The 121896-nt window shown below is 43.7% G+C and overlaps 7 protein-coding genes across 23 annotated transcripts in view; 5 read left to right on the plus strand and 2 right to left on the minus strand.

Moving 5' to 3' along the window:
• SPTLC2 (serine palmitoyltransferase long chain base subunit 2) overlaps positions 1–12768 on the plus strand; it is a 73502-nt gene extending 60734 nt beyond the window's left edge. For all 3 annotated transcript variants that reach the window (XM_083734912.1, XM_083734911.1, XM_083734913.1), the window contains exons 10-12: positions 1727–1862; positions 2555–2684; positions 6766–12768. In XM_083734912.1, coding sequence (XP_083591038.1) covers positions 1727–1862; positions 2555–2684; positions 6766–6885 — 386 coding nt within the window. In that variant the 3' untranslated portion in view covers positions 6886–12768. The remainder of the gene's footprint in view (positions 1–1726; positions 1863–2554; positions 2685–6765) is intronic.
• Positions 12769–16621: 3853 nt separating this feature from the next.
• Positions 16622–43020, plus strand: ISM2 (isthmin 2). Of its 5 annotated transcripts, none has more exons than XM_083735405.1 (7): positions 16666–17648; positions 17948–18207; positions 32341–32604; positions 34204–34570; positions 35239–35379; positions 36582–36659; positions 37694–43020. In XM_083735405.1, the coding sequence occupies exons 2-7, from the start codon at positions 18070–18072 to the stop codon at positions 38209–38211; spliced, it is 1506 nt and encodes a 501-aa protein (XP_083591531.1). In that variant the 5' UTR covers positions 16666–17648; positions 17948–18069; the 3' UTR covers positions 38212–43020. The 5 variants fall into 5 exon arrangements, with proteins under 5 accessions (XP_083591532.1, XP_083591531.1, XP_083591530.1 ...); XM_083735407.1 differs by having other exon boundaries at positions 16675–17648; positions 34204–34546; XM_083735408.1 differs by lacking the exon at positions 17948–18207 and adding an exon at positions 30186–30907 and having other exon boundaries at positions 17099–17648; positions 34204–34546.
• Positions 43021–47729: 4709 nt separating this feature from the next.
• Positions 47730–59466, minus strand: AHSA1 (activator of HSP90 ATPase activity 1). The gene is made up of 9 exons (XM_083737595.1): positions 59253–59466; positions 54720–54910; positions 54394–54476; positions 53997–54114; positions 51339–51427; positions 50317–50451; positions 49681–49782; positions 48572–48623; positions 47730–48156 (listed from the first exon to the last, which is right to left on the minus strand). The coding sequence occupies exons 1-9, from the start codon at positions 59330–59332 to the stop codon at positions 47984–47986; spliced, it is 1023 nt and encodes a 340-aa protein (XP_083593721.1). The 5' UTR covers positions 59333–59466; the 3' UTR covers positions 47730–47983.
• A 2696-nt stretch (positions 59467–62162) lies between these two features.
• VIPAS39 (VPS33B interacting protein, apical-basolateral polarity regulator, spe-39 homolog) lies at positions 62163–80853 on the plus strand. 2 transcript variants are annotated; one of them, XM_083735723.1, is made up of 20 exons: positions 62163–62720; positions 64380–64472; positions 65537–65633; positions 66322–66465; positions 66983–67021; positions 67554–67618; positions 68652–68708; positions 69965–70057; positions 70954–70987; positions 71859–71961; positions 72331–72358; positions 72746–72819; positions 73473–73548; positions 74597–74731; positions 75496–75537; positions 75877–75966; positions 76536–76622; positions 77072–77161; positions 78420–78524; positions 80091–80853. In XM_083735723.1, the coding sequence occupies exons 2-20, from the start codon at positions 64380–64382 to the stop codon at positions 80109–80111; spliced, it is 1473 nt and encodes a 490-aa protein (XP_083591849.1). In that variant the 5' UTR covers positions 62163–62720; the 3' UTR covers positions 80112–80853. The 2 variants fall into 2 exon arrangements, with proteins under 2 accessions (XP_083591849.1, XP_083591848.1); XM_083735722.1 differs by having other exon boundaries at positions 62242–62820.
• On the minus strand, positions 65443–98170 carry SAMD15 (sterile alpha motif domain containing 15; the record flags this gene model as incomplete). Of its 5 annotated transcripts, XR_014563671.1 has the most annotated exons (6): positions 65443–65624; positions 71793–72005; positions 90423–90496; positions 93537–93918; positions 94819–94917; positions 97790–98170. XR_014563671.1 is itself a non-coding variant. In XM_083737608.1 (5 exons), 5 exons carry the CDS (start codon positions 98168–98170, stop codon positions 77909–77911), a joined length of 942 nt encoding a protein of 313 aa, XP_083593734.1. In that variant the 3' UTR covers positions 77168–77908. The 5 variants fall into 5 exon arrangements, 4 of the variants coding, with proteins under 4 accessions (XP_083593734.1, XP_083593732.1, XP_083593733.1 ...); XM_083737608.1 differs by lacking the exons at positions 65443–65624; positions 71793–72005 and adding an exon at positions 77168–77914; XM_083737606.1 differs by lacking the exons at positions 65443–65624; positions 71793–72005 and adding an exon at positions 86185–86241.
• NOXRED1 (NADP dependent oxidoreductase domain containing 1) lies at positions 83542–92362 on the plus strand. 4 transcript variants are annotated; one of them, XM_083736103.1, is made up of 7 exons: positions 83542–83744; positions 84230–84422; positions 84963–85111; positions 86580–86760; positions 87920–88074; positions 89404–89629; positions 91458–92051. In XM_083736103.1, the coding sequence occupies exons 2-7, from the start codon at positions 84268–84270 to the stop codon at positions 91735–91737; spliced, it is 1146 nt and encodes a 381-aa protein (XP_083592229.1). In that variant the 5' UTR covers positions 83542–83744; positions 84230–84267; the 3' UTR covers positions 91738–92051. The 4 variants fall into 4 exon arrangements, with proteins under 4 accessions (XP_083592229.1, XP_083592228.1, XP_083592227.1 ...); XM_083736102.1 differs by lacking the exon at positions 83542–83744 and adding an exon at positions 92091–92362 and having other exon boundaries at positions 83763–84422; positions 91458–91778; XM_083736101.1 differs by lacking the exon at positions 83542–83744 and adding an exon at positions 92140–92362 and having other exon boundaries at positions 83763–84422; positions 91458–91778.
• Positions 98171–98241: 71 nt separating the features above from the next.
• On the plus strand, positions 98242–118818 carry TMED8 (transmembrane p24 trafficking protein family member 8; the record flags this gene model as incomplete). 3 transcript variants are annotated; one of them, XM_083736519.1, is made up of 8 exons in its annotated part: positions 98242–98725; positions 105630–105708; positions 107596–107725; positions 109778–109919; positions 110813–111106; positions 111684–114205; positions 114245–117325; positions 117667–118818. In XM_083736519.1, 6 exons carry the CDS (start codon positions 98242–98244, stop codon positions 111899–111901), a joined length of 1347 nt encoding a protein of 448 aa, XP_083592645.1. In that variant the 3' UTR covers positions 111902–114205; positions 114245–117325; positions 117667–118818. The 3 variants fall into 3 exon arrangements, with proteins under 3 accessions (XP_083592645.1, XP_083592647.1, XP_083592646.1); XM_083736521.1 differs by having other exon boundaries at positions 109778–109904; XM_083736520.1 differs by lacking the exon at positions 117667–118818 and having other exon boundaries at positions 109778–109904; positions 111684–114402.
• Positions 118819–121896: the final 3078 nt, after the last annotated feature.

Raw genomic sequence — 121896 nt, forward strand, 5'->3', positions numbered from 1 at the left:
AGCATCTCCAAACAGCAAGCATTTGTTTTCAAGCTCCTCCAGTCACCTTTGTATTTTTGCTGGGTGCTCAAAATCAGAGCTGTGTACTTAAACAGGCTGCAAACTATATATAAAAACAAGTTTTTCATCTACTTTTAGTGACCTAACCTATGTTTGTACCTTGGCATCAAAACTTCACTTTTTACCAGCAATAAAGCTTCTTGTGAATTGAATGTGTTATGTAAAGGAACAGACACTTGAAACTTCATAGAAACTAATCTTGTCCTCCTAAAAAGGTCTGTTGAATTATTATGCAGTGCACAAACATAAGCAGATGCACAAACTTTTAATATCCGTTTCCTTTCACAGATGACGTTAGAAATAGGCATTGGAAAAGAATGCAACGTTAGTAGTATAATCACAAGCTTTAGAAATTGGAGGGTGGGATGTCGCATAGTTACAAAACAGATGCCTGTTTGAAAAGCCTTCTTGCAAGTGTAGAGGGAGGAAGATCTTGTTATCCTCTGTGGGTGATTACTTTGCTTTTAAACCGTAATGGGCTCCAGTGAAATCAGTTTCTCATCAAAGGACTAGCTGGGCTTTAAAACAAACACTGGTGCTGCAGGCTTCCCTTGCTTGTTTGTGGAATAAGAATTCAACTTACGCTTGGCTTTGATGAGTTCAGAGGAAATGTATTTGTTGCTGTTGAACCCTGGTGCTCCCTATGGGTGGTCCTTGCTGCCATTAGAGGGAGGGTTGGACTACCATCTTAAAAGGATAGCAGACACACCACTTATTCTCTGCCACTTATTTACTGGATATGAAGGTTTACCATCAGTTTCCTATAGGAAAATCCTCTGTTGCTGCAAAATTATTTAAAATACCAGCCTTTTCCAAGAAACGTGCATTAATTATCTGTTACTGTAGTTTATTCAACAAGTGCAAATGAAATTCTCTGTGGGAAAATGTGGCTAATGTTGCATACTAGTGATTTCACATCACAACAAATTTTGTTATAAGTTGAATAAGTAGCTGCAAGATTAGTCTTGACAGATCAGTGGTGAAGGTGCTGTAGGGGTTGTCCAGATATCTATCTTTCTATCTCTATCTGGGTCAGGCACTTCAAGAACCTAAAGGACAGCAAGTCCTGGGGATAATGAAGTGAAGTTAAACACAAGTCTTTGTCTTTGTCCTCCAAAGATGTCAAAAACCATGTTTAAGCCATAGTCATTTTTTCATAGGCATGGAAATCCATCTAGTATTATGATACAGATATTCTTGGTGTCTCATAGTCAAGAGCTGTTAATGATAAAAAATCTCAAATTTTAATTTCTGAATCTTAGAAACCAAATGGGAATTGATTTGTAACCTTCCATATCCTGGAAGTTGAGACCTTGCATCATCCATTAACCACTTGGCAAATGGGAAACTGAGGCTGATAGTGATTCTACATTCTAAGCTGTTATTTGAACCCCTTCAGTCCCTGCTGAAGGAGAATTAGAGGGATTTCTCCACTCTTCCCACTCATGTCTTCTACTTCTAATGCCTGAGGCGGGATAGTTTCTCCAGTCAATATAATCTTGGCTACACTGAAGCCTTTTCCAAGGCAGGAGATAATAGCATTTCATAATTCTTTTTTAAAAATATGTGCTTCCACCTTTCTCAAGCTATTTTCACCTGTGTTGGCATCAAAATGTGATTTTGGAATCAGGTACAAAAACCTCATTCGTTTGATTTTCCCTTTCAGGAAAGCAGCGTATACAACAGTTGGCTGAGAGCATCAGGTATTTCCGAAGACGGCTTAAGGAAATGGGCTTCATCATCTATGGAAATGAAGACTCACCTGTTGTACCTTTGATGTTGTATATGCCAGCAAAAATCGGGTAGGTTATATAGGGAGATAGTGATCGTTTAGCTCTTGCAGAAGTAGTAACGATTGGATGTATACCCAACTCCCTTCAAAATAGTTGGTGCTACAGCAGTAGCAGAAGAAACAGGGAATTGACATTTGACTTATGGGAGCAGGGATATATGAAGCTACTTCTGTAGGAGGTTAGACTCCCAGACTCTTGGGAAGCTGGATTATTGCCCGGTTCCACATCCTACTTGCCTTGTTTTTTGTCACTGCATGGAATCACAGAGCATTCCTGGATATTTCTGCACAGTGCAAGCTGCCTGCTCAGATAGCAATTGGCAAGGGAGGGGTGGTGGTGGAATTCTTGGTGAGTGGGCTCCAAAGCTGGAGTTTCTGTGTTCTATCAAAGATACTTTCAAGTTTAAGTTACAAATCCGTTTAGAAGTAGCCTGCTAAAAGACCAGCCCCTGCCAAATAGAATCTTTCAGCTTTGTGTGAACTTAATACAGTGAAACCTTTCTAGAAAGACCACCTCCGGACTGAACAAAAGAGACCTTTGTATGCAGGCGCTGTGTGTTTCTAAGGCAAGCAGTCAGAACAGTGGCCTCCCAGGCATTCTTCATGAAAGCCCCCCCACCCCCACCCCGCCTCCAAGCAGCATAGGCCTTGTATTGCTGCTGCTGCTGCTGCTTCATTAATCTTGTCTTGCTTCCTTCACAGTGCATTTGGACGAGAGATGTTGAAAAGGCACATAGCCGTTGTGGTCGTGGGTTTTCCTGCCACTCCGATCATTGAATCCAGAGCCAGATTTTGTCTGTCTGCAGCACTTACCAAAGACATACTTGATATTGTAAGTATTCAAGTTTATCCCTGCTCTGTCATCTTTTAACTAGTCTTAGCAGTTGAGTATGAAAAAGATCTTCTGGTCAGGAGCAGCACATGACGAGACATGTGCTTAGGTTGGACCAGTGTTCTCCTTATTCTGGTGTTTTTAAAGTTACTGCATTCTCTTATGATTGCAATGGGGCACTGCATAACCTAAGTTAGACTGCTTTGGTTTGTAAGTCTAAGTGGGGGGAAATTCTGACCCTTGGTATGACGCTAGAGGCCCTGTTCTGAATCAGCCATGGTATTATTAAACTGTTGATTGACAGGAAAAGAGCTGTATGAAGATCTTCTAGGCAACATTTCTGACTTTGTGACACTGCATTTGGAAAGAGGTTGCGTAATTTGCTTATAAGTATGTTGAGCTAAATACAATTAAATGATATGTTTAAAATTTATTGTGCTTTGTGTTTACACACCAGACTATATGCACAGCATCACTGTGTTTTAATGTATTGCCAAAAGGCTGCTACAATTTTTAGTAACTGCTGAGAATTCCCCCCCTCTCTTTTACTTCAGAAACTATTCTAAAAATATTGCCATCTGTTAGTTTGAATTTAGATTAACTTTACAGTTACTGATCTGAATGCATGGTGCCTTACCTAACCTTTGTATGTATACATGGGATAAAAATGTGCAGGAATAAAAAATGGTGCTGCATATTTGCAGGATTAAAAGAATTAGCAACGAGAAGAACATGAAAGCAAGTGGAGCTGAATGTGTACTACTTTTGTAGAGTAAATGAATGACTTTTTATATTATTATTTATTAAATTTGTTACAGAAAATCTTAATGCAAGAAGTGGATTTTGGAGGGTACATACCTCCATTTATTCAGGTGCCCAAAAATCTGAAAGTTGAGTAATAACAGACCCAATAAGTAAGAGATCAATAAGCTCCACTACTTTTATGGCAAAGGATGCCTGCTGTAGGCCATTCTGATGTCTAAACAGGTATATGAAAATAGTGAGTTTTATTTCTAAAACAACTATGCAGGATCTTTAGCAATATAGTGCCAAACAAGAAATGCAGTGAGGGAGTATGCATCAACGTTACACCTGGGGTCATTGAAAAACACAGCCCATGGAAAGAAGTTCTGAAGACCTTTATAGGTACATAATATGCCTGTGTTTCATACATTAGTATGTTTGCATAGGTTTGAAAAGTTACAGTATTTTTATTTAAAAACAAAAAAAAAATCCTTCCAGTAGCACCTTAAAGACCAACTAAGTTAGTTCTTGGTATGAGCTTTCGTGTGTATCTGAAGAAGTGTGCATGCACACGAAAGCTCATACCAAGAACTAACTTAGTTGGTCTTTAAGGTGCTACTGGAAGGAATTTTTTTTGTTTTGGCTATGGCAGACCAACACGGCTACCTATCTGTAACTTTATTTAAAAAGTGATGGTCCTGTTCAGAAACCTACCTGTCCTCCAAATGGATTGAATTGAGAGGACCATATGTAACAGGACTGACAGAAGTTGATTTTCCCACCCCTCGTCACCTTGGCAGCACCCCCCACTTCAAATATTCCACAAGGGGTGAAGAGACCCTGCTGAATGGGTTGGGCTGTGGTTCTGAGGGACTGAGGTGGGAAATGGGATTCCTGAAAGTAGGACAGCACTCACTGAGTAGTGCCACACTGGAACAGAAGAAGGCTGTATCACTTTACTTAAATCCCTGGTAAGAATACCAAAGTAACTTGATTTATGGAAACATGAGCCTTTCTTCCTTCAGAATAGGTAATGTTCCACATTTTGAGCATGGCTGGAACATTGATCTGAACTGTCTTTTCTAAATGATCACAAGTGCTGACAGGTAGGAAGTGGGAGCAGCTTTCCTGAGCTTAACTAAGGCGAAAAAGAGACCTTACAGAGCTGGTCCGTGTACCTTCCTCTTACTGGCTGAAGAGAGCACATCTTTTCTCATTTTTTCCCTTTTCTCTCCCTACCTACTCTGTGTTGAGTGTGGAGGTCTCTTAAAAAAAATTAAAAACCTGATATTTGTAATGCTTCCTTATTAAATCAACCCACATGATGGACAATGGTTCTCTGGTACAATGTATAACTCTAATATAAATAAAACTTGCTTGCCTGAAAATATACTTTGGCCCTGGATCAGAGCAGAGCCTCTCGTAACTTGCATCCCTGTGGGCTGTTGCTTTCTTTTCAGTGATGAAAAATATATTACACTTTCCTGAAGTCAGAGTTCAGCCATGCCATTTCCTTTGTAGTCTTTGCAAGTCACATGCTTCTCTTTGTTTTAAATTAATAAAATCCTAAATCTGAGTTCAAGAATAACAGTTAACGGACTCTTTCAACAGAAATTCAACCTCAAATTATTTCCACATGTTGCCTTTTGCTAAAGCTGTGCTTAAAACTGCCCCCCCCCCGCCCCTCTTGAATTCAGAGCTTATGTGGCCTCTGTTTGGGGCGGGGGGGGGGGGCGCTTTCTCAAACTATGTCACCACCTTGAGGTTTCTTGGCATATGGCACTCATTTATTCACTTTCTGTTGTCAGTTATTGGGGCCACATAGGTTGTATGGGGATAAGAGCTACCGAATTGTGGGTAGGGCAGGAGAGTTGTTATTTCCTCACACTTGCCACACAATGTTCCTGGAGAAGAATGGACTTCATAAAAGAGAGTTGCAGAAAAAGAAGGGGTGAGGATTTGTGCTTTAGATAAACGTATGTATGCTGACCTAGGGAGGAAATTTTGTGTGTCTACTGGTTTTTCCTTACTAGAGCTTTAGAAGCTTTTGCAAACCAGCAAACTTAAGTTCTATCCACATTGGAACTAGTGGCAGGTATAAACCAGGTTGAGCAAGCTTCAGGCTTCTTAGAACCACTCTGTGTTTTTTACTAGAACCCCCAAAACTACCAGCCAGAGGCATAATATTGCTAGAATTAAAGAACAAGGGTGCCTCTAGGCACATTCTGAACCCAGGAAATTGTCTTTAGTACCAGAATTGAACTCAGCTCACATTCCTTACACATGCAAATCTAGCCCTGGTTAGCTTTCTTCATATCAATAGGAATGAGGGAACTTGTGCTCTCCAGATCTGTTCAGGAGGGTTAGATGACCTGCCAGAGTAGGCTTTGGGAAGGTGCAGAGTGAGGAGAGAGCAGGGAAGTTCTGCTATATGAGTGTGAGTTGTTCTACAAATGCAATGCCTTCATTGGCCTTTGCCATTATGTTTTGTGTAAAGATTCCACTTCATTTATCATTATTTTGAAAGATGCTTTTATTGTTTTATCACTTGTTTATGCTGCCCTGGGCTTCGAAGGGCAGGATATTATTTATTTATTTATTTTTAATCCCACCCCCAAATGTTTATTTGTCTCCCTCCACCACCATGGCTGCCGCTGCTGCTAAAGGCAACCTCCACACCCGGGCAGGATATAATTTAATAAAGAAATGAGGCACAGCTTGGGATTGAACTGCAGTTATGTTCAATAATGGTAGAATTAGTACTTCATTATTCCATCAGCTATGTGCTTATTGCCATACAGAAAGAAAAAAAGCCTGCCCTAGAAGGCTCACCATTTCCAGGGAGAGGAAACAGAATATTGGGAGATAAATGTTTAAAAAAAAAAAAAAAAACCCAAGAAGAAAGCTTAGGCCAGCAGCCTAGTTTTGAGTTTTCTCAGCCTGAAACCCTCCCCTGGGCTGCATGCAGATCTCCTTTTGAAACTAAGCGAGTTTCAAAAGCAGTTTAGAGCATGAGATTGGCTGTCTAAGGCAAGCATGGGGAGCCTGTCGCCCTCCATATGTTTCTGGAATACTGCACTCTTCTGGTCCCTGACTCTTAGCCATGCTAGCTGGAGCTGATAGGAATTTAAATCTAGGATCTGATGGAGGGGGGGCTACAGATTCTGTAGCTATGGATTAAAGCAGAAAGGTAAATTAAATCAATTGTGCTAATACAATCCCCTTGCATGAGCGCAAACATCTCTTTAGATCCTAGTCATTGTGTTTCCCCACCTTTTTCTTCATGCAGCAATCCTTAAAAAAGAAAAAAAATCACCTGATATTCCTCTTTTTCCAGGCTTTAAAGGAAATAAATGAAGTTGGAGACCTCTTGCAGTTGAAATACTCCCGGCATCGACTGGTACCTCTCCTTGACCGTCCTTTTGACGAGACAACATATGAAGAGACTGAAGACTGAGTTCTCTCCCTGTCTTTTGATAGACAAGGCACACTCCTCAGAACTCTGTGTGGCTCAAAGACCAAGGTTCTTGAACCAAACACTGAAGGACTGCTTAGCATAAACAGAATGACTTCTTAACTCACAAAACTGAAGTGGCAACAACAGCTAGAACTGGTGTGTTGTGAAAAGCAAAACAAAACCTGGCTTTTCTTCCTATTGCTTTAAGATCTTGCCCTAGGGAGGAGTTTGGCTTACATTTTTAAAATGCGGATTCCCTATTTGTTTGTCACGATGAGATCGCGGCGGCCACTGTTGGCAGTGAGTGTGTTCCCCATCGCGCTGCAAGGTGGGCATTGCTAAGGATGCTGCAATGCTTCTGTCACGACGTTTCCTTTTTCATGACTACAGTCTAACCTCCTTGAGAGTGCAAGACCAGCCAGTTTATTCAGCTAAGGCTTCTGATGAAATCATTGACAGCTAGCTAATTTGAATATATTTAACATGAAATAATCAACCAAAGTCTTTTCCTTGTCCCTTTACATAGTGCTTTTTTTGTGTGTCTTTATTATTACAATGGTGGTTGACTTGCCTCTTAAGGACTGTTAGTCAGTTCTTTAAGGGACAAAGCAGGAATCTTCCCAGGGCCTTTATCCATCTTGATATTTCAGACTGGGTTCCAAGTGTTCCTTCATTAGAGTAAGTAGCAAATAACATTTCAGAGCAGGATAGAACTTTGTGGACATTTCCCTTTCCCTGTATAGAATTCCTTCAGCTCCAAGGTGTCCCCACAATTCCAGTTTCCAGGATGAGTTCTCGTGTTGCTTGTTGGATTCATGAGCATTTGCCTTTAGCTCTGGGGTGTGGGTGTGTGGGTGTGGTCAGATGAAGAACCAGATTGGGAGGGAGTAGTATTCCAAACCACCTTCCTTTTCCTCCTTTCACATATTCCTGCTCTACTTTTTGGCAGAGCTAATGATGCAGCTCTTCGAAACCTAAATGCTGATGGTCTGCCTCCTCAGAGGGCCTTTTGTGATACTTGAATTGCTCTTGCTATATTGATACCAATTAGGTGTTTGCTGTGGCCACAGAAGGTAGGCAGCAGAAGGCAAAATCTCATTACAACATGTATGTATATTTTTGAAGTTGCTTTTATAGCAATCTGTGTATCAAGAGCAATTGCCAAATACACAAAGGTGTGGGGTGGGAATGAGACTATTAGTCTGGTGAGTTTCTTTGTGTGAGTGGAAGCAGCCATTTTATTAGCACAATATGAAAATACTTTGATCTTTGGATATTTGCCTCAAAATATTTAAGAATAGCCTTGGAAGCAAAAAAGAAGAATATGCCTTGTTCACTTTTTAGAAAAATTGTGTTGGAGAATTTGATTCTCAGAAGCATACTAAACTAAGAAAATAGTTGCCGTTGACTATGTCTTCCAGTGAATTCAGTTACAATGGCTATTATTTAATTTACTAGAAATCATATATAGGCTGTTCATTGGCAGAAGTGCAGTGTGCTGTTTTCACACATATGCATTATGAAGTCAGAGTATCCATGGTTCAACTTCATACTCTTTAACCATGTAATTTTTTTTAACTTTTTGCACGGAGGAAACCTCCCCACTTGTACATTTCCAGTAAATTATTGCAAAGGATTATGCGTAACAGTAGAAAATTCTGAGCAGCTGAAGATCTGCCAGCTTGCTTAAAGAGCCTCTGCTTAGCCTCTCAATATGGCAAATACTTCAGCTAGGTCAGGGCAAGGATTTCCAAAGTCTGATTCAGAATTAAGGAATAATAATACTTGACCAAAGAACAGATTGTAGTTGCTAATATTGTGCAGTGCCACTTGCCAAGGCCTGAAACAAAGGCAGAACTAAGATTTTGCAATTGTGTTTCCAAGTCATATGCTGGCATGGAGTTTTTGATCATGTGTTGAACATGTTAGATATTTTGAAACCTAACAGTAAAAAAATAATAATTTTATGCTGTATATACTGAGCCGTGTGGCCTTAGCACCAAGAGCCAAATGCACAGGAAGTGGGAAAGAGTCAAAATAGCATCTAAAAGTTTCTATTTCACCTAAATTCTTGGTATCCCACAAATAACTTGAAATGTGTTCACTATAAACTGGCTTTGCTGGAAATAGTGGTCTTCATTTCCACTAGATCTCAACTATGCTTCTTTTGGGGACCTGCCACCATCCCCCATCTGTGTCAATGCCAGATCACGATATAATAATATTATATATCCTAATAATTCCTAAGACTTTCTGCCCAGGGTTACTGAGAGTACTGGGAATGACAACCCTATGTTTCTGTATCAAACTGCTTAAGGGCGGCACCATGCATAGCTGTTTCAGGAAGCATTGGTGTTGCAGGCAGTGCCTTCCGCAGCAAACATGTCAAGTGCAGTGATAAGATATTTAGGTGTTTGTTCCAACATTCATAAAAGTGCTGCTGCCCTAACCTAGTTTACACCAGGACTGCTATGGAACCTGTGGCCCTCTAGATGTTATATGGCCACCGCATCCATTATCTCTGGCCATTGACCATACTGATAGATGAGAGTTGGGAGTTCCAACATTGACCTGGAATTCTCTTCCCTAGACAGGACCAAATATAAGGATTCAATAGTTTAAAAATCCATTCCTTGGGATTCAGCTAAGGAACTGCCTGCCCTTGCACTCAACTGACTTCATCCCAACATCAGGGGATGCAGTTTGGCAAGACTGCTAGTTCAACAGCTGAAAAGCTTTCATTAAAAAAAATAATCAACTATTCTGTCTTCATAAGTACGAATGCTGCCATGTGCATGTGTGTGCACACACACAGTCTTAGGATGATACAAAGCTACTTTAAGGGGACAGCGGGTGTATGAAATAAATGCAGGCCATTTTTAAGCATGTTTTTGTTAACATTTTCCAGAATTGCATTAGCAGAAGTACTTCAGTAACATCTTCAAGGGAACTGGACGACTTAGCTGGGTGAATGAGGTCAGGTGGTATGTCTGAAAGCTGAACTGAATACTTAAACTGTACAGGAGGACAACGTGATACTCCCCAAGAAAGGTTTTTGTGTGTGCTTTGGGTGATGGGTAGGGAAGAAGGAAAATGCAGGAGACAAATGCCTCATCTGCTGTTTTTCTTTTGCTTTGTATCCTTTGGTAGAGTTGGATGCCAGTATCATGTGGGACCAATATATCAGAATATCCAGTACCCAATATTTAACATAAGATTTATTTGACACAGTGTCAACATGTCCCTTGTATTCTAATGCTGTCTCCCACCACACACCAATATTTTCCAAGTCTTCTCATTCCAGGAAAGATTATAGCATCGGTTTGGGGAGTCTTACGGTTCCCACACTCAACCTACAGTGTGGTGTGATATGGCTGATGGGCATGAACGACAACTTCCCTAGGTTTTGAAAGGGCTGTTTGTTGCCTGTATGATCAATCTTTGGGAAAAGCAGGTAAAATTGTATTTATTGCAGGACGTTGGGTGGTCTTCTTCTGAAAGAACTGATTTCTTGCCAAAGAGAATATTACAAAATATCAAGATTGCACTCCAGACTTGCTTGGCTTCATAATCTAGACAGCTTATCCAGAAGGGGACAGTGAAACATTACAGCCCTCACTATACCAAATAACAGATTGCTTGTGTTGGAGCAAGCGAGCTTGAACCTTACGCTTCTCTGAAACCCACATTATCAGTAGCAGCTGACATGCTCTTGCATGTTGAATTTCACGTACAAACGGAAAGACCTGGAATACCCAAGAAAAATCACTTTTGGTGGTGGTGTGGGGGCAGGGTATGTTTGGTCTCTGAACCTTAATTTGTTGGAGGAAAGGTGTTTCTCCCCACACGGGCAAGCATAAAGAGCAAGGGGAAAGGAACAAACATTGCAGGGGTCAAATCCACATTGGCCTGCCGAGATATATAGTGGGTGTATTTAGCAGTTGTTTTCCTTCGTGCCCCAAATACCACATTGCAACATACAGGGCTGTGTATCCACCTGGCAACTTGTGGTTTTCCTCAGCTGCCCCTCCGTGGTGATTATCCACCCCTGCCCTCACTTTTAAAACAGGGGTGAGCCTTTGAAGGCTACCTACTGCTGTGAGTCTGGTTGCCTTGGGACCAGAGTTCGAAATATATGGGACCATCCAAAAACTAATTGTTTTTATTTTTGCTGAAAATGAGGGTTTGAGTCATGTAGCTTATGTACTTCCTGAGAGGTTGTTCCACCCCCCACTCCCCACATTCTTTGTACTCTGGTCTAGGTTCTAGAGTCAATGTGACACAGCATGTTGCAGAGAAAAGAGACATTGTCTTTCCAGTGCTTGTCTTTTCCAAATGCACATAATTGGGAAATGCTCAGGTTCCTGCTGGTGGATATTTTAAAGGATGCTTATGCTGAAAGATGCACTTGCACGCTTGAGATTTCTTGTGTTGTGCATTTTGTACTTTAATGTCTGAAAAGGAAAGTGGAAATCTCTGCAGTGTCTGCATTGGGGGGCAATGGGAGAAATATTAATTAGGCTTAATGCTATTCTTTTTTTAATTTTAAAAAACCCAACTTTAAAATGTTTTGGTGCTTGGCACAACTGAAACGTATCCAAAGAACAGAAATTGTTTTCAGATATTCTCTTCCATTTAGTAATTTAAGATGATACAGGGTCTGTTCACACGTAGATAGGTCAGTCTATCAAGCTAAAAGTGGTGTAGGATGACAGCTAATTCTTATCCCAGTTTCCCAGAGTTGTAGGTTCACACACAATGTTTTACCTTGCACACACTTATCTACTTGACATTTTCCACAGAAAAGATTAAAATAATGCACCTTCATGGTGATAGTTGGTATATTTCATCAAGGGGCTTATACTTTCTCCCTAAAGCAGTAAATACCGACAGTCACCTCATTGAGGGTGAAACGAATGTTCCATCATTTAAATCTTAATGTGATTTACATTGGGCTGGCTTCATCATATCAGAACGAATGTGGGAAATTTGCTTGTTAACATACATCCTGGAAGGTTTATAATATGAAGCATTCTTGTGGTCTTACTCTCCGTTTGATGGTGTGATTTTTAGATTTGCTGCTTTGAGCTCTGTTTGTTTGTGAAAAAGGTTGAAAGGGCCCATGCCGGGTTTAAGAGCTGCTCTTACCCTTCTGTGTTGCGCTTGACTTGATCAAATGGATCTTTTTTTTACAGGGCTGCTGTAAAGCTAATGATCTAATGGAAAATTTAACTTATTTATCTATGGCAGCTGGCAGGTGTGTTTCTGGAGCAGCTGGGATGTGCCAAGAAGTGACATGACTACCAAAACACTTTCCACAAACAAAAGTGCACTGAAATATGCAAACCTTCCCTGTGTTGTCCATTTGCCAAATGGGCCGACCTTGGCCAGTATTTCAGCAACCCCTGCCCTAAAAGTATCTCCTGCATTTATGTGCAACTATAGTGGTCAGATTTAGGAGGAAAGTGGAGGCAGGACCTACCATATGGAGCCTGAAGCTCAAGGCTAATTTATTGGTCTCTAAGCTAATGGTGGCCCATATTTTTATAGCCCTAGACTTGCCCTCGAAGCCACAATTTCTAAGTCTTAAATTGCACTGTGCTCCTATGCCTCTGTTGGTAATAATGTACATATAGCCTAGATTTTTTTGTAGATATTAAATTTTAAATGACATTTTTAATTACCTCCCCTCAAAATACTTCCCTTCCAGACATGACTTTTTTTACACCTCGAACAATTAACACGAAGTTGGGTACCATGTGGGTAGGGAGGAAGAAGAGAAGCAGATCCTACATTGGCTTTTAAGTAACAATGCATGTTAAGCGGAGAGAAACTGTTTGACAAAATCTAGCTATGTTCTGCTTAATAAAGAATTCACCAATATTCTGTGTGAGCATTTTATTTAACGAAGTTTATTTAAATACAGCTTAGTTGATAGCAACCTCTAAATGGTTTGCATAATAGAACAATTTTGAATCTTTAAAAAGCAACAATGAAAGCCAACATTAAAAACAGGTCAGCACAAGAACAATTTTTAGCAGGCATCAAAAACAATATGGTGAAGGTAAAGGTAAAGGGACCCCTGATCATTAGGTCCAGTCGTGGCCGACTCTGGGGTTGCGGCGCTCATCTCGCTTTATTGGCCAAGGGAGCCGGCGTACAGCGTAAATGCTGTGGCCAGCATGACTAAGCTGCTTCTGGCAAACCAGAGCAGCGCACGGAAACGCCGTTAACCTTCCCGCTGGAGCAGTACCTATTTATCTATTTGCACTTTGACGTGCTTCGAACTGCTAGGTTGGCAGGAGCAGGGATCGAGCAACGGGAGCTCACCCCGTCACGGGGATTTGAACCACCGACCTTTAACCCACAGGACCACCTGCGTGAAGGTAGGCCTGCCTAATATCAGTGGGCAGGGAGTTCCCAAGTCTACATGCTGCCACAATGAAGGGTGAATTGCTTGCAAGTGTGGAGTGAACATTACGTGGCCGTTGTGAGAGGAGTGTGTCGCTCTTGGAAGTTATCAGGAGTACTGTATATGCTTGACATATACACCCTGGGGGTGCTGGAACAATCCAGGGGGGCAGTAATAGCCTTGGTTGCAATTGCGGAGCATTGAATAAAAATAAGGGCAGTGGAAGCATAAAGAGAATAAAATTTTGAAAAACCATTCGTACATATTTCATCTGTTGTGTAACAACACTTGCAGGATGGTGACGTCGCCCCCCTGGATCCTCCTGTCGTGCTGGAGGTGAGGGGTTTTCCCAGGCTTCAGTCAGGCCTGGGAAGTGGATTGCAGCTGGCCTGCTTATTTGGCCAATGGCAGGCATGCTGTGGCCCTGGGGTGGATCAGACTTTGCCAGCAGGCTTCACTCCGGTCTGCCCCATGGGTTTTTACAATATCTTTCTTGTAAGACAGGCAGAAATTGTTGTTGTTGTTTAGTCGTTCAGTCATGTCCGACTCTTCGTGACCCCATGGACCAGAGCACGCCAGGCACTTCTGTCTTCCACTGCCTCCCACAGTTTAGTCAAACTCATGCTGGTAGCTTCGAGAACACTTTTACAGCATTGGACTTTCCTTTTGCTTCCAGGCACATCCGCAACTGAGCGTCCTTTCAGCTTTGGCCCAGCCGCTTCATCAGCTCTGAATCTACTTGTACTTGTCCTCCGCTCTTCCTCAGTAGCATGTTGGACACCTTCCGACCTGAGGGGCTCATCTTATATGTCTGTTGTATTTGTCCATGGAGTTTTCTTGGCAGGGATACTGGAGTGGCTTGCCGGTTCCTCCTCCAGGTGGATCACGTTTGGTCAAAACTCTCCACTATGACCTGTTCATCTTGAGTGCCCTGCTAGGCATAGTTCATAGCTTCTCTGAGTTATTCAAGCCCCTTCGCCCACGGCAAGGCAGTGATCCATGAAAGGGATAGGCAGAAATATAGATACATAAAAGAAGGCAGATTTGTCACTGCAACTTTCTGTTTGCTTAAAGAAGGTAGATTTCCAGGGGGCACTGAGTCTTTTTTTTCCCCTGAAAAGGGGGCAGTAATAATAATTTATTATTTATACCCTGCCCATCTGGCTGGGTTTCCAAATAAGTTTGAGAACCTCTGCTGTGGACCATTGACTAGCATCCACTGACTTAGAGAGGTTTGCTTGGGATAAGGTGAAAGCTGAGGGATCAGGGTGGGACTGGCTCTTGTTTTCTTTTTACTGGGAATGGCTGGTGGAAAGATACAAGTCTCCCCAGTACCCTTTTGTTGATTAACATAATATAACCTTTACAATTAAGCATATGTGATACAGGTTCGCTCCAGCCTGCAAACCAGAATCCTTGGCAGTGATGCATCTTGGGTTTCTTACAGTAAGGGTACATTACCACCCTCCACCACTGGGTGGCTTCCGTTTTTGTATGGCTTTGCACCTACACGTCGATGCCTTGCACCTGCGAAGCCTTCTGAGCATTGACATGGTTCCATGCCTGTGCCAAAGTAGGCTTTTGACCCCAAAGAACAAAGAAATGGGCTATTCCTCCTGCACAGGTTTGTCTGCTCCCCTTTTACGCTTAAAAAGTAGTTCAAACAGGTTTTTCAGGTCCTGTGCAAGAACACCCTTGCCCTGTGGGTGCATGATTCTTAAAACGTGAAGAGAACACTGGTAAAATGATTAGGTTGAACCAAGCTCTTACAGGACTCCCCTTGCTATATTTTGTGTATATATTTTAACAGGAGTGCGTGCCCCTTGGCTTGCGGTATGGTTTGTCCCTAGGACAATAATCTTTTGCCATGGTTATGTTGCTTTCCTATTTTATTTCTTAATCTTGCTTTAGTTTTGTCTGGTTCAGGAAGCTTATATGAAGAGCCCTGTTGCATCAGGCCAAAAACCCATCTTAGTCCAGCATCTGTTGGCTAACCAGATGCCTATGAGAAGCCCACCTGCCGGATGTGAGTGCACCAATGTTCTTCAACTTTTATTTATTCTGTCTTAATTAGGAAGCTTCACTAGAATAAAAGTTTACAAATCCTGTTGTTTATAGGTGGCTTTTAGTGTGGTAATACCACCGTTGCTGGCATCTGTCAGTCTCTCTCTCTCTAGAGACAATGGAAGAGTATGCCATTGGGGTTGAAGTAAAAACTGTTCGAGAGTTGCAGCTCCTGCTGTGGCTGGAGAGAAGCAAGAGACGTTTGGTTGCAGCTGGGGCAGGTGAAGGCATTCAATTTCACTGGGGCAGATGCACCATGGCAATACTACCAAGAAGGTAAATACTGACCCACAGGCAAAGAAGAGAAGTGGAGCAGGAAGGTTGCTCAAGTGAGGAATAGGTACAAGGAATGCGGGTGGCGCTGTAGGTTAAACCACAGAGCCTAGGACTTGCCGATCAGAAGGTTGGCGGTTCGAATCCCCACGACGGGGTGAGCTCCTGTTGTTCAGACCCAGCTCCTGCCAACCTAACAGTTCGAAAGCACATCAAAGTGCAAGTAGATAAATAGGTACCGCTCCAGTGGGAAGGTAAACGGCGTTTCCGTGGGCTGCTCTGGTTCGCCAGATGCGGCTTAGTCATGCTGGCCACATGACCCGGAAGCTGTACGCCGCTCGGCCAATTAAGCGGGATGAGCGTCTCAACCCCAGAGTTGGCCATGACTGGACCTAATGCTCAGGGGTCCCTTTACCTTTACTATGTGAGACATACGATGAAGACAGTGAAGATTTCCAAACTTTTCGGCTGGATCATGGATAGCTCATTCAAGGCAGCCTAACAGGCAACTTGTTTTACCACTGGAAAAAAAAGGGACGACCTTCCCTTAACCAGGTGCCCTGGAGCTGGTCTGGACTACAATTCCCATCAGCCCCAGGCAAAAACAAACAAACGGGCCGTCCAAGCACCCGCCTTAAGAGACAGCAGGGTTCCCCCCTCCTCTCAGAAACAGCCACCCCGCGCGGTGTTGCTCCTAAACAGCATGCGACATGTTTCCTTCGAACTCGCTTCACGGCTCCCTCTTCATGTCTTTCCCTATCTCCCTTCAATACAGATACGAAGAACATGCCGGTTTCTGCGCCCCCGCGCGCTGGCAGTCCGCGCTTCGCTTCCTTTCCCTCGGGCCGCTCATTCATTCATTCGGCCTGCGGGGAGGAATCCTGCAGGCGCGTCGGAGGAAAGCCGCGGGGCGAGTGCGGAAGATTCCTTCCCGGTAGGAAGGGCAAAGAGCTGCAGAGGCAAGCCCGGCTCGGGAGGAGGAGACTGCGAGCGCGCTGCCAAATCCGAGAGGGGGCAGATCCGCGCCCCGGAGCCCGTCTGATCTCGGCGGGAGGAGGAGGAAGAGGCCGTTGGCGAAGAAAGGGGCGGCGGGCAAGATGAAAGGGAGCTGAGCCGAGGGGCGGCCGGCACTTGGCACGAGTCTGCGCAGGGAAAGAAGGACGGGTGGCGGCAGCAGCGGAGCAAAGGGGACTTGGGTTGCCTCGCAGAGCTCTGGGCCGGGCTGCGGGCAAAGCGCCTCGTGCCGGAGGAGCCGCAACTTCGGGCGTCGAAGGGACGCCTCGGCCCCCGGGGAAACTTTGCGAAGAGCCGTCGAGAGAAAGAGCCGATTGCCTTCAGAACAAAGAGTCCTTCGCCTGCGGAGCTGGGCGGGGGGCGGAGAGCCGGAGCAAGCGAGCGCGCCCCGCAAAATGCCAGCTCCACGAGAGGCGCCTCGTCCGCGGCCCGAGCGGAGCCCTTTGCCGCGACGCCAGCCGCAGCCGAGGTAACCTGGGACATGCGGCGGCGGCTGCGGGCCGAGGAGCGGCTGGCTGAGGCGAAGCGGCGCCGAGCGGCGGGAAGGGGAAGCGGCGAGACTCGGGCTCCTCCCGTTCGGGGCTGAGGTGGCGGCGACGACAGCGCCAACGTCGCCGAGAGGATCCCGGGTGCATGGAGCCGGCGGCGGGGACTGGAAGCGGGAGCTCTGCGGAAGGGAGGACGACTCTTTCCCGCGGCGCCAAAGGCAGCGGTTTGTGGCCCCTGGAGGAAGGAGGGGAGCGGCTCGGCAGGATCAGCGCGCCGCGCGCTCCGGAGTTGTTTCAAGGGACTCCGGGGACCGGGCGCGGAAGGAGGAGACACCGGATTGCGCAAAGGATTATCGAAAGGGGGGACCGCGAGTGAAAGAAGGGAATCCCCCCCCCCCTCACACACACTCCCCGTCGGCTCTCCTCTCTTCCACATCTCGGGTCCTCCTCCTCCTCCTCGCTTTCTCCCTAGTTACTCTCCAGCATCATTGGCCCGGCCACCACCAGCAAGGGCGAGTAAATTAAAACGTGCTCAGCAAACTGCAAGAGAGATCAGAGGGACAGTGGAAACGCGAGCCGCGGAGGGGGGGCGCCGTGCGTGCGCGTGTAGGGGAGAGAGAGAGAGAGAGTCAGAGAGTCCTTCCCTCTCCTAATCTTTTCTCTCGCGCCCACTCTGGAGCTACTCTGCTTCTCTGGACCTTTCCAGAGACGCAGTCTCGAAGCAGAAGGCTGAAAAAAGGATTGCTCTCGCTTGGTTTTTTTCTCTTTTTTTTCCTCATCTGTCTTCTCCTTCTCCGTTCTCCTCCTTCAGGGTCTGGGTTGGTTGGTTGGTTTCTTGCGAGACCGGCGAGGTTGGATTATTGGTGCGCGCTGCCCGCCTTGTGAGTAGTGTGTGTGCTTGGCAAGGAGGCGCGGTGGAGCTGGGAGGAAGAGATGTCTAAGATCGGAGGGAAAATTGTGCTTATCCTTAGCTTCGTGTTTCTGACGACTTGCCTCGATGCGGCGAAAGGGCTGCCCTTGAGGAAACAGCGCAACTACAGTCCGAAGGAAAGGAACTATAAGTTGGTAGAGGTGAGTGGAAGCAATGCATTGCCCCTTGGAGAGTAGGAGGGCCTTACTTAGATGACATTGTTACTCCAGCTTGACTCCCCTTCGTCTCTTGACAGCCAATAAACTCTGCGAGGTCCAGGGTCTTTAAACCCAGGTCAGTGCTGACTTCTGTGATCTGAAGGCAGATAGTCACTAAAATGATAGAAGTGATGCCTCCCCCCCCCCCTTTATTGATCCAAATTACATTTGCACAACCAGTTTTGTACATTGTCCATATAGTCAACACTACACAGTTTAGTGTTCCGTTAACATTTTTTCCTGCCACAATCTCCGAAAGCTGGATAAGGTGATGGATTTTCTCACCCTCATCGTTTCTAGTAAAAGTGGGAGGTTTTCAAATCAGCAGTCACTACATAACCAAGCAAGCATGGAGCTGGAACATGGAGCAGCAGATTGTGATCTTATGTGGTGTTTGAGACTCACAGGGCCACTGTACTTCTAACTTTAAGCATTTGCTCAAACCCAAAAGGCTGCTTCGGAATCTGGTCAGTTTTAAAAGTGAAAGCACACCAGCAAGTACAGCATTTCTTGAGAGCAATGTGGCAAAGCATTGTCTCTTAAATGTAAATGTGAGCTTCAGTGTGAATTCCCAAAATTCAGCAGGGAGCACTTGGGTTAAAGTCCGGCGCTTACACAGATGGCCCCTTGCTCTAGACAATAAGTTTCTATCTCCTCTAACTGTGTAAATAAATAGTACTAACTTTATGGCTTTGGGTGCAGCCTTCATCTCCATAGGCAGATGTCATTCTTGCTGATGGCCTTGGCTACATTCTGAAATAATTGATACCAGTTAGGTGAAGCATTGGAGGCTGGGGTGGTTACTGTTTTTGCCATTCTGTTGAAAGCATCCTCTTGTTGCACCAAGGATGGCATCAGCAGGATTATGCCTAGGAAATAATAACTGCATCGCTGCATTTGTAATGTTTTTCTGGAACATCAGAGCCAGCTGAATCAGGACACTGGTCTATCTTGTCCAGCATCCTTATCTCGCTCTGGTCAGCCAGATACTTATGGGAAGCCCCAAAGCTCAACCTGAGTGCAACAGTGCTCTCTCCCCACTTCTGATTCCCACTACTGGCTTTCAGATGCATATTGCTTCCAACCGTGGAGATAGAACATTATGAAAGTGGAAACTTCTTTTCCCCCCTTTTGCAATTGCAGCTGAGTTGCACAGGTCATTTCACACATTACTCAGGGCAAACACAAATGCAGTATTGCCAAGGAGTGTGCACTCAAAAAAGGAGCTGCAGCCATTCAAAGGCCCCTAATAAGTGTATCTGCCTGTTAGCACGTGTGTTTGCAATCACATGTCTCTTGACTTCATGGCATACATCTTTCGATGTACTTAGCACCAAGAGCACTTTGTTTCAAGGGTAGCTGTTCCGCACAATCCTCGCTCCTCAGTGGTTGTTGTCCCAGTAACACCTGAGCCTTGTTTTATTACATCTGTAGCCCACCTTTCCTTCAAGGTGTCATAATTGGTTCTCTGACCAACCATTCTAGGTTGTGGGATTACCTGGGAGCTTTGCTTGTGGGTTGCTGGGTTTGATAGGGACATTGCCATGGGAGATGAAGCCTGTCTAGCTTGGCATTTTCTGTTCTGACAGCGAATGATAAAATTGCCTTTGGAAGGATCACATCGCATTTATACCCAGGGCAATTATGTCCACATATGTGGATATAATTGTGTAATATTGGCTCTGAATGTGGTGGCTATAGCCATTGACATATACCTCTGCATATTGAATTTTTTGTTACGCCAATCATACACATATTGCAACATCTTGTGGCAATTAATTCCATAGGTTCAGGGATTTTTTTTTCTTTTTGACAGAGATCTTTTATGATTTGTTCTAATCAGTTTATAGGCAGTCAGTGTCTGGATGTAGTTAGGATTGGTAGCTACATTTGTCATAGGAGTCTGTGTGAGAGAAAGAAAGCTACCTTATATGTGCACACTAACGTATTTCATGAATAGTTTTCTTTATCTGTTAAATTTATACTCTGCTCTAGTAACAGGATGCTCTGTTTATTATTTTATTGCAAAGTATATATTATTCTTTTATACAATGGAATTGTCCTTATTCCCAATAGAATAGAGGAATGGGCTGTAGCTCTGCAGTAGAACATCTGCTTTTCTTGTAAGGATCCCAGATTCAGTCCTTGACATTTCCAGGCGAATGTACTCTGTCAGTGTCCACACTATTGAGCTAGCTGGGCCAATGATCTGACTTGAAGTAAGGCAGTTTTGTATTTTTCCAAGTCAACTGTTTTTTTGTTTGGCTTTTTGCTCAAGCAGAGCAGGAATTGTAGAAGCAGTTGCAAAGCATGGAACGGCATTCAAGGGGTGGAAAGAAGAGAAATGTGAATTGTGTGTGCTTCACAACTGAAGAGTAAGCATAGAATCATAGAACGGTGGCGCCCTGAGGATCATGTAGTCTAACTCCCTGCAGTGCAGGAATATGCAGCTGTCCCATACAAGGATAAACCTCCAACTTGATGTTCTCAGCACCAGGCTCTAACCAACAACTCAGGGCCATCTAATAAGGAGCCCCTTCCATTAAGTCCAGGGTCTAAATTTACTGTGTTTCTCAGCAGTTCACAATATAATTTGCCAACAGAAGAGTAAGGTGACATTCGGGGCACTGAGGAGTCTGATGCTACACGGAGTCTGATGTTGTGGGGTTGTGAGTGTTCCACTTTGGACCAAGGCCTCTTGAGCATTGCATCGCCCATAGCTACTGGAAGTTAACACCGGACAGAATAACTTTGACAAAGGCATTAGACAAAGTAGATGTTTTACGAGGCTTCCCATCAGAGCCGCTGCTGGGACGCGTTCCTTTCAGCGTCATCCCTGCCCTGACTGTTCCTGTAAGGTTTATTTTCTCTTCAATTTTGTGGCCAGGGATGAAGGCAGGCGATTCCCTTCTCCGGAGCCCATCTGTCTCCTGCTGCTTATTCCTGACCTACGGGCGTCATTCTCTCCCTTCTTGACGTCTGTCCTTGTCTTGGCAGCAGATAATTGTCCTGTCACAGACAGTGGGTAAATGATGGCTCCAGGTGGGGGCAAGGGGGTGTGTGGTTTTGGAGGGGGGGCAGCTGCTCTTGTGCCTTGGCTGAGCATGGAGGAGGCTGGCTTTGCCTCTGTGTGTGGAATGTCTGCCCCACCCAGGGGGGAGTCACTATTTCTCTAGATGTGCTTTTTTACCTTTTCATTACTTCAGCAATTAAGTGCCCTGGCCCCCTGCTTTGTCCTTGGCTTGAGGTCGGGTTTGCAGGCACAAAGCATGCACGGAAACAGCATCTGGCCGAAGAGGGCTTATTGTGCAAAGGAAGGTGCTTTATCCTTCGATAGCAAGCTTCTGTTTTGAGAAGTTACAAATTATCTTAGTCAAAATGGGGGGGGCAGCTTTTGTGGTGGGGCAAGAAAGGTCTGAGACAGCGGGGAGCCAGCTGAGAGGAGATGGGATTCATTGGGATGGAGATACTTCATCCAGTTTCTCTGGACAAATAAGTCTGTTGACTTTTCTATCAGGGGAATCAAAGAGTTTCCCTCAGAGGCACATGTTTGAAGAGCTGATATATTCTTAACCCTTCCCCACACCCTAGGCGGGCTGTTTTAGGTTGCAGTGTGGTGGAAGTAATGAATGAGAGGTCAAATGAAAACAAAGAGCTGATCTGAAGCAACAACAAAAAGTACTTTGCAGATTTTCTCGCCCACCTAAAGCCTCAGTAACTAGGAATCAAAGGAGAAATTCCTAAGATAAATGTGGGAGCAGTTTTAGAGACCTCCATCGACTGGGGCTGTTGTGACATCACAGAAGTGCAATTCTGACAGCAGCTCAGCACGATGTTCTCAACCAACCTTAAAATGTTCTGTTGACAGTCATGTTTCTTGGTTGGATGTTGCTTTCTTCTGGTCGCCTTCTGCTTCTGGCAAAAAACCCGGTTGCTTTTGACTTTTTTTATTTTCTGATTTATAATCATGGAGGTGAAGTGTGGGAGACCAATTGCACTTGTTGAACTTCTGTCTTGCATGCAGTTGTCAAAGCCCCAGAGACCGGAAAAGTGATGGCAACCTAATTTAAAGGGGGAGGGGGGAAACAACAGATGTCAAAAGAGGAATTACTGTGGTTGGAATGTACTCCTGCACATGTCTGTTCCAATGTGAAAGGTGCAGAGACCACTGTTTGTGACTGTGCCCTTTCCGGCTCCTCTTTGCTCATTCATTCACTCCTCCGTGCATGTTCAATTCGGCACAGCAAACGTGGCTAAAAGGACCCTCGGCCCAGCTCATATTTTGCTAATTATCTCCAGCTGCTTTGCTGCCCTTATAGGCTGCTGGCCTAGGCAAGCATCCGTCTTGACCAACTGGTGGGGAGGAAGGGAGCAGGCGGGCTTTTGGGCGCTCTCCGGGCAACAGGCAGTGGCACATGGAGTGTCATAACCCAGAGGGCACCAGGTGCAGGCCTCTGTGTAACGTCTTTCCCAAGATAAGAGGCCGCACAGATGTCTTCAGCTCACATCTGCTTCTTGCTGCCTTCCCTCTCCTCCCCCTCCACCCCATTTGACAGAGTTGCGGCTGCATTGCTTGGCCAAGCCAGCTGCTCTTTAAATCTATCCTCTGTCAAATGAGACAGCTTAGCGACTTTCTCTCCCTGGATGTATAGATGGGGGAATCCCCTGGAGGTTTCTGCAAGGAACTTGACACTCAGATATATGTCCTGCTTTTTCAACTCTGTTTGGAGCGCATAATTTGTGCTCCGCAGCTGTATTTCAATCCTGTTTGCATGACACGCCCCTTCTGGTTTTCTGTCCAGCAACTGTGCGCAGGTGGTGTAACTTACATTCTTCAGTTACTGGGGTGCACATGTACAGGAAATTGAGAGCACTTGATCTGCAGTTCCTAACCTTTGCAGCCGTAAAGGGCTTTCCCAGCTGAAGTTGTTGCAACACAGGGAAGGCAAAGGCTGCTTGCTGATGTCTGTGAAACCTTTTTAATGCACGTTTTTGGGAAGCAACAATTTCTGCCCCTAGTGAGCATAGTAATGTTGAAAAATTCCAGAAATGTTGATGCTACAAGTCCCAGGGGAGTGGAAGCAGGAAAGGATGTGGGGTTTCTCCAGGGGGGGTGGGGGAGAGAGACACTGGAATCAGGGAGAGGGGAGGAGACTGACAATATTGTACCCTTCAACAGGAAGCGGCCCAAATCCAGAACACCATCATCCAGGACGGAATCCTGTGTGAGTCATGTAACTCATGTGAGATTGTGGGAAATGGAAACTGCACTTGGAGGGGAGGCATGGCACACCAAAATGTGCATTGGGGGGCGCTGCACAAGATTGCTGACCCAAAAAAACCTTATTTGGGGCACAGCGCCAAAAAATGCAGATGTGAAAAAACATTTTTTGGGGGGCAAGATGTCAGCCTGAAATTGAGAAAGAGCGACACACCCAAAATGGCCTCTACTCTGGGGGGATGGGACAGGATGTCTTGTTTTGGGGGGGCAGTTGACAGGTATGCAAGATGTCTCTCTAATAATATAATATACACTTCAGCAATGAAATTCTACTAATCATCAAACACAACAAGTATTATTTGAACTGCAGTTGGACAAAATCAGCAATCGAAAAACAGCATGACATGTCAGCAACAAAAAGGGTGGCTCTCAGGAATATATCTACTCCAGGCTTGACTACTGTAATTCACTCTATGCGGGGCTGCCCTTGAAGCTGTCCCAGAAACTCCAGCGGGTACAGAATGCTGCAGCGAGGCTCCTCACGGGGTCTCTGCCATGGGAGCATATTCACCCAGTGCTTTTCAAGCTGCACTGGCTCCCGGTGGAGTACAGGGTCAGATTTAAGGTGCTGCTTTTGACCTTTAAAGCCCTTCACGGCCTAGGACCCTCGTACCTACGGGACCGCCTCTCCTGGTATGCCCCACGGAGAGCATAAATAACACCCTAGTGGTCCCAGGCCCTAAAGAAGTTAGATTGGCTTCAACCAGAGCCAGGGCCTTTTCAACTCTGGCTCCGGCCTGGTGGAACGCTCTGCCTCATGAGACCAGGGCCCTGCAGGATCTGATTTCTTTCCGCAGGGCCTTTGGCTTGGAGCCAATTTGATTCCCTCCTCTCTCTCTCTTTTTTTTCCCTTTTCCTTCTCCTCCTGCGATGAGGCTACATTTTAATATTTTAATGTTCCATTATTTTAATGTTGTATTTTATTTTTGTTTTTAAGTTGTAATCATTCATCTTGTTTTTATTATTGCTTGTAAGCCGCACTGAGCCAGGCCTTGGCTGGGGAGGGCGGGGTATAAATAAAAAAATATTATTATTATTATTATTATTATTATTATTATTATTATTATTATTATTATTACTTTAACCCAAGCAGAGTTTGTTGTGGTAGAATGCAAGAAGAACATTTGTTTTGGTCTGAAAGTATTAAGTTACGATAGCGCTGTGGATTACCAAACATTTAAACGCTCAAGGACCCCTACTGCCTTTCCTTCTCATCTAATTAAATCAGCAAAGACTTTTCAAGGCATCTGTGCATGCTCTGTTTCTGACTCACTCACTCAATTTACTGTATTCAGTAAATTTATACCAGGTTTTGTGAAAGTTTTTCACATTTCCAGGTCCTCTAGCTACACATGGAGAATACATAAGCTTCTCAGCCAGTGCCGTCCACCATTCCCTCAGAAACCCCCAATTGGTTGACAGTGCAGTCAGTGGCATAGCGTGGGGGAGCAGGGAGGCCGTGGCCCCAGGCACAAAATTATGAGGGGGCACAACCAGTGCCCCCCCCCCAGGCACTGGCTTCCACGGGGATTCCCACCCTGGTGAAGGTGGCAGAGCGGCTCAGGCCCACAGTCAGCAGGTGCAGAGGAAGGGAGGTCAGCAAGGGGCAACCACAGCATGATCTCATCTCCGCTGGCATTGGTGGGGATTCACCTGCCAAGGGCCACACCAGTTGGTGGGCAAGCAGGTGGTGTAGCGCAGCCCTGTTTGGCTTTTGGGGGGACGCAATGGTGGTGTCAGTGGCTTGCCAGCCCCGGGTGCCAGCAACACCTGCTACGCTACTGAGTGCAGCTGCCACCATCTAATTATTTCCACTCTCACAGCCACCAGCAGATAAATTATTAGCTCCTAAAAAAGCAGTAATTGCGACCTTCAAACAGATTAAGCAGTTGTTAGCAGTTCAGATATGATTTCCTCACCCTTAATTGCTGGTATTTGCTCATGCACCTAATACTGGGAAGTCCACCAGTGATGAAAATAGGCATCCAAGTGTTCCACATTTCTTCCAGCTCAATAGAATTCTCTCTTATTTGGGATGGCACTGAGCACATTGGCTTTTTACTCCAAACTAGCAAGTTTGTCAGCTGATATTTATTTGCTGAAGTCCTTCCTCCAAATTTCTTTAATACTGTTGGTGTCCGGGTCCCTTGTATGAATTAGCAGACTATGCAACCAGTTTGTTCAAACACCCTTCAGCTTTCCTTTTATCTATTTATAAAAATGAATACTTCCTATTATCTGTCCCAAATTCTCCAACATTCCTCCCATCTTCCATGGGACTTGGTTATCTCCAATTAAACGACTATAGGAAAGCTACAGAAGGATCTTCTGGGAATGGTGCTTCTCTTTACATGGAAGAAGGGCAGATTCATCCCCTGAATCCCTGTGGATGGCAGTGCAGGACCTCAGAAAATTAGTACTTAGAGTATACTCTCTTATCACCCTGCTCATCAAAATGCCTAGGTAGACCTTGAAATGGAGAATCAAGGAAGCATCCAAAGGAGGAAATGTTGCGACAATGGGTACTTTAGTTATCCTCATAGATAAATGCATGTTCCGGTCACAACAAAGAGACAGCATTGGCAGATACCTAAATGACTCTGCCCTAGAACAGTTGGCTATAGAACCAAATAGAGGAAAGGTGACCTTTGACTTAGGTGACACCCAGGACTTGATACCGAGATGAAAGTGTTGTGGAACCTGGGTTAGCTGTTATACTTCCATTCCAACTGTAGGTGGCAGTGTGATCAGCTGAGGCAGTGAGTCATGCTGCTGCTCTTGCTTTTTTTTTTTTAAGCACTTTATTGAATAGTCACCATACGTTTTAGGTTGAATACTGTATACAGGCTCTTTGGAACGGTTCTATCAATAACATATCAATTCTTTGGAGAGAGCAGCTGCCTTGTGGGGCTCTGCATCCCGAACCAGCAAACTCTTCTGTGTCCCACTAACCACACAGGGGAAGGAGTCTATCTTCATGCTTTCTCCTACACTCTGCTGCTGATAACGTTGTTCACATCACACTCCACAACCAGCTTTCCATCTTCAATTTTTCTTTTTATTGTGGTCTCTTTGCCATCCCATTTCTGCAACTGATTGAGCGACCCATTGCCTAATGTTACAATACTCTTTACTTTCCTGTCATCTGCTGTGGTCTCATCAAACCGTTCCCCCAGTTTGAAGGAAATCTCGTGTTCTTTAAACTGCTCTCTGTTTTGATGGTTATAACATCTCCGTTGCAACTGATGATCGCATTGGGCTTGGCAACATCAGCCGCCTTCTGTTCTTGCTTGCACTAAAGCTGTTCCCCAGTTAAGCGACTGTGAACAAGGGAACACATTGCTATCAGATCAACATTCATGGTAGGCAGCTGCCACTTTCAAGGGGGACAAGGCTATTGATGGCTAATACCCACAATGGCTGTGCTCTACACCCACTGTTGGAGGCCAAATGCCTCTGAATGTCAGTTGCTGGAAATCACAGGAGGCGAGAGGGCTGTTGCACTCACGTCCTGCTTGCAGGCTTCCTGTCGGCATTTGGTTGGCCACTGTGAGAACAGGATGCTGAATTAGATGAGCCCTTGGCTTGACCCTGCAGGACTCGTCTTAGGTTCTCATGGTTTTAACCTGGGTCTCTCCAGTCCTAGTCTACTTCAACATCCAGTCTCTTTGGATACTTAGGACTTCTTTTCATGAAGCAATTCAGATACCAGCGGACCAATCCTAAGTCTCTTTGCTAGGGAGTAAGTCTCATCCAACTCTGTGAGAGTTGATTTCCGAATACATACGTTTAAAGAAGATTGGAAAATGTTTATTGAAAAATAGTGGGAAATTGTGTACACTTGAAAACGTACACAACATTGGCAGCATTAAGATAAATTCAACAGTGTCAATAAGTTTTGATGGATGTAATAATGGAATACTGAATGGTTTAGTTTATGTAAGTATGCAGGGATTTATGTTATGCAAAATGAACCATGGAAAGAGAAGAAGGGAAGTCATTGATATTTTAAGGTTGTTTAAATGAATATTCTAAAATGTAGAACAGAAAATTTAATAAAAATTATAGAAAAAAAGAGAGTTGACTTTGTAGCATTGTGCTGCACAAACAAACTTACTATTCCATATTATTCTATTTTTATTGGAAAGATAGGTTAGAAAAAGCTTTCGATAAACAAATATGTCACGGACTAAATGACCCTTGGGGTCCCTTCCAACTCTACAATTCTATGAAAATCCTACTTTCTATGAAACCCCACTTTATTTATCAAAGAATCCGGCTTCAGCTTTCAAAACCTGGGGTTTCTTGTTGTGGACTTTGAAGTTTGATGATGTAGAGAGGTTGGGGGGGCATTCTATTTGGTTAAGTAGCGCGAATAAATATTTGAATTTAGTCAATGTGCTTCTCAATTTCTGGCACACAAGGGACTCACTTCTTAGTGTTCTCTGTAGGTCTGGCTCCCCATGGGCCATGTTGAATCCTTCCCTTTTGCTGCTACTCTTGCAGTGAGCTTCCAGTAGATTTTTTCCCACTGTGGTTTTAAGGCCACGCGCCCCATCTCCAAAGTAGTTAGTGGATCATGCCACTGCTATATTTTAAGAAATAAAACCATGTTTTAGTCTGTTCGGATGGTGTAGATCAGAAGGTCTAGGGCGGAAAGTTGTGAACAGAGCTCGTGGGGGCAGCATTTCCGCTCCTAAGGTCAGTGGAGGGTATGGAGCTGCCTCCTGGATCAAAACAATTAAAAGTAATATTGAGGCCTTTTGATGGCCAGTCACCGAAAGGTCTGTTCTCAGTGGTTGGTCAGAACTGTATTAATCCAGTTAAAGGCAAAAAGGGCACAGTGCCAACTTAGTGGTGACACACCAAGGACCTGCTTCTTATCTAGGGCTGGAGAGATTTTTGGTTTTATCAGGACTGATGGGAGCTGTAGTTAGCAACGTCTGCCAGGCACCATGGTGGCTGCCACTGACTTACATCAAATAGTAATAATAGTAATTTCATTTATTCCCTGCTCATCTGACTGGGTTGCCCCAGCCACTCTGGGAAACTTCCAACATAATCAAAGAACAGCAAACATTAAATATAAAAAAACTTCCCAATACAGGCCTGCCTTCAGATGTCTTTGAAAGTTGTGTAGTTCTTTACCTCCTTGACATCTGATGGGAGGGTGCTCCACAGGGCGGGTGCCACTACGGAGAAGGCCCTCTGCCTTGTTCCCTGTAACTTCACTTCTCGCAGTGAGGGGAACGTCAGAAGACCCTTGGAGCTGGACCTCAGTGTCCAGGCTGAGCGGTGGGGAGGCTCCTTTAGGAGTCAGCCATGTAGAGATTGTCTATCAAGTTTTGAGGCATCACATTTACCCTAATATGCTGGCAAGTATCGTGAGGTGAACGTGGCTTCCCTCTGCAGAGTGACCACTATTTCAGCCCTTTGTGACCATGCCTCCAACCTGATACGTTATCGTCAGAAAACCCTTTCCTCCGAGACGAATTCTTTCCACCCCAGGATCATGTTCGTTCTCTTTTGTGACACTCTTGCTCATCACAGGGAGTGGAATCAGAAGCTATTGCACCAAAATGAACAGAATGGAACAATACGACTCCTTCCTGTTGTTTTCACACCTGAGAATCCAGCATGTCCTGAGGACCCCTTTTCTGCCCTAGCATGTCACATATCAAAGGGCAAAGGTCTGCAGCAGGTCACTGTTGCGGAGCCTCCTTTCCATTTTAGAACCCTGAGTACGGAACCCGTGGGAGGTATTTGGTAGTGGTGAACCCAGGAAGAGACAGCTGTCCCTTGCACAACAAAAATCCCATGTACAGACTGAATGCCTAAGTAGAGCTTACGTACATAGTACTTGACAAAGATTTGGTGTGACTGGTCACTATTCCAAGGCTGTAGAAATGTTCACACAAGGAAGGAATATGCATTATTTCATTTGGTTTATATGCAGTCAGACCATCCTAATGTTGTGGGACTACAACTCCCTTCATCCCTAACGGGTGGGAGTTGGGAGTCCAGCAACACCTGGAGTGCTAAAGGTTCACCATACCTGCAGCTGTGGCAAGGAGGTTATGCCAAAGATTTCACAAGAAAGGTGAAGGATTGCAGGAAGAGGCACAGAAGCATTTGGGCAGTGGGCAGTTGGCTTTCCAGGGAGCCAAAGTCCTTCAGAAGTCTGACGGGAGATGGATAAGGGAGCATCGCAAGAAGAGATATTTTGCTTTCATGGAAAAAAATAGTGCTGCTATGATTCATAAAGATGATGGTTCCTCTTACCAAGTATGAAGATAGCCATGTGTGGACGAGTAAGAATTGTTTTTAGGTGACCAAGCAAGGGTTCTGTTTCCTAAGAGTGTTGTTTCTGCATGTTTTGTTTCTTCCAGGCTATTGGTGTGTCACAAACAATAGTTCAGTTGTATTAGGGACAATTTTTGAAAGCTAGCAGCATGTAGGTCTTTCAAGGCTGCATTCAAGTTTTATGCATCTTAATACTACTTTTCATGCATCTTTGTTTTAGCGGCTTTACAGCTCTTTAGTTTAATTGAAGCCCATGAATGTAACATGTCTCTCTCTCTCTCTCTCTCTCTCTCTCTCTCTCTCTCTCTCTCTCTCTCATATTCTCTTTGACTAGCAGGACTGACTCAACCATTAGGCAGGGTGAGGCAGCTACATCAGGTGGCAGATGCCGTAGATAGTAACAGCCGCTTGCCCACCCCTGTTCCTCCCGAATCCCTTAAGCTAACCTGCTCTGAGCCACCTAAGGTATCCTGCTGCCTTCAGGTAGAGTGGAGGATGTTGTCCCACTGCCCATGTTGAAGTAAGGTTCAATTTGCCCAGCCCAGTTGGATTCTGTACGTTGGGCAGGAGGGGGCATCATCTTGTCCAGGCAGCCTCAGGCAGCAAAATGTCTTGGACCAGTTAACTTAGTCAAAAATGGCAAATCTTGCAACTGTTCTCATCAGTTCTCAACTGTTCTTATTGCCCTGGGGTAAAGATCCAAGAGACAAGGCCCGATCCCAGCAGTCTAGTATGATCACACTTTCCTCAGCCTTGTATATGAAAGGGGGGAGGCGGATGTTACTGCAGCCCTTTTGTCACTGCTTAGCCCCTCTCCTAAATAAAACAGCCAAGAGACCAACAATCTCCCCGCTGCTTTCTCCTCCTTTCACTGTGGGAGGGGAAGACAGGCTTCGGTCCTTTGATGTGTAGGCCTTGTAAATCCATTGATGATGCCTTGTGTGTGCGCTCATGTGAGTCAGGACCAGCCCCAGTTCCCTTTGAAGTGCTCCAGCGACCAGGATGAAAGTGGGATGGAGGGGGAAGAGTCCTTCCCAAGCCATCAAGCCCTAATTGCAGGTAATAGTGCCCTTCCGTATCCCATATGGGGAGGCGAGCATCCCTGTTTCCCCTAATCGTGCAGTTACATTCTGGGCTCCTGCCGTGAAAGGAAGTAAGCACACAGGGAACAGGCTCAGAGAACTCGGCCAGCACGTTGGGAAATAGCTCCTGGCTGCAGGATGCACGAGGGAACAGTTGGAAGTTCCTTGGTGAAGAGTTTAAAGTACCTATTCATACGTTTATTATTATTTTTTCAAAAATGAGGTTAGGATTGGGGGGGGGGGTTGTACCAGTGTGGCAATTTTATTATTATGGAAGGATGCAGAATGCATGAAAAGGAACAGCAGTTGGTTTGTGCAAAGGGTGTGGCGGAGGAATATATTAGGGCCTTGGTTTCTTCACCACTCTGAAACTTACAGCCATGTCAGCTTGCTCCATTATAGTGGAGGTTGCAATGTTTGGTACTTTTTAGATCAGAGTGAAGGTGACATGATAGAAGTCAGCAAACTAGACACAACATACAAACACAGGAATGTACCTTAGGCTCAGATCATGGAGTCAGTCTAGCTCTGTGCTGTTTACACTGGCTGGCAGCATCTCTCTAGGGTTCCAGTCTTTGCCAGTTCTGTCCAGATATGCTGAGTGCTATGGAGCATGTGGACCAGGTATGGGAGCAGGGGTTGGGGGGAGTTAGCCCCTTTTTGGCCATACCATATTCTGGATGCAGATACAACTCCCCACTCCCCTGCTGCTGTTTCCTCGTTAGGAAAAGCCTACACGTAACTATAGCAAGGTATATAGCTTGTTGTAGGCTGTTTTTGTCAAGGAAAATGGCACAAGGTAGGAAGTGTTAATCCTGCCCCCTACTTACTATTACCACCATGATGCTCAGGCCCTTTCAGCTGCTTATTGGCCTTGTTTTTCAAAGCTTGGCGATCCCGTCGTGAATTTCTAAAAAATAATAATTCTAGGTTAACTCCAATGCAAGTGTTTACATATGTTGAAAGAGTTTTATTAGTTGAAAGGCAATGCCAGAACCAATAATTGGCCAGTGTGGTGTAGTGGTTAAGAGCAGTGGACTTGTAATCTGGTGAACCGGGTTCGATTCCCCCCTCCTCCACATGCAGCTGCTGGGTGACCTTGGGCTAGTCCCACTTCTTTGAAGAGCCATGGAGGACTGATCAAAAACAAAGTGAGATGCACCAGCATAATTATCTGTAAGTGTTCAAAGTAAGCCTAAGGTATAGGAATGTGCATGCTTAAATATGGTGTGTTTGATATCTCAGACCAGTATTCTGGCCTATTCACAGCTCATTAATCCAATGGGGCAAGTTGCTGACATGCCTAGTGCCCACTCTTATCTTGCCCCTGGTGTGAGAAAAAGAAAGCAGCTAGATCTCAGTTTTCATGAGGCAATGGAGAGTGGTTCTATCACTGCCTCTCGTTGCCAGATCTCTACTTCGTCCGACACGGCTTCAATCAAAGAAGACGAAATGCCGCAGTCTAACAAGGTTCGGAACCTGAGGCGAAATGGACGGGCCATGCCACACAGGCAGAAACGCCGTTGGCCACTGCAACATCCTGCAAGGAACCAGTTGGCATCACTCCAGCCAGGTGGCGCAACCCAGGAGGAGAGCACGCCCTTTGTGCTGGACTTGAAGAACCTGCCAGGCTTAGCCAACGTGGACCTGAGTGCCCAGAATCCAAATATACAGGTAGGCCAATGGGCTTAGGGCTGTATTGATTAGACTCGGAACAAACAAACAAACAAACAAACAAACAAACAAACAAACAAACAAAAAAAGTGGCACCATCTGTAGTTCACTTAGAACTGACCCATGCTTTGGGGTAGTTGGTTTTGATTTGGACCCCTGGAGCATGGTCAGAAGAGGGAGGGAGGGAGATTCCATAGTTGCAGAACAGCTGCCAAGAATGCCTTTCTGCATGGCCCATGTCTCAGGGGTCTGATGCAAAAAAGACTAAAATCAAAAGAGGGGCCTTCAGACATGAGGATTATTGCATTAGTTTTCCTAGCTATAATGCTAGAACTTCTGTCCCAGTTTCTAATGCTTCTTTTGTTCTGCGTTACCTGTTGCATTATGGAACGGTCGCCTTTCGATCGATATACTGCCATGTCACACTAAGTTTCATTCACACCAGTGGGTGTGGTTTGGCAGAGCAACGAACACCATTGGTTTAACACAAAGAAAAACGGCTTGTACTTGTTTTTGAAACACAGAGCTTGTGCATAGAGAGCCCCAATAGCAGAGTTTAAATCTCATTGTAAGGCAGATTTAACTGAAGCATAGGAATAGGTTTTTTATCTTCTTTTTAACCAATCAATTAAACAACAACAACTACAACTATTATTTTATTATTATTTTATTTACACCCTGCCCATCTGGCTGGGTTTACCCAGCCACTCGGGCGGCTTACAGCATATCTAAAAACATAATAAAAACAAGTGTTTAAAACCTCCCGATACAGGACTGCCTTCAGATGTCTTCTAAAAGTTGCGTAAATCTTTATCTTACTGATATCTGAAAGGAGGGCATTCCCCAAGGAGGGTGCCACTACTGAGAAGGCCCTCTGCCTGGTTCCCTGTAACTTCGCTTCTCGCAGTGAGGGAACCAGCAGAAGACCCTTGGAAGAGGACCGTCATAGAGCCTACTCTAGTAATTTAGGACTCTGTGGTCCATAACCCCTTCACACACTAAGTAGCACTGTTAGGTATGACTGCAAATTTTCTACATAATCTCCATGAGCACAATATGCTTCTTTGTCTTGTTCAGTACTTTGCAAAGTCGCTACGATCCTATTGTAAAATGGTAACTTCATCTTGCGCTGCAGGCCTAAGCACACTTACTTTTGATGTGGCTCTACAGAGCTTACGTGTGACTTACTTCTGAATAAGCATTCATATACAGTGGTAGAACTACTTCCACCTTGCCCTCCCCTGCCCTGTTAAATGGTCACAGACACTTGCACCATGCAGTGTGTGACTTTTGAAAACAGCTTTCTTTAGTATCCTTAGTGGCTTATTATATGCACTTAAGTAGAAAAGCAGTTTTGCAAGCAGGGTTTGGGACATGACCTAACTGGATTGATAATGGGGCTCCATGGAGAAATATTAGACATTGAGAAAGCAGGGTAAAGGAAAGCTTTAAGAGTGAGTGTCTTGGTCAGCACTAAAGTGGTGAAAGCTAAAATGGGCAAATACATGAATGTAGGATGTAGTGTTGCTCTTAAAATAACCTTACAATGCTTTAGGGTGGTGCCCCATAAACCCTCTTACCCAGTGCCATTACTTGCAGGTGACCATTGAGGTTGTGGATGATCCTCAGGCTGAGATGGAGATGGACCTGCTGAAGGAAACTAGCAATGACTGGTCTCTGACCTCCTCTGAGTGGCTGTCCCACAAAGACCTCTTCTGGCCACTTTTCTGGGAGTACACGGACCCCATGGAGGAAGGGGAGGAAGGGGAAAATTTGGACATAAGGAGCAGGGGGGAAGAAGAAGACGATGACGAAGAGGAGGAGGAAGACTACACTTCAGAGTATGATGAGGAAGAAACGGTGCTGAGTGGAGTGGGAGGTGACTGGGACCAGCGGTGGCCCCATCAGAAAAACTGGATCTTCAAAGAGAAGTATAATTACGGTGAGGCTCCCTTTCCTGCCCTTGGTAGGTCTACAGAGCTGCGTTAACTCATTGACTGTTAAGGGGCAGGAGAGCATTTTCCGGAGAGAGCAAGAGGGTCTTTTCAGTTCATTATCTCCTCTGTTCCTCTCCAGTTAAGATGAGTGTTCCAGTTGATTTGTTATGGGGAAATCTGGGGTGTATCCAAGTGAAATGCCTGCATTATTCCAGCAATCCCAGTAAGCATCCTTCCATATTTGTGCTTTCTCTCCTGTACATATGCTTGAGAATTCCTAATTTAAATCCATTTGTGAAGTTGGTGGGCAAGGTCTGCTTTAGGTGATATTAACTCATTATGCAGTGTGTGTGTGTGTGTGTGTGTGTGTGTGTGGAGGAAGATTTGCATGTCCCCTTTTTCCATTGTAGATACATCAAAGTGACAATTGGGTATATTGGAAAAACACTTTTGCTCTGCCCTTCATATTGCATAATGCGTGTGCATTTTGCAACATGAAATGGAAAATATAACCTATGAAGTGACTGCAAATCAGGCCAAAAAGATCTTGAGCTGTTAGGTAGGGTAACCCTTGAAATTTTAGCCACTGTATGGCCAAAACCAGACCAATGTGCAAAATTCTGGGAATCACAGCTTTCATTTAAAAGTGATAGGGGAGAAATGTGTGTGAGAGAGACCTTTTTCTTATGCTCTCCAGACTATGAAGATGAAGAGGAGTGGAGCCCTTGGTCTCCGTGCACTGTAACCTGTGGCACTGGCAACCAGAAAAGAACCCGGTCTTGTGGCTATGCATGCACTGCGACGGAGTCGAGGACCTGTGACCTGCACCGCTGTCCTGGTATGCCTTTTCTCCTTCCACCTCTGCCTTGTTTTCTTGTCTGCCTCTTGTTCCCTCTTCAAAGCTCCTGCAGTTAACTGCAGCTTTCTCAGCGGTAAAGAGAGTGACCTCTCTACATTTTGAGAGAATCCATTTTCAAACATCCCAAGAGGACTGAGGTGAGTTTCCAATAGGGATGCTTGTGGTCTGACTCTCTGGCAAAAGGTCATTTCCATTCTGACATCTCAGGTGCTGAGAACACCATTCTTCTCCTCGTGGTTGTATGTTCCATTTGTGCAATGATTTCCACTTGTGTAAAGGAGTGTCTTTTCCCTCTCCTTCCCTGCTCTGTGGCCTGTGCCTTAAATCTGCTCATGGGGTCCCTCCAGCCCTCTGGAGCAGATTGGGGAAGTGTGGGGAGAGGAGACGGAAAGGACATTTTGCTGCACAAATGGAAGGCGTTTCTCAAACAGGACAATTGTTGTACAGTATACATTGCTCTCATGTGTTGATAAAAGTGCTGCGGCTGCCAGCATAAAATGGCTGCCGTCGGCTGCAATAAAAGAGGTGCAGGTACTCTGTACTGGTGAGTACTGTCGCTGAAATCACTGGTTATGTGCAACCTTGCCTCTTATTTTACATTGCTCACACGAAATGCAAATGCTGCTTGTTATGTACTGAGTTGAATAGGATCCAAAATGCAGCAGTCTGATTGGTCCTACTCTCGACTCCGAGTATATTTCACTGCTGAAGAACTTTGTGAAAAGGGATGTCCCTCTCCATGAGGAATTGGTTTCAGAGTAATGGTGGCTCTCCAAATATTGTTGGACTTCAGGTCCCATCAGCCCCAGCCAGCATTCGCAGTCAGGCATGATGGGAGTTGTTGTTCAGCAATAACTGAAACGGCCAGAGGTTATCCATTCTTGCTTTCAGAAAACCATTTTTCCCCCATCCTGATAATCATTTCAGTAACTCCTTTCTTTTCTCTGACACATTTGATATATAAAGGCCATCAACTGAAAGCCCACTCAGAGTGTTGTGGGTCAAAGGCAAACTTTGGGCCTGTATGTGTGTGTGTGTGTCTGTGTCTGTCTGTGTCACATTTTGGCCTGGGAGTTGTGGACAGGAAATACAGAGTTGGACATTGAAGCCCAGCTCCTGTAACACCTTTTAAGTGGCATGTGGTTCCCCCCTGACCCTTTTGCTTCTGTGCTTCCCTCAAGGAGCAGATGGGGAGTTGTCTCTTGCCACAGAAGAGACACCATTTGAAGCTGAGAATGCCACAGAGATCCTAAACTCAGGTCAGTAAATTCCAAATGAGCATTGCTACGCTAAGAAATTGCACAAGTAACTGAGCGAGTGAGTTAATCATAATCTTAAGGTTGTCTCACTTTCTTATGCACACAGCTGTATTCTCTCGCTCACTCTCTCTCTCTCTCTCTCTCTCTCTCTTTCTCTCTTTCTCTCTTTCTCTCTCTCTCTCTGTCACACACGGCCTGCACTTTTGAAGTGTTCACTTGCTCCTGCCTAGGCAGAGGAGGCACCTTTCCCTTCCCAGGTTAAGGCCACATTTCGAAAGCACACTGCTTCTCTCCCTGGGCTGCCGTTTCCAAGCTTTGTGCTGCTCTGGATCGAAGGGGCAGAGCCATTAGAGAGAATGTGGACCCCCACCTCTCATTTAAAGGATCTGCCTGGAATGAGGGCTGGGAGGCGGGTGGGGGAGGACATTGCTATGGGGAACCTTTTTCAGCCTGAGAAAAGCATTGCCTCCTTCCAGGGGCTGTTTTCCACTGCTGCACATGTCCCAAAGCAGAGGTGGGTGTGGATACTGCCAAAAGTGGCCAGGACAATGGATATGTCTCTTCCCTTTGTGCAGTAGGTTACATTCCAGAGGTTTATGCACACCCCCACATTACTCCATCCTGCACCCATCCAAGCAAGAGGGATTGCCCCAATTCAGGGACACATTCCCATCAGGCAAAATCGCTCAAGCTGAGGGCACGTAGGGGGGCCAGTGAGGCATGTGACTTGGGAAGAGTCCCAAAGGGACAGGGAAGCCTAGAATAGGGCTCCCCAACTTGGATCTCCAGATGTTTTTTTGGACTACAATTCCCATCATCCCTGACCACTGCTCCTGGTAGCTAGGGATGATGGGAGCTGTAGTCCAACAGTAGCTGGAGGCCCACATTTGGGAAACTCTGGCCTAGAGGGTCACATTCAGCCGCTGGGCCTGTGATTCCCTGCTCCTGATTTAGTACCACCCAAGATAAGCTGTCAACAGCATATTGTTTTGTCTGATGGCCGTTTCTCTCTTCCCCCTGTACCCTTTCCTCAGATGTGGACAGCTGTGAGAAGTGGCTCAATTGCAAGAGCGACTTCCTCAACAAATACCTGAGCAAAGTGCTGTCGGACCTGCCCAGCTGCCCCTGCTCCTACCCGCTGGAAGCCGTCTACAGCGCCGTCAACCTGCGGGACGAGCGGCAGGGCAAGAACTTCCGCTGGCGAGATGCCAGCGGGCCCAAGGAGCGGCTGGACATCTACAAGCCCACGGCCCGCTTCTGCCTGCGCTCCATGCTCTCCCTGGACAGCACCACATTGGCTGCGCAGCACTGCTGCTACGACGAGAGCGCCAGGCTGATCACGCGAGGCAAGGGGGCTGGGGCCCCCAACCTCATCAGCACCGAGTTCTCCCCCGAGTTGCACTACAAGGTCGATATGCTGCCCTGGATCCTCTGCAAAGGGGACTGGAGCAGGTACCACGCTGTGCGGCCTCCGAATAACGGGCAGCGGTGCGCTGACAACCCCCCTGAGGAAGAATACCTCTCTCAGTTACAGGAGGCCAGGGAGTATTAACGCAGAAAAAAACCCCAAAAGCCGTGGAGAGCAGGACATTTTTTGTCTCCCACGCGACTAGGGAGTATAACAGGGCCTCTCTTCTTCTCTCTCCTCCCCTCAGCTTTTATGTCAACAAAGGCCTCCGCTTCAGAATGGCTACAGAGCCGCTGCTTGTTTTGCATTCCCTTGGTAACCAGGTAGTCTGTAGGAAACCTTAGTGCAAACTCTACAGTGGCTTCTGCCCTGTCTTCTACATAGTGGCCTCCAGTTTCTTTCCTGACTTCCTCGTTACCCAAAAGTCGCCACAATTGGCCCAAATGGGCTGTACCAGAAGGCTTGCTTTGGCCATCCTGAGGGATTATAGGGATGGGAAGAGCCTGAGGAAAGGGGGGGAAGGTGTCTTTCAAAAGGCCCATTGTGACTCGTTTTATACTGCACACAAGCTGTCGCACAAAGGCAGACTGGGAGATCTTATGGCCTAAAACTCTAATCAGGTGCTTTAAGGTTTTGCAATAGAGTCTGTAAGCAGTCTCCAGGTGGATGACTCAATACACCTAAATTCTGTTTTTTAGCTAAAAGGGAAACTTGGTTGGACATATTGAGAGTGACAGATCTGGCTTCAAGCGTCTGTTGTCTTGATGTAGTTCTGGGGCAAGAGAAAGGATGATGGTCCACAGTTTGGGAGAAACTGGGATGGTGGGGTGCTGGGTTGTGCTTGCATGCTTTGGAATGTAAGTTCTGGGATGTATTGTGAAAACTCATTTCCTAAAGTGGATGAGTGGCAGACGAAGCCAACCTGCTTGCTGGGTTGATAGAACAATCTGGATCTCATTTCTACCCAGCAAGTCTGATAAGGAAGCAAGCAAATGTTTTAAAACTTATTCTTTTCTTCAGCCCAGAGGCAGGGCAGAAAACTAAGCCCAACACATTTATAAGACTCCAGGGGAGGAATTGAACATCTTGCCCTTCTGATCATTCTGCCAGCACAAGCATTTCAGCTTGCAAGACGGGACAATCCTGAGCACAGTTCCTGGAGTTTCCCCCCAAAAAGAAACCTGAACCAATTGGAGGGGCAGGGGGAGGAGAGTTGGGGGCAGGGTGAAGTCCTTGTTCAAGGCTTCTGCTGACAAGACTCAATAGCTGAATCCTAAGCCAGGTTTCATGGGAAAAGTTGCAGTTCTGAGCAACCTCAGTCAATAGCATGGGAAAGAACAAAGTCCATGCCCTCCAGCCAAACCATTTCAATTTCATATACCAGAGGTAGCCAACACGATTCTTTCCAGTTGTTGGACACCACCTGCAACATCTGGAGCTCCAGGCAGCACAGCCAGTAGTCAGGGATGATGGAAGTTCAGCCACATCTAGCCACCCCTGATAGAGAACTTCATTCTGAGTTTTGGATCTGATGTTTGGCAGAGGATTGGTTGGAATAACCCAGTCATGGATTTCCCACATTGCTGATTGGTTTCTCAACTTGTGAGGGAAAGATCCAACTTTGCAAATTTCATGTTTCTGTTTTGTTTTGGGTTTTTAACTTTTGGTCTAGTTCCTTTATCATTGGCAGTAAAGGGACAGGTTTGCCTCTTGAGACAGTGGGTAACAGATGGGTTGTGAGTGAAGGAATTAGTCCTAGAGCTATTGGTGCTCTGGCTTTAAATAAAGCAAGCCCACAATTCTGTGCAAAGTAGTTGTGCAAACTTGCATATTTGTCTTGCACAATTTAGTCTACTTTTCCTAGTTTTGAGGTAGGGCAAAGAGCCACCAGGCTGAATCCCTTGTTTTCTCTTCCATATTGTGAAATTTTGCCAGGCATCAGCTGGAAAGGTGTTCCTTTTTTAAAAAAATTAAACTTAAAATTTTAGGGTGCTAAATTTTGTACTCAGTACCAACTTCCACATTTGCATGCAGAGCATAGCAGCCGCCATTTTATTACTCTCTGGTAGCCAGAAAGTCTGCCTAGGCGCTCCTAATCTTTTCTCTGTACTTTGAGAACTAGGAGGTTTCTCTTCTCTTAACATTAAAGGTCATATTTTCAAGATTTTGTATCATAAAGTAGCTTCTGCATTATCTGTCATGCAGATTCCTACGACAACGTTCACCCTTCTCTGATGCTCTGTAAGGTGTTTGCCAGCTTGGGGACACATCTCTTGTTCCTGCTGAAGTCAATAGCAATAACTCTAATTGGTTTGCAAACAAGTAAGATTGCTGCCTTGACCTTTATACCAAGGTTCTTCTGAGCCGAGGCCGCATTCATTCCATACTTTTAAACCACTGTTACCATTTTTAAAAGTTGTGGCTTCCCTCAAAGAATTATGGGAGCTGTAATTCATTCAGGATGCTGAGAGTTGTAGGAGAAGCCTATTCCCATCATAGAGCTCCCACAATTATTTGGGAGGAGCTGTGATTATTTATAGTGGTAGCCTAGTGCTTAAAATATATCATGTGAAAGTGGATTCGGCCGCTGACTCCAAGGACAGGAGCCTTTTGTTGGACGATGATCCAGAGTCCAGAACCATCTTCTTTCACAGGACATGCACAGCCAGAAATTGGAGACTTGTGTGCTGTCCCTTCTTCTACCAGTTTTATTAGTGATGTGTTAAGTTTATGGACTTACGTCCTTTAGTCCCCTTTAAGAGATGATTGGCCTTATAGGCATTCCAGCAAATGTTGTTGTGTGTTCCTGGCGGCACAACATGTCTGGCAGACTCCATAATGGACAAGCCATGATCTCAAGATGTTTGGACCACTCAAAAGACTGTTGGGGGAGAGGAGAAGTAGGTCAGCTTGGGCATTGCTACAAGATCCTTCTTTCTTTTTAGAGTATCTCCGTTAAAAAAACCCAAAGCCTCTCTTTCTCCCTTACAGCTCACGTTTATTGCTCAGGACTGACACAGGCTGCTGGACTGGGATGGTTCTGCTATGGCACCTAGTAACTACATTAGGAATCAGTAGGTCTGCTGTCTTATCTGGACTTCCTGAGTGAAAAATGTACCTGCGATCCTGGAAATAACGAAGGTGCTAGGGAGTTTTGTCCTATTCTATCGCTCGCTTCTATCTTCTGCTTCTGTCTCCAAACAGAATCTTAAGCTGGTGCATTTTGCTGCATTCAGTGGCTTGGCTTGTTTATGGCTCTACCTTGTAAGTTGCTACCATCAGATGCTGTCATTCTCTATCCCAGGATTAGGTCAGCTTTTCTGTTGGGGACCACATTCCCAGGCAGAAGTAGTCTGCCAGGAGCCACATTCCAACAGCACGTGGGACCCAGAGTCAAAGGTAGGTGGGGCTACCTCCTTCCTTTCTCTCTCTGCCACCCTCTTTCCCCATATTTTTGCCCTGAAACTAGGTCTAGGATTACATCTTAGGGCCACAGGTCACGCCCCCCTCCTGTTGCTCAGGCTGTTGTGTTTAGAAAATTGTGCTAATAAAACCAAATAGTGTGCTGGCAGAGAAAATAAGTGTTTAGGAAGAAGCAGCATAATGAAATAAATTTATCACGGCCCTGCTTGCATCTGATATAGTGGGGTCCGTTGTCAATAAATGTTGGTCTTTAATTGCTCACAGGGAAAGAATAGCCAAGTGACAAGACTGTTGACCCACTGGCAAAATGTGTCCCACAACCAAAGGTAGGCATAGCTTGAGCCGGCAGTGGGTGGAATTTGAAGGCTTGCGAAATAGCTCTCACCCCTCAATCCCTTCTCTCTCTCTCCCCTGTCTTTGCTCACATACAAACACGTAAAGGGGAAGTGATTTCTAGGAGGACTTCTCAAAGAGCAACAGTGAGACTAGATAACAACGGGGAAATCCTTAGCATTCATCATTGGGTGGGTGGAGCATGTATGAGTCACAGATGCCTGTCGGAGTTTGATCTCTCTACCACTAGCGTATCAAATGCCACTGTTTTCACAAGCACCTTAGACTCCCAGAAAGTGTTGCGGTCTCATTTGGGTGAGTATATACCAAGGAACAAGGGTTTATTTTTATACCATGTAACTAAGATTCTGTCTGGCGATTTCTATTTAAGCTATATTAAAAAGAAAAGAAAAAAGTATTGTATATTGTCCCTGCCACATAATTTTATTGCTATATCAGCACACTGTTGTATAAAGATATTTTTAGTTCAACAAAAATGGCATTAACGAGATCTCCTTTATCTGAATTTAGATGAAAGCACTTTATTTCAAAGTACATGTGTTTGTGACCAACATTATTCAGATATAATATTGCTGGGCGGTTTAGTTCATTTTGAAATGGACGACGCAGCCCCAAATGATGCGCATTTTAGTTATGTGTCATTAGCTCCATCAATCAGGACCCGGGGAACTTTGCAATCTCCCTGGGCATTCTGTTGGGTGAACCTAGGAGAAAAGGGGCATCCAGGTATCTTCTATCAGGGCAAGGACACATGGAGGAGGAAAACCCCAGAAAAATCTTTGTTCTAGCTTGGCTAGGAACCACTCTTTCCTGTGGCATTTTGAGATTCCTCGCTGGGTGGGGTGGGGAAGGGTCTTTTGGGAACTGCACGCTGCCTTGTTTTCCAAAGAGGAGTGAATGTTTTTGATGTGGTTCTGTGGATTGGAGGATTGGGCCAGGTTCCTACTTCATGGCTGGTTCACTCGTCCCACGTTTTTCCACTGCTTTTCAGTCTTCTCCTTGTACAGTATTTATTGCTTGTAATGATTATGATAGCAGAAAGGAATGGACATTCTAGCAGTGCTGAATGAGACCTCGCTCTTGGAGGATATATGTGTGTGTGTGAAGTGCCAAAAGGTAAGCAAGATGACCGTTGTCTCTTTAAATGAATAAACTCTATTGTTAACAAACTACAAATAGCCCACGTCTCTGTTATTCAGGGCTGGTGGAAAGTGAAGACCCTTTCTGCACCTTAATCCTCCAGGGTTTGTAGAATCAATCAAGAGCTGGAACTCTTAAACTCTTGTTTCGCGAGATCACTCTTTTCCCAGAAGTAGCAAATCACCTCCAGGGTAATGAAGTAGGTAGCAGCAGCTAAGCTCCAAAGCCAGTTGAGCTGTGTTAATTACCAATTAATATATTGGTTAAGTATAGGAGAATATGATGTATTCCTAACTTCTTGAATGAAGCCTGACTCTCTGTGATGACCGTGATAATTTTATTAGTGGCAGCGTTGGCACACTCAGTATAACTAAGAAGGCAGCAATGGTCTGTTGCCCAGTTTTCCTACCATTAATTTCATGCAGAATTCTCTTACCATCTCTCTCAAATTCACCCGTCTCGTATCGTAGGCTAGCAGCCCCTTCTTGTGATCCAGCCAACTGCTGCTTAACTCCCAGTTACCTTATACAGCTGAGCTGGGAAAGGCTGCTGTAGTCACAAGTAGTTCACACTGGCCTACATGTTCATGTTCAGTGGTCTGAGCAATGGTTGCTTTTCTGAGGAAAAGCAGCATATATTTGCATGCAACAGTTTAGTGTTTTGAGATGATGTCAATGAAATGATATCTCCTAATTTCTAAGCCTAAAGCAGATTCTCCTGCTACACTTAACCTATTTTACAACTGTGAGGCCTAGAAACGTCAAGAAAAAGGCGAGACTTTCAATTACAGTGGTACTCGGGTTACATATGCTTCAGGTTACAGACGCCGCTAACCCAGAAATAGTACTTCGGGTTAAGAACTTTGCTTCAGGATGAGAACAGAAATTGTGCTCCGGTGGCGCAGCAGGAGGCCCCATTAGCTAAAGTGGTACTTCAGGTTAAGAACAGTTTCAGGTTAAGAACGGACCTCCGGAACAAATTAAGTACTTAACCCGAGGTACCACTATATATCTTTACATAACACTTGATATTCTACAGTCCCTGCCCTATAACTCTGTTGTCCTGATAAGTCAGTAGCAGTAACATTTCATTGCTCCATGCATTGCTAACTTCCCGCGCGCCCCCTCGAAAGCCGGAGCCAGCTATAGCCTAAAGAGTTTAGGAGGGCATCTATTTGTTCTGCCTCAGGACTCCAGAAACATTCCAGCTGGCCTCCTGCTATAGAGTAACATTAAAGTCCCCCTGTATCTGGTTTGTCTTCAGACAGGTTTACAGCTGGACTAAAGCCTGAGGATGGACAAGGACTTGAAGCAAAGCCAAGGGAGGCTAGTCTTTCAATGGGCAGCTGGATCCCCCTTCAGATAAGAATGCAAAGCACTCTCCACTGGGACCATGAAATGGGTGTGAGCCAGCAGCTAAATGTAGCCAGCATCAGATTTCAAAGTCTTCTGTGAAGCTATAAAGCGAGATCCAGCTGCTTGGGAGTGGGTGTGTATTTAAGCAACAGGGTGCTACTGAAAAGTTTGATGACAAGCCCAGAAAGAAACCAAAGCTCTGTTCACAAAGCAGGCACTTCTCAAACAGCTGCCCTGGGTGGAGACAGAGCAATAGCGTATAGCTGATTTACATCATCCAGCTGAAATTCTCTGCAGAAAAGCTGTAATGAGAACTTTTGTGGGGCATTTAGTTTCCCTCCGATTAGCTGAAGACACCAAAGCTCCCTTGACTTGCTAATTCACTTCCTATAGAACTCATTTTAGTCTTTTGTACCTCAAAATACACCCAACCATTCTCCACCTGGCAAATGGGGGAAATTGCCATTTAACCATGTAAGACCACAGCTGATCTAGAAATCAATACAGTTAAGAACAAAGCCAATAACGTAGTCACTTGTGCCAGTGTTGCACAAGGAAGTCGGTGCAGCTCTTGTACAAGCTCACTATCCTAATTCCTTGGGTATTAGCCAATAAAAGGCCGGAAATCACAATGAAGCCAAAAAAATGTTCAGTTACTAAAGATCATGAACGTGCTATTTCAGCAAGCAAATACAGTTTCAGATATGTACAGTAAATGAGTTGCTGGTTCCATGCCCAACATGCAAAAGCGTGTTGTTGTTTTTTGTAGATGAGGCCTGTTTGTTATAATGGCTGCAATTCTGATAACTGAAAATGGATTAGACATATTAGCATTGCTCTAAGAACCCAATTTCCAGGGTTTTTTACTTTCTCAAAAGCAGCATCAATAGAAGTCTGACTCTGATACCACAGTGGATGTGGGAAGCTTGTTGAGCCCTTTCTCTGCTAGGTTTTGAGAAAACTAATGCTGGAAGGGAGACAACTACAGCCTGAACATCCAGACATTTTTCAGTCCCATTTTGGGTTGGGAATGGTATGTTATGAGACAAAGCCTTATTTTTCTATATAACCTCTATTTTTCGGGGGCTGCCACCTTTGAGGTGCACAGTCAAACCTCAGTTCCTGAATGACTCCATTCTGGAATGTTTTGGCTTCCAAACCCCAAAAACCCGGAAGTAAATGCTCTGGTTTTCGAATGTTTCTCGGAAGCCAAATGTCCAACGTGGCTTCCGCTTGAGTGCAAGAAGCTCCTGCAGCCAATAAGAAGCCGCGGTTCGGTTGTCAAACATTTCGGAAGCCGAACAGGCTTCCAGAACGGATTATGTTCGACAACCAAGGTTTGACTGTATGTGCTGCTTACCCTTGGGCCTGACTGCTTGAACATGCCCGGGACAAAAATGTATACTCATCTGTCTTATGCTCAGGAAAACCCAAATTACTTTTCTTGTCAAACGTATTTCAAAACTTCTCATTTAAACCTTATTTTGGACTACCACTCCATCAACACCAGCCAGCACAGAAAACTGCTCTAGACTCTCTTCATTCTTTTATAGCGTCAGGCCCTAAATACAAGATGTGTAATAGAAACTTGCTGCAGCAGCAGCTGTGTAATTTTAGTGAACAATTGTATTTCATAGAGCCATCCGTCATACTGTCCGCATGCATAGGATTTACGGCTGGAACTGTCTTACTTTGGCAGGAGAATCAGGAATGACTTCTCCAGATAACCACTGCAAATCAGTTTTCCAGCCATTGATCTTAAGCTTCTAAATATTTGCACCCCATTCTTTAGTCCAGCAATTTGTTCTGGCAGAATGTAAACACATAGCATAAGCATAACTAAACCTACTGCAGCTGCTTTTGAAATCTAGAGAGAATTAAGTGCTACCTTGTCACAAACCTACATCCCATTATGTTGGGCAATACTGCCATCTTGTGAGCAACTTGCCACAATAAATACCAAAGGCAAACTTTAAGCTAGAAAGAATCCAATAGAACAGCAGTGCTTGGATGTATAGAATAACAAGATTTGTCACATTACATTTCATAAGCAATAGCTTACTTCTGGAAGACCTATCATTCTCCATACAGGCATCTTGGTAGGCCAGCATGTTCCTTGCTGACAATTTTGGCTATTACAGGTTTTAAGAAGTTAACACACACATTTTTTTCTTGGATTTAGCCTTAGATATGTCCCACACAGTAAGGACATTGCTGATGTAATGGTAGTTTACCAAGCATAGACTAACCCAAAGTGTAAATGAAATCCTCGCTTGAATCACATCACAGCTGCCACAAACTGAGGCAACAATCAGAAATAGATCAGATCAGAAATGTCACACCAGATGTCTCTTCCAATAGTCAACATTGTATTAGAGGGGTGTGGCGCATCTTTAATTAGCACATCAAACCCTCCCTCCCACTTAGCTCATCGTTTCCTCAATATGTCAACAAAATCTGAACACAAAACTGCAAACTCTTTAAAAAGAAGCCTGCAACAGAAATTGCACAAAGTATGCAAAATAAGTTTGTTGTAGATATTTGCACCAATTTAATTTAATTGTAGAACGTGGGGCTTTCAACTGTAAAATTTTGAAATTATTCCCAAGAATTAGATAGGCTAATGGAACATCACTTACATCCTCCCAGACTGTATTAGAAGCACATGTTGAATCAATCTTAGTCGCTATCACCATCTCTCTGCAAAATGTGTAACACAGTCTGTTCTTTTTGAAGTGTGGCAGAAGCTACATCCTCCAACAATCCTATCATGGCACAATTCTGAAGAGATCTGAGGACCACAGTTACAGCACATGAAAAGGCTTTCTATCCTATGCTTTTCAGTTTTCTGTTGTAATTAACAGTCCAAATGCATTTTATGCAACAATTCCCACCACCATGGGAAAGGCTCTAGCACTGTAAAAAACCCACAGATATATTAACATCTATACATGCATATAATGCTGAAGTCATATACAACTGTGGCTTGTGTATGCTTAAGATGCTGCTGCCCACAACTCTCATTGCTTTCATTCTGCTTCCTTTTAAAAGGGGTTTAATAAGGTATAACTTGGGAAGAGCCAGGATTCTGAGTTTGATGGGCATTAAAGATTTCTGCTACTAATGCTTGTTCACAGATAAAAGGCCACCACAGAGATAATACAGCTGAGCACCGGTCAGAAGAAAACAGGAAATATGTCATTAGCCCAAGATGTGTTGCAAACTTTTCTAAGTAATTTCTGGAAAGCAAGGGGGGGGGATGTCCTAAACCTGCAAGCTGGAATACGAGGCCTCTGTCTTTTGCCTTCTATTCTCTATTATAGAAGTAAGATTATGACTTAGCTGAAATATCTTCCCTCCTATCTCTCCACTCAGATAAGAGCCAGTACGTCTTCTTTAAGTTATGTTTATTTAGCAATACGGGTGTATATACATTTATGAGAATCCACCTTTTGAATCCCCTGCAGCAGGAGACATGCATGAGCAGTGACAAGTTGGAATCTGTGCTGCTCAGTGGCCTTCAAGGCCTTCCGGCCATCCTGCTTATCACAACAGTGAAACAAAGGATAAGAAAGGGACAGACAAGAAGCAAATCAGTTCACACGGCAGAATCTTTGGGTAGAGACTCTCCGCAGTAGCCAGTGTTAAAACAATCGGGCTCCATAACCAAACGTCTGTTTTATGCCCTCAAAATAGTATCGTTGCCAGCCCTCCCTTGTTCTCTCTTCTTCGTTGGCTGGGATGCCCCTTCCTTCCAGGCGGATTTCTGTTTCACCAGCTTTGTCAATGAACGTCAAAGTGATGGTTGCAAAGTGTCCTAAAAGAGCCAAAGAAAAACCCCAACATTCAGCAGTGTGACACAACCTGGAGAAACACAGCCAGACAAACTATCTGCTTCTTTCCTGATATGGTTAAGAGAAGAAATCTGCTCTTCTTCCCAAGATCGCAACAGCTGGGAAACACTCAACTCTTAACCAATCTACCCTTTAAATATGTCATATCCTGTATGATAGGGCAGATTCCTAGTAATAAGTACAGCCAATGCACCAGTTGCCGTACAAGCCAAGCAAAAACATAGCACAACCAAGGCCAAGGCTAGTAACTGAGAAATGCTTGTGCTTTCAAGCATCTTACAATTTAATAATGGGTACCCACTGCTAGTACAACATAGTCAGAGTATAGCTGAAGCATATGTAATTTTCTACTTTGTTATATGAAGTAGAATAACTTACCCTCTGGCCATGTTTTAAATCTCCACTTCATTGCAATCTGCTTCTCAGGAACCTGGAAAGGAAAGGAAGCCTAGTTATCTAGCGGGTTTATTTTCATTTGAATAACAAGAGAGTGACAGAGATTATACTGAAAAAAGCTGGGGGGTGTCAATATTATTTGAGAGTAACTCAGGGTCTAAATACATGTAATGCTTAATGAGTAATGTGCAACTACATCTCTTTTTCCTATAATTAACAAGCACAACAGAGCAACTGTTATCAGTACTGCACTGGGCAAAGAAAGGAGGTTCTATCTGTCTGTCTGTCTGTCTAATTCCTCTTCCTCCTTTCCCAGTCCAGGACTCAAGGCAGCTTATGCAGATAAAACAGAAATAGCTAAAAACACAATAAAGACAATCATTTAAATGTAATGAAATATAAATAAAATAGTGTTTAAAAGATCCATTAAGAACCAACAACAGCAATAAAAACATCACAAAACCAGCCCTTTCCTCAAAATACCAACTCCTATTGTAGAGAGATTTATTAAGATCAACATGATCAAAGTTTAGCTACAGTTCACCAAGCTTGCCTTCATAGCATTTCTTTGAACCAGACGTGGTTCAGAAATAACCATAGTTTAGATGAAGGTTGCTGTGCGTACACTGTCTCTTCCCCTCCCCTCCTGCTCTGTAGTGAATAACCTCCAGGATTTCTTAAACCGATTACCTGTTACATCTAAACCAGGAAAGCATCATTTTCATTCTGACAGTGCAAAGGGGAAGGAGGAAGGAGCATAAAGGTGCAATGCTTGTGCCTGCCTAATCAAACTGAGTTTGTTATGTCTGAACTCGGCCAATATTATCCATTTGTTTTTTGAAAAAGATGTGTATTTCCAGCTAAACCATCAGCAACACAAAAGAGTCTATCCAATTTTAGACTTGGTGAGGTAGTACAGGCATTATTATTACTATTATTATTATTATCTGTACAACACCCTTCATCCAAAGATCACAGGGCAGTTCACAACATAAGTGTTCAGAGCATTACAAAAGAAACAGATCATGGGCTAAAAAGAAGGCACGTCCCAGCTACTGAGCAACAGAAAATGTATTGTCAACAGTACTTACTAGTTCAGTGAACTCTCCAGTGACACTGCCATCTAGCAGCTGGAATTTTCCTCCTTTGTCAGCCTCCAAAAAGGCAGGTGAGTGAGTAAAAGCCTGGACCATCTGCAGAAAAAAAAAAAAATATGATCAGTGAGTCAAGTAGCAAGGTGACCCATTGCATTAAAATGACCATGACTTCCACCCAATCTACTGAAACAACAGAAATAGATGCTTGATTCCAGCACTCTGGAATCTGAGTCCTGATTCCAGTACCATCTCCCACTGGGGACGTGGGCACTTTCAAGGATGAAAGTAGCACCTCTTGGCTGCCACTTCATTTCCAAATAAGCAGAAGCAAATGCTCATCTCTGTGGGAGCTTCTTTGGAAGTAGGTCTCCTGCTGAAAGAACATATAACCCTTCCAGACTGAGAAGAAACAAGGTGACCCATAATCCTTGAAGTATTTTCTAGAGGCCTAGAGGTCGCTTCTGCTGCAGAGTACCAACCACAACACCCTCTGTGTGCAAGCTAATAGGAGAAACAGGGGGAGGACGTTAGTCTAAACAACCAGTAGAGATATTTATAACCAATTCTAATCTAAGAAGTGTACAAGGGCTTCTCGACAGAAAAGGACCTGTAGACAAACCTGCAACTTACCTCTTGTGTAATAAACACTCTATACAGTTCATCTGGAGATGTTAAGAAAACGTCCTTCAAGTTTATCTTGCAAGTAGGAATCTTGACTCCTATCGATTTGGATTTAAGTGCATTGCCAGCAACTGGTTCAGTGGTCTAAAAATAGAATAAGTTAGAACTAAAAACATATATTAACTGATAACTGTTAGTTGATTTACAAACTTTTTTAAAAAAAAGAACAGCACTCAAAATAGAATCTAAAAATTGTGAAAACAATAGAAACTATATGCAATACAAATCAGTACAAGCACAACCTAAAAGCCAGATGCAATCAATATAAAACCAGCATAAAAAGCAAGCAAGCGGGGGGGGGGGGGATTGTATACATGTAAACAGCACTGAGGAATGCAGTGTAACACTAAGGCGCTCCCAAGACCCTCAAGCCTTGCTGCACTAGCAGAAATCCTTGGGCAGGCTCCCACTAGCAAAGCTAGTAGCTGAATCCCGCTCCAGCTGTGAGTTAAAAGACATGGGAAAATAAAAATATCTTCACCTGGTAGCTAATGGTCCACAACGTAGATGCCAGGCAAGCCTCTGCTGGGAAAGCATTCCATAAATGGGGTGCCACTAAGGAAAATACTCTCTCCCTAGGCCACTTGCCTCACTTTGCTAGGGGCGGGGGGAGATTTGGAGCAAAATAATTAATCCTGCTAATAAGATGGCTCATTCCCTGCAGCTGCTGCAAGAGCAAGGCACCAACCTGCAGCCACTTTTCTTCCTCACTGGACTCCAGTAGTCCCCAATCTTCAAGATACTGCAATCTGTTTTTGTCATGCTCCCCTCAAGCATTTTGGTCCAATTGTATGCCACAGAATATTCACATTCCTATCAAAACTGCTTAATGCCCAGAGCTACCTCATATGCCACACCACTAAGAGTCTGCTGCCACTAGGAGTGTAAAGTAGCCCTGTGCCTTATTCTTCATTCCATCAGAGCAAGGAAATGTTACCCTATAAAATACGCCTGGAATCTTGGGCTCTTACCTTCCGTTCCTCTGCTTTGCGTACAGGCTGAGGTGGGAGCTCTGATTGTTCACCATTCACTGTGGGTAAGATCATGCCTTGGGTAAACTCTGAAAGGTATTAAAATCTCATTATTCCATGCAAAGCATCTAGAAAGAAACACAAACCACATTTCATAACAAACATAGCTGTAAGAAAGCATCATTAAAGGAAGGCAGGATGTCACGGAAAATGGGATCAGAAAGCTACCACACACTTTGATAAATTTATAACACTGGAACTTTTCAGTTCAGACCTCCAGGAGGATGCACTGAAAGCTATACAAATGCTTTTGAGAACAAGAAAGAGGGTCAAACAATAATTACATGATACTATATTAGAGACATGCAGCCTAAAGTTCGACTGGTAAACTCAGGGCAGGTATATATAATTTTCAGACCATGACTCCAAGTTCTCTAGTGCAGGCATGCAATAATGCACAAGGCTTTTTTCCCCACTGTGATGTGGTGACAGTTTCCTTGGTGCTACTTGAGACAAATAATCCATAATAATTTCTATCAGCACTGAGATGGAAAACAGTAATTCTTCACATCCTTGAACGGTGGTGTCTTGCCTCACCAGATTTACTTTGGTAGACAAGCAGAGGATGGAGAAGGTCCTTGAGGTATCAGAGGTCCTAAGCCATTTAGTGATAACCAGTACAGTGGTGCCCCGCAAGACGAATGCCTCGCTAAACGAAAAACCCGCAAGACGAAAGGGTTTTCCGATTTTTTAGCGGCTTCGCAAGACGAATTTCCCTATGGGCTTGCTTCGCAAGACGAAAGCCCATAGGGAAATCTCCGGGGACAGCGGGGAAGCGAAGCGCCGCCTTCTCCTCTGTTCCCGGACCTGTCCTGAAGGCTTGCGGTGGGAGGAAGGTTTTCCTCCCCACCGCCAACATTCAGAAGGCTGTTCTGAAGGCTGGCGGTGGAAAGAAAAGCCCTTCTCCCCCGCCAACCTTCAGAAGAGTTCCCCGCAGGGCTCTCCAAATTGCGGATAGCAGCCTGCTGCCCCTATCCGCAGCTTGGAGAGCCCTGCGGGGAAGTCCTGAAGGGCTCCCCAAGCTGCGAATGTCTGCCCCGCACGAGGGGTGCTCTGCTTAAGAGCGCCCTTCGTGCGGGGCAGCAGGCTGCTATCCGCAGCTTGGAGAGCCCTGCGGGGAAGTCCTGAAGGGCTCCCCAAGCTGCGAATGTCTGCCCCGCGCAAGGGGTGCTCTGCTTAAGAGCGCCCCTCGTGCGGGGCAGCAGGCTGCTATCCGCAGCTTGGAGAGCCCTGCGGGGAAGTCCTGCAGGGCTCCCCAAGCTGCGAATGTCTGCCCCGCGTGAGGGGTGCTCTGCTTAAGAGCGCCCCTCGTGCGGGGCAGCAGGCTGCTATCTGCAGCTTGGAGAGCCCTGGGGGAAGTCCTGCAGGGCTCCCCAAGCTGCGAATGTCTGCCCCGCGCGAGGGGTGCTCTGCTTAAGAGCGCCCCTCGTGCGGGGCAGCAGGCTGCTATCCGCAGCTTGGAGAGCCCTGCGGGGAAGTCCTGCAGGGCTCCCCAAGCTGCAGATGTCTGCCCCGCACGAGGGGCGCTCTGCTTCAGAGCGTCCCTCGCACCGGGCAGCAGGCTGCTATCCGCAGCCTAGGCAGCCCTGCAGGAACTCTTCTGAAGGCTGGTGGCGGGAGAAGGGCTTTTCTTCCCACCGCCAGCCTTCAGAAGGCTGTTCTGAAGGCTGGCGGTGGGGAGAAAAGTCCTTCTCCCCCCGCCAGCCTTCAGAAGACGTCCGGGGACAGATTGTCCCCGGACCTAGTCTGAAGGCGGTCTCCCTAGGAACGCATTAATTGATTTTCAATGCATTCCTATGGGAAACCGTGCTTCGCAAGACGAAAAACTCGCAAGACGAAAAAACTTGCGGAACGAATTAATTTCGTCTTGCGAGGCACCACTGTACTTTGAACTGCACTCAAAAACACCCTGACAACCAGTGTAGCTGCTACAGTATGGGACTGACATTCTCCCCAAACCTGCTACATGTTAGAATTTTAGCAGTGGCATTTTGTACTAGCTGAAGCTTCCAAAGAATCTTCACAGGAAGCCCCACACGGTTTGCTACAGTAATCCAGGCAATATGTAACTAAAGCCCTACACACTCACTCTCCACCGCTCATGCCAAGGAAAGAGGAGACCAGCCCATTGGTCTCTGGCTGCTTCTGCCATCATTTCTGCAGCCCACCCACCACCCTCACCATGTTGGGGGCTGCATGTCTTCGGTGGGGAGCCTGCTCTACTCAAATAAGCTCTCCACAAGATTAAAAAGCCTGAAAGATCAGGGTGTGAATCATGCAGGGAGCCTACTCAAATAGAATAGGCTCCTTGCTGCAGACATTCAGCCACCAACATGGTGTTAGGGGGAGTGGTGGGTGCTGCGGAAGGAAACGGTGCCGGGGATGCAGGAGAGGACAAGGCCAGACTTAGTCCCTCTATCCCCTTCAGATGAGGGTTAATTGCAGGACAAGGGGAGAACAGGTGAAGAGGGGTTAAGATGTATGACAAAGATAGACAAGTTTATTCTAAGCAAACTATTTCTAACAGATTTCGAAACTCCTTCGTCCTCCACAAGAACAGCTCTGACTCGACTATTTCTTTTGCCCTTCTGTACGTACCTGTTTTGAGAGTGCTAATGTAAGTTTCCAAAGCACTGCTGATCTGATTTACACCTTCATGCTTCATCAAAGCTAGCAGGTTGGTGTCTGGCTCATCTTTGGCAAGACTAACGCTGATCTGAGAAGAAAAGGGGGCGGGGCGGGAATTCATACAGTTCCAATAGGACAAATCTCTTTTCACTGCACATACTCCTCCACCCTGTACTGCATCCATGAAATTATTTTTACTTAAAGACAGTAGCTGTTTGTAGATTTGAATGGTAGAAATCAGATATGAACTTATGGGGCTTAATAATAATAAAAAGCTGAAGAGAGATAAAACTTGGGACTACTCGAATATCTGATCCCTCTTCAACGAAGCAGAAATCAGGAAAATAATCTGTAACTGTGTTCTTACCTCAATTTCATCAACATCATTTTCATCCGACAGATTGGGAATCTCCACATATCCTTTATACTTCACTCCTGTATTTGAAGTGCCTATGAAAAGCAATATACTGAATGAATTGCTCAATTTCGCTTTCTAACAGGAACTTCTGACATATTCTGGCATTCTAGAAAACTCTCTAAATTCCCTTTCTCTCTTCCCTTGGAGAAGGGGGTTATTATCTGCTTCCTAACTATTTGAAAAGACTGTAGAAATTCTGCTTTTTGACAATTCAACCTCCAGAACTCTACAGAAAGATCACATTATGCAGCTAAAAACAAAGCAGGAAAACTCACCTGTCCAAGCCAGCTTGATATTCCACTCATAGAAGAAAATCAGCTTTCCTTTGCGGTTATTGATTGAGGCTTCTCCATCCAATTTACTCACTTCTGTCACTTCACAAGTTCCCTCTGCATTCTCTGCTCTAATAGCCAGAAGCAAACTTTTCAGTTTCTCTGAAGACCAGTTAGATGCATCTCTTTCAGTCCTAAGAAAAGAACAAAATTCTCAAAATGTAAAAAGGCAGTAATGAACAGCTGGTGCTTTTCAATGCTCCAGTGTTGCAAAGTTAGTTTTCAATGCATTGCATACACCCCCTTTGTCCCATTCCCTGGAAACACATGGTATTTGGCTATACATCTTGAAAAGTTACACTTCCAAAATTGACTTCTTTTAATGACACATGGAAGAGGATAACCAAGGGTTTTGACTAACCACTCTGTATACCTCTACACCAGCAGTGGTGAACTGGATTTGGCCAGTGGGTCAGATTGTTATCTTTCCCACCTCTAGTGGGCTAAGATTGACAGGTGGGCAGAACCACAAACTTGTCGATCACCTGGCATCAGATTACCTTTTCTGCTTGCAAGGGTCTTTGCATATCACTTCACAAGACAGCACTTCTCATGACCCACCAATTGCTGAGGCTTGATAAAACCCTTTCAAAGCACTGCACAATATAGTGCTTTGAAAGGAGCTTCTGAAGTGCTGTCTATTTGAAGCACTTCACACTGAGCTTTTCAGTTGCTAACAAACTCCGTTTTGGCTAAGCCAGGTTTCTACCTGCTCCACACCTGATGTCATATGATGTTAGGTGTAGGGCAGTTGGGCATAGCTTGGACAAAATAACCTTTTTACTTAATTCCCACCACTCATCAATTAACCAATTATGTCCAATATACATCTATAGAGCTCCAAAGGAGGGCTCCAACCATGACTAAGAACCCATGCCACCTATTTAACCTTGGCTGATCAATTTCCTCAGCCCCCTTCTGAATCTGTTACTTTACTTCAGCAGGATTATGAACCAGGAACAGCTAGACAACGTAAGAGTTAGATCCATTGGGAGGAATTCGACGTCACACTCTTCTGGTTGTTTCATTAGTGCAAGCATTCCTGCTTGCCAGACAGAGCAATCCCCCCTCTCCTTCCCCCATGCACTGTTCTGGGGGTTCTCCTGACCCTCCAGAATGGACTGGGTGTGTGTGCAGGGGGGGCAAGGCCTCACTGCACTAGCAAGAGCTCTGCTGGTGCACAGGGCTAGCTGAATCCAGGCCACTTTAATTAATGTGCATGAATAACTAAGTGCACTAATTTCAAAGTATAACTTAGTTATCCAGTCCTATGCTTCTAATACAATAGGATGGCTCAAGCTTGAGTTATACAAGAGTCATCACATGTTGAGCTTACACAGCCCCAAAACTTCCTTCTTAACTCTTAACTTCCTAGCTCTGGTGCAAGCAAAGCATATTGTTGAAGCATATCACTACTGTCTAGTAAATTTCAGGCGTGGCCAAACTTGGCTCTCCAGCTGTTTGGGGACTACAATTCCCATCATCCCTGACCACTGGTCCTGTTAGCTAGGGATGATGCAAATTGTAGTTCCAAAACGGCTGGAGGGCCAAGTCTGGCCATGCCTGCATCTAGTTAGACGCAGATACAATTCCAAGGTCAAATCACAGACTGTCTGCTGCTGTGGAACCTACCTTTTTATTTCATTTAAAAATCATATTTTTTTGTAAAACAATCTGGCAACATGAGAATGGCATCATACACACACTTAATGAGTAGTCCATTCCCAGCAGGTTCCTATATTTCAATGAAAGAACAGGATGTACAGTTCTAGCCAACCCACAGGATTATCTTGAACCACTAGGTGGATGGACGGAGTGAACTCACAAACAGCTGAGATCATAGCTGTTAAATCTACCCAGTAGAGAAGTAACTTGTGAAATGACAGAGACAGATTATACAAACAGATTTCCCCTTTCCTGCTCCTTAAAATACAATAACTAAATTCCAATACATCAGGCTTCTGCTTTGAAAACCAATCTAGATAAAATGTTTCTGTAGAATCTGCATGTAAAAACAAAGAGTGCTTCATAAGTTGAAGATGGCTATATGCTTCACAGCTGCTTGAGTGCTGCTGCATTAGCATTACATACCCTTGGAAACTACAGCTTGCTCACCACTGCAGAATGAGCTGCTGGCTCACTTCATACTGCCTATGTCACTGTTTTTTCTTTTTGGCTCCACACCCCCCAGGGTTGGGGCAGGAGGACAGAAGAAACTGCTGCTAACTGGAGAGCTCTCCATGGTTCTAGAGAAGTACACACACCTTCCTCGGATATGAATTAACCATGATGCTCAAAGAGACAGGGCATATCTCCCCTGTGGTTTAATTTAACTGGCAAGTTCCCAGAGCAGGGAACCTACAGTATTTATCCTTCCTCCTTTAAAGTCTCCTGCAGCTGAAAAAATAGCAGCTGCTCACTCATCACAAATTAAGAGCATGGTGATCATGTTTCTAGTTGCCTAAAGATGCAGAAGAGCCTGGATTTAATAAGGAGCAAAACTGATTGGACTGAAAATCTCAGGAACAGGATAGACTTGGTAGGGTAAAAGGGTAAGACTGGACTTCTTTATACTAATCCTGAAAGCTGTGGGTTGCTAATAGGGATGGAAGAAGATACCGTTTTCTGTTCCACCCTGTATTTATTGCATGCAGCATTTTCTCCATTCTGCTGCAGTTCATCTTCTGCCAAAACTTACATTATTTGTCTCATTGTGCGCTGTGGTAAAATTATGTAACTTGCATATTATCACTGCACTGTTGTTACTTTATCCCACCCCATTCATTTCTACGCAAAGGAAACACAATGCAAATGTGGGGGGATGGTGGCATAATTGATTACATACAATTTGCAGGTGGAAAGCAACAGCAAACACTGGTCATATTTGCCAGATTGATATCCATTACAGACATGAGGCAAATAAGCAAACACTAGCAACTTTGACTTGGGTTTCATCAGAGGTCTCCAGCATCCCTAAGCTGCTGTTCACAAGAGTCCATACCATAATAAATCAAGGTGTAAAGTGCCATTTGCACTTGGTCTTTGCACTGCTGGCAAAATGCCATATTTACACAAGCCACACTGTGCACAGCAGCTGCTTGAAAATATTGTGCATAGTTCACTCCTTGCCCAGGTCAGTAAGTGTGGTGGCAATTGCATGAAAACATTTTCAATAAGAAACAAAAAATAGAACACTATACATAATAGCAGATATACATGACCAAGTGACAATAAGAAGGCATCCTGCATCTCCAGGTTTTTCTGGTTCATTTCTATTGGAATAGAAAAATGACTTTCTTACAGCAGCACACAAAAATTATTCTAGTTCATATTATTATTATTATTATTATTTTTTTTTTTTACCCCGCCCATCCGGCTGGGTTTCCCCAGCACTCTGTCTCCAATAGTGACTACTGAAAAGCTTATATACATGATGTGATACAACAGCCACCCTCTTTGCTATCAGTGTCCTGCACTCAGGAATACTGCTTCTGTGTTGAAGCTCCATTTATATTAAAATTGTTGTCAAATCATCCATTAATTTGTATGTGGCAGAATTGCTAGTTTGCTTAAGACAACTTGCGTCACCGTTTTTCAAATTAAGACTGATTCCTATCTTGTCATCATTAATTCCACATTAAGGAAGCAATGAATGAAATCCTCCCCCATTTTCAAAATGCTCCTGGAACAGTTTCCCTAGATACCACCACTTCCTGTCTACCCACTTTCTCCACAACTACCAAATCAGTGTGAAAAGCAATCAAACACAGCAACGTAGCTAAACAAAAAGCATGGCTATGCATGTCAGAAACACAGTAAGCACAAACACACCATTAAAATTGACAAGGTGCTTCCTATTCTGGAGAGTGCTTGTGCAGCACCAGATTATGATACAGGTGGAGGGGCTGCCTCCCTGTTGCAAACTTTTATTCAGCAGGCACTCGCTGGCTTTGCCAGATGCTGCACCTGGCCCCTAGAAAAGACTGCCAACGTTTTTGTTTGTTTTAACCAGCCCCTAGCTCCCATGCACTTCAGCGCAGCTTGATCTGAAAGAAGTAGCTAGCGATCATAGCTGCCCTTCTACAGATCCAGCTGTTATTTTTTTAAAAAAAGGAGGTTAAACCAGGCCAGGGAGGTTTCTCTATCTCCCCCCGCGCTTGTAATCTTTTACCACACTTATTTGAGAGTAAGGTCCACCGAACCCGAAGGAAAGTGACTCCGGCGCGAACACGCATAAGCGGTGGAGAATCTCGTGCGAAGGGGTCAGAGGCAAGAGACAGGGAGAGAGAAGCAGACACGCGTCCCCGCAACCGCGGGGGTGTGGGTGGCTGTGGGTGTGGCGGTGGCAGCACGGCCGCCCTTATTCCCCCAAAGCCCCAAAGCCCTCAGGGGAAGAGCTGCATCCCCCCCACAAACACGAGCCACTTCTCCTCTGCCCCCCCAGCCCCCGCTGCCTTCCCTGCCCCCCTCGCTCACCAGTGCCAGTTGTTGACGTTGGTGGCATCCGCGCGCTGCTCCACAATCCAGCGCGGATCTCCCTCTCCCCACTTGGCCATCAGCGCCTCGCTGAAGGACTCGCCGCTTCTGCCTCTGCCCGGCTGGCTGGCGAGCGCCCGTCGCCCTCGCTCTCTCGCCGCGCGTCTGGAAGCTACTAGAAGCGCCGCCGGCAGCCGCGCCGCCTCTCAGCTTCCGGCAGCCGCCGGAGAGCTTCCTTCCGTTGCTCCCGCCGCCGCCGCTGCCGCTCCTTACTCCCCCAGTACCATAGAGGGGGAGATCTATAAGCGCAGACACGCGCAGCCTGGGCAAGGGAAGAAACTTACATGAACACCGAGGGAAGCGGGAGGCACGTTATTGGGGCAGAGGGCATAGACGTGAATACAGAGTCTATATGTTGCCTGCATCGCTTCTGGGTGCCGCCGCCCTCCTCCTCCTCCTGGAGCAAAAGTGACAGCTCCGTGGGAAATCCAGGATTTGAAGCGAAGCCGTGATTTGGCCAGCGGCCGAGTGTCCACCAGAAACAAAAGGGAGCGGCCTCTCGACAGGCCTTTTCCAACTCAGGCCTCGTTTCGCGTGGGAATTGAGGGTTTAAAGACTTGAAGCCGCATCTACGCCGTCTAAGTGAGCGTCGGGTTGGGGCTGGGGAGGGTCTAGAATTTCCTAATCTCTGCTGGGAAGCATAGCTGTCAACCAGGGACGGTGACTTATAAAAAATATTGGGGGGGCCCATACCGGGGTCCTGCCCCGGGAAGTTTTCTAAATTTTAGATGAAAATTAGTGAGTTTTAAAGTTTTTTAAAAGTATTTTAGAGTCATATGATCAACATTAGAACCCCGAAAACTCGACTCTCTATAACTCCACACTCTGGGAAACTCGACAAGCCTGAAACACTTTTTGGCTTTGAAAAAAGAAACAAAACATAAACACGCGCGGTATTTTCGTAAAAAGCTAATTTAATTTACAGTAACAATTATGCTTATAGACTATTACAGAGCAGTGAATATATAGCTCTGAAAAGACTGAAATGATATTTAAATAAATCCTAAACTATCATTAAAAGAATAAAACATAAAATATTGCTGTCGCACAGTAATAGCACTTTGATTAATAAGTGAAATAGCTAATTTAAGCTTACTTTGAATAAGGCTGAGGGTTCATTAAATAAAAATAATATCTCAAAGTTAATGCTTTAATACAGTTAATAAAGTTAATACAGTATGCCTAATACTGTATGTAAATACTGTAATACTGTATGTAAATAACGGGCTTTAATTGGGTCTTACACCCTAAAAATATTTAAGTATTTGAAAATAACTAATACAGTACTATAGTAATATAGAAATACAGTACTAAACTAGTACTAATATTTCGAAACTGAAAATTTAACATTCTGTATGTATTTAATTCTCTATTTTATAAAGATTTTTAATATCTGACAGTGAGTTTGGAGTAGTCCAATGCAAAAATCCTGAGGATCCGTGCTTTGTAACCACGTTTTTGCACCACTGTGACCCTAGGCAACAGTGGGTGCGTGATTTTTTTGGTGCAAGATGTAGCCATGAACATGCTATGTGATCTGATGGTGAATTTGGGGTGACCCAATGCAAAAATCCTGAGGATCCATGCTTTGTAACCACCTTTTTGCACCATTGCAGCCCCAGGCAACAGTGGGTGCGTGATTTTTTTGGTACAGACTGTAGCCATGGACATGTAATGTGATCTGATGGTGAATTTGGAGTGACCCAATGCAAAAATCCTGAGGATCCATGTGGATCCGTGCTTTGTCACCACATTTTAAATGGGGAGGGAAGGAAAAACACAGAAGGGACAAGAAGCACAAGAGGGGTGTGCGGAGAAGCAGCTGGCTAAGAATGCAGGGGAGGAGTTTAACGGGGTGGGGGGGAGGAAAGGAAGGCAAAAGTCCCCCCCCCAGCCAGCCCTCTCTCTCTCTCCCACCTGTTTTTCGGCTGCCTGCGAGTCCCTAGAGCACGGAGAGGAGGAGGTGGTGGGCTGGAGCCTGCACGCAGTGTGACTAGGAAAGAATTAGAAGGACTCGATCCTTTCCTTAACCCTCTGCTTGCCAAGAGGGCAGGGGATTCCCTGCTCTTTGTTGAGTTTGAGCAAACGCAGCAACAGAAGCGGGTGGGCAGTAAGACCCTGAGGCAGAATGCAGGAAAGCAGCAGCTTCCGCCTTCCCTCCGCCCGCCCGATCTGATTTTTGCCCGATTTTTGCCCCTGCGCTCGCTCAATAACACGCACAGACATTTCCCCTTACTTTTTAGGAGAAGATATCTGCGTGTTATAGAGCGAAATTTACGGTAATAATTTTCTTAAATTATTGGGGGGGCAGAGCCCCCCCAAACGAATTTTTGAGGGGGCTCGGGCCCCCTCAGGCCCCATGGAGTCGGCGCCTATGCTGTCAACGTTTTCCTTTTTTTAAGGGAAACTCCTTTATTCCGAATAGGATTCCTCGCAAGAAAAGGGAAAAGTTGACAGCTATGCTGGCAAGTGTCGCTCTATTTTTGGAGAAAATCCAGCTTCCTTTAACTGAAAGGGAGGAAGTTCACCACGGAAGTGAAGGACTGCGGTGGTGTGTAACTCTTAGTTTTAATCTCTGCAACTCAGCCTGTGAGGCACGTAAAGGCCTCGAGAGGCCTCGAGAGACACAGGTTCGGACTGGCCTCCCACTGCCATGTCGACGTTCCTTGGCGTGTTTCACCTTGGAGATGCCAAGAGACAGAGAGACGCCACCTGCCTGCATCCATCCCTAACGCTGGGGTTCTTTGGACTACAAATCCCGTCATCCTTGGCTGGGGCTGATGGGAGTTGCAGTCCAAAACCTCTGAGGGGGTGGGGCAAAGGTTTCCCGCCACGGCGCTGAGGCGTTCGGTCCAAAGCTCATGAATGCCCGGGCTGTGAGCGTAGGCTCAACATTTGCGCGCCACTCTAACCTTTCCTTACCTCTGTGGCTCCTCCCTGCTTCTGGTTCCTTGCCTTGCCCCTTGTCTGGGCTGGAGCCCTTTCACTCCTAACCTAACGAAGCAGCACAGCCCCTTTCAAAAGAAGCGGCGCGTATACGGAGGAGTTTTGCCTCCGCCCATGACCCGTAGTGACAGAAGTGGAGCGGGGGAGGCTCGGCGCTGTGGACAGCCTGGGAAGCGCAGCCCGAGCCTCCCCAGATGTAAAGCGCCGGCTTGAGAAACGCCGCCGCGCCGCGCTCTGTAGTCGAAACCGCTGGCTGGGGAAGCCGCTGGAAAACTACCTCTCCCGTGATGCTTTTCGAAAGCAACCGCCTTTCTCTTTCCCTGCCTGAGGAGCCGAGGAACACGGCCCGCAGAAGGGCGCAGGGCCCCGCGCCGAGCATGGACGGGGGACCTGCGTGGTGCTGATCGGATCCCTGCCCGGCTGGTCGTGGTTCCCCGTCCTTGCGGCCCTGCTCCTCCGAGGGTAGGCGGCTGTCTTCTCCCTCCGTCGCGGGAACGGGGTCCCCGGCGCTTCCTCTGGCGTGGGGCTTTCTGAGCGAGGAGGCGCAAGACCGTGTCCTGAGGCAAGTCATCGGGTGGAGATGCACCGGGCTCCTGCTTTCTGCCTCGCCTCTTCCTGGCGCTTGGGCTTGGCCAGAAGAGGTCCCAGCCGGTTATCTCATCCCCACCCCCCGCCAGCAATATTGGCTGCTGCTGTTTATACGGGGTCATGAAGATGGACATCGGGATCTTCCGCCCCTGGGGACGCTGCCGCCTGAGGCAGTCGCCTCATCTTGCTTCATGGGTGGGACGGCTCTGGTCACCCGTGTTGCCTGCTGCTGCCTTACATTCTAGCATAGGCGCCTCTCTCTAACCTTTTTTTTCTTTCTCTAATGAGATTGTAGTCTAATATAGGCAGAGAAGCAAGTAATGGAGGAGACGCAATGAAAAGAAAGGTTGGGTGGAATGGACTTGCATGTTTCTTAAAGTCATGTTACAGTTGAATCTTATGAGGAGGATGGGGCTACTGCCCCCTCCATCTGTGGAGGCTAGTCCACCCAGTGCCAATGGGGCAGTACCCCAGCAGCATCAGTCCGGCCTTATACAGCTGCCTGCCTATCTGCTTTCTTGCTTATATTCAGTCCAGGGAGTGGCCCTTCCTGTCAGCTTCTTCCTCCTCCTCCTCATAGAACTGAGCAAGGAAGAGCAGGAAGGAGATGGAAGTAGAATGGGATGGCTCTACCTCACACTGATCTTGGCGTGGCCTCCTTGTCTTTTGCCTTGCCAGCTGCAATGGGCACCATTCACCACTCTCTCCCACTAAGTGGTGGGAAGTTAAGGCCAAATATCACAAATGCAGATTTGCTTGCAGATTTGTTCTGGCAGCAGGTGTAGAATTGCCTCTTGTGTCATTTCGAGTGGTGTGTTTTGAAACATGCCGTATTGGTCAGATCGATCAGTTGCTCAGTGAAAGACAATAAGCTTCAGAGTGAGCCAGTAAAAATAGATCAGCTATACCTTGAAGCTGTACTGATTTCTAGCCATCCTTGAATTTAGAGCTATTGTATGCAAATATTTGATTCAGGATTATTAAACTGTGGCATCAAGAAAACAAGTGTAGTGTCTCTGAGGTTACTCTTGATGTCAGTTTTGGCCACACTTCTATGGCTGGTAAATCCGCTTTGCTTTACTTAAAATTAGCAGCACAAACTGAGGAGCACTTTTCAAGACACTTCCTAGGCAAGGTGCCACTGAGAACTTAACCAGACTTTAAAAAAAAATAAGCCTATAATTGAGCTGGTACCACCATTTCACAGTCTTTGGTTTTCCTTATCTGTTTGCTACATCCTAAGTTTATTTTGCATATTCCCTGATGATCAATGCATTTTTGAAAAAACAAAACACAAGAACTACGGTGTGGGTCTTTTTCTGAGGAGCTTGAACAAATGCAGTTGTATTGTAGGACTTGGCTGTAGACAATGGATTATGTGATGTGCTCTGGGTGGAAACTGGAAGCATGTAGATATGGGTCATGGATAGTGAGGTGGTCAGGGATTATTTCTTAATTAACCAAAGGTAATATATATGCAGTAAAGAAAAAAGTCTTATTTTCAGATGAACAGAATAAAAGTCTTATTTTCAGATGAACAGAATAAAGGTTGATGAGGAAGAATACTGGCACAGTTCCAAGTGTAAAGCATTTACGTTTGATGATGAAGATGATGAGCTCTTTCAGGTACAGTTCCTAGTCAGAACAAACTGAGAATGCACTATGCAGTGTCTCCTTGCCTGAAATGTTAAGGGAAGCAGAAATCTGCATATAGTGTAGTCTTCTTAAAATTATTGATGGATATCTTTCCATTGAAGGTATTGAGAAAGTAAAATTGAGGAATTGCTATACAGTGGTACCTCGGGTTACGTTACCTTTGGGTAACGTAATTTTGAGTTACGGACGCAGCAAACCCAGAAGTATATACTTCCGGGTTTCGCCGCATGCACAGAAGCGGCGCCTCCGCATACGGACTTTTCAGGGTAAGTATGGACCCTGGGACGAATTAAGTTCATATCCAGAGAGTGCACTGTATTTATATGAGCAGGAAGCATCATGTATGATTGAATGTGTGCACTTCACAAGATATGTGGCACAGAACTGGGATTCCTGATCACCTCATTCTTCATTCATTAGCAGAACACATTTCTAGCCCTTGTGGTTGTGAAGATGTGCTTGAAAGTGAGCTTGCATCTGCAGGTTCAGAAATTTGGTATCATGCAAAAGCATTTTTCCCTACATCATAGCCTCTAATAGTCCTTACTCCAGATATATTTAGTCCTTTCTTTCCACATCATTTTTTTTCAAAAATCTATTTTCCCGCTACTAAATTGTTACCTGCCAAACCATTTTAATGTCTTATAAAAGTTGAAAAATGGGTACCCAATAAAACAATGTAATAGTGCTGCAGGGCAAATATGCACTATTTTAAATGAGGTGTGAACTTGGCTTGTAACGTTCTTTCACAATTTGCATCTGGTACATAAGGATTTGTCTGACTTTTGTGGGTGGCATGTATCTATATCACTTTTATCTATATTTTGAAATGAATATTTTAGATTTTTAAAACTATTTAGAGATCTTTTGTTGAGTAAGTGGTATATAAATTTTGATGGATAAATAAATTCAGCTTGTGCACAAACATAGAATACATCTGTTCTTGGGATACCGGTTCTTTAGCATGAAAGTGTACAGTCTTTATCTGGGTGGAATAGGGCTTGCCTTCATTTTCACTTTGGTTTTGTTCATAGCTGAAGGAGTCGAAACGAACAGTGAACAGCCTCCGAGATATTGTAGATGATGACGATGATCTTGAGAAGTTTAGCTGGAGTGGGGAACCTGTGGGCAGTAAGTGGAGCAGAATGTTTTTGCATCTATCACCCATTCTTTGAATCTGAATTTGATTATTGCTGCCCTTTGTCAAGAAAAATCTCATTAGAGCTACACCTACTAGGAAATATGGCCTACTGAGGTTTAGTATGCTTAACGTTGAGCAGGAAAAATGTCTAATAGTTTCATACATTACCACAATTGTTTATTTTGCCTATTGTGTGCTTGAATTCCCCCTACCCCTGTTTCTGACAAACAAATGCAGGGAGTAAAATGACTGCTTCTTTCAAAAACAAGTAGATTGATGGTACATTGGGGGGGGGCAGGAATCCAAACCATGGTGTGTTTTGTGAAAACTCGGCTTGTTCCCTTCACTCATTTTTCACTACTTACCCCAAATCCTGAGTTCATCATTCCTATGAGCTTCCCTATCAATTTCCCATGAAGGTAGTCTGTGCTTTGAATATTTCTGATTTTCCTCTGTTTTCCATATGTTTTCCAAGAAAGAGAGTTTTTTAAATATCAAGGGTAGTTTAAGAGTTAAATGTCTCATATGAGGTGATGATTTAGAAAAGCAAAACATGAGAGCTAGGCCCAAAATCATGTATTCCAGAATCAATAACCCTTCTCTGCTCTAGAATTTTAAAGGCCTCATCTTATGCTTGCTAGAGAATTTACTCAGATTGTGCTCTTTCTCTCCCCATAGGCATTTCCTGGTCAATCAAGGAGACCGCCTCCAGCAGCAACAATACTGCTGAGGGAAGAGACTTGGGTGGACAAAGAGGCTCTTCTTCATACGGAGCATTTCCCAAGCAAGCCTCTTCTTACTCACTGAGCAGCTTTTTCAAAGGTAGGACCTTTACTGGGACTTAGAATCACAGAATTGTAGAATTGGAAAGTACCCTGCAAGTTTTCTAGTCCAGCCCCCTGCAATGCAGGAATCCCAACTAAAGCATCCCTGACAGATGGCCATCCAAGGAAGGAGAGATCGCTAGCTGCCGAGGGAGTCCATTGCACTGTTGAACAGCTCTTACCATCAGAAAGTTCTTCCTGATATTTAGTTGGAATCTCCTTTCTTGTAACTTGAATTCATTGGTTCAGGTCCTATCCTATTTCTTCCATGTGACAGCCCTTGAGATACTTGAAGATGGCTACCATATCCCAGGCTAAACATACCCAACTCAACCAGAGTTGAGACCCTTAATAATCTTGGTCGCCTTCCTCTGCATATGATCCAGCTTGTCAATACCCTTCTTAAATTGTGACTTCCAGAACTGGACACAGTATTCCTAGATGTGTAATGGGTTTTCAGTGTGAGATGATGAATCTAGCTTTCTTAGCCTTTCTTACTTGCTCTTTCTTTTCAGGAAGAAACAAACATGGGAGCTTTCAGTCACTTTCAGATGGTAAGAATCTAGATCTTTGTCCCCAGATTGCTTGAATGGTCAGCTCTCCTTGCACAACACAGTGGAAATTGACTCCACTTTCTCCATTTCCCTGGCTAAAATTCTGACCATCTCTCTCCTTGAGTACTGCAAGCTGCTTCTTTCTGGCTTTCCCTTCCCATCAGAGTACTTCCATATCTATTCAGAGCCCTACTTCCCAAACAGAATATATGGGAAGGTAGCTAACAGAGAGTAGCCTCAGAGATCATTATATAACTGTACCCTTGAAGCTGGCACTCCTTGCTCCCTTTTGGCTTTTAGAAAGAAGATGATAAGTTGTGTTTGTTGCGGTTTAGTCATCCAGGATTTTCTTTCTAATGTTTTTACAACTTCTGGTTGTAACTGATGCTGTTTTATTGTGACTTCATAATTTTGATGGTGCTTCTGTTTCAAATGCAGTGTTTTTGAGCTACTTAGTGGACCAAAGTGACATGGAAAGGAGGGCTCTAAATTGTGTGGTTTTTTTAAAAAAATGCTGTCGTTCTCTCTTCAGCTCTTACAGACACAGGATTTAAAAGTTACGCCCCAGAACTGCGCAGACCAAAAGCAGACTACAAGGTAGGTATATTTTTGGAAGCCTGGATTAAGGACAACATTAAGGGGCAAAAGGGTTTGAAGCTGCAAGCACTCCTCTTCTTCTCCAAGGGCTGTCCTCTGAATGTTCACTCCACAGAGACTAGGGCTGTGATGCTGTGCGTGCTTATTTGAGTGTAAGCTTCATTGAACATACTTGGATGATTTCAGGAGGTTTACAGCACAATCCTGTGCGTGTTCCACTCTGTTCAAGTGGGACTTGCCCCCAGGTACCTGTTCACAGAATTGCTGTCTTAGACGCTCTCTACCTTTAATAAGCAAGGAGATTCTCTCTAGTGGGTGGAAAAGGAAAGTGGAGAACTATGCTCCTGCGTTGTCCCTTTTCTGGAAACTGCTATCATAACAATGTATTAATTTTGTCCCTTTAAATAATTGGTAGCAAATCTCACTGAACATGTTGGCCTCAACCTTTATTTTTTATACATTTATATTCTGCCTTTCATCCAGCCTGGAACCCAGGGTGGCTTACATGTGGTTTCCAGGCAGACTCTACACTGATCAGACCCAAACCTTCTTAGCTTCTGCAAGGTGGTAGCCTCATGGGGCCTTCAGACCATACCCAGGGACCATGCAGCTCTTCAACTTTCTTTCACTGTCAGTGACCAGCGGCATAGCCTGGCACGATACACATTCAATTTTCAGCCAATCCTAACGCGTGGCAGACCATATGCACCATATGCACCGCTCGCAGGCTTGCAGTCCTTTACTTGCAAAACATCTTAAATATGTCATCCCTCCCACAAAGCTGTCCTCACAGGCTGTGGCTGCTTTTATTGTGCTGTGTTCCAGACCTGTCTTGGGTGCTTTTGCATGCAATATTAGTTGCAAATGAATCAACTATGAGTCATTTGATGGTATGCAAGCAGTGTTACTTCTCGCACCCCACTGTTGGGGTATCTCAATCATACCTTTAAGACGAAGGAGTTTGTCCGAATCTGTGCCTCTCAAAATATTTTGAGTGTTAAAGACATCATGGTTTGGTTTTGTTACATTTCAGGATTACAGCAGTGACTGGAGCCCTAAAGACACAGTAAGACGGCTGCAGAGAGGCAAGGTGAGACTCTTCTTCCCTGCTTCTGAAAGTGCCAACCTTTGAATTTTTGGGTGGTGCCTCCCATGCATATCCATTTCTTCTGCTCATGCATGTCAACACTGGAGATGCGGCTGTTGGTGGCTTTTCAGAGTTCTCTGTAAGGAACAGCCCTGTAATTTCCCTGTCTGAAAAGGAGGAGTTGAGGTCCTGCAAATGTCAGGAATGCCAGGGGATTATACCAGAGGTAGCAGACTCTGCTCCACAATTGAAGCATGTCCCAAATGGCAAGGAAGAATATGTTATTTCATTGACAGCTTTGGAGCAGGTATCCTGAGAAAGCATCCATAGATCTGGTGCAGGGCTCTTGATGCTTTCTATTGGTAGATCAAAGGGGAAATAAGTTATTTTTGGTGAAGATAGAGGTAAAACACAAGCTGCTCCTGGCTGCTTTAGAACTGGCGATGAGCTGATATGCCACACAACATCTGTGTTTAGGAAACCTTTCTGTAACCTTTAGAAAGTGAATTCTTTGTTCCATTTTCGTCTTAGAGATCGGGATGAGAAAATGGGAGTATAAGAAAGGAAAGTCCTCAGTGGCTATAAAGGCAACCTCCAGCTCATCAGTTTCTGCTTAGTTTATCAGCTCTGTAGATTTAGGCCAGGGGTAGTCAACCTTTTTATACCTACCGCCCACTAATGCATCTTTCTTGCTGGTTAAATTTCCTTACCACCAACCAGTGCTCGATGGAAGGAGGATTCAGCTTGCGCCGTAGAACCCCCTACCGCCCACCTAGAATCCTGAAACGCCCACTAGTGGGCAGTAGGGACCAGGTTGACAAGCCCTGATTTAAACAGTGGGTTCCTAACAAAGACTTTGCATAATGATCTAAGGCCTGCAGTTGGGATAGAATGACCAAAATTCTTTTTCTGAAAGAGGATTCCTGTTGTACAAAGCCCCAATAAGGACTACATCCCTGTGTGCATCTGCTCACATTGCAAATTCATGGACATAGAAGCACATGATAAGCTGTTTGTCTTGGTAGCTCAGAATAATTTTAGTTGTGCCAAGACTACCACTCTGGCAACAAAGGCTTCCATTGGTGTGTCTTGGCTCCTGAACTGCATGGAGAACAAATGACACATACAAATGATTAACCAAGTGCAGCTCTGAGGAGTTTTATGATGAGCCACCAGTGTTGTTGCCTGTCTGAAGCAGGCCTCCACTCAGATAATCCAGGTTCCTCTCTAATCCTTCCATTATTGTCATTCCGTTCTAGATCTGCTCACTGGAGAGGTTTCACTCCTTACAGGAAAAGCTGCAGCTACTGGATGAAGCTGTTGCAGTGCATGATGGGAATGTCATTACAGCCGTAAGTGCTGTGATCTTACAATGTAGGGCAGAACAGGATGGGGGATACATATCTACAGCCTCTTATGATCCCATTAACTTCTGGTTCTGTGGCCATTTGCATCTGAATGTGGGGGGGGGGGTTTACAATAAATTTTCATATATTGGTTTTAATTAAATGGAATTGAGTTTTAGATACTGGTTTCGTTGATCATTGGAAATATTAGGTTGCATTTTAGGAGACGAGGCATTTTCTCCACTTCCCTTGCCTCCAAGGATATGAGGTATAAATGAACCTTATGAAGCCCTTTGAATATTTTCCCTCAAATGTCCCAGATGCCGTGTAAATGTTTAGGTTTCTATCGCAGCAGAAAAACACAAGTGTGCTTTTTCATGTACAAGGTTCCACTATATGTGACCTCCCAGTTAGGTTAATGAGATGGGACAAATCAAAACTTGTTTTTTGTGAATCTATTTGAATTCCTGCATTGCAGGAGTAGGTGACCCCCTGGGTCCCTTCCAACTCTACAATTTGATGATTATATGTGAATTTTAGTGAATCTTACTTGATCTAACCACCATCCACAAAAACCTACCTGAGATATTGTAGCATTTCCTAAAAATGCCAAATCTTTGTTACATGCCTAGAAACCATTTTTTATTTGTAAGTTTGTCAGTCTTTGTGAAGTTGTTTTCCTGACACCATTAGAATGAAAGGCATATTTCATTGACACCTATCTCGTGCTCCATTTCCCCAAAGGCAACTACCCTACTACTTAAATATAAGCAGATTAGTATAAAGTACAGCCAGCACCAGAGAGACTTCCAGCTGTTGCATCTGCTTCCTAAGCAACCATTTCCAGTTATGCCTCAGGATTGTGGCAGAAAATAAGCACCTTGTTGTCCATTTTCTTTCAGATCCTAATATTTCTGAAGAGAACCTTGAAGAAAGGTATGTGTGCCTGAAAAGTGGCTAGACCCAGTGGCAGGGGGCCAGGGCAGATTGGCTGCCTTTCCAGACCATTAAGATATATAGCCTCCTTATCACAGCTTTTGTGTTCATCATAATTTTAGTGCCAACAACTAGAAGGGAATAGCTTTACTTGGAGTGGGAGGGGAACAGCCTTGCTGCAGAGGTTGACTATAGCTGCACTTTGCTAAGCATAGAGCGATTGGGGGATGAGAATTGTTGTCACTCAGAGATCTGATGAGTACCATTTGTGCATCACATTCTAGACCAGGCTTCCTCAGCCTCGGCCCTCCAGATGCTTTTGGCCTACAACTCCCATGATCTCCAGCTAGCAGAACCAGTGGTCAGGGATGGTAGGAATTGTAGTCTCAAAACAGCTGGAGGGCCAAGGATGAGGAAGCCTGTTCTAGACATCATTATTGCAGCTGACGTATTGGGAGGGAGTGGCGGATGGAGAAGGAGCTGCACTTCCTCTGTGGCAATATTTTGCCTTTTGGATGGTGGGAAAATGCAATTTATTCACCATGGAAATGGTACCTTGACACAGACATTTGGGGTCGAAGTCAGCCACTGAGTTGACAAAAGGCTGCCTCAGGTGACCGATTAGCACTGACATTTGGATTCAGTGCCCAAAATCAATAACTTGATTAATCCAGTTTAGGCTTTCACCTCTGCTGACAAACATATAATGACAATTGTGTGTATCCCAGACCATTAGCCATCTTTATTATTGGAAATGAAATCTATTAAGATAAAATAAAGTGCTGTGCCATCTTCCTGCTAGTACCTGATGTGAATGAGAATGATTCACTCCTGACCAGGCCAGTCAAGCACTTCTTGTCTGTTCATCCAGAAATCCTGTTCAGAGAGCTGGAGCTGCGGCAGGTGGCCTTGCGCCATTTAATACACTTTCTCAAGGAAACAGGGGACCAAAAACTCCTCCTGGACCTGCTGAGGTAAGATCCCACTGGAGCAATTCTTGTTTGGCAGGGCAGTTTTCCTGCCAAGTAATATGTATAAGAATGCATATGCTAGAGTCAAATGTACGTAAAAACTCTTATATCAGTGAAAATAAGATACAATGATGCTTTATATTCAGTTGTTTTGCGAGAATATGTATCTTTGGGCAAAAATAGAAAATTTGTATATTAGCAGAAATTCACAGTCAAATGCTGATGAATTTTCATGAGGACTTAAAAAAAATCACAAACTAATGTGAAAATCTGGGGAAGTGAATTTTAGGAATGGAAGAATGAGAAACTGAAATGGAGAGATTTGCCCATTCTTAGTGCTCAGCAGGACTGATGCTTGTTTTTCCCCTGCAGGTTCCTGGACAGGACAGAGGAGGTTGCAGTGAGTATCCATCATGCCCTGGCTCACTTCTTATTTGTAGGAAACAAAGATGTCCAGAGACATCCACTCAGGGCCAGCCCCAGCAGACTGAAGCAGCTGCCTCAGGTGGCAGAATCCCATAGGGTGGCACCGCCACAAGCATTCCTGCTGCTGCCAGGGTTGCAGGATGGCTTCTGGTGGGATCTTGCCAGAAGCCACAGCCACATAACCCCAGGAAGCAAGGCTTCAGCTGCAGGGAGGCAGCAACACCTTCCCATTGCACCTCAGTTGACGAAACGGGACAGGCCACCCCTGTATCCATTCAGTATATATTTACTCTGCACATCCCACTAGTTTAAGTCAACCCTTCTTGAACCTGCTGTGTGTGTCTGTTCCTGCCTTCTCCAGTTGACACAGTACCGTGAGCACCTGATGATCCAGGATGTGGAGAAACGAAAGGAGTTTCTGAAAGGTTGCGTTGGGTAAGTAGGTTATGCAGACATTAGTTTTTATAGGATGAAATGAGTTTGAGCCCTAGACGTGAGGTGATTGCCAGTAAGCAGAATGGCCTTACTGTTCCCACAAACCAGGAAGGGGAAGAGCAATGAAGAAAAGCTTTAAAATTTAGAAAAAAATAGAAAAATTTCTGCATGACGTTAGATGTGGAGAAATGAATAGAGAGACATTTTTCTCCCTCTCTCCTAGTACTAGAACCCAGGATCATCCAGTGAAGCTGAACAGTGGTAGGTTCAGGACAGACTAAAGTAGGATTGGGGAACCTGTGGCTTCCAGTTGTTGTTGGACTCTTTAACTTCCATCAGCCCCAGTAAATGGGACCAGTGGTCAAGGATGATGCCAGCTGTTGTCCAGCAACATTGGGAGGGCCAGAGTTCCCCCAATCCTGTTAAAGATCTTAGGGCCAATCCCTGGCATTTCCCAGTAGGCCAGAAATTGAAAGCAGCTCATTTTTAGGGTGGGCAGGGAGCTCCAAAAATAACCACCAACGTAGTTCATAATATATGCTTCAACATTGTCATGCACAACAACCCAATTGGAACTAAGGATGGACAAAATCAGCAAGCCTATATATAAAGGGAGAAATCCAAAACTAAAGAGAAACTCATCTCCAATTTAGGTTGCCATTTTCATTGGAAGATGCTGCTCATGTTCAAGACCATTATACACTCCTGGAGAGGCAGATCATCATTGAGGTAAGGTCTCTTGCTCCGCCTTTGGGCACATGTGACTGGGAATTCTCCCTCCTGACTCTGATCTGTTTGTTGTAATACCAAAGCTTCCTACTTGGATTGAAAGAGGGAAAATTGCTAGGGGCTTGGCTTAATCATGCAAGTCACACCTGGGATGTAGGATGGCTTCCTTGCCGTAGCCAATCCATCATGATAGATGCTGAGAGACTGTTTGGCCTTCAGGTCATCCTGATAACTTACAGCCCTGCACTGATTTATAAGGCTTGGCTGTAAAAGATTACTAGTCTTGCTTGAAAGAAGCAACCTGAAACTCCTACTGTTATTAATAATAAGTAATATGCCATGTGAAGCCCGTCTTTTTAATTATTTTTATTTTATTTAAGCTATTTTTATACCACTTAACCACAAAGTTTCTAAGTGGTATTCATAAAGATTACAAAAAGCATGCAGTGGATAAAATCATACAGTGGCTCTGTCTCTGGTAACCTTCCACTGGCAGGCATTTTTAGACAAGCTTCGGGCATATGGTGGCTGGTATGGCTGTTGTCAGTTTGCTGAAATTGTTTTAACTATGTTTATCATTTTTATTGTCGTGTTTTACCTGTCTTTACCGCTGCATTTTTGTGTTTTAATTTGTGTCTTCTTGTTAGCTGCCTTGAGCGCCATTTGCTGGAAAGGCAGGATACAAATTTTAACAAATATTACGACTTGCATTCCACCTTTCCTCCAAGGTGCTCAGGATGACATGCAAGAAGTTTCCCTTTTCCCTCCTGCACAACAACCCTGTGAGGTAGCTTGAGCTGAAAGACAATGGCTGGACTAAGATGACTAAGAGTGCAGCCTACTGTCCACTCACCTGGGAATGAGCCCCACTACCTGTAGTGGGCCTTATTTCTGAGTAAATGCTTGTAGGATTTCTGCCTCAGTATGCCTCATGATTTGAGCTGAGATTTAAAACTGGTAATCCTTGGCCCTATTATATTACCTTGTAATTATCCTTGTTTTTCATGCAGCATGTTTTTCTGGTCTCTCCTCCCCCCCTCCCCCCCAGCAAAATGACAAGCATTTAGAGTCAGCTGGGCAGACGGAGATATTTCGGAAGTACCCTCGAAAGGCCTCCATCCTAAACATGCCACTGGTCACCACGCTTTTCTACTCCTGCTTCTATCACTACACGGAGACTGAGGTTAGGGTAACAAAAATGCGGGTCCTCTGTATTAGTTACTGAAGCCTCATGCCATGCCGAAGAAAAGGGGGAGCAAGATTTGACTCACGTGGCCTGGCCAACCAAAGTAGCCTGTTGCTTCCAAACTGGCAATATGCTGTTCAAGTATTACAGGATTTCCGAGAAGTGAATAGCTGGGCTGGGTATAGGGATACTGTATGGAAGACTTCTTCCTATCTTACGTACTTGGTTCAACCAGTTCCCATTATAATAAATATTAGCTATAACTGGAAGAAAGTAATGCACCATTAGTAATGCAGTGGTTGTTAAAGGTTTGGAACATCATATTCGAAAAGTAGCATCATCATCATCATAAAAAGAGTGGCTAGCTAGAGGTTAGCTAACAAATGAGCATTGGGTTTTTAAAATAATAATTTACTGAAAGGAAAGGTACAATGTACAGTTATTTTTTGTGTTTGCAAATGTGTGTAAAGATGGATAGATGGATTAGATGTGAAAATGCTAAAATAAATTTTCTGGCATTATAGACTTTAAGTCAGTTCTTGATTTGTTGTGGCAGAGCTAAAGGAGTCTAGATTTTAGAGAGTATAGAGTGCAAGACTCAGACTTGGTCGTGAGAAAGAGGTGATCAGAATATCACCAGTTTTCTATAAATTGCCTGCCATTTATAGAATAGAATATTACAGAATAGTTGAGCTACCAACTAGGATGGGTCATCACTATCCCCTCTCCTTTGTTAAATTTGCCATGTCTCTTCTTTCCAGGGAACATTCAGTAGTCCAGCAAACTTGAAGAAAACCTTCAAGGTAAGGGAGCTGTCTGCTGAGTATAATATCTGTGCATTCTAGGAGAGGGCAACACTATCTATTAGAAATGTGCACAGTGGAAATAAGGCAAAGGTGTGCTTTGGGATGAAGGAATTAAGTCCTACAACAGATGACCAAGTCTAGCCACAGCAGCTCAGTATAGCAACGTTCATTGCATTGGCCTTTAGCACTTCAGTTTGGCATTGTGCCTTCCAGATATTGCTGCACTCGGTCTGCTTGCTGGGTTGTACCTTAGGAATTGATTGGTGCCAACCAGGAGCTCACAACCCTACCTGCTGTCAATCCCTGTTCTAACATTTCAATGTTTCTGCCTTCTAGATCCCAGACAAACAGTATGTGCTGACAGCCCTGGCTGCTCGTGCCAAACTCCGGGCTTGGCATGATGTAGATGCTTTGTTCACCACCAAGGTGAGTCAGGGTGGTTTTCTCAAAGCCTGGGCCAAATATTGGGTCTTCATCGGCTCACGAGTATCAATGAGTCATTCTGCTTAACACAAAGCAAGGATGCAACCATCCCAGATGTTGTTGGACTATACAAATCACCCGGGATATGCCAACAGAGCCCAGTCTATATACTTGCCACCTCTGCTTTAAGATACCTGCCCTCCTGTAATACATTAGAGATCATCTCATCCATCAGTAGATGCTTGTTTCATGCCTCTTTCACTCTTTCCTTTTGAGGATCTGGCACAGACTGAGGATTGAAATAGCCCACTGAATACAGTGATAGATGTGGGAGGCTGTTCATAAATTCTGCAGTCAACCTCCATTGGAAAAGAGCAGCATCCTCAAGCCAAAGGAAGGATGCTTTTGCCATTTGAGTGTATAAGGAGGGGCATGCAGACAGAGGAGGAGCTGTCTTAAACATCCTTTGCTTGCTGTTAAGAGGTTTTTTTGCTGCATTTCCCATCCTGGAATCTCTGGGTTGCTTTTGTCACAAGATCTAATTTTATGTGATTTTCGTATTGTGATTTCAGAACTGGTTGGGCTACACTAAAAAGAAAGCGCCTATTGGTTTTCATCGGGTAGTGGAGATCTTGCAACGGAACAATGCCCCAGTACAAGTAAGTGAATGACTTGCCCTGTTTCAGCATACCAGTATCCTGCCTCTGAAGTTAGAGACTTCTAACTCTACAGTGCAATTTCCTCATGTCTGCCACAAGTATATTCATCTTCATTTGGTTGTGCATAAGATGTTGGAAGGGACAAGCCCCTCTGGCTGTGCTTGGTTTTCCTACTCCATGATGGTTTTCTCGATCAAATCTATCTTTGAGTTAATTTATCTTTGTTTGACATATGGAGCATGGGGTTGCTGGCTTGACCATGTGCCTTTTGCATTATAATTTTTTTTATATCCAGAAATATAAACAAGAATAAATTTAAGCAAAAGCAACTGCTTTTGATGGAGGAAGGCAGGTGCAGAGAAATGTGGTTTACAGATAAACTTGGGAGATGGAGAAGAGAAGTTTTGGGTAGCTCTGCTCTGTTGATGCTTCCTGTCTTTCTGATGCAGGTCTTACAGGAGTACGTGCGCCTGGTAGAAGATGTTGAGACTAAGTTGAACCTTGCAATGAAATACAAGTGCCATGACGTTGTTATAGATGTGAGTCCTTGCTGTGTGTGGTGGGGAGGAGGCGGCTCTTGTTCCTGACGCTTCTGGGAAGTCTGTCCTTGGACATAGGACGCTGCCTTTATACAGAGTCAAACCATTAGTCCATCTATCTCAGTGCTGTCTACACTGAGTGGCAGCAGCTCTCCAGGGTTTCAGACAGAGGACATTCCCAGCCCTACCTGGAGATGCCAGGCGTTGAAACTCTTTTATACAAGGCAGCTGCTCTACCCCTGAGCAACATTTCTTCCCCAGAGGATAAGAACTGCTTCCTTTCCAAAAAGGTTGAAGTGAAAGCACTGATTCTTCCACTGGGGCAGTGCTCTGTCCCAAGGATCCAGATATAGACCATCGTGAAAGATTTACTGATACCCCTAAGGACCCAGTTGCAGGGATTCCAAAGAAAGATGCCCAGAACACCTGAGTGATCAGTTCTAGTGCTTTATTATGGAGAGATACATCAAAAGACTCAAATAAAACAATACAATGCTGGCTTCCTTGCTTCACCTCAGAATGGATGCTGAAGTAGCAAGCACCATGGCTTTATCCATGGGGGTTTAATATTCTAAGTGTTACTTATACAAAAAACAAGCTACATAAGCTGACAGCAATAGTCCATGTAACCCACCCCTGCCTTAGAGGCCCATTCCCAACACTCACCCATCTCTCAGATAAGAGAATAGCTGGCAGGCAACCAGTGGGCCTGGGTAACAGCTTCCCCTCTCCCAGTTATGCCAAAAGCTAAGGCTGTAAAGTAAGCACATGCGCATATGTGATATGGAGCAACTCATACCAATTAATTCAAGATGACATTTACATGCCTTTCACCATTTGGTTCCACACAGGTAGCTTATTTACTTAAAGCATATCTATTCAACTTTCTTCAAGCAGAGTCCAGGGCAGCTAGCAGACAACAGAAAATTAAAAGAACATTATAGTACAAAAGCAAAATAATAAAGATGACAGCAAGGCTAAAAACATTGGAGTAAAAACCACATTCTTCCACCAAAACCCAATTCTATTAGTAAGAGTTTCCAGCAGAGTTAAAATGCTTAAGATGCCTAAGCTTCAAAAGCTGTCCTTCTAAAAGGAATGCCTTCATTTGATGGTGGAATGCCATTAATGATAGGCCAAAGTCAGTGTCTCCTGGGAGGGAGTTCCAGAGTGCAGGCACTGAGAAGGCCAACTATGCTCTATCACTATGAGATAGAGGGTTGCCGTGTACCTTAGCTGGCTTTTGCTTTTTAACTAGACCTACAAAGACTTGAAGGATCGTCTCCAGTTGATGGCGTACAGATGTAAAGTTGATCGGGGTTCTCCAGCAGAGGAGAAGATTGATAGCATCCTCAGCAACCCGGTAAGAAAGAACAACTCATTCACACAGTTTGCTCCAGAGCCGTCTATAGCATATGTAGTGCAGGGGTGCAAAAATCCGCCCAGCACCCCCATTTTGGGGGGGGCAGGTCAAGGTTGTTGAGCTTTTTATAGAGGGGCAGCTCATAACTCATAAAAAGCGATAACAATAACTCCATCTTTCCATTTTTGCAATCATGCAAAAATAAAAGACACCACTAGGGGGCACCGCCAGATATGTTGATTCTGCTGCTCTTCTGCAAAAGAATGGAAATGACCCATCAACTGCAATCACCCGGGGGTCGCGGTTAAGGGCTTCAGCGGTGGCCGCCCCCCAGAATTTGGCGCCCGGGTGCACTGCATCCCTTGTGCCGCCAGGTAAAGACGGCCCTGGTTTGCTCTCATTCCGGTTTTTTCCAGGTGTCAGCTTTGATTTAGTTGCAGAAAGTGGGGTGGAGCAATAAGGGCAAGCAGAAGTGATGTTGCAAAGAGCAGTTGATAACTGTTTAATGATCCTACTGTTGGCTCTTGTCACAGCTTTATCCTTTCATTTTCTCATGAGTGGTAGACATCATCAAACTCATACCACATGCCAACTTTTTTTTTTGTAAGGGGGACTCTTGTGAGATAGTGGTATGACTTTTATATTGGGGCAAAACAAAACAAAAGCCAAGTACAGTGGTACCTCGGGTTAAGTACTTAATTCGTTCTGGAGGTCCGTTCATAACCTGAAACTGTTCTTAACCTGAAGCACCACTTTAGCTAATGGGGCCTCCTTCTGCTGCTGCGCCGCCGGAGCATGATTTCTGTTCTCATCCTGAAGTAAAGTTCTTAAATCAAGGTACTATTTCTGGGTTAGCGGAGTCTGTAATCGGAAGTGTCTGTAACCTGAAGCGTATGTAACCCAAGGTAGCACTGTATCTGTGTTCCTTTATCATGCCAGGCAGTTGCTTTTGAGAGTCAACTGTTAGCTTGCATCTTTTCCCCTGCTGCCTCCAGAAATCCAATTCTACCTTTCAGATTCAATTTCATTTCCAATTTACAATGTAGTTGTGACTTGTAACAGTATACAGCTAGAACCCAAGAAAATTCAGGACATGATTTCTGTGTACAAAATCCTTCTCCTAAATCGGAAGCTTAAAGACTTAATCCCCTTTAATGATACAGATGGCAGTAAAACTTACCTTCCACTTAAAGGAGATGATTTGTGCAAGTTAATTGCTTGTTGTTTGCTTTCCTATATGTCCTATAAGCTTGTGTGAAACAGGGCTTCTAACGTGGGTTTTTTATTAATCCATTTCAAGCATTAACCCAAGATTGCTGGCTTTCATTTTGCTCTTCTGTTTCTACCGGATTGTCACTTAGCTGCACTGAAAGTAAAGTCGAATATCTCTATTTTGGTTAAAAGATTAAAATATATAATTTTACTCCCACTGTTTTCTCACAAACTGAGTATGGAGTCCTCTCCCCATCTGTTTTGACAGGTGTAGGTTCACTGGCTGTTGTCCAGACAGCCGGGAGGTGTGATGATATTTGAAACTAGCCATATCTCATTCTGTTTCTCTTTCAGCAAATCCGATGGAAGAATTGAGAGCTGCTCACTCATCATGGAAGAAGCCTGATTTTACTGGAACAATGAAGGCAATCTGCCAAACATAGCTCTGCATTGGTTTTAATCCACTGCCCAGATTGTAGCTGGCTCTGCTTTTGGATCCTGGGACAGAACCCAAAGGAGATGTTCAGCCAACAGAACCAAAGCTAAAAAGCTGAAATCCAGCACTCTCTTTTCAACTTGACCATATGATGAATAGCACATGATTGCATAAATGAGAAAAGTAAATGTGATCAAGAAACTGGCACCCAAACACTTCTTGCAGACTATCTGTTCATCTGAGTCAGGAAGGATGGCTCCCTGTGAAATTGTTATTTATAGAATTGTTTCCAGTCCTTTCATTTTATCCAGGTCCAAAGTGCGGGACAGTGACTGCTTTGATAGGATTGAAACTCAAGATAATTGGGACTTTTATTTAACTGAGGAAGGGCTGTATAGAGATTCTTCAAGGCGATCTAACCCCACCCGTGTTCTTCTCCCTAGATCATTGTATAATAACCACTTGCCTTTAGGCCAAGGAGAACATAAAACCAATTCTAGTTGGAGACTGACTAATATGCTTCTTGGACAATGGTTGCATTTTCCCTCAGCAAGGGCTAATAAGACTACTTGTTCTTTGGTACTTATTTCATAAAATGTACCACAGGCCTGGATCCCTTTCTCTTCTGCCCTCTTTCTCCTTCATTTTTTCCATTCCTGTAAATAAAGCTTTGCCTCCCTCTGTGTGACTGCAATGTATTTTCTTGCTTTTTTATCTTGCAAAAGTAGAATAGCCAGCTGGGGTTATCTTGGGGTTGTACCCTCAAGGGATTATAAGTAAAATGGGAAATTATTATCTAGGGACTCTAAAGCATTTTTGTCCACTGTGACTCTTCAGTGAGAGGACATACATACATACTTTTATTTATATTAAACCATTCAATTGTTTTTTTAAAAAACCTACAAAATATAAAACAGAAAAATCAAGAAAAACCCAATTACAAAACATACAAAAGTTTAAATACTAAAATACATTAATATTACCTCAACTTTATAAGCATCTGGGTGTTGTTTTATTATTATTGTTATGTATTAAATTCCTATATGGCCCTATATGTATTAAATTCCTATATGGCCCTATATGTATTAAATTCCTATATGGCCCTATATGTATTAAATTCCTATATGGCCCTTCATCCAAGGATCACAGGGTGGTTTAAGAACACAAAAAATGCCTAACATAGTAACAAGCGAGCAATAACCTCTAGTGTGCATAATTGTCTAAAGAGTGCAGTGAAGATGCCTGCTTGATCTCAATAGGGAGTTCCAAAGTATAGGCACTGTCGCATTAAAGGATCAAGTTTTTACAAATGCAGAATGAGTATGTGGGCACCTGTAGTGCCAGTCCACCAATCAAAGCAGTCGAGTGGGCACATATGGGATAAGGTGATGGGTGTTGAGATTCCTGCATTGCAGGGGCTGGACTAGATTGCCCTCAGGGTCTCTTCCAACTCTATGATGCCTCAGGCATTTCAGTATAGTGATGTTGATTCACTCTGGACTCAAGAATTCACTTGCACATGTATTGGAAACTGCTTTATCCTGAGTCAGACCAATGGTCCATATACTGTAGCTCAGTATTACCTACACTTAACTGGCAGCAGTTCTCCATGCTTTCAGAGAGAGAGTCTTTCCTAGCCTTACCTGGAGAAGCCAGGGACTCTAACTAGAGACTTTCTTCATGGAAACGAACTGCTCTACCACCCTTGTACATCCTGTTTGCATATTCCTGCCAGGCCACACAAAGCAGTAAGCTGTTGAACTTGGCAGTGGGAGAGATGATTCAAACTCCCATCTAACCACTAGAAAAGCAAGCTTTAACACTGACTATTCTCAGATGTTCCTTTAGAGCAGCCTTTCTCGACCTTGGGTCCCCAGGTGTTGTGGGACTACAGTTCCCATCATTCCTAGCCATCAGGGCCAGTGGTCAGTGTTTATGGAAGTTGCAGTGCAAGAACATCTGGGGATCCAAGGTTGAGAAGTACCGTATTTTTCGCTCTATAGGACACACTTTTTCCCCTCCAAAAATTAAGGGGAAATGTGTGTGCATCCTATGGAGCGAATGCAGGCTCCTTGGCTTCAGCAATAGCAACGCAAAGCCTCCGAAGCACAGAGGGAGCGCTCCCTCCGTGCTCAGGAGGCTTTGTGTTGCTTTCACTGAAGCCTGGAGAGCGAGAGGGGTCAGTGCACACTGACCCCTCTCACTCTCCAGGCTTCAGGGATAGCCACCTGAAGCCTTCGGAGCGCAGAGCGAGTTCCCGCTGCGTTCCGGAGGCTTCAGGTTCCTTTCGCTGAAGCCAGGAGAGTCTAGTTTTTGAGGCTGGGGGGGGGGGGAGCAGCGCTTCCCTCCACCGCCAACCCCACAAGCCGAAGGGCAGCGGGAAGGCGGCACACTTTGCGCTGCCCCCCAACCTGGTCTTTGAGGCTTTTCCCTGAGGAGGGAGAAGGGACTGACTGGCCGTGTCAGTCCCTTCTCCCTCCTGGTCAAAAAGCCCGCAGGAGCCACGTGCTCCTTAAAGGGTGTGCGGCTCCTGTGGGCATTTGCGGGAGATGGGGGAATTCCCTCAAAAAGCCCGCAGGAGCTGCGCACCCTTTAAAGAGCGTGCCGCTCTTGGGGGCTTTTCTTCGAGGAGGGACAAAGGACTGACTGGCCGTGTCAGTCCCTTCTCCTTCCTGGTTGAAAAGCGCGGCTGAGCTGGGGGGGGTGTCATATTTTTTTCCCTTGATTTCCCCCTCTGAAAACTAGATGTGCCCTATGGTCAGGTGCGCCCTATGGAGCGAAAAATACGGTATATGCTTTAGAGTATATGAAGAGAACAGCTTTAATGTATGGTTTATACGTAAGCTAGTACCACATGTGTCAATTGGCCAATTCTGGTATGCCTGGTTTTAAAGTTTATATTTTTAGGTAACTGCATTCATTTCCCCTGTTTTGCTTTAAGATGAAAAATAAGGCAAAAAGTTTTGCTTTTTTAAGTTGCCCTCATAATTTCTTATGCGTTAAAGGTCAAGGATATAAATGTTCCTGTCTTGGAAGGCACTTCAACCCCAAAGGACACAAGAGGCAATTAGTCTGGAACACATAATTTAATGCAAGAGTCATTTTTAAAATAAATTGAATTTAGTTTAGCATTTTCCCTTCACACATAAGCATATATTGTAAGAGTAGAGAAAGTCAGCCACCTTAGACTCTCCAGTCATAACAGCTGTTCATACTCTAAATAACAATTTTCAACACAAGGTATCAGCAGATTCAAACAAAGATGTCTAAAGCTCTGGAAAGTTCATATAAGACAGTTCAAAGTAGTCTGTACCTTTTAAGGAGTTGCTCAGATTCCTTGTAGGGAGGGAAATTATTTGCTGTCCCCTTTAAAGGCAGCAATTATGACGTCAGCACATGCAAAAATGGGTTCTAGAAACAAGGTTCAGTTGCCAGGCATTTGCCACGACGGTGGTTTTGTTTGATAGCATGGCAGTTGAGCAGGACCCAGAAGCTTTTGGAGTGAAAAAGGATGGGATGCTGTGCACTGAAGCTGCCTGTTTCTTTCAGCAGATGTGAAAGCTGGTAATTGGGTGAGAATGTTACTTTCTTTCCCCCTTTCTTGTGTCAGGCGAAAGCAACTTTGCTTCTCATGGCCATCAATGGTTCAACAGGACAAGGTAGGTCCTTACATTTCAATAGTACTATCCTTTTGCTGGCAAATTGATGACTTTGGTCAGTAGCTAGTTTGGTTTTTTTTTTAAGGCTATATTTTGAACTGAGCATGGGCTGAAGGACAAGGGACATCCACTCCATTCATTCCCAAGAGCTGTGCAAATAGCCACAGAGGTAATGTGTGGAGGTATCCACCTTTTCCTGGAAGCACAGAGTTTGTGGCAGAGAAGTTTGTTTCTCCTTCTGTGCCGTTTCCCTGTGCGGTTGACTAAAGGCAAAAGTACCCGAGGCTCTGGGTGGCACACAAGAATGGCCACATGCACAATAGTTGAGTTCACCCTTGCAGAAAGGGTGGTCACCACAGAGCAGTTGGAAATGGATGACCATTCTGCCACTATTGCAGCTGCCGCTCACCACAGAAGGTTTCTGTTCAAGCTCAAGATGGATGATATTATGTTGAACCTGAAGACCTTTCAGCCCGACTATGGAGCAGGGATACATGAGCCCCTGATGAGCCTAAGATGCCGTGCCAAAGGACTGACAGTGACTGCCTGTGCCCATGCATTCTTCTTCTGCAGACTGCTCCAAGCCACCAGGTAAAGTAAGGAACAAAAATTTATCCTGGAATATTTCCTGCTGTGGATTAAAGCTGCATTATATTAACAGAACACCACTTTCTTCCCCTTTTCTCAGTTTGGTCTACAGGGGCAAAGCATAAAGGGACCTCACACACTTTTATCTTAAGACTTCATTCTGGCTTGTGCAGCTTTCCTCCTCCTGTTCTGTTTCAACAGAGTTTGAGTTTATTGATCTTTCCATGATGCAAGACATTGTTTGTAATGGATATTAAAGAGGGGTGAAAATCACATAGAATCATAGAATTGTAGAGTTGCTCTTTATTTTTTGCTATTGGGTGCTGGATGTTGCTTGTGTAATCTCATTGCATTTATATAGTATTGACATTTTTCATATGCTATTATATTTGCTGTTGTGTTGTTTTGCAATGCTATTATGAAATTGTTTGTGAGATGCCCTCCTGTTTTCTTGTTGCAGGCTACTTTTAGCATTTTTGTGCATGTAAAACCAGCAAACAAATAAAACGAATGAATGACACTGCCATTTATGTTCTTCCTCAGGCAGAAAAGAGAGGGTGACAGCCAAGGCCTGAAGCTTGGGATTATTGGTGGAGGCCATATTGGGAAACAACTGGCCAGGACAATGTTGCATCTGGGTGGCATGTCAGGAAAGAGCATCCAGATATCTACAAGGCGTCCAGAAACTCTGGGTAAGACTCAGGAGCTTGACAGGCATTCAGCAATCAATTTATTAATCGCAAAATTTAGGTGCACTCCTGCCTAGAGATCCAGGTCTTTATTCGAAATGAATGGTAAACACACAGGAAATAGCTAGATAGAGGGAAGCTTAGAGCAATTAAATCCTTTCCAATAATCATCCCTGAAGATAAAGAGGAGGAATATTAAAAGTTTTTTTATAGTTTTTGAAAGGTGGCCAGTTTCTGAGGTTTGGCAGTTTTCAAATTATAGACTTTAAATCAGAGTTTTTAAATAGTGCCAGGTTATTTGTTTTTTGCATTTGTTTCTGGGACAGAGGCTTTAGTCCTCCATAGCCCAGAAGAACTGTGGTGTATGACAGCTATCTGTGATTAATAATAATAATAATAATAATAATAATAATAATAATAATAATAATTTTTATTTATACCCCGCCCTCTCCAGCCAAGGCCGGGCTCAGGGTGGCTAACAAGCAATAATAAAAACAAACTGAATGAATACAACTTAAAAACAAAATTAAAATACAACATTAAAATATTGAAACATTAAAATATTAAAATGTAGCCTCATCGCAGGAGGAGAAAGGAAAAAAGAAAGAGGAGGAGGGAATCAAATTGGCTGCAAGCCAAAGGCCAGGCGGAACAACTCTGTCTTACAGGCCCTGCAGAAAGAAATCAGATCCTGCCGGGCCCTGGTCTCGTGAGGCAGAGCGTTCCACCAGGCCGGAGCCAGAGTTGAAAAGGCCCTGGCTCTGGTTGAGGCTAATCTAACTTCCTTAGGGCCTGGGACCACTAGGGTATTGCTATTTATGGACCTTGAGGCTCTCCGTGGGGCATACCGTGGGGAATACATTATGCAAAGTTCTCAAAGTGTCATCAGACGAGAGGACTTGGCTAGAATGAAGTCATCTTGTATCACTCTTGTGGCCCATTTTCTTTCATGTTAATGTATTCAAAAAGAAATTACAGACATTAACTCCATCCCAATGCCCTCTTCATTCAGACAGATGGAAAACATCCTCATAAGTACACTATGTGCTATAAGGGCATACCTAGAGATGTTCTTAGTGGCTTCTCTGTAACTATGCTATACACCTCCCCAGGAAGCAGAGGCTGCACATCATCTGGAAGTGATGGCTGAAGAAGCTTTTTACTGAAACTGGCTTTTAATGGTAGAGAAAGGTAGGATACAATAATCAGCATTCTGTTTGGTACCCACTTCAGATTATTGGAACGGTGTATGCTATACAAACCAAGTGAGCTGTCTCTGTGTGTAGGGTCACACAACCTTGCAGTGCGGTCCTCAACAGGTTTACTCAGAAACAAATCCCTCTGTGCTTGGGTGAGAGCACCACTGTGCTCTTAGCTGAAAGTGCATGGGATTGCAACCTCAGGTATTAAATAGGTGGCCATTCTTATGTGGAAACAAGAGATCATTCTTCCTCTCCGTTGTCTTTTCCAGGAGAATTTGAGACACTGGGAGTTACCTGCTTTTATGACAACAGGAAGCTGGTGAGCTGGGCAGATGCTGTATTTCTCTGCTGTCTTCCGTCTCACCTCCCACACATTTGTGCAGAAATCCAGGGTGCACTTACAAAATGTTGCATTGTCTATAGCCTGGTCACAGCTATCCCTCTGCCCAGGTATTGTGCATTACGACATCAGAGCTAGCTTAATTTGAAGATATCATCCAATTGTGTGACACAACTTAAAAGCAACAAGTAACTGTTTCCTCTGAGTTAAGCAATTGCTGGTGTCAAAGTTGTGATGAACCTTACCTATTCAAGGTGACCCTTCCTAGTACTATCTGCTTTACTTGGGAACTAGATCTAAGGATTTTGCTCATATTATATTTTAGAATTCTGAGACTAGCAGTGCAAATCTATGCCTGTTTACTCAGAAGCAAGTCCCAGTCACTTCTCAAGGAAACTCTCCCAACTAACCGTTCATCAAATTATAGCTTGGGACCGCAATCCTATGCACATTTCCCCGAAGATTGCACAGCTGGTATTAGAATTAGATGCAAAACATGTACATTCTGGGTTATAAGGAAAGCCATGTTTGAAGTTTTTCCAATGTAACTTAAGCAGGGCACACTGCTAGATATGTTTGGTTTCTTAACTGCTTATACTATGACACACACTTGCTCACTCACCGCACCCACGGTACAAGCTTGAACCCCTAAAACCTCACATTGCTCAGAGATTGACACATTACAGAATGACCATTCTGGCCTGTATTGTGAGTTTTCTTAAGGATGTCAGGAATGGTGATTGCAAACATATCATTTTCATAGTACCAGGCTCTACCCATATCTTCTACCGAACATTTAATCAGCGTATTGTTTTAATGGGATTGCTTTATTGTATATTTTAATGATGAGTTTATGTTTCAGTGTTTTAATAGGACTTTTATTGTGAATTTTAATCATTTATATTTTAATGCTTGTGCAACTGATTTTTAGACTTGTAAACCACTTAGAACCCTGTTTTGGCATTAAGGGGTATATAAATGAATAACTACAGCAGCAACATGTAGAAATTGGGGCAGTGATTACAATCCAGTCCAGTGAGCCCACACACATGCATGAATGCATTTTGAAGGCATGTAAAAAGGGGACTCAGCTACATTCAGGCAATGATATCGTTAAACATGCGACACCAGATGGTGCTGTAGTGTCTGAGTCTTTGTCAATGTGATTTTCCATAATGAGCTTTAGAACACGTTTTATCATTCTTCTTCTGCCTGCTTGCCTCTCAGACCAAAGTCCATCTGATTAACTCTGCTCTTATTTGCTTTTAGGCTGAAACAACTTCTTTCCTCCAATAACATATTGAGGCCACAGTACAAGTTTGTGGAGAGTGGACTTTTTCAGATGTGGGAGGCCAGCAGGACAGTTGTGGAAGCCCTCAAAGACCCAGATGTTATTCAAGCCACATGTCCCTGTAACCCTAATGGTAGGTGAACTATCTTTCTTCACTTTGCAGCCTGTATGCAGAAGAGAGCTTGGTTATTGTTATGTGGTTAATTTAATGTTCACCTCCTATAATCAAAGCCAAGCTTTTGTATCTGTATGCAGGGAGGAGGTGAAATAGGTTAATTTGCCATGTCTTGGATCAAGATGCACAAAACAAACCATCCTCCAAAAACATAGTAGGCCTTCTGACATCTCCCTGTTATATGTGGCAAATGAGTGATTATATCTGAGCATTTCCAATACTTAACGTTTGTATCTGAATATTTTGTTCAGACCACCTGCTGTTAAAAGCAAAGTTCACTTTTGCTACAGTTTTAACTATTTTCTTTTTTAGTCTTGGATGTTTGAACCTCATTTCTGTTAATGTTTCCACTCCCCCCCCCCCCATTCCACAGCTTTCTTTTCTCTCGCTCTCTACCACCAGAGGTCTGTCCTCTGTCCCTGCATTGGTCAATTACCCCTTATCAGTGCTTTTTTTCTGGGGGTACGCACGGATACGCATACCCCCAAACATTTTGTGAATCTTTGTGTTTTTGTCCATTTACTGTATTTATTTTCCTGATTTGAACTATAAAATGTTGATTTTCTTGAGTTAAAATGAGAGTAACCCTAAACATGTAAAAAACAACAACCAAAAAACCCCCTTATAATTTTTCTCTCCAGCCCAGAAATGGAGTCCCAGATGCAGGTGCACCATCCATTATAGCTGGCTGCCATCAGCTTGGAAAAAGTGGCACCAGCATCACATGCCTACTGAGACTCAGTCCACACATGCAGCAGAATGAGATAATAGAGTGGGCTGGGAGATTATTTTGGTCCATGCTTTCCCCATTATTATTTTTTTAAAGCTTCCAATAAATAAAGAAGTAGCATATTTGCAAAAGGTAGCTGAGCTCCTTGCTGCGCTAGTTTTCTATGTACAAGGACTTGTTTCTACAGAAGATTTTAAAAATGTGATTCATCCACCTGTAATCCTGAAGTAGTAGCTGCCTCAGAAGTCAACCATTTTATTCTTGACTCACTTAGCTGCCTGTCAGGTCAGAGTCTGCATCCACAGACAGGAGGAGAGATGCAGGTATTCTCTCAGCCCAATTCCCATTCATGATCCTGCTTCTGCGGGCCTTATATGTTTTCCCCAAAAAGGTGCAGGAAAGGGCCTCAGACAATGGCAATCCCTCACCAGGGAGAAGGGTCACAATTGAAAGGAAAAGTTGGCTTAAGGGCTGCATCATGTTGTGCAGGCCTGGCCTAGCAGTATGGTGAACTAAACACTTTGAATGTCTAATATAACATTTGTGTTATCTTACAGCGGAAATTGTTGTCAATACAAAGTGGCTGGCAGCAGTTTTCTATGCAGCTCTAAACAGCTACACATGGCAGCGTGTAACCTACATGAGAGCCCTTCTCTTCCTTAATGAATCGTGTTTTCCCGCAAAAGCTGGCACCACCTCCTTAGATAATAGATCGGAATTGCCAGAGCTAGTATGTGAAAACTTCATCAACCAAGCCTTCGCTTCCACCCTGCGATGTAATAAGTAAGTATGACAAACTGGAAATTTACTTTTGACCTACTGAGCATTTTAAACAGTGGATGGAGCTTCATTTATGCATGATACTGAATTAGAAACACGCTTTCCAAGTAAAAGAACCCTATGTTCTTCAGTCCTGATGACCCAACCCATTTTCTTGTTCTCCAAACCCTACTCAGTTTAAACTTCCAGAAGACATAGAGTTTATATAACTGGATAGTTTAACATCTGGGGTTACTGTCTGCTTGAGACAGGGTTAAACCTAAAGTTAGGCAGTTGCGTGGAAGTTGTTGGAAATGTTTCCATGTGGTAGTGAGTTCCTAACATTGAAAAGTCACGCATCCTGTGTATAGTCCTGATTGTGTGTGGGGTTGCTATACCATTGCAATGGCCACTAAGTATATGCATCACTGGCATGGGACTCTGGTGTGCAAGAATGGATGCTACCTTTCCCCATGCTTCATTTCTGCTGAAAATCCCCATCCAGACTGTTATTGGCTTAAAGAGGTAAGCTTCTACCGACTGTTATTGCTAAAAGGGAAGAAACATTAAGGTGACATTCAACTAAATACTAGTAGTAGAGCAATAGGATTTCCTTTCCTCTCTCTGCACATGCCCCATGCATCTGCTCGTGAGGGTTGGGAAAACCTCCAGCACAGATTTAGGGGGTGCATGGAGAAGGGGGGGGTATGTTTTGTTGCACAGGGAGAAATCCTTGCGTTGATGGAATGTTCACCTTAGCGCTATGTTGAATACAACCCATCAAATGCATTTAATGCCATCTTTGTTGTGGACTGACCAAGAGAAGGCAGCTTCCAAGCTGTGCAGTATATTCTGTTCTTTGTTCTTTTGTCTTGTTTTCTCTTAGCAGCCCTTGCATAGAAAGAAAGAAAGAAAAGTGGTTAGGAAATTAAATATTAAATTCCCATTTTTATCTGCAAGACCTCTATAACAACAAAAATATAAGGATAGAATGGTGGCATTTATATGTGCGGAAGTTGCCCAAGGTCGTTTAACCCTTTATAAAATATCATTCTCTTTTTCTCTCCTAGAAAAGACTGTGTAAGATTAGAGTTTAGAGTTTAAACATAACACATTACTTTACTTGGTATGCTAAAACACATTTACATCAATATATGAGACTGGCTAAATATGTAGAGTCTTATATTCCAAGGCACATAGCAGCATAAAACAACAACTGCTGCTCTCATTGTGAAACTCACTCTCACTCCCTACAGTTGATAACAGACCTAACTGAAAAAAACCGCCTACTGTGGTGACATCATAGAATTCTATACTACATTAATTATTTCCATAGCATTTTGGATGCACCACTCCCTTTGGTTTCAAATATGTATTCAATAGTAACAACAACAACAACAACAACTTATTTATACCCCACCTGTCTGGCCGGGTCTCCCCAGCCACTCTGGACAGCTTCCAACAAAACACTAAAATACAATAACCTATTAAACATTAAAATCCTCCCTAAACAGGGCTGCCTTCAGATGTCTTCTAAAAGTTTGGTAGTTGTTGTTGTTTAGTCGTTTAGTTGTGTCCGTGACCCCATGGACCAGAGCACGCCAGGCACTTCTATCTTCCACTGCCTCCCACAGTTTGGTCAAACTCATGCTGGTAGCTTCGAGAACACTGTGCAGCCATCTCGTCCTCTGTCGTCCCCTTCTCCTTGTGCCCTCCATCTTTCCCAACATCAGGGTCTTTTCCAGGGAGTCTTCTCATGAGGTGGCCAAAGTACTGGAGCCTCAGCTTCACGATCTGTCCTTCCAAAGTTTGGTAGTAGTGACCTATATATAAATGTTTTCTGTTCCCCTAGTACTTTCCCATGGTTTGACCTGACAGCTGTACAGCAAAGGGACTCACCTTTTAGCCAGTTTCTTGAATCAACTACATCTTTCCAGAAAGTTGCTTTATTATATCGTAACTTGATTGCTGTATTATCTACAAACACTGAAGACTCAATTAGCGCTGTCTCTAAGAAGACATCTCTTTCAGCTGTGCTACTGAATCCCACCAAGACTTTGATTCATGGCCTAGATGGGACTTTCATAAGCAAAGTAGAAGAGGGATCTAGTTCTGATTCTGAAGAGACATAAATTAATTATGGTGTGACTCCAGTCAAGAAGAAGTAGGAAAGGTATTGCTTTTAATCTCAGTACTAAAACCTATGTAAGTATTAAGTAAGTACTACCCTTTCTAACCACATACATTTCAGGAATCCAAATAGTGATTTGTAATGAAAAAATATATCAATGGGGGGGGTGATATTTAGCAATGGAAAGTCTGTAACACAGGCTAAGCAGGGAAGAATTGCTACAAACTGAATCTCAGGAATGACATGTTTTTAAAATGTTTAGATCCTATCATATCTACGCTATGGTATGGTAAAAAAAGTGAAAAGAAACACTAATATAATTATTAGCCATTTGTTCTTTTACCTCTCATGTAGCTAAACCTGTACTCCTTCATCTGCCACTGTTTTTGTCTAAACCTCATAGCTGAATGCAAGTGATTTAAATAAATAACATATACAATGTTGCAATACAATGGTGATAAACAGTTGCCTCACTTCAGGATAAATGGAAAACAGGAAAATCACTTCTTAGCTGAAGCTAAGCATGATCACTTGAAAATATATTCAACGAAAAACTGTGGAACACAACTTCTAAGCAATCCAATGAACACAGTCTCCATTGCTTCATGAATAAAATTTTGTGTGAACGCAGCCTATGAAGCAAAATCCATATTTTATGAACTCAAGGATGAATACAAGAATCTGTGGCATAAAATGTAAATATCCAAAACCATAGATTCAGAGTTTTTTTATTTATTAAAACACTTGACATTTACTATACACATCATATAAGTAATCTAGGTAATCCTTACAAATGTGTACTGTAGATGGAGATACTATGGATGAGGGATGGTTGCTTGACTATGGCTAAATGGTGAGATCATGGCTGGGGCAAAGTTTTAACCGTGGCTTTCACAGTGCATGTTCACAGCATCACACTACAGTCTGGCTCACACACCCTGTTAAGACAAACCATAGCTCCAACGACAATATACATACAGTCAAACCTTGGATCCCAAACACCTCCATTTTGGAATGTTTCGGCTCTTGAACAACGAAAACCCAGAAGTAAATGCTCCAGTTTTCGAATGTTTTTCAGAAGCCGAATGTCCAATGTGGCTTCTGTTTGAGTGCAGGAAGCTCCTGCAGCCAACTGGAAGCTGCACCTCAGTTGTTGAACATTTCAGAAGCCAAACAGGCTTCCGGAACAGATTGCATTCATCAACCGAGGCTTGACTGTACTGCTAATGTGCTGCACTAAGCTAAACCATGGTTTGGCTCATTGATCCCTGGGCTCATGGTTTCCACACTAACCACAAGCTTTAAGATTTGCTCTAAGATTTACAGTTTATGGTTTCCCAGGGTACCTAAACCATGAGCTTGTGTTTGGATGATATTATAAGCCAGACCACGTCTTAGTTCAGTGCAGTAGCAGAAAGAGGACCAAATCATATGCAATCTCCTCTCCAGGAGCCTCCACACACTTGGGCTAAGCAATGGTTTAAGTATAGGCTGTTGTGTGAATCAGGCCAATGTGAGCCCTCACAAAGAGCAAGGAAAAGACCTTAAGATAAACTCCAGTAAGAACACTCTCCTGTGTTTCTGTGTGCTCTGTTTCTGGGTTGACACCACAGCTGCATGACTGCCCTCTTTGCCATGTTTAGGATTAGGCTGCAGAAAAGCACATCTCTGTTTGCTCTGAAACCACTAAAATTGCCTTTTAAGATCAGGTAGTCCAACTAGCTGCTCGGTGAATGGGGACCACACCCAACTTGATAGTGTTAAAAAAACCATTTTATTTCTTTTGGGAATATCCGTTACCATGTTGTGAGCTCATTTTCTGTGAACTAGCTTGCTGCAAACTAGCTTGATGTGAGCTAGCCTGCTGTGAGCTAGTCCGCCGTGAGCTACTCCGCCGTGAGCTACTCCGCCGCGAGCTACTCCTCCGCGAGCTACTTCGCCGTAAACTTTTATATTGTGAACTTTCATGCCATGAACTTTCATCCTGTGGTGGTGCTGGCTCATGGTCACGTAATTTTGAGTCTTCGATAAACTGAGAATAGGTAAGGGCATCACTTCGTTTTCCAGTCCGCGATTTCTGCTCCAGAAACAAACCCATATTATCTCTGCGGGGGAGAGAGATGCTTCTGACAAAGGGGGGCTCCTCTATTTCCAGCAATTCTCGCATATGTCGTGAAATTTCCTGAAAAGCAAAAGGAAGTTTTAAGAAAACCATCTCCATTAGGAAAATAAATGTATTAAATTTTTTGTTCTGTTGAGTTTTCATCCTTGTATCCCATAATAAAACAGCAAGAGAAGGAAGGGACCATGGCTCCATGATAAAACACGTTACACATATAGAAGATCCCAGTTTCAATTCTTGGCATCTTTTCTTAAATGTATCCTGTGTAGCAAGCAATGGAGAAAATTTCTCATTGAGAACTAGGAAAACTGTTATCAGAGTAGATAACACTGGGTTAGATGGAGAAAAAGTATGACTTAGTATAGGAAAGCTTCCTAAGATGAATGTGTGCAGATAAAAAAAATGCAATTTCAGTTAGTTGAAGCAGTTTCTTTAGATGGTTTCCAAAATTCCCATGGCTGCTGCTATTTTATGTCATGTACAGGAATTTCTAAACACAGGGAGCTATCTAGTATCATATAACAAAGCTTTAGTTTTAGCTATAAGCTTATAATAGCAATAGTTTTAGGAGACAGGACCCAGCAGCAATAGACAGATTTTACTGATTTAATATTGCAATCCTAAGAACATAAGTAGAGCCCTGCTGGATCAGGCCAAAGTACCATCTAGTCCAGCCTTCTGTTCTCAGGATGTAATAAGGCATTGCTTTCTTTCCTATTCTGCAATCGTTACATGCAGCACTGTTTCTGTTCTCCCACAGTTCATCTTCTGCCAAAAATGGTATTATTCAGCTCTCTCTCCACTGTGGCAAAATCTACCATGGAAGCACCCGGTGTATAATAAAACAGAAGTAACCAGAGAAAAAATCTTGACTCTACAAAAGTGCATATGCCCATATCACTTGTCACATAATCTGTCTTCCATCTACAAGGAAGATCCAGTTGCAGTATGTGCTCTTACCTTCATATGCTCAAAGTCAGTTATCCCAATCTGTGGTAGATTACAACAATTTACATGGATGAGTTTGCGACCAGAGATAAAGTTTGCAGTAAAACACTCCTAATTACAACAAAACAAGAAACAAATCAGCAACAACAAAACTGCATAATTACATAGCATGTGGTATGTATGACAAGTGGCAAAGCCTTTTATTCATTTCTCCAACTAACTTAAACTGGTGGCATTTAATTAAATATAACAAAGGTCCAACAATTCACAGAAGTGGAGCTGGGCTCAAACAGCTGAATGTCTTCTTGTGTATGCTGCCCTGGGCTTCTTTGAAAGGAAGGATATAAATACACATAGGCGCCGACTCCATGGGGCCTGAGGGGGCCCGAGCCCCCTCAAAAATTCGTTTGGGGAGGCTCTCCCCCCAATAATTTAAGAAAATTATTACCGTAAATTTCGCTCTATAACACGCAGATTTTTTCTCCTAAAAAGTAAGGGGAAATGGCTGTGCGTGTTATTGAGCGAATGTGTGGTCCCTGGAGCTGACTCGCCGGAGCGCAGGAGCAAAAATAGGCAAAAATCAGATCGGGCAGGCGGGCGGAGGGAAGGCGGAAGCTGCTGCTTTCCTGCATTCTGCCTCAGGGTCTTACTGCCCACCCGCTTCTGTTGCTGCGTTTGCTCAAACTCAACAAAGAGCAGGGAATCCCCTGCCCTCTTGGCAAGCAGAGGGTTAAGGAAAGGATCGAGTCCTTCCTTCTAATTCTTTCCTAGTCACACTGCGTGCAGGCTCCAGCCCACCACCTCCTCCTCTCCGTGCTCTAGGGACTCCTAGGGACTCGCAGGTGGGAGAGAGAGAGAGAGAGGGCTGGCTTGGGGGGGGGACTTTTGCCTTCCTTTTCTCCCCCCCACCCCGTTAAACTCCTCCCCTGCATTCTTGGCCAGCTGCTTCTCCGCACACCCCTCTTGTGCTTCTTGTCCCTTCTGTGTTTTTCCTTCCCTCCCCATTTAAAACGTGGTGACAAAGCACGGATCCACATGGATCCTCAGGATTTTTGCATTGGGTCACTCCCAATTCACCATCAGATCACATTACATGTCCATGGCTACAGTCTGTACCAAAAAAATCACGCACCCACTGTTGCCTAGGGTCACAGTGGTGCAAAAACGTAGTTACAAAGCACGGATCCTCAGGATTTTTGCATTGGGTCACCCCAAATTAACCATCAGATCACATAGCATGTTCATGGCTACATCTTGCACCAAAAAAATCACGCACCCACTGTTGCCTAGGGTCACAGTGGTGCAAAAACGTGGTTACAAAGCACGGATCCACATGGATCCTCAGGATTTTTGCATTGGGTCACCCCAAATTCACCATCAGATCACATAGCATGTCCATGGCTACATCTTGCACCAAAAAAATCACGCACCCACTGTTGCCTAGGGTCACAGTGGTGCAAAAACGTGGTTACAAAGCACGGATCCACATGGATCCTCAGGATTTTTGCATTGGGCTACTCCAAACTCACTGTCAGATATTAAAAATCTTTATAAAATAGAGAATTAAATACATACAGAATGTTAAATTTTCAGTTTCGAAATATTAGTACTAGTTTAGTACTGTATTTCTATATTACTATAGTACTGTATAGGGACGCAGGTGGCGCTGTGGGTAAAAGCCTCAGCGCCTAGGGCTTGCCGATCGAAAGGTCGGCGGTTCGAATCCCTGCGGCGGGGTGCGCTCCCGTCGTTCGGTCCCAGCGCCTGCCAACCTAGCAGTTCGAAAGCACCCCTGGATGCAAGTAGATAAATAGGGACCGCTTACTAGCGGGAAGGTAAACGCCGTTTCCGTGTGTGGCTCTGGCTCTGGCCAGAGCAGTGATGTCACGCTGGCCACGTGACCCGGAAGTGTCTCCGGACAGCGCTGGCCCCCGGCCTCTTGAGTGAGATGGGCGCACCAACCCCAGAGTCTGGCAAGACTGGCCCGTACGGGCAGGGGTACCTTTACCTTTACCTTTATAGTACTGTATTAGTTATTTTCAAATACTTAAATATTTTTAGGGTGTAAGACCCAATTAAAGCCCGTTATTTACATACAGTATTACAGTATTTACATACAGTATTAGGCATACTGTATTAACTTTATTAACTGTATTAAAGCATTAACTTTGAGATATTATTTTTATTTAATGAACCCTCAGCCTTATTCAAAGTAAGCTTAAATTAGCTATTTCACTTATTAATCAAAGTGCTATTACTGTGCGACAGCAATATTTTATGTTTTATTCTTTTAATGATAGTTTAGGATTTATTTAAATATCATTTCAGTCTTTTCAGAGCTATATATTCACTGCTCTGTAATAGTCTATAAGCATAATTGTTACTGTAAATTAAATTAGCTTTTTACGAAAATACCGTGCGTGTTTATGTTTTGTTTCTTTTTTCAAAGCCAAAAAGTGTTTCAGGCTTGTCGAGTTTCCCGGAGTGTGGAGTTATAGAGAGTCGAGTTTTCGGGGTTCTAATGTTGATCATATGACTCTAAAATACTTTTAAAAAACTTTAAAACTCACTAATTTTCATCTAAAATTTAGAAAACTTCCCGGGGCAGGACCCCGGTATGGGCCCCCCCAATATTTTTTATAAGTCGGCGCCCCTGTAAATATATTCAATAAATCAATGCTGCTATACGTGAAGGTTGGTCAGGATTATTTTCATTTCGTGTGTGTGTGACCCCTTCTAGGATACATGTCTATAATTCAAAACAATACTATTACAAATCAGAAGAATAACAAAAGTGTGTTACAAAAGCATCCATTTGGGTGACTGAAGTGCACTCTACACATGCTCAGGGTAACCTTTCTTCGCTTTGTCATATCAGGAAGACTCCCCTCCCCTCCCCCTGAACCTCCTCCTTCCACATACTGTATCATCGTGATGGTCCCATCCTGCTGTCTCCCTGCGCTGCAAAGCCAACTCTGTTTACCTTGTACTGGGGGAATCCCAGCGCTTCGATCCACTCGGCCACCTCTTCGGGAGTCCAGGCTAAAAAGTAAGGGCCCATCAGGGCGGGACTCTTGCCATCCTGCTCGGATTGTTCCCCGCTTCCCGCTTCGGTTTCAAGCCCCGCATCGGAGCCAGACACGGCGGAATCGAGTTTGAATCCGGAGTCAGGACGGATTGACTTGCGGCGCCTCCGCCGAGCCCCCCTGGTGCCGCCGCCTCCCTCGTCGTCGTCGTCCTCGTCGTCGTCATCCTCTTCTCCGTAATCCTCGTCGTCTTCGTCGTCGTAATCGTCGTCGTCGTCCGCCGCATCCTCCGGCTCTTCCGCTTTCTCCTCCGCTTTTTCCTCTGCTTTCTCCTCCATCTTCGCAGCCTGCGAGGGCGACTGCGTGTCCCCTGCCAGCCCCGAGCAGCTGCAGCAGCAACGGCGCCGCTATGGCAACGCGTCCTTCCTGGAACGGTCTCCATGGCTACCAGCGCTTCCGGGAAGTGCGCCGCCTTTCCTTTCCCCATCCCGCCCGCCAGAGAAGCCTCTGTAGCAGCCTGACGAAAGCGGCCCTTTCGAAAGCGGCCGGCTTTAGGCGGGAACTACGTAGGGCGGAGGCCCGAGAGGAGGAGGAGGAGAAGGAGGCTGCGGTGGTGGTCGCGGGTGAGAGAGGGGGACGGGAGCGGCTACGATCGCCGCTCGGCTCTTTCCGGCTTTGCTCGGCTCCGCTCGACCCTCCCCGGCTGCTTTCGGGCGGCTCAGCTCTCCGCCTTCCCATGTCGGACGTGCTGGCCGCCGCCGCCGCCGTGGGCACCCGCTTCGAACCCTCCGCGGCCAACAGCTTGGGAGGAGGCGGCGACAGTTGCCCCGCTGGCGGGGCTGGAGACGACGAGAAGAAGCCGCGCCTCACGCCTCCGCTGCCGCCTTCCTCAGGTACTTCAGGGGCCTCCCTCGCGGCTGCGGGGTGGAGATAGCGGGGCGGGGGGCAAAAGAAAACGCCGTCTCTGTCAGGGCCTTCCCCCTCGCCGGGGACTGACGGAGCGCGGGAGGAGGGCCCGTGTGGCTCGCCACCTCCCTCGCAGGTCCCCTGACAGCGGCGCTGCAGGCAGAAATCCAACAGGTGCCCCCTCCCTGTGGCACGCGTGTGCGCCACCTGTTGAACTTCTGCCGCTCAGGGAGCTTCTTGGCATTCAATAAGCAAAACGAAGGGAGCGGCGAGGTCGCGACGGGAGGCGTTTACTTTGGGGGAAACCGGGTTGGGGCGCGCGGCGAGGAGCCCGGGCTGAGGCGCTGGGGGTTGGGGCTGCTTTGCTGGCGCTGCAGGTGTTCGAGGCGAGGCGTCGCGGAAGCCTGAAAAGAGTCATCCTGAGGCCGGCTGGGGGTCCTGAAAAGACAGTTGCTGGCCACCTCCTGGTCAGTAGGAAGAACAAGCCATTTCTGTTTCCAGACAGACCCTCCTAGACCTCCGTTTTAAGTATATAGTCGTCCTTGGTTTGATTGATGCCTTAGAAAACTCGAGGTGCAAGTGAATCGCTCGAGGGAGTAAGAAGACCATGGGGTTTTCTTCTGAATAAATATTTGTAGGATTGGACTGTCATTGTAGTTCCGTGGTTTTTTCTAAGGAACTCAGTGCATCCTTTCCTCCCAGGGGCATCGGTTAGAAAGGACCCCTACCTTTTTGGGATTTTCGCCTTTGCACACCATTTTCCATGACAACATACTGTAGTGCTTAAGCTACAAATAATAATTAAAGTTAAGTTTACATGCATCCTTTCACTATCCTATACATCTGTAGATGTGCTAGCTCCATCCATACCAGAATTTATGCCTTGAGTGTTGGCAGATTACACATTTTTCTGCAGTTGTCGTTGCTTGGACAAGTGGTTTACTGGTTGCATAAATTGTCATCTTTTCTTTATGTTGATCAGTTGAAACCAAGGTACAAGGAAGAGTCATGCGTATTACAGAAGACCAGCGTATTAGGTGTGTTGGGGCAAGGCAGAATTGCGGCATGAAAGACTTCCTGAAGATGGGCTGCCCAATTGTGGTATCCCAGTAGCTAGAAGTGGAACCAAAGAGCATAAACTCATTTCCATTGTAACAGAAAGATCAGCGTTAAGAATAACTGGATATCACAGAATCACTTTAATAAGGAGATCACCAAGAACTTAATCAGTACTGTGTAGAACAGTATTGAACAGGTGTCAGAACAAAATCATAATACTGCATTATATGTTTTGCAGTACCCATCAATGTTTTATTTATCACTCAAGAAATAGTGTGGTGGAGCATAATATACTGCAGTATTGCTTGTTTGATGGGCTTGTTTGATATTCTTGTTTGTCAGGAGCTAGCCTTTAATAGCTTTTGTTCCCTTGGGTTACTGCATTGTTTAATTTTTCCCTCAGCATACCAGTTGTTTTCTAATTGGGCTAATGCACCTTGGTGTAACTGTTGCATCAGGTAGCAGACAGTAGTGGCATTGCCATGAACTTCTTTGCTTTCTTGTTTTATGCACCAGACACTTCACTTCTAAAATCTCAAGTGTAATAACACAGCATAGAGAGGTTTAAGTGAAAGCAACGGAAATGTGTTGTTGACTAATCATTAAAATGGAGGATCCTAGAAATCAGTGGTAGATTTAAAAGTATACACCCTGTGCACAGACTTAAGACTCTGTGCAGCTTAGCCCCCACCCCAGTTGTTGTTATTATTTATTAGTCACTTAGAAAAAGTGACCTACAAACAGTAGAAATAATGAAGTCAATTACAATTAGCACAGCCAATAAATACCTTAAAAAACTGAAAATCTATACAAATAAAAGGCAGGCCTAAGCAGATCCTGCCCCAGCAAATGAGGCCACAAATACTTCAAAACCCCATTAGTATACATTGTTATCTGAGAGGATACCTTTGATCAGAATATCCCTATTTCAAATCTAGTTTCTGCCATCTGAACTCAACGGTAGACATAAGGAAGCCATAGACTTAATCTCTCATCTTCAGTTATCAGCAGGATAATTTCTGACAATTGTTTGTAAGGATCACAGCAAAATAATGTATGTGGAAGTGCTGTGTAAATGCCAAGTCCCCACCACCACTGAATAAGCAGTGCCTAATAGTTAGCTCCCACATATCAATGTCAATATGCAAAGGATGTTGAGTAATAATAATAAGTGAAATATAAAAATGAAAGGTTACTGGAAGGAATTTTTTTTTGTTATAAAAATGAAATCATCTGTTGCTATAGTATTGGGTGTCAGTGCTGGCTTTGAGACAAGCTGGTGATTCTCTTTTTTCTCCTGTGTTTGCAAAGCTAATGCACTTCTTTTCTTCTTAAAAACACACAACTCTCACTGTGCAGCTGTGACAACCTTAAAGTAAATACCTGCTTCTGTTCTGGTTCCCTATTATTGGTTACCTTCTATAACTGTGGGAGGAAGTCTCCCTCACCACACTTCTTTCCCCTTTATTTATTTATGGGTTAATTGTGGTGATCCTCAGAACTTCTAAGCCATTGATGGGTCTGGATTCTAAATAATTCGTTTGTTTGTTTTCAATCAAAATCCTGCACGAAAGGGAAGCCCCCAATCATATTATGCAAACAATATTGGAGCCCCCCACACCTGTACTGTAATTTCTGCTCAACAGCTTCTCTCAAAACCCTGTCAGTTGCTGCCTACACATTTTCAAGTCTTATCTTCACAGCCTTAAGAGCTAAAAATGTACATTTTTAAAAAAATGAATACAAACAAAACCAGCTTGAAATTGTTAGCATGCTGAATACTGTACTTGATGCCAAAATCTATACTGGCTTAAGGAAATTGTAGAATAGCTTTACTGTATTTGTAGTACAGTACAGTATCCTTAATTTTTTTGGAAAGATGTAAAGTTTCTGTTCATCTGAGCAGATAAGCACTAATGTAAGAGGGATCTTTTATGCTAAGCCCAGGTTAAGGAAGGAATTATTAAATTAGTTGTTGAGACTTTATCACAACAAGCAGTGCTTTTTTCTTTAAACATATTTAGGGGTACTCTCATTTTCCTACTCATATTGAAATAATGCCCCTCAATGAGGCCAAACTTTAGATTCACAAAATGTTTAGGGGTATGCATACCCCTGCATCCCCCCACAAAAAAGCACTGACAACAAGCATTTACTTACTGCTTTGGATAGTTTTCTGAAAATCTGTAAAACTGAACAAAAGGGCAGGGCAACAAAATTACCTGTAAAATGATTTAGCAAATCACTTCCAGAACTTAAATGTTCAGAACTGGCTTTCTAAAATTGTTTTAAGAACCAGTACCCCTAGATTCCTCCTGATGACCCATAGACTCACCAAGCTGGGGCTGATGAGCTGAAGTCCAACAACAGCTGCAGCTGGTGGTGTCAAGCAACTATTTTCTCTCTCTCTCTCTCTCTCTCTCTCTCTCTCACTCATTCACACCCCCACACACCCTACCTCAGAGATGAAAATGCTGGGCTATTTTGCATGAGTATATATGGATTATGAGATAATATATGCAATGCTCTGAAAGCATTATGGTAGTTAATTAATTCAATCGATTTTATTGCATTAGCCGTGTGGCCATAGCATAATATACATAGACATAACAACATAAAATGGGGGTGGGGAGATAAAAGTAGATATCGTCCTGGGCGAATACTTTGAAAAAATTGGGATAACAAAAGTAACAGGGGATTTAAAACATCGAGTGAAAGAGAGTACAAAAACAGGTTCGATTGTGCGGCGTATCGACTTCAGCTGTGGTATTATAGAAGAAGCTGGTGCTGCTTTTCTCTTCATCACACTAAGCAGGAAGTTAGCTGTCATCTCGGTAATCCAACAGTCAGAATCCTGCGGAAGAAGGGACACTATCCAAGGCTGGATTGGGAGATGAAGCTTGTTCACGAGAGGAGTTAGAAACCGAGATCTTTCATCTGTCCAGTTGGGACAGAAGAGCATTACATGTTCCATAGTCTCCAGAGCCGTGTCATTGCAGGTGCATGTTCTATTTGCGATGGAAACTCTGGAATAACGACCCGACAAAACTGCTGTAGGAAAACAGTTGAGACGGGCACAGGTAAAGGCCCTTCGCTTAGCCTCCGAAGGAATTGTGAGGCAGTATAGAGGGATCCCTTCAGGGGGTGGAATAGCTAGGGCTAAGCCTGAACACGGCCCTCTTGCATGGGAAGCTGTGTTAGAGAAGTCAAGTTGCTGTAGCTTCTTTTTGATTGAAGGTAGGGCCGCCGGCCTAATACACTCTAAGTTGAAAACAGTTTTGCGGTTCAAATTGAGAAGAGAGCGGAATTTGAGGTTAATTGTAATTTTCCAAGGAGAATTATGAATATCTCTTAGGATCAGATTGGAGAAACCACCTCTAATTCGAGCATCCGATGCTAATAGGTGGGAGCAATAGGAAATGGCTCGACTCCATGCTCGTTTTTCAATTGAGGGCTGGGCGAACTCAAGTCGTAGGGCTGCACCTGAGACACATCTCGGGACACCGGAAAGAGATCTCAGAAACATGTGAAGTGGGCGATCCAAGTTACCTGATATTGCTGTAGCCCATACTTCGCAGCCATATAATAATTTAGGGACAACTTTGGCATTAAATATTTGAATTGCTGCTGGAAGGTGTTTGCCGCCCTTCTGGTGATAAAATCGGACAATGGCATTAGAGGTCGTGGTTGCAGCAAGAGAGGCAGATTGTAGATGGGTGCTCCAGGAGAGATTATAAGTAAATATTAAGCCTAGATATTTAAAGGCTTTTACCTTTTCTAAGTAGCCACCTGTGATCTTAAGCGGCTCCAGCTTGAGTTTGCGGGAACGAGTGAAGTGGAGGACTTTCGATTTTTTATAATTAATATTAAGAGCTTCCGCCTTACAATAGGCGATAAATGCATTAACTGCATTTGCTAGGTCCGCAGCTGTTCTGGATAAGATGACGGCATCATCAGCATAGAAAAGGGAAGCAACGGGGTGGCCTGCTAAGTGAGGAGGATACTTAGTTGCTAGCTTCAAAGGGGAAAGAGCATCATGAATATAAAGATTAAACAGTAAAGGGGCCAAGAGACAACCTTGTCGGACGCCCCTGGCCGTTGGGAATGGAGTGGTAAGGGAGCCGTTAGGACCAGTTCGGACGCGAGCTGTGGTGTTTGAATAAAGGGAAATAATTAGGGAGAGGAGGTGCGGATCAATTCCCAGATGGGCAAGTTTGGACCATAATCTCTGCCTAGGAATGGAATCAAAGGCGGCCTCCAGGTCCATGAAAGCGGCAAACAGGTGGCCTTGCCTTGGTGCAGTGTATTTACTGGCAAGGTGATAGAGAGTTAGACAGTGGTCCATGGTTGATGCTGACTTTCGGAAGCCAATCTGTTCTGGCGGTAGACTGATCCTCTTTGGTGGAGTGAACAGCTGACTCCTGTATTCACCGCTATCTCCTCCGCCCTAGACATCCCCGACTCCTGGAGAGAAGCTACAATAGTTCCGATTTTCAAAGGCGGCCAACCAAACATCCCTAGGAACTATCGCCCCATCAGTTTATTATCTATTCCGGGGAAAATATTTGCCGCTGTTTTACTGGAAGAACTTCTTTCATGGGTCCATGAGAGGAACATTATGGTAGTTCTCATTATTATTTCAGCAGTGTTTTCCATATTTTTCAAACTAATTGGTTGTCATTCTCCATACTTTCCTTTATTTCTCCAAATTGTTCTCCCGAATCTGACATTCCTTGGAAAGCTAAACATTAGAAACCCAAGAAACAGGGGGAAATGCAGAAAATGAGCAAGCACATTTAAATGTGATTAATCTGCAGAATTTCATTTACAGTACATATATGTATAATTTCTAACTTGTGAAAAGAAAATTGTGCATTGCCATCACCATACTGTTGTGCTTTCTTACAATTCTAAAGATAATCCATCTAGATAAAAACTCTTATGGCATTGCCTGTTCCCAGTTCCTCCATTAAATCTACAATTGGTAAACAAGGTATACCAGAGCTTTATAAACAATTATAAATTTAAATTGTCACTCCTGGTCTGGGCTTTCATGAATTTAAATAATAAAACTAATGATAGCGTGCTCCCATTGTGAGTAATCTCTTCTGAAAAGCCAGTGATTAAATGAATTAAAATGTCATCCTGTTCTCCTGTTTAGAAAAGGTTATCTGTGTTCTTCTTGACTATGTTTGAGTTAGCGATGGTCCTAATTTGTTTATTAAAGTTACTCCTCATTGTCCTTCCACGGTTCTTGATTTTCACCCAATATTAATGCTTTCCCTGATTTTTTCACTACTGTTTAAGAACTGAAAGGGACAGTTTAGCAGGCATCATGATAAGTACTGATGGCCATTGCCATTTTGCTTGTCCTGTGGTGTAATGGAGAGAAGAGATGTTTATATAGCAAGTGATGCCTTAAATCTGGGGCCTGCTGTCAGGCTGCCACATCTGTATTCTGTGGCTCAGACTCTATACAATCTGGATACTGTCATAACAACTCATTGTGCTCTGCTTGTTATATGACTTTAAGGAAGCAGAGTATGTCTTTTAAGTTGTGATTGTGATATAGCCTGAAGTAGGTGGGGAATGCAATTTTTGCTGACTGTCCATTTGCTCTGAAGTCCTCAGCACTCCCTCCCACATTGTTTCAGAGAGTCCCTCAACTGCTGAAGCAGCTTTTTCAGGGAGAACAAGGGGCTGCAGGGGGAAATGAAAAATTGCCAAAACTTGCCTCCCTCCCTTTCACTCATAAGAGCCTAGCACTGGATAATAGCTAGAGTTTTACAACTGCCGAAAAACCAAATATTATTTCTTTCTGCCCTCTTCTAGAGAATGAAGATTCAGATCAAGGACCGGAATCTACTTTCCAGGCAGCTGCCACATCTGAAAATGATGCCTTGCAGTGCAGGTAGGAAATATGTGTAATGACGGCCTGCATTAGGCCTTGCTCAGGAGCAATGAAGGAGAGTTTCTGGTGATGAAGGAGTCTAGCAATCAGCTCAGCTTTCCTTCGCAATATAGAATATATATCTGAATATCTGCCAGTTGCTTCATTTAGTAGTTTTGTTGGATATTCTGTAACTCCTGTAAAATATCTGTAAATGACATATTGATTCTTTATTGATGGGTTTTTGAAGTGTTCAGACGCTGATCTATTAATAATTGTATTATATTATAATTGTAATGCCCTATAGTGCACCAGGTTTAACAAGAGAAAGAGCGGGATTCAATGAGTTAAACTTTGCTTTTATTGTGAAAGCACAATGTTATTTTTAAAAGCAAATTTAGGTAATCCTGGCATTTGAATTCTGGAGCATAGAGGAGATAGAAATCCCTGCTGCCTCTGTAATTACGTTTTCATCCAGGGATGCTGTGCAGCATCCCATTGATGCCAAATAGGCTTTTGCTTTAATCTCTAAGATAGCATGAATGCCAGGTAATTTTTTTTCATTATTACCATGTTTGCTCTCTAAACTAGCAGAGGTTTAAATATTAAATGTTCTCCTGATGGAAATATGTTCTTTACTTTTAGATAATAGATTCTAATTAGATTATTCTTTAAGATTATTATTATTTTAGTTAGTTTCTCCTCCAAAATGGACCCTAAGAATGACTTTAAAAAAACACAAAAATATGTGGGGGTGGGTAGGGAGAGAAATACAGAGAGAGATTTTCCACTATATTTTTCTCGGAATAGACTCACTGAAACTAATGAATATAACTAAGCCAATTCATTTAAAAGGGTCTACTTTGAGTAAAACATAGTTGAGTACCATCCTATAAGATCGCCAGTAACAACTGTGACAACTTATTCCCTAAACAAGTTATAAATTAAAGCTGAGGCATGGTGAAAATATTAATGAACACTGAAAGAGAGAAAAGGTTTGAAGGGTTAACTATTAAAGGCACAGTTCTTATTTTCTGTCAGAAACACTGTTTCAGGTCTGAACCAGAATTTATAGTCCTCTACAACAGAATTGTTTCTATTAAAACCATCTACTCCTAGAATGGGTACCCACTCCTCTAAAAGCACTTCTAGTCCTTTTCCATGTCCTTTTCCTCCGCATGAGGAAATTATACAGGTTTCTCCTGCCTGACAAATCCCTAAGCACACCTAGCTACTTCCATAGCCAGCCAGACTCTCCAGTTAAACTGTCAAATATCAGTTGTTTTAGAGAGGGCGTGACCAAGCTTAAATAACCCCAGACTTGGCCATGTTGCCCTGCTCCCATCTTTCCAGAGGTCAGAGTAGTTAGCTGGGACAGGAACTTACTGCTGTGGTTAGTCCTGAAGGTTTGTTGGTAAGCCCAGTGTTGTTATCTGTAAAATGTATTTGCATAAGGCTTAATGTATCTTTAAAAAAACATCATTTAAAAAAAACATTATTCATTTATAGACATGGAGATGCTTGCATCAAGCTGTCACATTATTCTGATGTACTTTTTATGTCTAGCTGAATTAATCAGCCTGAGTGCAGGGTATGATTTGCTAAAGCCAATGTTTACAAAGTATTTCAGCTATGAAGTGGTGGTTGGACGGGCTCAGCTGGGCTGTATTTCTGCTACCTAAGGGAGTACAAAGCTGCAGAATTATTCACTGTAGCATTGGCTCGGCTGTGACAGCTTTATGTGGTTGTGTCAGGAATACACACACTAAAGAAATCTTGTTTCTTTAGCATCCTTTAATCAATTTCCCTATTTGATTGGAGATTCGTTTATTATTGTTTCACCTGCCTGAAAACATCCTGAATTTCTCTTAAAACATATTGAATTGATCTGCTGTTTTTCTTTGAGAGGCTGCAGAGTGGGTCACCTGTGAATGCAGAGGCTACAAAGGATTGTGGAAGTGCTGACGATGGTCTGAAAGAGCAAGATGTAGAAGGAAAGGAAGAGATCCTAACTGATCAACATCAGCACCCAAAAGAGGTAGGGGACTGGCTTCCTAGACTGTCTGCACAGTATTATTTCTGAATGCATTCGTCTTTGTAGCACATGGGCAATACACTTTGTTAGGTTTATTTGTGATGCTGTTCATAATACATGTGTACTTCCTGTTAAGTTTATGGGGCTGTTCTTTGTATTAAAAGAACACTTTATCACATTTGTGTACTGTTAAGACATGGATACATTTTTTGGACACTTTTTACTTCTCTGGGGTCTGCAAAATTTTAAAATTAAAAAACCCTTTGATGAGGAAGAAGTGTGAAAAGACATATGTGTGGCTTTGCAACATATGAGGGAGAGAGTGAAGCTAGACCAGTGTTTCTCAAATGGCTGGGGGCCATTATGGTGCCTAAGTCTACTTTCAATAGGGCTTTGGTGCCATGTCTCACCCAGTGCCTCCTTACTCACCTGCATTGTCCCTTGCCCATGCTGTAGCCTTTGTTGTTGGAAAAATGCCAGCACCAGCAAACCAACCCTCCCATATTCTGAGTAAAGTTTGCTGGGAGATTCGGGGGGGGGGGGGTTAAAGAGAGAAAGGGAAAAGAAGTCTCCCTTCTCTGGGGCTAAAAGACCAGAGGAGGTGCTGAAAAAAATGAGAGAGAGAGAGAGAGAGAGAGAGAGAGAGAGAGAGGTTAATATTCTTTATAATAGCAAACTAGAAATACAAAGGAAAGGGTTAGGGTTCCACTACCATTTTGTGACTGGTGGTCCCCAGTATTTTTCAGCCCTCTCAGCTGGTTCCTAGGGGTAGAAAGTTGGAGAACTTGTGAGTTACACAATAGAACAAAGTTGCAAAGAGTGTCTAACGAATTTAGACACAGATCTGACTTGGGCATATATAAATTCTGTGAATTCCTTTGAATTGACCTCTGCTGCCTTTGGGGATATCTTCAGGAGAAGCAAAGGCTAATGAGTTAACCCGACACAAATCCGAAGCAGAGTCCCTAAGGTGGTTGGATGGTATCTTTTATGCTTCCTTCTGGCAACTCCTGCAACCAAGCTAGTGCCAAATGTATTTCTTTTCTTTCTTTTGGACCATATCAGCAAAGCCAAGAGTGGGGTCCTGTCATCTGGACAGCCCAGGACCCCTATACACGCTGCCCAGGCTTGCACCCCAAAGAGGTCACTTCAGTGATGCAAATGCAGAGAGCAGAGATAAGAATCTTGAGTAAGATTGTTGACATCTGTGTCTTCAGAGACAATGGAAGAGTGTGCCAAAAAAATATATGTCTGCCAGAGTTCTTTCTATCTGTTCATGAGTAGCTGTGGTGTTTAATATAGTACTTAGAAAGTAATTTGATTTGCATTTGATCCTCCTTAAAAGGTAAGATTGGAATTGAAAATTGAACTATAGAAAAAGGTCAAAGTATTTTGTCATTTTTAAGCACTTGGTTTCTTTATTCTCTGCTGTTTTCCTAACAGTAATGCTATGATACTACAGATGCAAATGTTGGTCTGTGCTTCATGCATTTTAAAACGAACTGAAATAAATGTCTCTTAATGGCAAAGTTGTATTGGCCTAATTATTGCAATGAATGCACTTTGGCATGATTTCATTTCAGGAGAATTTCTGTATGCCCAACCTGTCTTCCACTGAAGAGCTCCAAGGATGAGGTCAGGGCAATTTTGGCAGTGTTTACTAGTATTGTCAGATTTTAACCTGGGGAATATGTCTTTATACACTGTAACAGCCAGTGCACCTGCTTCCTAGTTTTGCTACTGGTCTCTTGCCCAACATTTCACTTTTGTGCTACTATTTTTGTACTTTACATTTGCTCCAGGAGAAGAGGGTGGGTGATATGATCACTAGTGTAGTTATGTAGAGGGAGGCACAGTAAATGTATCATGTCTTAAAAGATATATGCAGAGTCTCTTGGTAATCTAGTTCCTACACTTAAGAAATCTCCATGGTTTTCGGTATGTGACCTAGAAATTGTGCATCAACAAGTAAAATTTAGTAATTAAATGCAAATAAATGTAGTAATTTCAAAAATATATGGTGTGACTCTAAGTAAGCTTGTGTCCTCTGCATAGGAGGCTGTAGTGCGGATGACAAAGTATCCTGACCCACAAGGACCAGGTGATATAGTCATGATACAGTCTGAATACACAGGAGCAGTAGATGTCCTTACAGCAGAGCTGGAAACTACAGATTTACTGGGTGAGCAGAAGAAAGGTAAGATTTAAGACTACATCACTGTCTCGGGGTATTATTTATTAGTGGCCAGAGTTCTGGACAAATCCCAAATGTAATATTGATACTCTGGTATGATAAATCTTCAAACATGAAATTGATTTATAAGTTTAGAAAAATAGGAGACTGGGACAGTAGACTATGTCTGCTCTTATTTTGTTTTTAATTTATTTATTTATTTTAATTCAGTGGTGTTTGAGTTCAATTGAAAGGCAGTTTATTTATTCAGCCCTGGAGCAAGGTTCTCAAAGCTATATTTCTCTGGGGGCGGTTCCCCCCCTCCAGACTAGAAATTCATTTAAAACAGCCCATTTGGCATAGCAAATCAACTATATTAGGATAGTGTTGACAATTAAACACATTGTCACTAATTCCCCATGAGAAGCTTTTCTATGTGAAACTAAATGCATACTAAGTCTGGGTGTATAGTTTGTTTAAATATGAGATAGATTGCTTTTGTCAGTGACATTAAAAAACTAGTGTCAATCATCCCAAGGTAAAGTTGGGTTGAGATGAAGAGGAAGAAAAATAGTTATCTGCAGTTTCGAAGAGCTCTACCAGCATAAAGGTGGAGGAGAACTATTATTTCTTTTTGAAAATTGGCAACCATATGAGCAGAATTCATCATTGCATCAGTGGGGTTCAGTTTGCACAATGAGACTCTCCTTTCTTCTTTCCTTTATGTACCCAGGGGATTTCTCAATTCTTCAGAGCACATACTGAGAATGCCTGGGGGACTGCAGGAAGGTGGAGTCCCATCGCATAAGCAAAATCTATTCCGCTTGTTCGCAGTGTTGATTTAGAATGTACAATGAAATTAAAGACTATGCCCTCTGTTGATTACAAGCTAGTAATACTTTCCTTGTTTCTTTCAGTTCGTCCTCCACCTCTAATTCCCCCCACTACTTGGACAAGCGCCAAGATAAGGGAGTTCAAAACAAAGATGACAAAGGAGAAGAATGCCCGAATGGTAGTGAAACGGGGTGAGGTGTTAACAGTCCGGGTGCCAACTCACCCTGATGGGAAGCGTGTCTGCTGGGAGTTTGCCACAGAAGATTATGACATTGGCTTTGGAGTATATTTTGATTGGACTTCTGTTACTAGCACTGCAATTACTGTGCAAGTTAGTGAATCAAGTGATGAAGATGATGATGATGAAGAGTTTGAAGGTCAGTGCAGAACTGGGCAAGAGTCATGATTGTTGCCTTAATATCAGCATGCTGTGATCCAGCTCCGAGGTTACAGGGAACCAGGCAGAGGGCCTTCTTGGTGGTTATGACCACCCTGTGGAATGCCCTCCCATCAGATGTCAAGGAAATAAACTTCTATCTGACTTTTAGAAGTCAGGGAGGTTTTTTGTGTTTTAATATTTTGTTAGGAGCCGTCCAGAGTGGCTGGGACAACCCAGTCAGATGGATGGCATATAAATAATAATAAAAATTACATTATGTAATATACAACACACAAGAGAAAAGGGACATGGAGGGAAGAGGAATTATGACTGTCATGCCTCATAAAATAAAAACATAAAACACATACTGAACATCAACATAAATTATAATCAACATTGAGATTAAAAAAGAAAATCTGTAGAACTTCATTGTCATCAGCAGACACTTAACTTAGAAAGCCATGGTCCACTGCAAAGCATAATGTTTTTTTCTTGTGATCTTCCTTAGTCAGTCTGATGACACTTTTTGGTCTTTACTTTGTTCACTGATGCTTTGTGTGTTTCTTTATTCTCAGGACCTATTCCAGTTGGTGATGTGGAAAGAGGCTCCAGAAGCTATTTGCGAACCCGTTATGGGGAGATCATGCCTGTCTACCGAAGGGATAGCCACCGGGAAGTGCAAGTAGGCAGCCACGATTATCCAGGCGAGGGCATCTACTTGCTCAAATTTGACAATTCTTACTCACTCCTACGCAACAAGATTCTCTTCTTCCATGTCTATTATACCAGCTAGAGCAGTTAACGAGATTTGGAGTGGGTGGGCCATAAGACACCAAAGCAAGCTGCCTGTCATGACTAGTATCTCCTGACAGGCACACACTTGATGGCTGAATCTCTATGCTTATGTATGGATGACTTCCTTCAACCCTTCCTCACTGTTAAAGTGATGCACGTGATTATTGGCAGCTCGTTTGTTTTATGCAGACACCAATCTGAGAGCTTAGTTACAGAAAGCAAATCACTGGACCAGGTTCATGTGTCTGCTTTTACTTTCTATTGCACTTCCATGAACTGAAGTTGAAATATGCCTTTTCTTTTGGGGTAAATATATTATCACCTTCTACTCCTCTATCTGCAAATAATCACTGGGATCAGCTGCCAAAGCAGCCTGTAGAAACTGCATTGTTACTATGCTGCGGTGCACTGCCATTTGCTTGGTCTCTGGGAAGCTTCTGAAATGGCACGTATGTATGCCATCCAGGCCATTGCCAGCCTGTCTTCTCTCTTCTAGTTCCGTGCAAATGTAGCTAGTTTATTGTAAGGCAAAATTGGTGTGTATTTGCTGGTATAGATACCTGGATTTCACAGCTTGCCTGAAAGAATTTTAAGTTACATGTATATTCTCTCAGAAAGGGCACAAAATGGAAGAAGGAAGAAGGAAGCATAAACCAAATAATTCTAGTCAAGCAATTCACAAAACAAAGATTCTTCCTCCTCCAGACCTTTTGGGGCTAATGTTATTTTCACTGGTTGACTTTTTGCCTGAATTCAGTGTAGCTTAAGATAGGGGTGTCAAACCCAAAATGGGCTGGTGTGTCAATTTATTCCAACAAGTGGATTCATTTAAAAAAAGTCACTTTCACTGGAAGCAAATTATGATAATGTAGTTTGCATATGATAATATACTTATGCTTGTTCATATTTGCTGTGCCGTGCCTGTGCACTCCACCAATAAGCACTCCAAGCTACAAGAAGGCCATTGTGCACAGTCATACAAGTACACAGCATCCCTTTCCATCTCAGTGATGGAAAACTGAGCCATGCAGTAGCATTTATTTATTGGCAAGTGAGGTCCTTTATTCTGGGCATCAACACCTTAGCCCTCATGATAGTGTGTAGAGTGTTCTATAATGCACATAAGGGATTTTCCTCAGCCTTATTTTTGACACCTCTAGTTTAATATCTCAGGTGTTAGTTGGTAAGAGAGCCTCTTTCCTTGCATTCAGGCTTCGGAGGCCATTGCCAGTCTTTAATACAGCATAAGCGGCACAGATAACTGTTATATTTCAGAGGAGTGGCAGTCGCATCACCTATCGTTCACAGCTCAGGTTTTATAGGGTATATATGTGTAGGTCACATAGTCCTTTCTGCAGCAAAGGACTAATACATGTATTTATCAGGATTTCAGAAGCAACTCTGGAGTATGCCTTTTAAAACAGCGGCTGCTGATGTTTATCTCTTGTGTTTGCTTGGCTCTTTGCATGATTTCAGCAAACAGTTATAGTATGAAGGATACACACACATTTTGGAGACCTTTTGAGGAAATGCCCTTGATCATATATACAGCTATCTTTTGCTGATAGTTTAGTGCTAGAAGGTGCAATGCCAAAGAATCTATCTTCCAAACAGACATGATGGTTCTCTAACTATGCCATATTAAGTACTTTGCCAAGGAAGGAAAAGTTGCAAAGCAAATAAGGTAGCAAGAGTCTATTGGTTCCATTGAACTTTTTTTTTTAAAAAAAGTTAAAGACTTGGAGTGAAAACCTAAGTCTTTTAATTGTTGGTAGTGAGGCCTGGCAAACAAGGGCTCCTGCTAACTTTTAAAGTGGAAGTCAGGTGTAGCTGCTCCTAGGCATTTTGTTTTTATTTGCAGTGAGAATGGAGAAATTAGTGGCTGATTCCAGGCCAATAAGTGAGAAGCACAGAGTTTGCAAAGCACAGGACTTGCAAGAAGCAAACTTTGGGCTTATCTTTCTGCAAATCAATTGGAGGGGAAGAGAATGAGAGGCAATCCAGTAGCAACGCAGATTGATTATTTGGCTTAAAGGACAGTATGTGTATTTATTTTTCTATAAATATCCTGAACAGCAGCTGCTGTATTTTTGAAAAGCCAGAAGCAGGAGCTCCCTTGTGTCTCACGATTGCACAGCTCATGGTTAGCTTTAAAGACTCTCTTCCCTCTGAATGTTTTTAAACACTGTTGTTCATTATTGTTCAAAGCATTTTCCCTGTGAAAGTTAATTTCTTGACTTCCCACATTTTACAGAACACACAGAGTCTGCTAAATATGTCCAATACAAGGGCTCTTATTTTGGTATAGACAGGTAAAATGATAGGTATTTGCCTTACCTAGGGTTCTGCTTGAAGAGCAGACTATAAAGACAGATTGTGTGAATCAAGTACAGTATGCAAGTTTGAGTTAAGTTTGTTTGTTACAGAGTTCTCTGCTTTTTGTCACACAAGTAATATGAAAATCTCTGTTCAGCACAATAAATTTGTCTTTGTTCTTTAGCCCATGCCTGCTAGAGGTGTGTTTGCTCATGTTAATTGCTACTGAAGTTGTACTGCATGTTCTACCCATAAATATATGAGGCAGTGTCTCCTTCCTGGCTGGAAATAGTTCACTTTGGGAAAGAGAACAGAATTTGAAATTAAGAGTTAATAACCTAAACTGCAGTAGATTCAAATTGAGCAAAGGCCTTACATGTTCTCCTCTCTACAGTCTGTTTAATAACACATTGGTTTCAGTGCTGCTCTTGTTCATTAAATCAGCTTAAAATTGGTCTTTTGCCAACACACTTTGGCCACATACAAATGTAATGTACTTTTTGAAACCATGTTTGAAGATAAATACACACACACCACATGCCTTTCCAAATACTGACGGGACTTAGAACTGTTCAGCTATAGAGATGCAGCCAGGGCACAATGTGTGTATGGTTGTCCTATTTTCACATCATGAAATCTGGATCTCTTTCTTGGATCACAGACCTAAAATCCCTGGAGAACTGTCATCTTGGCACCTAAAGAGTTATGTGGGAGATAGCCAGGGAAAATGCACATACTTGTCTGGGATTGATACATGTCATTTTTAAAGCATTTTTTGAGATGGAATAGAAAACCAGTTTCAGGCATTAGGACAGATCAGCTATGATTTCAGATCAGGGGCCAAAGGGATTGAAATTTTCTAAAATAATTGTGACGACCTCATCAATATAGTGTAACAATGCACTTGAAGTACTTTGATCCCTGCTCCATTTGTTCTGTGTGATGTTTTTGAAGCAACTGAATACTTCAGCAATTTGTTGTTGCTTCAAATTGAGAGAATATTTTATCATCATCATCAATCTTCCCTTATGTGCTTTATTTTTACTTCAGCACTTTCATAGGCAAGTGTAGAATTGGCATGACTGAATTAAATGTAAAAATTTGTAGCTCTGTTCCATTGTATGATCTCTGGGGTTGGGGACTTGCTAGCTTCTGAAAGGCTTGTTTTGCTTTTGTGTTTTTCAGTTCTTTACAGCCCAGTTTCTGCTTATTTTGCTTCTGCCTCTTACAAAAAAAAAAAAAATTCTCTGAGAATCTTCAAGTGAGAGGAAAGCTTATTAGAGTATAAAAACAAAACAACAACCCTTCATGTTCTTCCCAAGAATCTGGTCAGTATCCTGTTTTCAACAGTGACCTTATCCAGATGCTTCTTGAAAGCCCCAAGCAGAGGATGAAAGCAACAGCCCTCTCATGCTGTTTGCCTCTGCGCAGACTGCACCATTTAGCTAGTTGATAGCTCTGTCCTTCCATTTGTCTAATACCCTTTTAATGCCTTTTAAAGTAGCAAATTACATAAATCAAGTATACTGGTATACCATTTCTTTTTTGTTTTTTTTCCCACCAAGCACGTAGTTTCCTTTCTCCTGCAAGAAGCATGTTAAACAGGTGATCATCTGGGACTAATCAATTTTACATCCCTTTGTGCTGCTTTGGGAAAGTAGCCTCATCTCCCTAACCAGGATGCAGTTGCCAGGAAATGATAAAGAAAAAGTTGTGTGATGTAAAGCTAAGGCATCCAATCATATGTGTAGATGAACTCGGTGGGGCTTATTTCTGAGTAGACATGTGTAGGATTGCATTGTAAGGTCTCCCATTCCAAGGATTTGTGCCTCATAAAGCATATTTCTGTTACATTCCAGAAGGCCTTAAAACATTTTACAGATAAAACTGAGGTAAGCATAGCTAACACTGTAGTTGTGGTTAATTTACAGAAGAGAGATGAGCTCATCCCCAAGGATATTCCTATATACTTTATTTGGACCAGGAAACAGCATCAATCTATAGTTATACATCCCCTATCAGCACCAAGAGCAAACTCCATGCAGTGGCTTGCATTTTATGTTGATGTCTTTGAGTGATTAGTGGAATGACTTTTCATGGTGGTCATTTTTTATTTGTTGATTTGCTTACCACTGACCTGTGGACAAGGATGACCTTCTACCAGGCAAGTCTTTGTGTTTGCTTAAACACAAAGTTTAAACATATTCTTAGATGTGCAGGCTAAAAATACTGAGCCACTATAAGTGGAAAGCATGATAAAGTGTGGGAACTCCTGATCTTGATCAAAGGCAGTTTGTGTAGTTTAAACAAACACACCTGTACAATAATTCTGTTGCTGTTTTCTTGTGTCATCAGATATATTGAATCAATGAATTTTATTGGGTTTAAATGTATGACCCTGCTCAAAGAAACCCGTGAACTGAGTAATACACACACACGGTTCAATCCTAAGGCAATACACCTACAAATATGCTGACTGGTTCTTGTGAGATATATTTCTGAATAAACATGGCTAGAATTGGACTACATGAAAGTGTAAAACTGCTACTTTAGAACAGTGGCATACAACATAATGGCTATATTCCAAAGGGCTTGCATTAGCCCAATAGTGAATTCTTGAACTCCAAAGCCCAATACCACATCAGACCATTTCCTATGAAGATGCCTTATTTGAAGTTATTTATTATTATTTATTAAATTTCTATATCACCCTTCATCGGAAGATCACATGGTGGTTTACAGTACAAAACCACAAAAATGCATAACAAAATACCAAACACAAGCCATACCCCCTGCCCGTTTTAAATGTTATAGATTGTTTAATTAGCCAAAGGCCTAGGAGAAGAGGAATGTTTTTGCCTGGTGCCTAAAGAGATGTAACAACTGAACCAGATGAGCCTCCCTGGGGAGAGTATCCCACAAGCAGGGGCTACTGCAGAAAAGGCCCATTATTGTGTTGTTGCCTCTGGACCTCTCACACAAGAAGGGCCTCAGATGACGAACAAAGGCTTCAGGTTGGTTCATATGGGGAAGAGGTGATTCTTGAAGGCTTTATAGTAAAGTGCTTGTTTTGAAGCACTTTTGAATTGGGTCTCGAAACTAATTGGCATCCAGCATGGTTGGGCCTGGATTGGCATATGCACAAACTGTCTTTCCTTGGTGAGCAACCTGGCTGCTGAATTCGGCACCACCTGAAGTTTCCAAACTGTCTTCAGAGACAGCTCCATGTATAATGTGTTGCAGTAATCTAACCTAGAGGATCCCAAAGCATAGACAACAGAATTTAGGCTATCCCTGTCCCGATAGGAGTGCATCTAGGCCACCACCAGTACAGTCCCATCAGAATGATGCTGAGTTCCTGAGGTACTGAGCAAGGGTCTTTCCCAGTCCTGCTGTATGCTATCCTTTGAGCTGACAAGAGACTGATGGCTTCTCCCAAATATGTAGGACCCCACTACCACCCAAGTGGCTTGGCAGAACATAATGGGAGACTGCTGTTCAAGAAGCACATGTCCAGTTCCCTCTGGGATGTGTTGGGGCCTGGGCAATAATGAGAAAGAGAGACGTGGCTGAAATAATTAAAATCACAAAACAAGTGGGTTGATGATATATTTGACCAGCTTATGTTCAAATTGCTGGAAGTAAGCTTTTGAATTGCACAAACCTCTCCTTCCGTAGTAGATGTTGAAATAAAAAAATAAAACAAACGACCCTATATTTTGATGTCAGCTGAGCTGTGCTTTGAAATAAAGTACATTTTAAAACATGTGGTTGAAATACTTGGGCCAGATTTAAATAAGCAGTTCAGCCAACAGGAGCCAGTGCAACAAGTCCCGCTAGTGCAACAGAGCTTTTCTCCTCTCCTCCCCCTGCATATGTTCCCCAACATAATAGCACGCAGGGGAAGAAGCAGGGAGGTTGTTTCATCTGGCAAGCAGAAATGCTTGTACTGATGGAATGATCATAATAGCGCAGTGCTGAATTCCTTCCATGGTTGTTTTTAGTTTGAACCCTTAAGCCTAGGCCCGAGTCAAACTTCTAAGAAGCTCCCTTCTAGCATTTTAAACAAACTTGGTATAACCAGCTAAGATGTTGCCTCACTTGCTCTCTGTTTCACCACTAATCATCAATGGGCTGCCTCTTGGGCAAGTTGTAGGATACCTAGAGAGGCTGAACTTTATTGAACATAGTAAACCGTACTCCAAGGTGTTAACAGTAGCCTATACTCAAACATTGTGGCTAAGACAAAAGGAACAGACTATCTGGAGTGATCAACCTCAAGCTGCAACTTGCCCTCTAATCAGAACGCCACCTTGGTACACCATTTCTGTAGCTTGTAGGATTTCTGTCAGTGATTTATGATCCATGTGATATTATTTTTGTTCCTTAATCATTACTTTTGTGCACAAATTGAGAGGATATTTTATTAAGCTATGTCACTGACTCGTATGTTCCGGTACTGGCGATATAAAGTTTTTCTAGTGTGTTTGCTGTTCCTTGTAGAACTTGGTTAATGTATGTTTCATTGCATGAAGTAAACCTGTGACTTGTGTGTTTGCATTTTTCAAAAAATATTTCAATAAACATTTTCATCATACAGCCTCAGCCTTCCCTCTTTCCTTTGCTGCTGTGAAGAAAGAAGAAAATGAAGTGCAGAGGTAAAGGGGGTGTTGGTCTGAGTTCTTTTCTAAGCGAAAAGTGGCACAGGTTCAGTTCCTGCTATCTTCAGTTAAGGTAAATGTAAAGGTAAAGGATCCCTGGATGGTTAAGTCCAGTCAAAGGCGAAGAATCTCAGCTAAAGGAAATTCCTGCCTGGAACCTTGGGGAGCCACTGCCTGTCAGAGAACAACAGATGTGTCAAGTTGGTATATGGCCGCTTCATATGCTCATAAAGGTTCTGTCTCACTTATGTAAGACAGTTAAGCACTTATTGTAAGAGGTCCTTTGCGCATTTTTTAAAAAATGACCAGAGCTCTACTTCACACAGTTAATTTCTGCCTAACCTCACCTACTCAAGGTCCCCTTAATTGCTCCCAAGTGTTCTTTCCAGCACTGAGGGGTCCAGATGGCTCCATAGTATTCTGGGGAGCTTTAGGTTATAAAGAAAGTGGGATGAAGGCTACAGTGCAAGTGTCACTCTGAAGGTGCCCAAGTACTGATTAGTGCACATGCCATAAGTGTGGGCCCCGGACCAGTGGCTGGATGCAGCGGTGAGATGGATGACGGGGGAAATAAGGTGACCTTGAATCCTGGCAAGACAGAGGTTATGTGCGTGAATGGTTCCTGTGCCCGAGAAATTGATTAATTGCTTGCCCTGGGTGGGGTTGCACTCTTGCTGAAGGAGTAGGTATGCAGTGCCCTGAGAACTAGCTCTGTCACTGGAGGACCAGGTAGCCTCAGTGGCTAGAAGTGGCTTTTACCTGCTGCAACAAATGCACTCCGTGTGCGCTTAACCAGGAAACTGCAGTTAGTGCAGAATACCACAGCACAATTGCTGACAGGAGCAAGACCCTATCAACATACAGCACCGCTGTTCAGAGGTCTGTGCTTGTTGCCAATTTGTTACTGGGCCAAGTTCATGGTGTTACTATTAGTATATAAAGCCTTTGACGGCTTGGGACCTGTTGCCTTACCTCATATATGCCCACTTGACATTTTGATCTGTGGAACTGGCACTGTTACAGGGGCCAACTAATATTTGTTCTGCATTCATAAGAAATCAGTCTTTTTGTGTGGTGCACCTTCACTTGGAGCTATGTACATCAGGCAGGTGCCTTCACTGTATTCTTTTCAACACCTACTTTAAAAAAAATCTTTAGGCATGACTATCTAGACACATAGATGTTGACATGTCTTAATATATTTTTAGTCTACTGCTAATTTTAATCTTTAGTATTCTTTATTGTTTTTATATGGTTTTTATTGATTATTTTAATTATTGTAAGCTGCCTAAGAGGTTTTATTACAATCGAGCAGTATATAAATTTTGTCAAATAAATTCCAAAAACGCTGACTGTGTAAGGCTTGGCCATTATGGCATTCAACTCTTCTTATCTGTACTGTTTTGAGAGTGTGCACAGCCTTACACCACCAGTTCTTTCAAAGAGATTAAAAGGGAAACCTCTGAAAGATAAACGGAGCTGTGAAAATTCTTTATCAACTATACTGTACTAGTTCAAAATTCAGCATCTTCTTATTATTTTTAATATAGAGGCGCAATTCATAGAATGGAGTATGTCAGCAATGCCTAATGACCTTTCAGAAGCCAGATAGAGGGACTGAGCAGAATTTCTAGGGTGTGAGTGGTAATGGGGAAGGAAGTGAAAGGCTTCAGTGCCCTGCCTAAGTTTCTGATCCTGCTTCTGCTAGTCACAAGTAAAAGCCATGATGCAAGAAGAGAAAATGCAAACAATTGTGGTTAATTTTCATAATCCTCCAGTTAGGGAAGGTTTCTTAAGACTATGATATACACCCCCCTGATAATAAGGAAGCAACTGATGATATGATAAAACTAAGGGGATTTATCAAATGAGCTTACCGGTACTTACTACGCTTCTGTCTCTTCAGTGCTTCTCCAAGGTTACTGCTTTATTGCTGCCTGGAAGGGCATTCATAGTGCAAAAAAAAAATAAAAAATCAAAACATCAGTACTGAAAACCCCCAGGATACTTGTTGTAGGAACAATTACAGGATTTCAGTAGAAAGCTACAGGACATGCACCATGTAGAAAATAAAGTTTCACCCTGACACTCGTGCTGCACCGCAAACCATATTTAAAGCAGATGGTATATAACTGCCTCCATACCATCTTGAGCAAAAATAATGAATGCATAATTAAAAGGATGCCTGGAGTGGGGGGCAGAGATCCCTTGCCTTAAAAATAAATATACAAGAGATACTTACTTGCTGCTAAGAGGGCTCTCGGATTCTAACAATATGCTCCCCTTGCAAATAATTGTGTTAGCCTATTTGTAGGCTTAGATTTGAAACATGTTGTGTGAGCTAAATAAACAGCAAATACTTAAATTTTGCCTGCATTCAGATCTTTTGGCTCATTTAGAATATGAAGTCAAATTTCTTTCAGTGGTGGGCATTTTATATACCAATGGAAGCTACCCTCATTGCACACAGCCTCATTGTGGAGGTTTTCTTGGTTTTTTTGTTTTGCACAGGCAGCTGAACAAACTTGCATCACGAGGCAGCCTGGAGCTATACCAAGCTGATTATCCGAAAACATGGATAAATGTTCTCTTCTGATTGTGTGCTCTGATTTAAGTAGTTTTTTCCTCCAAGGGACAAATAGCCCTGAAGCACGAAACTGCAATAATGAGCACATTACTGGGGACAAACACATAAGTGTGAGATGTTGCAGTCCTGACATGACCAGTGTTCATAGAACTGTAGAGTTGCAAGGGATCCCGAGGTTCATTCTAGTCCAACCCCCTGCATCTGTTGTTCAGATGTACTGGCTAGAAAACCAAAGGCCATTTCTCCTCACTTCCTTTGGTGTTTGGCTCCATTATCCATGTTTCTAGTTGGATAACACAAATGATAGACAAAAAAGAAGAAGAATTTTGCACAGGCTTTCACAGGAAGGGATGGTGCTAGCATTAGGCAGAAGGTGGCAGAAGCCCTCAAGCAATCCCTCTAGCATACCCTCCCATTCCCCTCATTTGG

The sequence above is a fragment of the Podarcis gaigeae genome (assembly GCF_964106915.1).
Source record: "Podarcis gaigeae genome assembly, chromosome: 1".
In the NCBI taxonomy this organism is placed as follows: domain Eukaryota; kingdom Metazoa; phylum Chordata; class Lepidosauria; order Squamata; family Lacertidae; genus Podarcis; species Podarcis gaigeae.

Excerpts from the sequence above, each read along its gene's own strand:
- ISM2 (XM_083735404.1), top strand. The coding sequence starts at position 18,070 with ATGTCTAAGATCGGAGGGAAAATTGTGCTTATCCTTAGCTTCGTGTTT. Across the intron at positions 18,208-32,340 it reads GGAACTATAAGTTGGTAGAG|ATCTCTACTTCGTCCGACAC; the intron begins GTGAGTGGAAGC and ends TCTCGTTGCCAG. Across the intron at positions 36,660-37,693 it reads CACAGAGATCCTAAACTCAG|ATGTGGACAGCTGTGAGAAG; the intron begins GTCAGTAAATTC and ends CCCTTTCCTCAG.
- AHSA1 (XM_083737595.1), bottom strand. The coding sequence starts at position 59,332 with ATGGCCAAGTGGGGAGAGGGAGATCCGCGCTGGATTGTGGAGCAGCGC. Across the intron at positions 54,477-54,719 it reads TATCAAGCTGGCTTGGACAG|GCACTTCAAATACAGGAGTG; the intron begins GTGAGTTTTCCT and ends TGCTTTTCATAG. Across the intron at positions 54,115-54,393 it reads ATGATGTTGATGAAATTGAG|ATCAGCGTTAGTCTTGCCAA; the intron begins GTAAGAACACAG and ends TTTTCTTCTCAG.
- VIPAS39 (XM_083735723.1), top strand. The coding sequence starts at position 64,380 with ATGAACAGAATAAAGGTTGATGAGGAAGAATACTGGCACAGTTCCAAG. Across the intron at positions 71,962-72,330 it reads CTCCTCCTGGACCTGCTGAG|GTTCCTGGACAGGACAGAGG; the intron begins GTAAGATCCCAC and ends TTTCCCCTGCAG. Across the intron at positions 78,525-80,090 it reads ATAGCATCCTCAGCAACCCG|CAAATCCGATGGAAGAATTG; the intron begins GTAAGAAAGAAC and ends TTTCTCTTTCAG.
- NOXRED1 (XM_083736102.1), top strand. The coding sequence starts at position 84,004 with ATGTGTGGAGGTATCCACCTTTTCCTGGAAGCACAGAGTTTGTGGCAG. Across the intron at positions 85,112-86,579 it reads AAGGCGTCCAGAAACTCTGG|GAGAATTTGAGACACTGGGA; the intron begins GTAAGACTCAGG and ends TGTCTTTTCCAG. Across the intron at positions 86,761-87,919 it reads ACAGCTATCCCTCTGCCCAG|GCTGAAACAACTTCTTTCCT; the intron begins GTATTGTGCATT and ends ATTTGCTTTTAG.